A 144179-nucleotide genomic window follows, 5' to 3' on the forward strand; every position below is an offset into this window, starting at 1 on the left:
AAGTCATTAAAAGACACGCCTGAATACATATCTACCAAACATGCAGTAACTGAGCCTCAACAGAAACGAGCTGCCGTGATATTTCCTTGATATATTCCTTCGATGTGACAGACATAGAGGACATACTAAGAACACGATATAAAGCTTGTACAGTTCATGCCATTTCAGGCTGCCTGCGTTATCACTGCTGTAATTATAAGAAATGTACGTCACTTCAGATTAGTTCATTACATTTGGTGGAAGTGAATCAGTAATAGTAAAAAATGCCGTGTAGAATAGCAATCATGCTAATAGTTGGAACTTATAAGGGGCCTCGAAAGCCAGTCGAAACTTATCATAATGAAATGCCTCATTACCTAAGCTTTTTCAGTGCCATGGCACAAAAAACGAAAGCGAAAACTCCAAATCTTGGCCAATGGAAGTCATTTGAGTGCATGACCAAATGTTATAATCAGAAAAATTCGCTATTTTTACATCAAAGACTTCGTGGCATGCTCGAAGAACTGAGTGGTTTACAGTGTATTACCCTCTGCAGCAACCAATTCTAGGCTGCGTCGCTGCGTAATTCGCTTGAGAGAGAAAGGGACGAAAGTTTTCGCAACGCCGAGACAGCTTTAATTATCCCGTCCACGTTAACGCAGGTACACGAACAACTCTCCTGACAGCAAGCGAGTCACCGGGAGTTATAATTGCACCGGTATGTAGCTACGGCAGTCGCTAGGTCGTCACCTGAGAAGTTTTTTAAGATGGCAGGTCAACCGAACAGAGCTCGAGCTCCACGTTGATTTCGCTTATAAAGAACTGCACTTTTTACTTAGTACCACGAAGTTGTCACTTGCTATAGTGTTTCTGGACGAAGAGCCACTGTTTTTATTATGTACTAGAAGAAATAATAAAGTTGAAGATGAATTACGTATGATAGGGCTAGCACGTCAAAGGTACGCGCAGCCCAGTATTGAAACTTGTCGACGTATTCACTTCCATTTCTGTAGCTTTGACCGACAGCATATTATTTCAAATCGTTGTAGAAGGCATGGACATCAATCCGGAAGAAGCGGAGTGCGTGGGATGGATTGAAGTAGCCAGCAAGAAGAAGAAACTTGCCGAGCGGGCGGATTGTAACGCTGGTAATGCGCCCACGTCAGCGACAGGAAGCGGTAAAGGCGGCTCCCGCACTGCCGCCTCACAGAACGTGTTGAGGCGTGTTGTGAAAGCTTCCAGGATCCCAAACCTTCCCAGGGATCACTTTAAGACCATTATACGGCCACGTGGAGGGATGGATGTCAAGAAGACAGACCTTCTTATCTTCAAGCGCTCGCTCGCAAAGGCGGCTTCCCTAACAGCAGAGCAGGTGTTCGACGACACGCTGTGCACGAACCCCTTCCAGAACATTTTCGTCGTTGCCACGCCGTTTGAGGCGAATGCGCGCGCCTACGCCAGGGTCCAAGAGATAAGTATGGGCTCGACTGTCATAGGCTTGGCGGCTTACGTGGCTGCGTCTGACGACACATGTAAAGGAGTGATCCGTGGAATCAATGTGGATCTCAGTGACGCAGAACTGACAGAGATGATCGTCAACCGGAGGAACCCTGACGCTCTGGGGGTTCGAAGAATCAAGAAGACACCAACAGTGATCGTGTTGTTTGACGGACAAAAGGTCCCCCAGCACGTCGTGTGTGATGGTGTTCGATACCCTTGTTCCTTGTATCGCAGGCAAGTGGACGTGTGCTATGCATGTGGTGATTTGGGCCACAGGTCCGATGTTTGCCCCAAGGGCGATGAACAGAAGAAATGCCGCGGATGCGGCATGCAGTCACCATCACCGGATCATCAGTGTGATCCCACGTGTGCCATCTGTGGCGGAGCGCACCCAACGGCGCACCGCAAGTGCAGAAAGCGCTTCCAGGTGCCGTACATCGTGCGCCAAAGACGGCGGCGCCGCCGTAAGCGCGCGCGGCGCGGCTCCGACACAGCTGGAGGCGAAGAAGGACTGGCGGAAGAAGAATCATTCTCCAGCGCTCATCGCAGCAGATCGGCATCTAGAGGACGCTCCCGCTCCAGAGGACGCTCCGGCAGCAAATCGCGCTCTCGCTCCAGAGGGCGTGACAAGGGCAGCAGTCGCTCCCGTTCGAGAGGACGATCGGGTTCCAAGGGCCGCGTTCAGAAGCAAATGTCTTGGGCGGACAAGGCCAGGATGAACATCCCAAGCGGCCAAAAGGTAACGCAGGGCATTTTACCAGAGCAAAAAAGAGAACAATCAGAGATTTTAATGCTTAAAAAAGAAAATGCAGAACTTAAAGAAGCACTACGAACGCTGAGGGCCGAGTTCGAGCTCTTCCGCAACTCGCGTGAACCCCGTGAAGTAGCCACACCCATACCGGTTCAAGCAGGAGGGTCGAATAAGCGCAAGGCCGTTTCGCCCCCCGCGATCGCGGAAAGCGTGGCAATGCAAAGTGACGAGTCCCCCGCTCAGGTACCTGAGAAAAATGTACTCGCGTCTTTTACGGCGATTGAGGAATCGCTCAAGCAGGTGAGAGAGACCTTAGCCATTCAATCTAGCACAATCGAACGTATGGATGGGAGCGTCTTCCACATGACACGTCGAGTAGGAATCCTCGAATCTAAAATGAAAATGATTGACTCTAGCAAACTCAAGACGACCAACACGGGTACGATTGCAAAAGCCAAGATAGTGCAGCAGGATTCGGACGCTACGAGTTCGCCGCAGGCTATGTTCCTTCAATAATATTCAAAATGGCGGGCCAAACCGGAAACATAATTATCTGGCAGTGGAATTGCGCAAGTTTCTTAAGGCGTAAAGCTGCTCTACTGCAGCTCATCAAAGCACAGGCGTCAATGCCGCACGTCCTGCTCTTGCAGGAACACTTAGCGAGAAGGTAGTTCCCTCGGGCTACCGTTCGATTAGCCAAAAAGGCGCAAATGGCAGAGGTATCGCCACGTTGGTCAGGAAAGATACCTCCTTTGAGCAGCACGAAGTCAAAATTTGCGACTCGGATAAGAGATCCGGTCTCGAGGCACAATTAATTGAAATCATCGCCAACGGCAAAATCCGAAGCAACATATTCGTTTTTAACCTGTATAGCCCTCCTTCGGCTTATAAACATAATATCCGCTCACTCCTTCATAGGGTCACAACTGCCGCCAGATCGCACCCTTTAATAGTAGCTGGGGATTTCAACGCTCCCCATCCGTCTTGGGGCTATGTTACGAGGACAAAGAAAGGGGCCAATCTAGTTGCAGCCAGTATAGACTTAAACCTAACGCTTATCTCCGACCCGCGTTTTCCCACGAGGCTGGGAAACTCGGTCGCCAGAGACACGATGCCTGATCTCAGCTTCACTAGAAATGCGGTGGTCGAGTGGTCCAACTTACAGGAGAACTTGGGAAGCGACCACAGCATCATAGAACTCCGGATGGAAATAAGAGCACCACCCCCAAGAACCTATAAATATACAGACTGGGACCTTTTTAGGCAAATCAGAGGTGAAGATGAGTCAGTACATGACACCTTCAGTGAACTTCTTATACAAATCCAGAAGGATGTCGAGAAGGCCACCAAAGAAATAGTAACAGAATTTGATGCTCCGGGGATGGATGCAAGGTTAGCGCACCTCCTGGACGCCAAACGCTCTCTCATCGCGAGCTGAAAAAAACAAAGGCTAAATCGCAGGCTACGGAAAAAGATTGCGGAGCTCAATCGGCATATTGAGGAGCACTGCTCCGAACTCCATAAACAACAATGGAGGGACGCCTGCTCGGCTGCGGACGGGAAAATGCGCAAAGGAGGCAAATGGACCCTCTTCAAACACCTCCTAGATGATGGACAATCCAAAGGCAATCAGAAACTAGCCATAGACCGACTTATTAATAAGGAGAAAATGGCAGGCATCTCAGAAGCTTCCCAATTTCAGATACTTGCCAACAAGTACCTCGCGCTTAGCCAGAGCTCAACTTCTGTCCCCCACCGGTATGAGGGTGTGCCTTCCCCAGAGTTGGACGCTCCCTTCTCGGAAGCTGAGATCAGGGAAGTGCTCCATAGCCTAAACGGAAGGTCTGCCCCAGGTCCCGATGGAGTTACGAATCGGCTGTTAAGAAATTTGGATGATAAAGCCATTCAGGCCTTAGTGAAGGAGATAAACAGGGTATGGGAGGAGGGCGTCGTACCAGAAACTTGGAAGAGGGCCACAGTGGTCTTAATTCCCAAGCCAGGTAAATCACCCAGCTTAGATCACCTCCGCCCGATCTCCCTTACTTCTTGCCTTAGCAAAGTAGCAGAACATGCAGTACACAACAGGATATCGCGCTACATCGAGAGGAATGACCTATTTCCATATAATAAGGTAGGTTTCAGGCCCTCACTTTTCACGCAAGATGTCATGCTTCTCCTCAAAACACGCATAATTGACTTTCCAAGCAAAGATGTAAAAGGGGTCCTCGCACTGGACCTCACTAAAGCATTCGATACTGTCAAACACGACTATATTCTTAAGGAGATATCGGCTTTGAACCTGGGAGTTAAATTCTTCTCCTTCGTTGAATCTTTCCTCGAGAGTCGGACGGCGGCAATAAAATTGGGACAATCAGTCTCGGAGCCTTTCAAACTCGGACGAAGGGGTACTCCCCAAGGGGCAGTTATCTCCCCCCTTCTATTCAACATAGTCATGCGCAAGCTGTCGGCAAGCCTTTCTAAAGTTCCTAATGTCGGACACGCTTTATATGCTGACGACATTACAGTCTGGTGTCCCGGAGGATTGGAGGTGGCGGTTGAACAAGCTCTACAGGAGGCTCTGGACGTTACAGAGTCTTTCCTGGAAGGTACGGGACTGGCGCTTTCGCCGGAAAAGTCGGAACTCCTGCTGTACAGACAGGCTAGACGAGGTGTTAGGGGACTCACCCCTCTCGATCAGGTGCCCATTAGCGTTTGCACCAAGGATTGTCGCACAATTCCTAGAGTCAATTCTATGAAAATTCTGGGGCTTTTATTAGACTCTAAGGGATGCAACGCAAAGACTATAGCCCATCTCACCACAAAAACAGAGAACATTCTGAGGTTAATTATGCGGGTGTCCAACAAGAAGGGCGGCATAGGCGAGGATATCCTCCTTAGGGCCCACCACGCCTTCCTCATGAGCCATATCATATACATAGTGGCGGCTCTCAATTGGACCAAAACGGAAAGGGATAAATTGGACACGCTCATGCGCAAAAGTGTCAAAAAAGTGCTCGGCGTCCCAATCACGACTAGCACAGAAAAACTCATGAAGTTGGGAGTGCACAACACCACTTCGGAATTAATTGAAGCGCAGAGGTCAGCACAAATAATTCGGTTATCGAGTTTCAAAACAGGAAGAAAACTGCTCGATGCGGCAGGCCTCCGTCCTATCTTCAATCAGGGAGAAACTACGCAGCTTGATTATCAAACAAGGAATTCCTTTATTGTTGACCCTCTTCCACGAAACATCCATCCCCAACACAATAAAGGTCGTAGGTTGGCGAGGGCTAGGGCTTTCATAAAGAACCTCTCCGGAACAGAGACATTTGTGGACGCGGCGTGCCACGCCGGCGGCAGCAAGTTTTCCGTGGCAGTAGTCAATGACAGGGGAGAGCTTGTCTCGGCAGCTTCAGTGAAGACCTCCTTGGTCGATGTAGCAGAACAGGCTGCTGTAGCGCTGGCATTACTGGACACGAAACGCACCACGGTGTACACCGATTCCCGAGCGGCCGTTAGGGCGTTCGCATCGGGATTGATAGCCACAGAGGCAGCCAGAATTCTCCACAGCAAACCCCCCTCAGACGTTATTCATCACATAGTCTGGTTTCCCGCTCACATGGGACCAGACGTACTGCCGGGTCACCTGAACCCAAATGAGATAGCCCACGACTGTGCGCGAGGTTTCACAAGCCGCGACGGGGTGGTCTCTCGGGTGAGTTCGGGAGAGCTCGTCCACAGTGATCCTCTCGTTACTTTTCACGAGATAACATCTCATTACAGAGGAGAGCGACAGACTTTTCTCTTTCCCCATCATAAGCTCCACAGATCACAAGCAAGCACGCTCCGCATGCTCCAGACGGGGTCTTACCCCTCTAGGGGCTTTCTGAGCATGCTTCATCCAGATATTGATCCACTTTGCCCAGATTGTGGTGAATTTTGCTCTTTGAGTCACATGCTCTGGCAGTGCCCTGCGTTACAGGATTTTAAAACAGAAGAAGACTGGACGACGGCAATCACAGACCCCAGACAAGACGTCCAGCTTCAGGCTGTGCAGAGGGCCCGTGAACGAGCGGAGAGGCATGGCCTCTCTGTTCCGACATGGGACTAGCCAACGGCTGGGTGGGGACCTACATAGTTGGCCCGCTGCCTTGCCTCTCAGGACCAAATAAAGTTGTTTGTCCTGTATAGTGTTTCTGGATGAAGAGCCACTGTTTTTAGTCTGTACTAGAAGAAATAATAAAGTTGAAGTTGAATCACGAATGATAGGGCTAGCACGACAAAGATACGCGCAGCGCGGTATTGAAACTTGTCGACGTATTCATTTCCATTTCTGTAGCTTTGACCGACAGCATATTAGTTCAAATCGTCTGGTTGGCATTGCTGAAGAAAGGAGGAAAATATTGGTAGATCCCACGTACAGTGGGAATCGATGATATGCGAAGTACGATTGAGAATAGTTGATATGTCTCTTTAAAATCAGCACATTGTTACGAGGTGGAGGTAAATGATGTCGTACATGACTTACGTGTCATGATTATCAAGTTTGGATGTCTCGTTTACCTTCGTCATCTATTCAAGTAACGCGATACCAACTTTAGTATATGTGGAGCTAGCGAAACGATCGCGAGCGCATCATGAATGGCCCAATATGCTCTATTGTAGATTTGATGCGCACGCACGCTGGGCACAGCGACGCTAAGTTTGCAAAGCGCGAGCACTGTATAGTTGACGCTAGGCGCGACCGGGGCGACCAGCGTCTGTCGGCGCGGCCCGACGGCAACCGGCGCGAAATGCGACATGCGGCATTTCGTGCCGATGGGTTACACAGCCAACACTGCTTCTCCCTCTTTTCGTGACGGAGGGATGCTAGATGCGCTGAAACGTGCATGCGTCAAAGCAACGCAACGCAGCGCGGCGTGCGCCTGCGATTATATGGCAGGACTGGCGCCCGGCGTGGCAACGCCGGCGTGACGTCACGAAATTGAACGCCGGAGAACACGTGTACCGCGTCACGTCGAAATGTATTGGCGCATTGACTGTGGCATGTAATTATGTTTTCACATGACACACATCTCACGATTATCATGTTTTCACCACTCACATACCTTCGTCATCTATTGGCGTCACGTAATACCAAATATGGCATATATGAAGCCATGGCGAAACGGCCACGAGCGCGTCATGAGTGTGGCATGTAGTCATGTTGTTACATGACACGCATGCTGTGGTTATCATGTTTGGATGTCTTATTTACTTATGTCATCCGTTTGCGTCACGTAATATAGAGTTTGGTACATGTGAAGCTAGCGAATTGGCCACGAGCGCATCATGAGCGTAGCATGTAGTCATGTTGTTACATGACACGTATCTCATGTTTATAATGTTTGCACCATTATCATACCTTTATCATTCATTCACGTTCCGTAATACGAAATTTGGTATGTGACGCTAGCGAAACGGCCGCAAGCGCATCATGAGCATGGCATGTAGTCATAATATTACATGACACGCATCTCATGACTATCACGTTTGCACCAGTCACACACCTTCGTCCTCCATTCACGTACCGTACTACCAAATTTGGTATATGTGACGCTAGAAAAACGGCCGCAAGCACATCATGAGTGTGGCATTCTGTCATGTTGTTACATGACATGCATGTCATGATTTTCATGTTAGGGTCTGTTGCTTGTGTTCACTATGCAATCATGTCATACCATAGAAGTTCTTAAGCACGTCATGTGAACGAAACCACCGCAAGAGCAGCAGGATCATGAAATGTAAATCATGGCATTGATGACATACATGTCATGATTGTCATGTTATGACTAGTCAAATATGTTCTTCATACTGTTGTTATGCCATGCCAAGTTTGGTATCGATACCATGATTGAAACGGCCAGAAGAGCTAAAAGTCGTAGGTGGCTAGATAGATAGATAGACAGATAGATAGATAGATAGATAGATAGATAGATAGATAGATAGATAGATAGATAGATAGATAGATAGATAGATAGATAGATAGATAGATAGATAGATAGATAGATAGATAGATAGATAGATGGATGGATAGATAGATAGATAGATAGATAGATAGATAGATAGATAGATAGATAGATAGATAGATAGATAGATAGATAGATAGATAGATAGATAGATAGATAGATAGATAGATAGATAGATAGATAGATAGATAGATACGCTCAAAGTCACCGAAGTTCGTTAAGAAATGCTTCGCATTAAAAAAAAAACCTAAGCTGGTTTTGCTCAGTAAGAGAAACACACATGTGGCGGCATATGTATATTAACTCCCGGCGGCAAAGGTCGGCATACTCACTCATGAATGGACTCACTAGCTCACCTTGACTGAAATCGAGCCGCGAGTCATACATCGTCACACAATCATTCACGAGTCACACAACCGAGCGGTGAGCTTAAGTTAGTCGGTGTCAGAAATATTTGGTGAAATCAAATCAGTGTTAGTCCCCCATGAACAAAGCACGATCAATTCTAGAAAGATGTGATGCTATGCCTCTCAATGTTTTCATGCTTCAAATTGGCCTCGAAAAGGCATTAGACCGTGAGCCACACGTCTTGCTCCTTTCATTACTTGAGCACATGAACGTAGGAAGTTCGATCAGCGACCGAGTGCGAACGGCTTACACAGGATGCACGATGACATTGGTAATAAATAAAACTGCGGTTCAGCGTGAGACATAGGTGCCCGCTATTGCCCCTGCTTTACGCTATTTTTATTGAACATTTCTGTTTAAGCGTAATTCATAACCGCAACACGCGGCTCTAAATTGCATGAAGCTGAGGTTAGGCTGCTTGCTTAGACGGATGACAATGCTGTTTTCTGAACAAATTATGAGAGTGTAATGCATGCTGTCAATGCCGTGAAAACGTTTTCCCAGGTGAGTGGCGGTGCTGTAAAACTGGGATAAGTGCCTTGGTTTCTAGAATGGGGAACTGGACGTCACACCAAGAGTATTTCTAAACATAAAATGGAATGAAACACCAGCCAAGTATTTAGGAGTACCACTGAACTCACTCTCTGGATTTCGAGCCGACCAGTTTTGCACCCGCGACCTCCGATGACAGCGCAGCACTGGCCGATTAGGCTCGCCCTACGCCATCTACTGACGCCGACAAAAGCTCTCGCCGAGTGGTGCCCCGTCCTCGGACTCCTGCGTACTTCAGTCATTTGCTGTCGTTCGCTTTCCCTGGGCCTCGCTCTCTCCTTCCCCCTCTCTATCTCTATACCTTTAATCCTATCCTTTTAATATCTCCTTACCCCCATCCCTCGTGAGCTACTGTTGAGGTGTCGCATTCTGATGCAGACAGTTACGGGGCTCACTTTTCTCTTATTTTCTCTTTAAGAATCACATAAGAATCACATAAGTACTGCCGTGACAGTTAAACGTATTGAGAAAAAAAAAAGAAACAGAGGCGTTGCGCAATGATGTATAAAAATGGAATGGTTGGGGTATTTTATTATTTGCACGGGCCACAACGCGCAACCTGCTTTAATAGGCAAGCTGTGGTACGTAATTCAAGCTTTGCATTGCAGTAGAATATGTGTACAAAACATAGACAGTAGACAGTACAAAACATAGACATAGACATAAACATTTGCAGTTTTGATTTGGAGTTCTGCATGGAAAAAATCTAGCCATACAAACCTCTTCACAAAAGTTCGAGATGGCGGGCTTGGATTCGTTCATTTGGACATAACACAACTTTTATATCGTTTCCTTTTTCTGCGTTATGTAGATGACCTTTTTTTAATTTAACTTTGATACAACTAACGCCGGCTGGAGTGCTGCAGGGATTTTTCTTGTCGTCAGCAAATATGCGAGGACAAATACATGGGTATCAAAAGGAAGTTGTTTTGTCCTTCCATTTTTTATCAGCGATATTTATGTTAGAGCACCTGACTGAAGTATCACGCAAAAATTGCATAATCACCTCGTCAATGTTTTACTGCCTGCACCATTGTATCATCAGCTATACTGTGCAGGCCCAGGACAGAATATTTTTAAAAGTGGTTAAAGAATGCTTGTAGCAGCAGGGGTAAAAACTTTTATTCAATTTACACACTTGTACGTTACTAGTTAAAACATAGTTGGAGGATAGAGGATTATTTGTTACATGAAGTACACATTGTTACTTATGTATTACACCGGGAACAATTGAAAACGTGTTTATAGATTGCCGCAGCGGGTTTTTTTTTTTCTGGGACATATTAGAGAGAGCCTTAAAAAAGAATTACCGTCAAGTTCACAGGCATCCGTTTTCTTTCAGCTAAAACAAGGGTGCCGTACCTTATGATGTTATCATGCTTCTGGGCCTGCATGGTATATGGCAAACCCAATGTGCCTTTAAAAAGGGAGATGTTGAAGTGCGATCTGTGCGACAGTATTTTAGCGAATCAGTGTGCCATTTTCTTGAAGTGCTGAAAGGGCGAGAGGATGTACCAAAATAGATTGCGCGCATTCAACCATTGTTACGAATGCCACAGTATTGATTAATAGTCAGCTAAGAGCTGACAGTTCTTCATTGAATTTTGCGAGTGTATTCTGTGATACCCTTGCATTTTGTCGAATATCTCAAATGACAAGAGTCTTGATACGCAAGGCAATAAAGAAAAAAAAAGACAGCGTGGCTCAGTAGTAGAATACTGGGTTGGCACGCAGCGGATGCGGTTTTGAATCCCATTGTGTTCTTGGTGTTTCTATTTAGGACTTTTGTTGCATTTTTTGCGATAATGGTTACGAATACTGGCGGCGGCGGACAACCACACGGCGCCATGTATGCCTCGTGTTTTGATCTCATAAGAGTTTTCGCTATAAAAGCGACGCGTCGATCACAATGGTTTGGTATTACCGCACATAACGTACGAAAAATCAGCCCAGCTAAACACCCTGCTTTTAGATTTCATAAAATATTGTTTAAAAGACCCACTGGTATGACGGCTGAATATTTTGAAGTGGCAACCAGCAACATGCACGCCGACTTAAGACTCACTGGTGTCAACTTCCTAAAGCTAGTAGCTATTGGTTAAGATGCAAGAAAAACATAAAACAGAAGAAGTGGGCCTCAATTTCACCTCTGTACATCACAAATTGTAGCCCTTACGGTTACTACAGTAGTATTAGATTTAGTGCACGAGTTTTACGTCCAAAAACGATTTGAATATAGGGACGCCATTGTTTTGGGCTCCTGAAATTTGGAACTTCTGAGGTTCTTTAACGTGCACTTAATCCCGATGCAGTGGTTTCAGCCACTTTCGTCTGTATCGAAAACGGGGCCTCAGCAGCCATGGTTTGATCCCACAACATTCGGGTTCAGTCGAGAACTACGACCACAAGACCACCGTCGTGGCCTAAATGATTACTAAAAATGCAGACATACAAACACACAAACATATATATGCATTCGTATACACTAGTACGGGTCTGAATTGAACGCATAATCAAAATTAGAAGTCTTTCATTGAAATTGTTTACTTCTGTATGCTGCGAAAGTTGCTATGAAGTTTTCTTAAAAAAAAAGCTTTGTCAAAAATGAAATCCACGAAGCGACAAATGATGACGCATGCGGAAATATGAGTGGTCTTCAGATGAGACGAGCCTAATTGAAAATCCGCTCCGATCTCGAGTGGACTCGGTGAATCTGCGGAGTAAAGCCATTGGAAGCACCGCAGCGGAGAAAAGTTCCGTCCCCGTATATGTGTCGAGTGAAGTTCAGGAGAACTTTTACGCGACGGAGAACGGAATAGCGCTCAGGCTTTTTCCTTCACAAGTTTCTCATTAGCCCGATTATGCTCTAATTCGAATTTCCGAAGCAGACACTGCTTTGATATGAGCGTCGCTGCTAATAGGATTTACTTCTGTTTTATGACTGCCACTTGAGCCAACTGGCTTGTTTGAAGCTTATGTGCATGAGCATTATAGGGCATGGAAAAGTAGTTTTTCTTTTGTGAACGTTTCCGCAGATTTTTTGCGCTGTATGAAAATAAGATATCTATCTCTGATGCTCAAGTACGCAGGGACCGAATCACAAGATATCGTCAAGTATCGGGCCACGTATACGGCTTTGCTTGTTGAAACCAATATTGGCAATGCATGATAGTGAGTGGTAACCAAGAATTTTTTTAAGTAGTCCTGGCAAACGGCAGCCGCAAGGTCCAACCCCGTTTTTGTGCTGTAGACAGTAGAAGTCCCCGTCTTTTGATTTTACTCTGCAATCTCTAGCCAGGCTTGCTGGTCTGGCTCACCTTTGATCTTTGTTTTTAATGACTCCTGTTATCACTGCCTTTCTGCCTCACCACTAAAAGAAGATCTACTGAGAAAGCACTAAATTGTACAGACTAAGCATGAAGTCAGGAAGCGCATCGGTCGCGCCCACCAATATTGATTAGAGTTTCGCGTTCATTCTTGTGCGTATTGTCGTATAAAAGAAAATATTGTGCGTATTTGAGGCACAACCTGAACACGTCAATATCTGGGCCGTGTTTCTTTATAGTGCAATTCGCTTATATAAGTAATTCTAAAGAACGTAGTCTTTATTACGCTGCGTTCACAATGCAATGCTTTGCATGAAAAAGTGGGTGTTTTCTGCGCTTTGCTAAAACGATACGGTTTTGACACCTACTTATCACCTTGCACCCTACAAATTATAGCCTCCGACATTACACGCACACCCCACGCACTCGCTATATCGGAGGCCATGGTTTTGATGTCCAGGATTACTTCCAGGTGGCGCTCATGTCTCACCCAGCGCCTGCAGAATACCATTCGGCGATTTGCATGTGCAAAAGATCCTGTATATGTTTAATACTTTTCTCCAGACGGAATACTATCGTATTTCTACATTTGCAGTCAAACATGCAGACAGATAAGGGGCCCATTTTATAGTTGTTTTTTTTTCGTGCGTCTCTCTCTCTCTCTCTCTCTCTTTCTCTCTCTCTCTCTCTCTCTCTCTCTCTCTCTCTCTCTATATATATATATATATATATATATATATATATATATATATATATATATATATATATATATATATATATATATATATATATATATTGTCGCAACGTGAAAATAACAGGACACAGGACGCCGGTGCGACCAGGAAAAACAAGGTCTGTATTAACAGAACAAACGAGCAGCCGTTTCGACGTCGTCTTTCTCGGAGCAACCGTGGGCGCTGTGCACGCTCATCACTTCGTCGTCCTCTTGCCCGGCCTTTAGCCGTGACATTAGCCTCCCATTCAAGAAAGCATCGTCCCGATGCTTTATAGCCAAAGTGGTTCGTACTCGCTGGAAACGCATGAGTTCATTCGGAGAAATAAGGTTTCTTCCGAACAACGCGCACAACTTCTGGAGAACACCTTCGACGCCTTAATGAGTGCGTAGTACCAGGAACAACCTCATATATAATGTCACTGAGACGTCGTAGAACTTTATAGGGCCCGAAGTACCGTCTTAGGAGTTTTTCTGAGAGGTCACGGCGCCGAATAGGAGTCCATATCAGAACTTTCTCTCCTGGCTCGTATGAGACTAGTCGGTGACGAAGGTTGTACCACCTTGAATCGTAGTCCTGCTGGCGACTAATACGTAGGCGTGCAAGTTGTCGGGCTTGTTCGGCAAGCTGGGTGATATAATTAGCATCCGTCTCGACGTTTGCGCACTCGTGTGGCAGCATAGCATCCAGCATAGTGGTGACTTCACGACCATGAAGAAGGCGGAACGGCGTTGTTCTTGTTGTTTCTTGATGAGCCGTGTTATAGGCAAACGTGACATACGGCAAGATTTCGTCCCAGTTTTTGTGCTCCACATCGACGTACATGCAGAGCATATCGGCAAGTGTCTTGTTGAGACGCTCTGTAAGACCATTCGCTTGAGGATGATACGCCGTTGTTTGCCGGTGGGATGTGCCACTAAGTCTTAAAACCGTCTGTAATAGTTCGGCTGCGAATGCAGTTCCCCTGTCAGTTATTACCACTGACGGAGCGCCATGCCTCAGCCCCACATTCTCCACAAAAAATCGGGCTCCTTCACTCACCGTGCCCCTGTTCAGAGCCTTGGTTTCGTCGTAACGAGTGAGGTAGTCGGTGGCTACTATAATCCATCTGCGACCTGCCGATGAGGTGGGAAATGGGCCCAAAAGATTCATTGCGACTTGAGCGAATGGAGTAACAAGTACGCCGATAGGATGGAGGAGGCCTGCTGGTTTGACGGGTGGGACTTTTCTGCGCTGGCAATCAAGGCACGTCCGAAGATAGTGTTGAATGGTCGCCGCCAGTCTTGGCCAGTAGCATTTCTGCCTCACTCTGCACAGCGTACGCATGTAACCCAAATGGCCGGATGTTGGTTCATCGTGGCATGCCTGTAATAATTCATTCCTTAGAAATGTTGGCATGAAAAGTAAGTAGTCGTTTCCGTGTGACGTGAAGTTCATCTTATACAGAACGTCGTTGCGCAAGCAAAATAACGAAAGCCCTCTTGCAAACAGTCTAGGCACAGCTGAAGTGTGACCCTCCAGAAAACGAAATATGGGTTCTAGTTCCGGGTTGTCTCGTTGCAGCTGTGCGACAGTAGCCGTGTTTACAACTCCGAAAAAGGCTGTATCGTCATCTTCTGCCGTTGCAGGTTCGTATGGCGCACGAGGAAAGCAATCGGCGTCTGAATGTCGCTTCCCCGATCTGTAGACCACCTTCATGTCAAATTCTTGACGCTTCAGGCTCCAGTGCGCCAACCGTCCTAAAGGGTCTGTAGCGGCCGGAAATGTCGGCTGCCGGAGGCAGCGAGAAAGGAGACGTGAAGCAGGTTTGGAGTTGCAGGGCAAGACTGTTTATTTCCACTCCGTGCGAGTGACGAGAGCTCCCCTCGACGAGGGAGAGAATGAGGCACCCCCGCGTTCTTCTACAAGAAAGAGGAAAAGGGGGCCACCGAGCGAGCAGGCGTAGCATGCTGCCGGTCTAATCCCCGGAGCCGGCCCCGACAACACGTTGTTCCCCGAACACGGAGGAGGAGGAGCTGGCGCCGCGAGTAGGCGCGCTGTCGACGGCCGGCTGCAGACGGGATAGAAAAGAATGCGGTGGTGCTTAGCAGCTTCCGCTACAAAGGCTCCCCCCCTAGATTGCGGAGCTTTTAAAGAAGGACAGCAGTTACGGGCTGAATAGTGAAAGGTCACAGTCCAATGGTTAGCACTGAAATCGTACGTGAGAGGCTGCTTGAATGGAAACTTCAATATGAGCAGGCTTGGCGCGGTCAACGGCGACGACTTCTCGTTTCCCCCGCACGTCGATTGCGATGGTTTTGTTAGTACGTCCCAAAACTTTGAATGGGCCATCGTACGGTGGAGTAAGGGGCGGCTTCGTTGCGTCGTGTCGCACGAACACATGGGTAGCAGAGTCCATGTCAGGAAAAGTGAAAACTTTCCTGTTGCGGGCGATACGAGGTGCTGTTGGCCTGAGTTGCGCGAGCCATGCGCGCAGCTTCTCGATGTGATCGGAGGCTGTTGGGGCGGAAGGTGTCTGGTCGGAGAAGAATTCTCCCGGGAGGCGCACTGTTGAGCCGTAGACCATTTCCGCTGCGCTGAAGCCGAGGTCTTCCTTCACCGTTGAGCGTAGGCCAAGAAGAACGAGCGGGAGCTTCTGCACCCAGTGCTGGCGGTCGAGTTTCGCTGCCAGTGCGGCTTTGAGTTGCCGGTGGAAGCGCTCAACCATTCCGTTGCTGGCGGGGTGGTAGGCGGTTGTATGCTGCAGCTTCGTGCCGAGGAGCGTTGAAAGTGCGGAAAAGAGGTTGCTCTGGAATTGCCGTCCCCGGTCAGTTGTTATGCGGGCGGGGCAGCCAAAGCGGGACACCCATGTTTGAATGAAGGCCTGCGCGACGGTCTCAGCTGATATGTCCGCAATTGGTATAGCTTCGGGCCACCGGCTGTACCTGTCGATGCATGTGAGCAGGTACCTAAATCCTTGGCAGGGCGGTAGTGGTCCCACGAGGTCAAGGTGAACGTGGTCAAACCGCGACTCAGGAGTCCGAAATTCCTGTAGTGCAGCCCGATTGTGGCGAGTCACTTTCACTTGCTGACACGTTTCACATGTCCGAGCCCATCGTCGCACGTCCGCGTTGACTCCGGGCCAAACGAAGCGTTGCGTTATCAGCCGCTGGGTGGCACGGACACCTGGGTGGCTGATGGAGTGGAAAGTGTTGAATACCACTCGGCGAAAGTTCAGTGGGACAAAAGGTCGTGGTGCTGCCTGGGAGGTATCGCAGGTTATCGTGCTCTGGACGTAGGGAAGTGCAACCTCCGAGAGCACGAGTGAAGATCCCCCTCCCTTCAGTCTTGTCAACTCGGGGTCGTCCCGCTGAGCTGCGGCCATAGCTTCGAAGTCCAGGACTTCTGTGCTGGAAGCATTGACGCGAGACAAGGCGTCAGCTGCTTCGTTTTCGACCCCGGGAACGTGGCGGATGTCTGTAGAAAACTCGGAGATGAATGAGAGCTGACGGATCTCTCGTTCTGAGTAGGAGGAACTGTTGTTTTTGAATACGTAGATGAGGGGCTTGTGGTCTGTCAAGATGTAGAACTCACGGCCTTCGAGGAAGTAGCGGAAATGCTTAATGGAACAATATATTGCGAGCATCTCCCTTCCAAAAGTGCTGTACCGTGCTTCTGCAGGCTTCAGACGTTTCGAAAAGAAGCCCAGTGGCTTCCACTGGGCGCCCTCCTGTTGCTGCAGCACTGCTCCGACCGATGTGGAGGAAGCGTCCACCATGAGGCGTGTAGGAGCTTCAGGCCGTGGATGAATGAGAAGGGTAGCCGCGGCTAGCTCGTCCTTAGCTTTCTGGAAAGCGTTCTGGTGTTCGTCAGACCAACAAAATTCTGGTGCCTTTTGGTCGTCTCGGCGCAGCAGGTCGGTCAATGGCTGGAGCACTCGAGCACAAGACGGAATGAAGCGCCGGTGGAAGTTTAAGAGCCCGAGGAACTCCCTCAGCTTGCGAAAAGATGTTGGAGCTGGAAACTTCTTGACGGATTCCACCCTCGATTCCAATGGCATAATGCCTTCAGCAGTGATGTGGTGGCCGAGGAAGTTGAGCGCCTCTACTCCAAACACGCACTTTTGAGGTTTCAACACCAGACCGTGCTCATCCAAACGCTGAAAGAGCTGGCGGAGGTGCTCTTCGTGCTCCGCAGGCGTTCTGCTGGCCACCAAAATGTCATCCAGGTAGACAAAGATGAAAGGAAGACCCCGGGTGACCTCATCCATGAACCTTTGAAAGGTCTGTGCGGCATTTTTCAAGCCGTAGGGCATGCGGACAAACTCAAACAGGCCGAACGGAGTTGTTATGGCTGTTTTTGGTATGTCCTGCGGTTCGACGGGGATTTGGTGGTATGCCGCTACAAGGTCGATCTTGCTGTATATTTTCGTACCTGCCAGCCGCGCGCTGAAATCGTGAATGTGTGGCAGAGGATACTGGTCCGGCGTTGTCGATGCGTTCAAGGCTCTGTAATCACCACACGGGCGCCAATCGTCGTCCTTAGGCACCATGTGTAGCGGCGATGAATAGTTGCTAGACGAAGGGCGAACAATTCCCAGCTGCAGCATATGCTCGAACTCCCTGCGTGCAGCTTGAAGCCTTTTGCTGGACAGCCGTCGTGGCCGGGCGGTGACTGGCGGCCCGGTGGTGACGATGTGGTGAGTCACGTTATGTTTCACCGGCTGTTCCGTGTTGCGGGGCTTGGTGAGCGAGGGGAATTCGGCCAGGACGTGGTGGTAGGCTGATACTGGCTGGAAGGCGCAGATGCCAGATGAGCAGATGTTTGACTCCAAACCACGTACTTTGAGGGATGTGTTGTTATCCTTGAGGCAACGGTCACGTACGCTCACATCCAGGTTGAAGTGGCTGAGAAAATCTGCTCCGAGTATGGCGAAATTAACATCCGCCACCACGAAGACCCAGCGAAACAGGCGCCTGAGTCCGACGTCTATTGTCAGCGAGCGGAAGCCGTACGTAGCGATGGCAGTGTTGTTCACTGCCTGCAGCGACGATGTGTTCTTGCTACGTCGGCGATCCTCGGGGGTTGCCGGGACAATAGAGATTTCGGCTCCCGTGTCGACTAGCAGGCGCGAGTTGCTTACGCGGTCGACTACGAAAAACAGGCGGCTGGGTGGAGGGCCGATGTCGTAAGCCGCCGTTAACGACTGGCCGGAGCGTTTCCCGGAAACGAGCAAGGTTGAGTGCAGCGGCTAGCACCCGTGCCGAAACGACGGTGGTACCAGCAAACTCCGTCCTGTGTATCTCGTGCATGGCTTCTCTGGGAAGAGCTTTGGTGTCTTGAAGGAGATCGGTTGCGTCGTTGCTCGTCCTGTTGGGGAGCGCCAGATAGCACAATTTCTGCATGGTCTCGGTGAGGTGTTGCAGTTTCTCCTCAAGGCGCGACAGTCGATCTGGTTGCTCATGTGTTCTTGCAGCAGCTATGGGCGCAAAGGTTGGAGTTGAGTATTCCGTGATGCGATCGGCAAGTTGCGCTAGTCGATCAAGGGACGTCTCATTTGAACCCGCGAGAACCACGCGCACCGACTGGGGGAGCCGTTGCAGGAAAAGTTCACGAAGAAGTGGGAGCTGGCCGTCCTGACGCGCGTGCACACCGAGTAGTTGCCGCATACGGTGCAGCAGTTGGGAAGGTCGTTGGTCGCCCAGCTCTTCGCGACACAAGAGCTGCTGCAGTCTGCTTTCTTCAGGCGCCTCGAGGCGGTCCAGCACCGTCTTTTTGAGGGTGTCATATTCTTCTTGCGCGGGGGGTGAAACCAAAATGTCGTCGATAGCGTCGGCGATTTCGGGGGGCAGGGCTGCGACGACGTGAAGGTATTTTGTCGACTGCGAGGTGATGTGCCGGAGTTGAAAACGGGCCTCCACTTGGCTGAACCAAACTCTTGGATTTTTCGGCCAAAAATTTGGTAGCTTCAGTTCTGTGGCGATGACCGCAGGCGTGGAGGCAGCAGCGTTGTCGTCGGAGCTCATCGCGGCGTGTTCGTTGAAGCGTTCGGGTCACCAATTTTGTAGCGGCCGGAAATGTCGGCTGCCGGAGGCAGCGAGAAAGGAGACGTGAAGCAGGTTTGGAGTTGCAGGGCAAGACTGTTTATTTCCACTCCGTGCGAGTGACGAGAGCTCCCCTCGACGAGGGAGAGAATGAGGCACCCCCGCGTTCTTCTACAAGAAAGAGGAAAAGGGGGCCACCGAGCGAGCAGGCGTAGCATGCTGCCGGTCTAATCCCCGGAGCCGGCCCCGACAACACGTTGTTCCCCGAACACGGAGGAGGAGGAGCTGGCGCCGCGAGTAGGCGCGCTGTCGACGGCCGGCTGCAGACGGGATAGAAAAGAATGCGGTGGTGCTTAGCAGCTTCCGCTACAGGTCTTTTAAATTTGTCAGCCAGCAAAGGGAGTGATGGTCGCTGACAACATTAAAATGATGACCATACAGATATGGGCGGAATTTCATAACGGCCCACACTACGGCAAGGAACTCTTTTTCCGTGGTGGAATAATTTTCTTCTGCACGTGAAAGAGTTCTGCTCTCGTAAGCAATTACTCGTTCAGCGCCATCCTGCCACTGCACGAGTACAGCTCCTAAGCCGACATTGCTAGCGTTGGTGTGCACTGTTGTCGGGGCGTCATCATCAAAGTTTGCGAGGACAGTTGGCTTTTGAAGGTGTTGCCGCAGCTCGTCGAATGACTTTTGCTGTTCTTCATTCGATACGAACGCGACGTTTTCTCTGGCAAGGCGGGTCAACGGCGAGGCAATGCGCGAGAAGTTCTCAATGAACCGTCGGTAGTACGCGCACAGTCCTGAAAACCATCTGACCGCCTTTTTGTCAGTTGGCGCTGGAAAATCCGTAACGGCAGCTATTTTTTCAGGGTCAGGCCGCACACCTTCACTGCTGACAAGATGCCCCAGGAACAGAAGGTCTTCGAAGCCCAAGTGGCATTTTTCCGGCTTAAGTGTTAGTCCGGCGGAACGGATAGCTTGAAATACTGAGTGCAGTCGCCTGACGTGTTCGTCGACCGTGTCAGAAAATACGATGACGTCATCTAAATACCCTAAGCACGTCTGCCACTTGAGGCCTGATAGTACGGTGTCCATTAGCCGCTGAAACGTTGCCGGTGCTGAGCACAAGCCAAACGGAAGTACCTTAAATTAAAAAAAAAAACCATCAGGTGTCACGAAAGCTGTTTTCTCCCGGTCTTTTTCATTGACTTCAATCTGCCAATATCCACTCCTTAGATCCATCGACGAGAAATAACGCGCATGCCGTAGTCGATCGAGTGAATCGTCGATACGCGGAAGTGGGTAGACGTCTTTTTTTACCATCTGATTCAGCTTGCGGTAATCCACGCAGAAACGTTAGGTGCCGTCCTTTTTCTTCACTAATACAACCGGCGAAGACCAAGGGCTTTTCGACGGCTGAATAACGTCATCTTCAAGTATCTGTCGCACCTGATTTTCCATGGCTTCACGTTCCCGCGGAGCCACCCGGTACGGGTTTTGCCTGATGGGTCTGGTCATGTCGTCCGTTATAATTTGATTTTTTGTCAGTGACGTTTGATGGACCCTGGACGTCGAAGAGAAACATTCTTCAAACCGATTAATAAGCTGCAGGGTACTTTGCTTCTGCGCCGGCAGCAAACTTGGGCGAATATCAACAGATAGAGGTACGGTGGGCAGATCATTCAAATTATCTTTCTCAAGCGTTAGGCAGTCTGTCATCTCGGAGAGCTCTTCCATGTACACGACAGCCATGCCCCTCGTTAGATGTCGGCGTTCAGAACTGAAGTTCGTAACAAGGACGTGCGTGTGTCCGCATTTCATGCTCACGACGCCTCATGTGGTAGATAAACCATGGCTGAATACCAGTGTTGGAATTTGCTCAGCGATGTTTTCAGAATTGCTCAACGTGTCACATGTCACAGCCACGAGTGCACTCGACCGCGGTGGGATGGTAACGTCGTCGTCGAAGACGCGCAAAGGTTTACGTCGCTTATCTGTACAGGGCTCATCCGGAACTTGACCTGGTGCCATCCAAAATGTAACCGATCTCTCAGGAATGTTGATAACGGCGCCGCATTCCCGCAAGAAGTACATGCCCAAAATCATGTCTTTGCAGCACTCTGATAAAATTACGAAAGTAGCGGCGAAATTTGATTTGTCGGTATTAATTCGAGCGGTACATTTGCCCATCGGCGTTACTAATTGACCCTCTGCAGTTCTTATGTTCGGGCCCGTCCATATTGTTCTGACTTTCTTTAGGCAGTCGGCGAGTTTACGGCTGATAATAGAGATGTCCGCGCCAGTATCTACCAGCGCTGTTACTGGGCGTCCGTCTATACAAATGTCTAGATTGGCGCTTGCGATTTCCATTGATGTCGGTGGCGTCATATCGTCCTTGGTATCGTCGGTCGTAACATCCGTGGTATCACTGTATGTATGTATGTATGTATGTATGTATGTATGTATGTATGTATGTATGTATGTATGTATGTATGTATGTATGTATGTATGTATGTATGTATGTATGTATGTATGTATGTATGTATGTATGTATGTATGTATGTATGTATGTATGTATGTATGTATGTATGTATGTGTATGTATGTATGTATGTATGTATGTATGTATGTATGTATGTATGTATGTATGTATGTATGTATGTGAGCGCGTGCGAGAGAAGAGCCCTGTTTCTTGGGTAACGTCGCGTCTGTGCCTAAGTTCTCTAGTCATCAGGCTAATATGCACTCCACAATAAAGAAATGGAACTAGATATACTGCACACCAATGGCATGAATGTCATTCGCAATTCATCTTATGTGAATGAATCAGGCAAAGCTTTCCAACAATATGCACACCATAACATGCCATATTTTGAGCAGTCATCATAAATACCTTGATTTTGTTGGTTTCGAATTAGTAACACTTTTTTAAAGTTATTAGATGCTTTCCTGTGCATCGAATGCGTTGTTCGAAGGTCGCAGGTTTGGTTCCTGCTCACGGCAAGTTATGTTTTTACCCACTTTTCTTTCTTCACATTTACATTACGATTGGGTCAAATAACTTCCCCTATACATTCCTTGGCATTATTGTCTGTTAGATCTCATTAATAATACTGCTTCAAAACAAAGAAAGTCGAGCCCTCGAGTATACACTTCTTTCCCATATATATATATATATATATATATATATATATATATATATATATATATATATATATATATATATATATATATATATATATATATATATATATATGTATATATATATATCAAATACACACATATATATATATATATATATCAAATACACATTTAGAGGCGCCGATAACGAAATGTAATCAGAAGCGTGTGTTTACGCAAAGAATCTACCATTCTAGGAGACGCGAGTGCATAAATTAGCATTTACGTTATTCGCAGCTTCTGGACGTTAGGTGGAAGGGTGAAAATATAAATGCTGACATCCGAAATTCCTGTGAGAGACAAGTTGCGGTACGTGGTTTATGCCCAATGGGGAAAGTTCAGTCGAAAGAATTCCGCAATACTAAGTGAGTCGGGGGTATTTACGAAGTCAACTTCGTACTTCGCTTACAGATTCAATGAGATACGTTGGCCAACACGCAAGGCCTAAGCCCCATAATAAGCGCTGGTGCACAGCCATCTAAAATAACCAGCGTGCCCTAATTTAAAAGGCTTCGGTAATGCCCATTTAAGGATGTTCCTAGCGTTACAAATAAATTGGGCGTCAAAGCTTGCAATCCCTTTACGAGCGTATCGGATTGCAGGAAGAAGCCCCCACCGGACAGGAAGAGAAAGTTGCAGTAAAGAGAAAGTTTTTTAGGACGCTTTTGTCGCAGTGGCATTTACATTTCAAAACTCAGCTAATCTGATTGCCCAGAAGCTTAGTGCCTGTTGAGCAGATCGCTATTGCTTATGAATAAACGCACGCACAAGGCACACACATAAACACGCAAACTGCATTTTGGAGACTTTATGAGACAAGTGCAATAACTCTCGGGTTGCGTGTTCTGCCCTCACTATTAAAAAAACATCAGCAAGATACTTTAAGTAAACGTATTTCCGCATGGTTTTATTGCGTAAATGTGTTGTTTAGTATGTTTAGGTGGCTAGAAATATGACGTGCAGGTATACCTTAACTTCTTTATAACTTTAGAACCAACTTGGCTTTTCTGCATTTGCTATGGTGAGGCATATATAACTTTAACAGCCTAAAATGCTTTTTTTTTTCGAAATGTTTGCTGTAGCTACAATGCATACTCAATGAGTTATCACTTCAGGCCTCCATCCAATATACACCGAATATCTCTCTTATTTGGACTCAACTACTCTCGTAATGCTGATAGACCATACTCAATACAACTTTCGGTACTAAAAAAGCACCGTTCCTAATGCGTTCTCGTTTTTCTGAGTTGTATGAAGCGCGAAGTTCTTCAAATGGGGAATTTGGTGTGCCTAAATTTCACGTAGAATCGAAATGGGAACCGACAGATGTAAACATGGGATAATCAGGGTGAATAGTGGAAGTGCCTCAGACAGGCTGGTCGACATTTCGTTAGGAGAACCTGTCTTTGTCAAAGCGCACCTTGTCATCTTTGGCGTGTTAGTTACTAACACGCCAAGGATGACAAGGTGCCTTTGACAAAGATAGGTCCTCCTATTGAAACGTCGGCCATGCTGTCTAAAGCACTTCCACTGTTCTCCTGATTGTCCCACTAAATTTTAACTGGCCACTGGGCGAAATGACGTGATGAACTTGTCTAAGGGTAATAGGGGTGGAACATTGGCCCGAAGGAAGCAAATATTTGTAGTAGTGAACGCATTAATATGCAGGCAAAATGGTAGATGCCCATGAGCTTAGATTTAAGTACAGCTCGAGATTACTGGAGCCCTCGTGGTTGTTGTACGCAAGCACTAAAATTATTATATGTTATCGACACAAAGTCCTATCGCATGCAACATCCTGTCAACACTGAAGAAAATTAGTAGAAACACTTTTACTATAGGAAGAAAAAAGATTGGTGCGTTTTACTAAGTGACAACATGCGTTTTACAAAGTCAAAAAAATTTTGAAGTTTCAAAGCAACAATTCAAACATTCATACAGAAATCAAGAGCAGCAACAGCTCTAAACGAAAGACAAGTGCAGGTCAGAACTTAATCAACAGCTCTTTTCGCATGTCTCTCCACTTGAGACGTACAAGGAAATTTTCTTAATGAAACATCTCACACCACCGAATAGTGCGGAGCGCTTTAGGGTACGCAGTACTACCCGAGGACCGGATGGAGCTCTGATTTACATAATTTGCGTTCATTTGATTTCTTCTGTTAAGAACGAGCAATGGTAATGAGTAACTGCACAGAGCCAAGTGAATTCCACGCTATGCAGAATTCTCTTTGAGACAGCCAAACTACGAAGAGAACTTCCCAACCCTGAATAGCAGCATCCGCTACGAAATCAGTGGTTGCGGCTCAGACAAGCGGCTATCCTTAGAATTGAGCACACCTTCTTATTTTTCTGCGCAAGAAGTTCTGTGAGTGAATAAAGTCGAAATTTTGACGTCTGGAAACGACGGGGGCTTTTGAATGCCCGCATAATCACTACTGTCGTATTAAGAATTAAGTCGGGTAAACCACAAATAAATGCACCTACAATCACCGAAGCCAGTAGGGCTCCGTATAAACACGACGACTCAAACTGATCAGGAGTACCGCAAAGAAACGAGAAGATCACGCCAGACGTGGAAGGCGGCCACCTGTATGCTTAACTTTGTCGCTTCTCAAGAGTTCTGAGCCACTGACGAAAAATTTGAAAATGAAGTTACAGGAAAGGGGTGTCAGTTGTTCTTGATCGTAAAGGGTGAAAGAGCCGCAAGCACATGCCTGAAGTCTTGTCTTCAATCTTGTCCTGCCACAGTCCCGATCGAAATTCAATGCTCGGTAAACCTGTCAGTTTGAGAGTTTAGGGTAGGGTAGGGTAAAATAAGACACTGGGCAAAACGCAACACTTTCACTTGCCCGATTTCTGTATCTAACACAAAGGCACGTCTCAATGGTTTTCTATTTAAGCGATAGGGGCTTTTAGTTGTTTACCTTGTTTACCTTTTTATACGTAAAAAGTTGTCATTGCTCACTGCGTTCGCCTAGAAAAAATTACATGGCTCGTGTCAGTGTGTTCGTGACCCGTAAAAAAGGAGTGACATTCTGCTCGGCCAAGTTTTAGGACCCGTGCATGAAGCTACCCCGACGTAAGTAAAGAAACTTAAGTATTTATTTTGTTGCTTTATACCACTAGCTACGTACCACCAATAGTAAGGTTCATTTGGTGCGCGGTGCCAAAGCAAAACTCTTATTGAATTAGGGCATGTAGGAGAAGCCAAACGTCACAAAAAGTCATGAAAATTCTTTAGAGAGTGTCTTATTTAGTGAATCATTCACTCATACTAATTATATATTATATTTTTGTTTAGTAGCGTTCAAACGCACATGAACATATTATGTGGAGCTTCATGGGTGGAAAACGACGTAAAGGAAACATTGAGTGCTGTTGAGCACAGCCCTTACTTAATTCGCGCTACATCGAGTGTGTTCCGCGTTCCTAAGAATGCTTTCAAGAGGCACATAAAAAATTGAAAGAATATTCGAATCAAGCCATTCACAAAGACGTATTTAAAGGGAGTTTTATCAGCTTTTCTAGAAAAAGAACAAGCGATTAAAAATCTGAAATTCATCGCCTCACAAAGTCCGGCTGACGAATTTGAAAGCCACGAAATTCCCATGCATTTCTACATCAAAACGGCAATAAGAGGCGAATATGTGTGAGGACATATCTAGCCCCCACTTATTGAATATTATAATGAACTCGAAGCGTTAAACAAAAGACACCATTAGCACAAAGAGTGTCTGATCGTGTTAGATCTGCAAGGAGTTTCGGAGCAACATAGCGCTGGGTTCTCTCGGGATTCATTGCATGGAGTGCAAAGAGTGGGCTCAAAAATACAGCATGTGGACCCAAGTGGTAAAATTTAAGATTAAGAACTTCTGCGAATCTGAAGGAACGAAATTTTTTCACACTGTCTCGTTTTGCGCCACGCTGTGTCTCGTTTCGCCCTGCAGGTTGGGGCAAATTGAGACATCTGGTGCATTGTAAATTCTTTTAGAACGTCCCTTCAAACTGCGGCAACATGATTATATTTATGTGGCACATATCGTTTACCCGAAGGGAAGTGTCTGCATTGCCATTCATTGATGAACACAGAAATAAAAAAAATATTTTGCGCTATTTTCGTATTTTTGTCTCACTCTACCCCACCCTACGCTAATTATATTTTTTTACACTTAAGATGGTTGAACAACTGTAGCGCTGTTTTTTTTTTCAAGCTTACCATTATGAACTAACAAACCCACCTTTCACTGTTCCTCCACTTTGATAATGGTCACCTGGGACTGAGCCCGACAATCACGATAACCTTTGGACAAAGGACAGTAGAGCTAAGCTTTTCTTTTCGTAATTGCGAATGTCTATATGGAATTACAGAGGAAAAAAATTGTTATTATAGTAAGAAATTGACGTCCTCTCGTGGGTACACATTTATGTCTCCCGTGATTACACGGATCATTGTGAATACTCGAGTTGTTATTCAAAGACATCTGTTCGTTATTCCTGTTTATCTTTTCAGAAAATTTTCACTACTAACCAGAAATGTTTATACATAATGAGAAAAAAAGATAACGGGTTATAATATTTTCAGCTAGGTTTGCTTCAAGTCCCGCTTTTCTGATACTCAGTGGGGATAGGAACTAATAAATAATCGATGCGACGTTGACGTTGTAGGCAAGCATCAACAACAGCTGTGTTACTTGAAAAAACTGTACATCCTCTTTCTGGCACGCAGCTTGAACCCAGTTCACGGCTTATTTCGCGAGCTTTGCATCTAGCGTTCCTGAAGCGCTGTGTAGTACAATCGCAAGTCGCCATTTTACCGGTAAGCGCCAACTTTGGCGTTTCTTTGATCAAATTACGGCGCTCTCAATTAGCTCATATCAAGTAACATTGTTTGCCAAAGACATGCTTGCGTGGGATCCACCATATGAAGTGTTATGGTGGTGTATGTGTATCCCACGTACTTATGCTACCACAAATGTTTAATTGTGATTATGGATGTTTATCGTCTGGAGAAGTGCCACCAGATGTCAACGTGAATGAATCGCCACAAAATTGATGGTATATCTACCAAACAGCAACCATCACAGCTCTCGTAAATCGATGTACAATAAACAATCAACTGCATCTATAAAGACAAGTTTTATTTTCGTGTTATACTCATTGATATTGCAGAAGAATTAAACATATCTTTAAGCAAATGGTGAAAGAGTTCGAGCACTGTATATATCTACTGTATTAGTGCAGAATAGAAAGCCATCCGGGTTTACTCGCAAGGAGGGAATCATGGCGTATTCAGGGAGTGAATGAAGATGAGTGAGCGAAGCACAGGGATCTTTTGATACTACCGTAAACTACCCGCGACATTAACCACTTCTGCATGTAAATGAGTACCAAGTGGTGTACAATTTTTATTGGTCGTAACTCGCATGTTGTGTTGAGTTGTGAATTTTGTTTATACTTCATTTTTGCTCCTTTGTGGCATTAAATGCAGCCTGAACTTTGCGAAGACGAGTTCGAAGCACGTTTTTCTGGTGGTTATTCGTTGTTTCCAGTGGTATACAAAATACATCGTAGAGCATACCAAGACGTCATATATTGTACAAACGTTTCGTTTTCCGTTATCTCCATTGTCATCCACCTCATCGTCTTCGTCATGGCGCATAATAGGTACCTTTTATTAACTGTGCGTGATGGCAGAGGGATATGTGTGGTCTGGAAGAATCCCGTTCATTGTCGTCATGAGCGTATTTACCACTGTCACGACGTATAGTGAGTGCCTTGCATGGGCTGAGCCATGATGGCAGAAAAAGTATGTGTGGTCTTTAACATGCTTGTCTTTCATCGTCATCAAATTAATCGTCATTGTCATCGTCAGCGGCGGGTATGGCACACAACGCCAATGCCGACGCCAACGCCAACAGACAAGCCTCAACCCTAGGAGCTACGCCCCTAAAAACAAGAGGAAGAACACCAAGCATCCACAAGCCAACCTTTTCTGGTGACGTGGAGCAAAGATGCAGTCTGGGGGGGGGGGGGGCGTCACAGGCAACGCGGCAAATTACGCACGCCAGCACTGCGATGACCTTATTGAAGAGCAAAGAGCCAAAATTTTAATTCACATAAAAGTTTACCAAAAGCTCAGAATGCATTATCTGTGACACTCGTGCGAAATGTGTAATGCGTTGATAGGTTAAATCAGTTTCGCTAAATGCCGTGTATGAAAACAGAAACATCGATAGTTCCCCTCTTTAATTGTTATGTTGACACTAAAAAAATAATTCTGATACACCCTTCAAACGTTTGGTTGAGTTGCTAACAATCGAGTGACAGACTTTTGACATATTCTGCCTCTTTTATTTTGTGACGACAAAGAACACGTTCCTTGTTTTCTACTGTTATTGGTACAATTTATTCGGTATCACGAAAGAGGCTGTCAAATTCCATTTTTAGTGAGACAGCATGTGTTTAGGAGATATGAGATATGACTGAAAACGCGATGAGAAACGAAGCATGCTTTGCCGATAAGGTGAAATGGTGCCAGTGTACGGCAGTTTTGTAAACATTAAAACAAAATTAACAAATTATGGATGTGATGACTCCGCAATATATTAGCGCAGTTATAAAAGTATCTCGTCCAATTCAAATTAAGATGTTACCAGACAAAAATGAAAAATGCACAAATCACTCCATTTCAGATACCGTCGTGCGTAGGCTGCATTGAACGCGTAGCTCAATGTGCACGACTGTTTTATTCCATAAGCGCCGCGCACGCAGTCGAAAGGGCCGAGTTAACCATCCTGTGTACATACAAGCGTACTTTGTTTGGCGAATCAGTTTTCCCTGGAGCCCTTAAAAACTGGGGAAAGTTTGGAAAAAAAACTGAATTTTTAAATAAACATTTATAGTGAAAAGCCAAGAGAAAGTCATTGCAGAGCAATATTGCCAGTTGTGGAAATTTTTCTGATGTTCTCGTGTTTCATGACAAACTCAAAGTCTTTCTTGAGCGGTTGTTCTACTGCCAGAATTATCCAGAAACCTTATTGTGGTTCTGGCACATGAAAGTCGGCAAATATTACCATGAAGGCGTCTCTACTATCACCTCGTTAGTTCGAATTCGCCGATAATTTCAAGTGAGTAGAATGAATAAAGAACGTCCGTTTCCCAAAGTGTTGATGCCGAAGAAATATTTATGAATGCATAAAATGAAAAAAAAATACACGTGGTTGTGGTAGATGTCCTTTTACAAACCTTCCAGTCATTCTTCCTCTATCAACGCTTATTAATTGTTACATGCCAATCATGTGGATAATATTTAGTGTTTAATATAGCGCAAACACCACGCATGGCAAAAAAAAACCAACGAACATGTTATGAAATTTCACTGATTGGGTCAATAGAATTTCAGTCAAGACAAAAAAGAAGATTTGCTCGGGTGTCTGCTGCTGCGCTCGAGATCTTCGTTCTTGTCGGACCGGCGCTACTCTGACTGCCAGTCGTCACTGCTTTCCCATTAAATTGTGTTATGGCAGTTTTATTTATTGCTGGGGTTTGACTTTCCAAAATCACGGTATGAAAGAAGGGACGCTGCAGTGGAGGGCTCCGGAAAATTGTGCTTCCTGGTATTCTTTAACGTGCACTTTATTTGTGAAAGTTATTAAGACATGACTGAATAAAACACCTAAAAGAAAAAAAATAAAGTGTCGCATGTTCGTATGGTGTAAAATTAAACTATGGTGTAATTGTAGATTGAGGAACGCTTCGAGTATCATAGATTGGAAATGAGGAGATTATATTCCCATTAGAGCTTGAGATGATCACTGGTGGTAACTAAATAGTATTACATATATCTCTCTTGCTTTTTACGGATGTCACTGACGAATACAAAAGAAGAGTAGAGGAACCAGAACGGAGGCTTGAGCAACGCCAGGGGTAAGACAGTAAAGGCAAGAGTTCAGGTATTCAAAAAAAAAAGCGTGATAGACTCTGTTGCTGAAACAGTTTACAAAGACTCCTCACAGAAAAAAGAAATCATCTGGTTCTTTGAGAGTGTTTACGAATGCAAACGTGAAATAGCCGAATCCTTTCCTTAGCAAGCAATAAATGACAGCTCTCTCGAGCTTGAAAAACAGATGAGGGCAAGTAGAATAGTGGCGACTGATTGTACTTTGAGAAATTATGCCTATCATGCGGTATCGTTGTTTACACAGAAAAGAAACTAAATGTGCTGTATTTTTACACCTAAAATCACATATTTTGATCTATAAAAACAAACGGGACATTAGGTGAGCTAGAAAAACCCGCGCGAAGTAAAATCTGTGCAGCCAAGCTAGCACTACGAAAGTTAAGGGGCCACGTTCTTCTTTTTTGGTTGATTAAAACGCATGTGGTTAAAATGCGTTTCCCGTATTTTTTTATCAGAAGTAAGGGAAGTAAATTTCTGAAGATTAAGCACAATCACTATTCATGTTTCGGCGAGCAAAGTGCTTTCTCTTACTCGCAAACTATTCATCCCCACATTTGAAAAACATTAACTCATGGCAGCTTTCTGAAATGAAATTTTCTACTTTATGAATTTCGATTCATCACTTTTTTTGTTGCACAAGTGATTTTCATGCTCATTTTTCACTAACCTAGAAATTTCGTGTGGTAATTTTAAGGTTTGTAGATTCGGTTGTTTTTAAAAAATTCTTCCAAGAAATTATTTAGGAGGACGGGGTGACTAATTAACCCCTTATTCAGCAGCATATCATTTTAGAAACATTAAAATTTTCATCGTTCATATTCCAGCTTGTATTTCACGATATAGTGAAGTATGCTCTGAATATAATTATGTCTGTCATTTTAAGAGCATTATAGTCGAGGAAAAAGATTTCGTTTCTTTCAGAAATATCACAGCAAGAAGCCACATATTCTAAACGCAGCTTAATATGTCAGTCAACTTACCGCAGCGACCGGGCTGCAGAGTAATTCGGTCATGCGAAGGATTATAGGCACACGCCGATGAAAACATTATTACGTGGAACTATTCTCAAGTTCACAAAACTCCATTACCCAGTAACTCAAGGCAGTTCTTACGAGAACAGGTATTTGGAACTAAATTGAAGGGCAGTTCGGTATTAATCGAAATCCCCTGGAAGCGAGTGTTGCCATAGGAGCTTGTAAGCTCTTTTGACAACTGATATTTGGAGCACCCACGTGCGCCCATGACAAGTGTCCTTTATGTATCTAAGTTGTTCTGCCAGAATACTAACTTTTTACTCATAACTTGTATGTTGTGCACTTAAGTCGTGTAAAGAATCTCTATGCTTCAACAAATAGGTAGAGAGGAGTATGGACGCTTGAACAAGTTGGAAAATGCAGAAGTTGAGATTCAATTTTCAGCGCTTTCTAATTACGCACAAAAGTGGATGTGAATCATGGTGTGAAACTCAAAAGCCTGTGTTAGTTTCCCTTATTTACCAAAACAACAATTTTATAATTGTGTTAACATGCCGGTAATTGCACATAGCAGCCTACACATAAAATAGCTGAAGAAATTAAAGTACATCATACCTTCATAATAATAGGTAGACCATATAAGAATAAATACCTTGGTACAGGTAAAACCCTGAGGCACCGTATTGGCGATCACATGAAAAAAAAAGGAAATAATCCGGTATATGATTTCGTCAGCCTCGTAAGTTTTCCACCTGTATACAGTTGCCTTTATGAATCTGCGGTTGGAGTTATGCGCACCGTTAAGAATAAATTGGATATATAAGAGCTCCATTGAAAAGATGTCACGCTTCATTTCTTTCTGCATGCATTCAAAATGAAGGTGTGTGATCAAAGCTCTTTATCTGAGCCAAGTTTTTCTTGACACTCAGGATGCAGGACTCCGGATGTGGTGATACCATGAGAGATCGGCATAGCCGCCATAATTGCTCAGTGGTAGAGCATAGAACGCAGAGATCGGCATGGGTAGAAAAGTTATTTTAGATTTGATTGTTTGTTTTATATTTTGTGCACATACTACCCAGCGGTCTGATAGTGAACTTCGTTTTTTTTTATTAGGTGCATAGTTCAAGAGGAAAAAAAATATTGAACTTATTTTGTACACAGGAACCAATTTTCTCGCTTGTCATTTTTGAAAGTTTACGACGACATAAAAACACAACTATTAGCTTGACGAAGACATATTTTTGTAGTAAATGTATGAGTAATGAAAAATGAAGCAAGATTGTTGGAAGCTTGTATGCTGAAAAAAAAACGTTTCTGGAAAATGTCTGAACAGGTGACATTTTTTTAAAGTTGCTTGATTTTAGATTTTTTTTCACCTAGGCTAAATCAGGTAGTATTTGATAACTTGGTGACCTATCAAAACATAAAGTTTACAATATTGCCTGTCAATACCGTTGCTGTACCCTAAACACATAATTTTACAAATGGCTTCAAACTTTCTAATTCGTCGACAGTAAAGGTTTTTGAAGAATGAGTATTTAAAACCCCATCTTTGATTTTTTCTTAAAATCTCAGAAAACGTTTCTCACAGATGATAGAAAAATAACGTTGAAAAACATATTGCATTATTTTATTTGCAGCGACAATATTACGGGTGAAGGTTGTAGCTTTTCGAGCATGCACTGAGAAAATCAACTCATGAAAAATTGGGCTAAAAAAAGTGGGCTTGAGCTTCTGAGTAAATTTAACAGCACCATACTTACAGAGGAAAAGTAGATTTGGTAAGTGGGAATGATCGTTTTAAGCGCGCCCGTCTGCAATACCTCGATGGGTCGTTTTGAGCCAAGGCTTGAGTCCCCTAAGTATTGGCACCTCAGTTGCTCACTTCGGTTACATGAGGCAGCTATTACAGTCATCTGCTTTTAACGTTTTGGTTCAGTACATTTACATGTGAATAGGCTCGCGAGCGGACAGTTTAGCGTTTCCTTCCCCGGTTGCCTGCTCAACAGTTTCATGCGCGCCCCCTCTTGTAGGCAAAGTATGATATCATAGGGTTTCAACTATCAGAAATGGTAAGAAATCTGTAAATTTAACGGAACATAATTTAGTAAAGTTTAGCAAAGCACGAAACCTCTCTCTCCTACCTAAGAGTGGCAAGCTTGGGAGTGATTAAGCCGGCATCTGAAATGATGGTGTGAAAAACCATATGACTGAAGGATGTCAAAAGGCTCTATGAAAGTGAAGAGTACCTAGAGACCATTCGTTACCTTAAGATTGCTTTAGTGCATAATTTTGCCACGTGTTGCAGGCCTATGTTTTTGGTGCGTTTAGTCACCCTCACCTAGCGATCCAAGTTATGGTCGTGTTTTGTTAGTGCCAAGCACTGCTGCACGTCATCTGGAAAATGTGCAGCGTTTTTAGCACACCATCGGTTTTGTTCAATGCATTCCTCAGCTTAAGAGGGGACATGGGATGGGTCATTGCAAGAGTGCGTGTACAATCTTATGAGGTCCTATGCTGGTGTAAGAGCATTTAATTCATTGCGTTGTCGGCAATTATGTACGGATGTCTTAGAGCATGTGATTATGTATTGCTCATGCGGCATTAAATCTGAGCGAAGCGCATCAGAAATGCGCCTTTACAGAAATTTATTCCTCAATGGGCTAAATATGCTCTTCCTCTGTAAGTATGGTCCTGTCCGGATGACTGAGAAGCTAAAGCCCACTTTTCTTTAGCCCGATTTTTCATGCGTTTATCGCCTAAATGCATGCTCGAAAAGCAGGAACTTCCACCCGTAATATTGTCGCTGCAAATAAAAGAATGCAATATGTTTTTTTTAGTATTCTTTTTATATCATCTGTGGGAACGTTTTATAAAACTTTTAAGTGAATCGAAGATGAGGTTTTTTTATATATTGCTTTTTCAATAGGCTTTACTGTCAACAAATTTGAAGTTTGAGGCTATAACATCATGTGTTTGAGGATCAGCAACGGTATTCACTGGAAATATTGTAAATAATATGTTCTAATAGGTCACCAAGTAATGAAACACGATCTGATTTAGCTTAGAAGAAAAAAAATTTAAATCTTCTAACTTTCAAAAAATGTCACCTGTTCAGACATTTTTGAGAAACATTTTATTTCAGCATACAAGCTTCAAACAATGCTGCTTCACTCTTCATTACGCGTACATTTACTAGAAAAAATTGTATTCATCAAGCTAATAGTTGTATTTTCATAAAATCGTTAACTTTAGAAAATGACAAGCGACAAAATTGGTCTCTGTGTACAAGATAGGTTCAATATTTTTTCCTCCTAAACTATCAAGTTAATAAAAAAACGAAGTTCACTATTAGACTACCTGGAGGTATGTGCACATTATATAAAATAAACAATCAAATCTAAAATATCAACTTTTCAACCCGTGTTGATCTCTCGTGCAATCACCCAGTGGATATTTGACAAGCTAAACAAATATTGTCCAAGGTTTTTAGCTTTATAAGTAACAGTTCTTTATTTGCATATGGTGAGGCCTAGGTTATTACGTTCTTTGAAGCGATCATCCAACCCTCTTTGCCAAAAGCGCATAATGCTATACTGACACGATTTGGTTGTGTTTCATAAAACTTAACTGGTACTTTAGACATCGCATTCAAACAAGAAGCTCACAACCGTTCATAATTATTTTGAGTGCACTTGACACTTGTACGTACAACGTGTACGTGTCCTCTATATGTAGGAAGCCAGGCTGTTACGGTCGTGGTTTGCCATGTGTGGTGGAAAAAAAAAACTCCATCATCCTGAACTGGCAAGCGCTGAATCACCGCCCAGGCACTCTCTACAAATGGCAAAAGAAGAATTCGAAACACATGACCAATAATTGTTTTTTTCCCTCCATTTGGGCTCTAGTTCCTTTTAGCAGACTAGTGTGGGGTGCAATAAGAATTCCTCCATTTCTGTCGCACAGGTGCTCTGTCGAGTTTTACAGAAGAGCTACTGCGGTAAAGGGCAGAAAAAAAGACGCGGCTGATTCCTCTTTTCAGGAATCGGTATTATACAAATGTGAAATGTGCCTTCACAGAAGTACTTGAGAGTTTATTGTGCATTATATGGCCAGAAGGCCGAAAGAATGAATGCTACAGCAACAAATGGCAAAGTCGTGCGAAGAACGGCAAGCGGCAGCACCTCGAAACTTGCAGCGCGCACCTCAAGCAGAAAGCACGCAACGAAGTGAGCATACACAAGACGAGAGAGGACTGACAACTGTCACAGCTCGATATTTAAAGAGCGCTGTTTGAACAGAAAGAAAGGTGCAGAAAACAAACGCAGCTGTATTAAACGGACAAGCGCGAGCTGTACCAACTCTTACATCTTCGTAAGGAAGCAGCGTGCTCCTTTCGTAAACACGGCCGTGGCAGCGAGGGAAAGTGACCTTTGTGTTTTCCCGAATCACGAGTCTGATAAGCGCGCACGAAGGAGAGGCCACGCTGCATGGAGGCGGCGCTCTCCGAAACGTCATAGGTGACGACCGGGCCTATACGCTGGCTCGCTCGTCAACACGCCTCGTCACAATGGAATCAGCCGCACTTCAAGCATGTCCGACTGTACTCGCTTGACCCTGCGTTAAGTCTTGAAGTTACGTCGAGACAGACAGACAGACAGACAGACAGACAGACAGACAGACAGGTGGGCGGACGGACGAATGGACGGACAGACGGATGGACAGACCACCGTATTTGATGACGTACTTTGACTTTCGGCTTTACACCATGAAAGTACACACCCACGTGTGTCCTCCTCAATGGGACCCCACGGAACAGACATCCAGAAAAGCTGGGGATCACTTGCACCACTATAGATTTTATTTTACAAGAATGCGGCTGAGCTGTTCTTTAGACCGACAGAAATGAATATCGACAACGCGCGCGACACAAAAGCGCCAAGATCGATGAGGTCCTATAGAACACGCATACCACACGTTAGCAAAGCGCCGCTTTTTTGAGCACACTGTCAAGCTACCGCGCTTTGAGAAAAACTGTACCACTTTTCTTTATCTGGCTTCTTGCGCAAAGGTTGCTTTATAAATTTTAATATCACCACAAAGAGCCTCCAAAATACGTAAATTGTGCATAATAAACAATCATACAGAGTTTATTGAAAAATGCATGAAGCGATTATCACGCCCCCCTAGGTACACAGCATTAAGCAATGATGTGACTGCAATATATTGCCAGTATTTACCGCGTGAAGGCCCTGCTTACTGATTTAGGTGCATTTTCAGAATTCCCCCAGAATTTATTGGTTATATTAAAGTTAAAAATGACATTTTAAATTGCATGAGGCTTAGTATTGTACAATATTGCGTGGAGAAAGCAATACGTTTTGAAAAACTTTGTTTGCAAAAACAAACAAAAAAGCCAAATTGGGAAGAAGTATTCCACTACCACGTAGAAAATTTAGTTGACATTGTTATGAATTGTTTTTAATATCAAGATGTCTACTATGAAGCAGCAAAAATATGCTGCGATAGATGCCGTGTAAGCTAAACCTATAAAGTGGTTTACATAAGAGCTCGTATTATACATTGCACATTTAGAAAATCTTAAATGAAATATAAAGTAAGGCTAACTGTTTCTCAAAGAGATTTATTATATAAATGTTTTTTTTTGTTAATGATGAATCTCATTTTGTTGTTTTTTTTTCGTCTCTGTAAAGGACAGAAAAAAAAACACATGTCTTTTCTGCGGTGAACGTTTTCGAGACTGAGGGACTCAGTTTTCACAGAACGAGTGAATGTAAATGAAAGTTTTAATTTGTGCACTTATCAATGCTAACTCAATAACTTTTCAAGTTTTTCCCAAGCTTATCTGTTGGTCAAACGCCTTCATCAGCTGACTGCGCGTATCAAAATCGGGTACCGTGTGCGCACGGCTTACGCATGCCATTTACACGAGACGGTCGAATCACGCTGATTACACACAATTAGCTCCAATTAAGGGCTGCTTGTAAGACGACCCCTATTAGGAACGCTAGCCATTACCTCGTTACCAGTCGCTGAGCTCTTCGCGCCTCAAGATTAAAGCTCCTGGCTAATTACCCCTACCGTTAGCTTGTAGAGACAAAACGAGCGGTTAAGCACGCATAAAGACGAGCCTTCGGTGCTTGCTTTAGCGCACTGGACTTTATGCACACAACTAATGTGAACGACGGTGCCATGAAGAAGGCGGTCCCTTTTTTCAGACGTATGGGAGAATTCAGCTACTTTGTTGCACGCTCACAAGTGTAAGTTGCGTTCATCAAGGAATATTATGTAAAACCTCCCGCTTCCGTAAACCTCCATTGAAGGAAAAGCTCTCACAATGTTGTCATTGTCTCGGTACAATTTTGATGAATTAAAGTTTATAAGACAAAGTAGCTTTGACACTACCAGCAGTGTATCCTAAATTGTGATGAGTTGATTTTGTGTCTTACATGTTATGTCATACCGACGCTCGCAGTAAGCCAAAAAATAGTCGTATTCTTTCGCAGAGGCAAATAAAGATATATGTAGTAAGCCGTTACGCAGAATGGACCGAGCTAAGCGAAACTCGCGGCCTTCTTTGGCGACACCCGCTTTTGAATGAACCAACAGTAGGAAAAAGTCAAATCCACCGAGCGGCACGCTGCGCTTCATTGGTTACGATGGAACCCGCAGTATCGCGTCAAGGACGGTGGACAAAGTTGGACGGTGTTTTCAAACCAGATACACCGTCTTTCATTCGTTTGTCGTTCAACCAAGTGCAGAAGTGCACTCATGCACAAAAATTATCAGACACTTTCTTGGTGATACTTTCTAAAGGCACAGGGTGTTCAAATAGAAATGCTAAGTAGCGCAAATTTCAAACTAAATTTTATTGCTTATAGGTGCTTTTGTAGGTCTATCGCCTCATAGGACACCTTGCGATATCATAAATTTCAATATATATATATATATATATATATATATATATATATATATATATATATATATATATATATATATATATATATATATAAGAACATTTTATACTCGTCTTTGCATACACGCACTGATTTTAATTTAGAAGAAACTTGAAATGCAGGATGCGCCACAAATAAGTGTATCCAAGACATGTTACGTGTGGTAGAAATAGTGTATGACAGAGCACATGCGGATGTGTTTCCCACAATGGGTGTTACGTGGCGCTTAGAGGGCTGTTGGCCACGCGCTCGCGTGTTCACCCTATCAGTGTTCACCGCTTTACAGTAAGCAACAACAGCGTCATATGATATTAAGGACATAACTTCGACTTCATACAGTTCATATATATATATATATATATATATATATATATATATATATATATATATATATATATATATATATATATATATATATATATATATATATATATATATATATATATATATATTGGTTAGAGAAAGACCTCGCCAATTATGCGTGCTTTTACTTCGCAGCAAGTCTGCGAAGTAAGCAGCTGTTTAAAATACTAAACGATATCAGCCCCTTCGACAATGCTTCTGGTGTTCATAACTAAAGAAAAAAGAAATGGCGTGCAAACACATACACAAGATGGAAGTCAGGACACCATAAACGTCCTCTTTTTATATGATGAATACTTGTCGGCAATTTTGTCGGTAATTGTCGGCGTTGTCGGTAATTTTTTGGGCCAGCCTTCCTGAATATATCGTATAACAGGCCATCACTGCAGTCAGGTACCATCATATCTAGGTGCCATCACTGCAGTCAAATTGCGCGACGACACCAGCCCGGTGTCTAGATGGTATGCGAGAAGCACAATATCTCGTTCGTCTTCCGACATTGACTTCACTGTGTTGTTGTCATGTGGCATTTTCACAGAAAGATGGCTGGCAGGGTGAGCCACAATCACGTACTTTCACGGCTTCTACTGAATTAAGTACTTGTAGTCATCGAGTAAATGAGCCCAAAGATGAATTCTGGTGGCTCTGAAATGAGGGATTCACTTAACGGGACTGAAAAGGTGCATCAGCGTTTTATGATCTGTGCGTAAATTTGTTTCTTGGTGAAATTCGGGGAGCTTTGTCACATTTAATACCACTTCTAATGCTTCACATTCAATGTGGGCATATTTTAGCTTGGCTGAATAGATGGTGTGATAATGAAGCCCATTTGGCTACTTTACAGCGTCCTTTTTGTGGCCACAAGCCTGCCTCGATACCATATGGCGATGCGTTATAGTTTCCAAGGTAAGTGGTTTGGTGCAATCATAGTGGGTGAAAACCTGCAATTTTTTGTCAACCGCGTGGCTTCATCGAATGCATCCACTTGCTTGACTTTCTATTGCCATGGCGTGTTCCTTTTTACAAACTGTACAATGGCGCTAGTATTAGCCAAGTTACCCAAGAATTCAGTGTAACGCGTAACCACACCTAGCAATGCGTGAAGTTCCGTTAGGCAAGTAGGTCAAGGCGTTACAAAGATGGCGTCGGTGTTTGCAGACTTTGGCTAATAACCATTCGCGCTGATGTGACGACCAAGAAACAACTCCCGCAGACCCAATCTGCTTTTGAGAAGATGAAGCTTAACGCGAGCTTTACTGAACCGTTGGAATACTTTAGTAGCATATCGCAATTACCTCTTTTTTTCGGCACCCAGCACGTCATCCTAGTATATTTGCTACCCGTGACAGACCCTTAAAAGTTGCCTCCATTAGTATTGAAAAAAAAATTCTGGTGCTGACTCAACCCTGAACGCTAGCCGGCTGAGCAATAAAACCCTCTTAGTTTGTTTACCACCAACAGCTTCTTCGCCACGGCATGTAGTGGTAGCAGGTAGCATGCATTCTTCAAGTGTATTGTACTCAATACTTCCGCTTTCCGATTGAGGCGGAAATGTTGTAGGCCCGTGTGCTCGGATTTGGGTGCACGTTAAAGAACCCCAGGTAGTCGAACCTTCTGGAGCCCTCGACTACAGCGTCTCTCATAATCATATGGTGGTTTTGGGGCGTTAAACCCCACGTATCATCATCAACACTTCCGGTATACTTGAAATTTTTACATATATGCCTTATTTTTTAGGCAGATATTGCGCGGCAAATTATGCTGTTTTGACTGTCGATCTGAAATCGCCCCACAAGCAGATGTTGCGGTGTTTCTCACAACCGGAATGAGTGACACCGCTCACTTAGTGCTGGTGATCTGTGCCAATTATATAGCCCGATTCAGCCAATTTAGGAATTTCTTTACCTGCTCTCACACTGAGTGTGTTGCCGAAGGGGCCTAACAAATTGGGGAACGGTTCTCTCGAGCTGCTGTAAATTATTTGTATAAGCGTTGATTAATTCTAGCTCCGGAGGAAACAAAGCAGCATATTCTTCTTTCAGTGTAACAGGAGTGGAAAACTTTGTCTGTAGCTGGCGGCTTACCGTCGTTGACGTCCAAGTTGTACACTCGCGATGCGGTCAGCTGAAGCGCTTGAATATTTTCCCGCCAGCACAAGTTTGGACACGAACAGCCGAGCAACGCAAGCGTCAGACCAATGGTTCTCTGCGTAAGTGACCGGAACATTGAGATGTCCTTTCAAAGGTTGTCTCTCGAAGATGCAACTCAAGTGAAACGATAAGTTGTCGAGCCCAGGCCAGTGGCGGCGATGCTGGGTGTAAAATGGTCATGCCACTATTGACACTGGTGATAGCGTGGCCACTTGAATTTTTCCGGGCACCCCTTTTTACTACAGCGTTCGCCATAACGGCCTGACCAGCCTTGTCAAGGACTCATGGCGGGGTAGCAAAACTGTTCGTAGTGCTCGCTGCCCGAGGACGGTTTTCTATAGCGCGCTACACTTTCATAGCGTGGCTTGGATTTGCACATAGAACCCCCATGCCCCTCTTCTTGCAACAGGAAGACTGAGCTTGCCGGTATACCTGCAGTTGATGACCTTGTGGGAGTGGCTACCACTGTGAAGACACACACAGCTTGTCAGATTCTCGTTGCTGGACTGTGTCATGTGGCCTGGCTTCGTCCTTCTGGCAAACTTCTGTCGCTCTTCTTTTCCTTCTACTGCATTGACGCGATCGCTGGCTGCACCATCGCCTAATAGTTGTACAGCGGCGTCAAAAATTGTGTGGACTACAGAAGAGCGTGTCGAAGAGCACCGCGGCGCTTTCAGACGTCTGCCTGCGAAGCTCAAAAGCGCGCACTGTGCACGCACGCCCTTACTTCCTACCAGCCTGCTCGTTCGCTCCCTTCAACAGCGTGCGCACGGGAACGCTAGAAGAACCGCAAGGTGCCAGTATGGCTGTCAGCGTGCAAACATTATCACAAAGGTCGATTTTCAAAAAACTGATGGCGTATGCACGTTCTCGACAGAGTGCAGCGTCTGGGACTGAGGTGCAGAATGTGGCGCGCACCGAGCACTGTCAGTGTAGACTACGTGTTTTCGTCACGATATCATCATTTGATGTTTCCGCGGAGACAGCAGGAGTGACACCTTGTGCTTCTTCTGATGTTTCGGTGCACTGATCTGTTGGAGAGAGCGAACGGGCGGGCTGGCAAGTAAGATAGGGCACACATGCGCAGTGTGCGCTCTCGAGCTTTGCAGGCAGCCGTCAGAAGAAGCCAAGTTGTCATAATAGGCTTTCTAGAAGATCTTCCGCCTTTATACTAAGGGCGCTAATCGGTAGTCCGAAGCTAGCTTCTTCGAAACCACAATTTCATGGTCTTCAAAGAAAGATTTCAATTGCACCTGATATGCTTCCATGTTCTCATCTTTGTCAAAATATGTAACGCGGTATGCGTTGCTATGGTGTTTCCTGGTTGTGGGGGTTAATCACGTCGACGCCACTGAAGTAACAGCTTGCCCATCAGGAATGCACATATGTTTACTGCGACAGCCATTCAAGTACAGAACTGTGCTGTGACGTCGTGCCATTCAGACATTTACGCAGCGTTTGTGGCGTTTTAAATGGGAAGCATTTCTTAGTGAACTTTGGCCACTTTGAGCGTATCTATCTATCTATCTATCTATCTATCTATCTATCCGCTTACATTTGGGTGCCCTCGTGGTCACCTCCCTAACTTGGCGTGAATCAAAATTAGCATGGGAGGCTAAGATGGCTCGACGAATATGAAGCGCTGGTCAAGACATGAATAATGACGCAATCCCGTTGCGTACGCCGTCAAACACTTCCCGTCACACATTGGCACATACCCACGCGCGAGTATGTGCCGCTGGTATGCGGTTATGTGCGACAGATGATTGACACTTTGTATTTACCCAGGAACGACGAGAACACACATGGGAAATTTTAACGCGTTATCGTTAAGCAATACTCGACATCGGTACCGTCGACTCAACGAATGCATAGAATAAATGTAAATGTTAAGAGAAACCTGACATAGGAAGCGTTGACCCCCCGATGAATGCGAATAATAAATTTCAGGGTCCCAGCAGGAATCGAACCCAAGAATTCTGAGTGGCAGTCAAGCATTCTACCACAGAGCTATATACGCCAGATCTCGGAACTAGTTTTCAAGTAGACGCTAGTCTTCGTGAAACGTCAATAGTGGTTGCAGTGCTGCCTACTGAATTTTATGAACATTACATATTTACTCCTTTGACACAGCCGTCACGTCGGGTTAACGCCAATTGGGGTTAGTTACCATGCACTGAAGTTATTTTTGTAGCAGTGTCCTGGACCCGCATCCATTCGAGCATCAGCGCTTCATATCAGCTTCTGCTGTTGCTAATACGCATGTTACAGTTGACGTCGATGCCCTAGTGCAAACAACTGGTCATATAAACATCTGCAACTCTTCAACATATGTCTGTGCATGAAATATTTTGTATTTAGTGTCATTTCATGGCGTGTAGCTCAATAAAAAAATCGCAACATGGTCACCTTCCCTCCGCATGTTTCGCATAACGTCGATTCCCAGGTACCTGGGATCTGCCAATTTTTCTCACACCACATCAGCTACAAACTCATCACAGTGCTCGAGTCTGAAGGCGACCTTCGTTACAGGCTGAGCCGGAGCTTCTGTGCGCAGCCTCATACGTGGCCCCACTGTACGGCCCGTATAGAATGAAATCGCGTTTTTGTGTGTACTGAACTAAGTGCCCAGTACAGGAGGGCTCCTCGATGGCACCATGCTTGCCACGTCAGCTGGGCGCCCGGCGCCGGCGTCACGTTCACCGTCGTCTGCATGCTGTGGCATTTGTGCGTCGCCGTTTGGTCCCGCTGTTAGACGCCCGGTAGTATCTTCCATGTGAGGAATGTGAGTAATATCAGTGTCACAGGGATCACTTTTGAGTGGAACAGGGCACCATGTCAAGTTTACTGCAGCGGCCATGTCATCCCGGTGAGCAGAAGACGATGTCGGCATGTCACGGAAGTGAAACGCTGGGACACCGGGCGGGCATGTGTTCGAGGCCACAGTCGGATGCGGCAGACAGTGTGGCTCTTAAACGGTTACCACTTCTTAGGGCCCTGCTGAATCCGAATGCACTTCTCCTTGCCTCGTCGGTGAAGGCAGCCATCTTACAAGTGCTGCTGACTGCAGGGACAAGTACCGGAAATCGATCAAGCCAAGGTTCGCACCGACCAACACCAAGCGTTAACCAACACCAAATGCTTTTCTCCTACGCAATCTGCATCCAAGAAAGTATAAGAAGTCTCCCTTTACGCTGGCTAAGGAAGAGCAAGTCAAGACGATCGACACTGCCGGGACCTTGGTGATGGCACCGACATTCTACACCAAAGATTACCCGTCCCTAACAAAAAAAAAAGAATCTTATCAGTAATGTCGGAGCTGCCTGTGTGTCTCTCTTCCTCTTCCCCACCGAAGTCGTTTTACCGCAGCAAAATGATGAAATCAGACACGACACCCATATTCTAGCTATGAAAATGCATGTGATAAATGCAAAAGTGGCCAAGATCGTGAAGCCGAGGCACAGGCTGGCCCTTCGGAGCCTACAGACGCAGAAAGCTGAGCTGGTGAAGCCCGGTGATAGGGCCTCGTTATCGTCGGAATTATGTGGTGAGTCGCAGTGTACACAAAGAACATCAGTAAATCATATGACCATTATGAAGCATCATTTGCAAGACACAAATTTGAACGAGGCAAGAGCTGACAGAGCAAATTCCTCTATTCGTGGCAGCTAGCTTCTATTTGATTGCTAATAAATCTGCAGTACCAAGTGCAGCGATGGCGTGGTGGTTAGAGCATCCGCCTCGCATGCAAAAGGTCCGTGGCTCAAATCCCGGTGCCGCGCAGTTCCCAACCGGATTAAAAAAATCCGCGTGGTGATGGAACTGCATTAAGAGGCCTGGGGTGCGGCCTCACCGGTAACCACCGCCGGGAACGCACTCCCTCACCAGAGAAGGATTGGCCACCCTGGTGCAGTATCTGGCCACTACCTCCCACATGCATACGTCAAATAACTCACGGCCCTCAGTCCCCAGCAGCTGCGAAGCAACTGACCACGGCGGCGGTCAGATCTGCATCGCAGCAGAGGGTGCTAAGAATCTCTGAATGCGGACAGGCCGCCATTAGAACCTGAACTTGGGAACGTTTAAGGCTAGAACCTTATCTAGTGAGGGAAGTCTAGCTGTACTATTCGAGGAGCTAGAGGGTGTTAAATGGGATATAATAGGGCTCAGTGAGGTTAGGAGGACAGATGAGGCTTATACGGTACTAAAGTATGGGTACGTTCTTTGCTATAGGGGCTTGGCTGACAGAAGAAAACTGGGAGTGGGGTTCCTAATTCACAGAAACATAGCTGGCAACAAAGAATACTATAGCATAAATGAAAGCGTGGTAGGTATCGTAATTAAACTGAATAAAAGATACAAGATGAAGGTGGTACAGGCTTACACGCCTACATCCAGCCATGATGACGCTTCAGTTGAAAGCTTCTGTGAAGACGTGGAATGGGCAGTATATTATACTGGTGGGAGACTTTAATGCAAAGGTAGGGAAGAAGCAGGCTGGAGACCACGCAGTAGAAGATTATGGCATCGGTACTAGAAAGGCCAGATGAGAGCTACTAGTAGAATTCGCAGAACGCAATAATTTACGGATTTTGAATACCTTCTACCAAAAACGAGGAAACCGCAAGGGGACATGAAGGAGCCCTAATGGCGAAAATAAGAATGAAATAGACTTTATAATGAGTGAACACCCAGGCATCGTGCAGGATGTGGAAGTGGTTGGCAAGGTACGATGTAGTGACCATTGAATGATACGGTCTCGAATTCGCCTAGACTTGAAGAAGGAACGACATAAATTGATACGCAAGAAGCCAATCAATGAGATAGCACTGAGAGGGAAAGTACAGGAGTTCAGAGTCTCGCTTCAGAATAGGTACTCGGCTCTTAGTGAGGAAACAGACCTTAGCGTAGCTACAATGAATGGTAATCTGACGAGTATCATTACGGAGTGTGCAGTGGAAGTTGGAGGCAGGGTAGTTAGACAGGACACTGTCAAGCTTTCTAAGGAAACGAAGCATCTCATTAAAAAGCGTCAAATCATGAAAGCCTCCAGTACAACAGACAAAATAGAACTGGCAGAGCTTTCAAAGTTGATTAATAGGCGTAAGGTATGCGATGTAAGAAGGTATAACATGGAGAGAATTGAACACGCTCTGAAAAACGGAGGAAGCGTCAAAGCAGTGAAGAGGAAACTTGGGATAGGCAAAAATCGGATGTATGCACTAAGGGACAAATAAGGCAAAACAACTACCAATATGGATAGGATGGTTAAAATAGCGGAGGAGTTTTACAAAGATCTGTACAGTAGCCGGGACAACCACGACTTTAATACTATAAGAACTAGCAGTGACCCAGATGACCCCCCCCCCCCCCAGTAATGATAAGAGAAGTCAGTAAAGCTTTGGAGAGCATGCAAAGAGGCAAAGCTGCTAGTGATGATCAGGTAACATCAGATATGCTGAAAGATGGAGGACAGATTGTGTTAGAAAAAGTAGCCACCCTGTTTACGAGATGTCTCTTGACGGGAAGAGCACCCGAGTCTTGGAAAAACACTAACATCATCTTAATATATAAGAAAGGAGATGACAAGGACTTGAACAATTGCTGGCCGATCAGCTTGCTCTCTGTAGCATACAAGCTATTTACAAAGGTAATTCCTAACCGAGTAAAGAAAACAATAGAATTCAATCAACCAAAGGAACAAGCAGGATTTCGAACAGGCTACTCAACAATCGACCACATTTAACTATCAATCAGGTAATATAAAAATGCTCAGAATATAATCAACCACTATACATAGCCTTCATAGATTACGAGAAGGCGTTTGATTCAGTAGAAATATCAGCCGTCATGCAGACACTGCGGAATCAGGGCGTAGATGAAGTATATATAAACATTCTGGAAGAAATCTACAGGGGATCAACTGCTACCATAGTGCTTCATAAAGAAAGCAACAGAATACCAATCAAGAAGGGTGTAAGGCAGGGGGACACCATCTCCCCAATGCTATTTACCGCGTGCTTACAGGAGGTTTTCAGAAGCCTAGAGTGGGAAAAGTTAGGGATAAGAGTTAATAGAGAATACCTTAGTAACCTGCGCTTCGCCGATGACATTGCATTGCTGAGTAACTCAGGGGACGAATTGCAACTCATGATTATGGAGCTAGACAAGGAGAGCAGAAAGGTGGGTCTTAAAATTAATCTGCAGAAAACGAAAGTAATGTACAACAAACTCGGAAGGAGCAGCGCTTCGAAATAGGTAATAGTGCACTTGAAGTTGTAAAAGACTATGTCTACTTAGGGCAGGTAATAACCACCGAGCCTAACCACGAGATTGAAGTAACTAGAAGAATAAGAATGGGGTGGAGCACATTCAGCATGCACTCTCAAACTATGACAGGTAGATTGCCATTATCCCTCAAGAGGAAGGTATATAACAGCTGTATCTTGCCGGTACTTAACTACGGAGCAGAAACCTGGAGACTTACAAAGAGGGTTCAGCTTAAATTGAGGACGAAGCAGCGAGCAATGGAAAGACAAATGGTAGGTGTAACCTTAAGAGACAAGAAGAGAGCAGAGTGGATTAGGGAACAAACGGGGGTTAAGGATATTGGAGCTGAAATCAAGAAGAAGAAATGGACATGGGCCGGGCATGTAGCGCATAGACAGGATAGCTTCTGGTCATTAAGGATAACTGACTTGATTGCCAGGGAAGGCAAGCGGGTTAGGGGGAGACAGAAGGTTAGGTCTGCAGATGAGATTAAGAAGTTTGCGGGTATAAATTGGCAGCAGCAAGCACAGGACCGGGTTAACTGGCGGAACATGGGAGAGGCCTTTGTCCTGCAGTGGACGTAGTCAGGCTGATGATGATGATGATGATGAAGATTTGGAAGGCGGCAGATATTTTTTGGGGGAACATGGACGCTAACTTTCGCAGCTAGCAGAGACCGTAAGTTGCGCTGTGAATAACTTTTCTATCTAGAGCACAAGGCAGGACTGGCAACCATTTTGTGAACGGCAGCTCTCGCTCGCGTTGCCTGCGAAATCGGAGCTTTGTTAATAAAATGATTTGACTGTAGTAGATTGCTGCATTTAGTAAAGAAATTTAACAATATCATTAGTTCTCTATCTTTCATGTCGAGTGCTGTCTTCATCATACACACGCAGCTTATGTACCGCGACACCGTTGGTGGTTCAAGTAAATACTACCATGAACGTAAATCTTTACACATGCTCTTCATTTTACCACTACTCTATCGCTTGGTCATCAGCTAACACCAGTATTCAAGAAAGTCACATTTGCTTGATTCAGTAGTAAGAAAGACGCTGATATCCTATCAATGGCGAGTTCACAACTTCTGTATGTTATGATTTTACAAAATGCTTAAGATACGATACGAATACGGTAAATATTGTGCCACGAAACTCTGGCCAAAATATTTAATACAAGCTCTGCCAAAAAACCTTTGAAGTGAAGCCAATATAGCCACTTATTCTCCTGATTACGCTCGTATTTGCGGCTATATTCACATATAAACGACACCAACAGACCTCATCAGCGCCTCTTGATGTTTGCATTGCAGACGACGCAGTTTTTCTGGACGGATTCATGATGCTCACAAACACAGGACCAGCCATTCAGAACTAATGAAGTAATCAGTCACGCCGAAAATGCAGGTGATATACCGAGGATGTGATGCAGGTCCATCATAGTTATTAGCGACAAAAGCAAGGAGTGACACTATTGCATCTCTCCTGAGCAACCGTCAATCAATTCCTTCAGGAGTTTCAAAAATTCAGAAAACGTTTGGTATAGGACAGATATAGCACATATTCGGCCGTTGTGATTCATGAGTTATATTGGATGAACGTGGTACTGAAGCACAACTTCATGTGACGAGCGATTGACTCTTTGAATGCTAATGAGTTATGATATTTTTTTGTCGTTTACAGAAATAGTATAGTGGAAAGAATAATTTTGTCTTTGGTGTGAAGGACGTCCGTAATGCCACAGTGATGAGCTTCTGTTAATTCGCAATAAAGTAAATTTTTTTCACGTAGATTACGTAAATTTTATTTTACGAAAATACATTTCTTTAGTTAAGCGCTTGCCCTGAGCGTTTGTTTCGTGGTGTCGTGTATTTTCCGTTTTCGGAACAGACTTTTCTGCGCTGGTGTGGTTATGGGACAATCGGCTCACTAAATTTTGTGACAAAACTCAACAATATCGACTGCAAAGGCGGCAGTACCCTCCTCCTCCCGCCAAGCTAAATTGGGCAAGTCTATTAAATGGCGACAGCTGCAAACACGCACTTACACGAACCCCGTGATCATGCAAGACATACATTTCAATGTGTATAGCTCTAATCTATGCCAGTACTGTACTACCAGTGCCCCTCTTGACTATATCCTACGGGTATGCCCAGAATTAATCAGGAATTGTAAAGTCGCGGCCTCTGAAGAAGACCTTCGGGCGCATCGGTGCACGGCGCTGCTAAGTTCGGGCCTGGACAAGCAACTCTTCGTGATCCAGCAGACCAAGGAAGCTGACAGGAGACACCGTCTCTCCGTTAGCTTCTAAGTGGGAGCCCAGCCCAGCAATCTGCCGCAAATAATGAAGTCCGCAACCACCATCAGAAGTGTAGAATGAGTATAACTAGACTGATCTCAGCACTTACTAACGCAATGAGTTCGGATGCGTGAACGATCCCGCTACCGCTGGGACATCCTGCCAGTGTCTGAGGGACGTAACCGCAAATCATATAAACGACCGTGAAACGTAAAGAACAATCTTACAGTTATTGTTTCTGTGAGGGTTCAACGATGATTATCTAATGCCGATGTTTTATGCTCCAAACAATATTACAAGATTATGCCTCTTCATGGGGACTAAAAAACATTTTTAAATGTACCGCATTACTGCAAGCGCATGTAGACACTTGGCACGTTTTCAGCAGACTGCAATAGCTTCCGGTCTTCAGAATAAAGTTCTTGTAAACCAGCCCATTATGTCGTTCATTGGGTTTTCTAACGCTAGCGACGCATTTAGTCGAATCACCATAATGATAGTCGCATTTGCAAGCTGACACCACTGAATTAGCGCACTATTTTTTTCAACAATAGCTCATGTTACTGGACATGTATATAAAGGAACACTGAGCGCCATTGTCAGAACTGAGAACCATGGCTCATTATCCACTTGAGACAGCTAGCTTCCAACCAGTCAATCAATCTTTGATTGACTTGGCAGGTGGAGCATGGGACTGAAAGCTTGAGCAGCTTGACGAGCTCCCGACCCCATTTAAAATTAAAAAAATAGCAATGGCAGGGCAAATGATGCCTAAGAACTTGATTGATTGATTGATTGATTGATTGATTGATTGATTGATATGTGAGGTTTAATGTCCCAAAACCATCATATCATTATGAGAGACGCCGTAGTAGAGGGCTCCGGAAATTTCGACCACCTGGGTTTTTTTAACGTGCACCCGAAGCTGAGCACACGGGCCTACAACATTTCCGCCTCCATCGGAAATGCACCCGCCGCAGTCGGGATTCGAACCCGTGATCTGAGGGTCAGCAGCCGAGTATCTTAGCCACTAGAACACTGCGGCGGGGCGTGGTGCCTAAGAAGTAAAAAGATATTGAACGAGGTGTCATTGCAGTCATTAACAAAAATTATGTAAGGACATACTGAACAATACAGAATAACTGCTCCACGCTGTCATGACTCATGAAAAAGCACGGAAATGAAAAGCACGGGAATTTGCTATTTCTGAAAATGCCGGAGCTTGAACGTTTACTGAGATAGTTGTTATCACACGAAGGACCGAAATTGTCATGTTTTGATCAAATTAGCCGAAACGATAACTAGCAGTATGAAGATGGTTCATCATAAACTGTTCTAGGAGTTAGTACAGTCCACATTTCATCGTGCCTGGTTAGAGGAACACTTGCCTAAGACTATTTGTTCATCGAAATACCAAATTTGTTTACCCAATTTGACGTGCAACAAGTGTTTTAATCAATATTATAAAAAACAAGCTAAATAGCGAATATAAACGAACTATGACACACACACACGCGCACACACACACACACACACAGACAGTTTATATATATTTATTTATATATATATATATATATTTATATATATATATATATATTTATATATATATATATATATATATATGTGGTTTGCTGCTCGGAATTTGTGGCATTATTTGCTGCAATATTTGATTATAAGAACGTCAAGACCACTGCATACCTAGAATGCTGTCTGAAAATATGTTCTATTCACATCACCCATGGCGCAAGGAGTCGAGACGATGGTCCTCTACTGTGTCATGTTTACAAAAGGAACTGCTAGAAAAAAGTAGGGCCATTATTAGGGGTGAAGCTCCTTAAGACCTCACAATTTCCACCGTCTCCCGTCTGTCCGTAACACATCTTCATCTGTCTGACATTTATGAACCAATTTCCATGTAACCTTCAACTTATAAGCAACAGAGGGCGCTGTGGTTAATTGTAGATGTAATGGCGCTGCTGTAAAAGCTATATATATATATATATTTGTAACCACGTTCCATACCATACATTCTCTTCTTTCATATGGACGAAGACGAAGGCAGGAAAGCGCGATGTGCTGAGTATCAGCGTGGCCGTCGACGGGAAGCTACCGCGGAGACAAAGGAAAAGGAAGCGGATGCAAAGCGGCGATGGCGACAACAAAGTTCTACACCACAGACTAGGGCTAAGAAAGCAAAGGCTAAGTGGGAAAAACGCGAAGCTGACGCGCAGTTGAGCCAACCTGAAGCGGATGCAAGGCGGCAATACCGACAAGAAAATTCTACACCAGGGACGATAGCTAATAAAACTCTGATTATGAGGTCAAAACGTAACCCGGAACTCGGAACTTCATATCAGCTATAAAGAAGAATCACTGCTATATCACAAACGGTCTCAGCACTACCTCCTTGAATAAAAAAATATATATAAATATCACAACCACAATCTGTCTCAGTACTATCTCAACCTTAATCACAATAATCATCTCTGAAATCTTCGCCCCATAATTATCTTGAAGCAGCTTCAAATGCAGTGATTTTTTTATCTTGAGATGACTTAGCTGTGTTTTTTTTCTGAAATCGGTATTGTAATATTCTGCTCATTTTGCTAAAGATGCAAACTGTTACAGACGACCATCCGTTTCTGCGTGCGTGTGCATGTGTATGCGTCCTACGCGGGACAATGTGTGCGAGCGAAGTCATATGTATGATGAAGATATTATTTTGCCTTCTCGTCAATTTAGGAATTCGAAGAAAACATATTGCGGTTAACTGAAATGACTTGTAACCACTGCCTTTCGTGACCACATTTGGTCTCATGTAGAAGCTTGACGGTTGCATACACCTGCAATGCATAATTTGTTTCCTTCCTCGTACGTTTGAGAAAGTGTATTTTCTTGATAGAATTAGTTGAGCATATAAAAATCAAGATTCCTTAATTAATCTTCTTTCGGAGATGAAACTTTGTACTAGGCTCCCTAACACACAAAATATATTCTTTTGTACGGCTCGACCATTTTACAGAACATCAAAAAATGTCGCCCATTTTGATGTATCTGTTTTGATGAAACCAAGGAAAAATCTTTATTCAATAGAAGCTGCACGCGTCTGAACCACAGCGCAATCAATCGACCTAACCAAGGCGTCGTCTCCAGCATATCATGTAGGTATTGTTCACACCTCGTCCTTTCACGCTTGTGTGACACTTCCTCTTGACCTGCACGACTTTCCTTTTGTTCTACGAAAGCCCCCTCCTTCATTCATCTAATGCGTTGGCGCTAAAGTGCTTCAATTTCACGCTCATTAGCGCATGTTAGTGAGGAAAGCGAGGATGAGTATTTTTGCCGGGGTGCCAGGAAGTTTCACGGCTCTCAGCGTTTTGTGTCCAAGACCCGTGTTTTTTAGTGCTTGGCTGTTAGTTGGGGAGGAGGCCTTTGTTCTCTCTACGTTGGTGTATCAATTCAATTTTTTCTGAGTGGTCCCTGTTCTTGAGACAACGCCTTTGTTCACCCTCTGTTTAGATAACGCCTTTTCAATAAAGATTTTTACATCTCTTGTGGACGAACTTTTGTAGAAATATTAGCAAACACCACTTCAGAGCTTATGAAGGTGCCCCGAACGTGCAATATAGAAAAACGCTTGGTTATACGAATTGCTTCTTTTTTTTAGAAATACATAGTTTACTGACTTGGAGCTAGCCTCTGCCGTAGTGTGGTAATTCAGACAAGTAAGTGCAGAGAAATTTGGAAGACCCTTAAGCTTTGTTCTTAAGAGTTGAACGCTATAGCAATATCCTGTTCCTAGTGCGTACTTGAAAACATGCTACAAAACATGTTCGAAGAACTTGCTAAGTACACACTACGTGGCATTAAAGGAATAGGCGCAGTAATGTGTGTGCAATTGGCAGGGGGTTACCGGCTTTAAACCATGAAATCAATATTATATTCACATGTTATCACGCCTATCGGAGAAAGTTGCACAAGAAGTATTTGCAAACGCCTGGCGCACTTAATTCACTTCTAAACTCACACTAAATTATGAAACTAAATGCAAAGATTATGACGCGCCAAAGTCCATGGTAAGGTTATAAGGTGTGTCATAGTGTTGGCCTTACACTAATAATGACCAGCAGGGGTTATTTAACGTGTACCTATACCTATTCAAATGGCTTTGATTGCACATTCACTTCATCAAAACACGGCTTCTTTCACCGGGAATCACACCCGCTCCCTAAGGCTTAGAATCGACACAGCCGGGCCACTTAGCCATTGCGGCCAGTATAAGGTTGCTATTGTTAGTTACAGGTAATGAAATATCGGGAGTGGTCGTAAAAAATAATTATAACACTTGCTGAATAGTGTGTGCTTAGAGGCATACCAAATACTTTAACAGTCAGAATGGACCACCACGAGTTTTTTTTTTCTTCGCATGTCTTGAAGCTCGCCACGCTACCGTCACTGCATTCTCTCTCTCTATACCATATTGCACCAATTAACAGTCTATACTTAAAAAATGCGTTGCACAGAACGTTACAAACAGAAGTCACCGAGGCACCAAAGTGAGCAACTACACTTATCAACGTTAGTTTATACAAAATATAGACTACTAGATACACTACTTAAGGTATATAAATGTATTTTACAAAACTGTAAGTTAAATGAGGGTTTCTGCTGCGTGTGAAGAAAATAAGACGCTCGATATAAAGTTGAAGACACATTTGAAAGAAAAAAAACACACCACATACTGCATATTTAGCTACTGCGCGTGCAGCACTGTGTGAAAAAACCATTATATGACCTTTCAAATACCTGGTAACATTTTAACTCTGAAACATATTTATTAGACAGCAATGCTGAATTGGTACTGAAACACTCTGCTGTGCATTTTGAATGCGGGTATATATATATATATATATATATATATATATATATATATATATATATATATGTATATATATATATGTATGCTGCATTGAGAACTTCCCGCACAGGTTTCACTGCAACTGCCACGATTGAAAATTTCGGATGTGAACTTTGCTGCTTTTTGTTCGAGCTTACCGCAATATATCTTGTTTGATGACTTGACAGGTCAAAGTTGTTCAATGCGCCTTTGTGACACTGTCAATTCAAACCCATGAATTCGCCACAAAAATGTGATTCTAGAAGGACCACCAAATGGGTAAACTTGGGTTCTTTACATACCGAAGAGAAATGATTAAGCTTACCCTACATAATTTTGGTATGAATGACAATGAATCTGATTGTCGTAATGTAGGATGTCTTAAAAAGATGCAGCATTTATTATTGCACGCAGGTATTAAAAACTACAAGACCATTGTGCAAAATTCACGCAGGTCATTTACCTCAAGCATCCTCTGATATAATAAAAATACACAATAATGTACTTTCTTTTTCGTTCAGTTGTCTATATATGACCAGAGTGCACAAGCAATAGGTCGTGACAAGTTACCTAAGCGCGGAGGAAATTTGATTTTTTCCATGTGTGGAACAAAAAAAAGGAATGACAAAACTCTATGTAACAAGATCAGACTACCTAAAGTGGGGCACATTTTGCTCTCACAACAAGTTCAAAATGATGCTTTACATTCAAAGAATATGTCAAAGGAAGGGCTTGTATGCATTGGATGAATTCATTGAAGTCAACTTGTATCATTCATCTGGGTTCATTTTGTATCCTGACGTGAATGCGTGAATTCTTTAAACGTCTCATCACTTATTTTTCCCTTCACCTAATCGGAAGCACTTATGTTTTTCTCTTTGCGTTTTCTTCTGACTTCAATTCCGTAATTTACCATTACTCAGAACGAGATGTACTTTTAAAAGAAGAAAATTTACGTTCGATAATACCATCTAGCACTGATGTAAGAGTGACTGTGTGGTGCCATCAGAAGGGAGTACAAACTTTAACGGCTTTTTTGGGGTTCTCAGCAGAAATTTTAATGTGTTTGGGATAAGGACAAAATAGCATAAAGACTTGGCACCTACGCTCCTTGCTCTGTTCGGGCAATTTCAGAGTGGTTTTGCTGATTACAAAGGCTTAGTTAGCGAACTCCAGATCACATTTCACCATGTCATATGTATACACTCGGCCCTTCATGGTGAACCTTGCGGATGAACTCATAGAAGAAGGGAACGTCATAAGACGGGGTAAAAATGGTAGATGTAACGAAGAAATGGAGCCATAAATGTGAAAGTGACTACAAAGGTTTAATACGGACTGTTATTAGATGTCAAAAAGATAATGAAATACCTATGCATAACGCTCGATATTTTTTTCTGTGAGGATGTTTGAGTGCTGACATTAAAAGTTGTGGAAGGGCAGAAATTCGGGCTGTGCGGATAGTTCATTGTACTTCATAATCCAAAGTGCGGGAAAAAAGAACACTAAACATAGAATGCATGAAATACAGCAAGAGCGCTATGACAGGACAACACTTGTACCAGCTTGATTGCGTCTTGCATTCTGCCGCCCCTTGTTTTTGTACTTGCCCTGTGGCATTGACAGGAGCTCATAAAACATGTAAAAAAGCAGCTTTATTTTATAAACTTGGATGCATACCGAATGTCTGAAAATACCAATTACCCCCTAAAAGGAACCACTCTTGCTCTGCAGTAAATGAAAGTAAAAATAAAATGCTGCGATATTTCTCTGCTCGCCCACTTGTGTTGTTGTGTGAGGTGCCCGTTATACAGGCGTGAATATTGCTAGCTAAGGTAGAAGGAATCGAAAACTTGATCAATCATGCATGAAAAGCCTAACTAATACTGTCAAGTTTTGAAAAACCTATTCAGATTGTTCCAATCAGTCTATTTCATTCTCGTTTACCTACTAATAGATTCAATAATATATATAATGGCATGCAAAAAGAAGATCAGTAAATGCATTCAAAACTTTGCAGATTGTCTTAGATAGCCGTAGCCAGAGTTTATTAATATGCCATCGCACTTTATGAAAACGTGGCCCATTGCATATCGCTGAGTACTGCAGGGAGTGGCTCAGAGTATGTATTGCGTTCGACCTAATTGCTTAATTAGGATATAATAATTACATCACTTCAAAAGCATATAGGATTAGCAAAAAATTCGAATAAAAAGCTTGTCGTTCCATTAAAAACATCTGATTAGACACTTTCTAACATTCAACATATTAAGTCATAGTGTTTTCGTGCTTACTGCGGGTACCCTTTAAACGCAAAACATACCACGGGACATGCTAGGAGCTGTGACAAACCCGTGCAAAGCTTCCAGCCGTCTTCTCCGACGGTAGATCTTTCTCTTAACTGTATATAGGACTCCAGAATAAGAAACGTTTCTTTGCGCATACGTTACCTCAAGGACAGCTTCAAGGTAATTTGAAGAAGGCAGGACAACAGTACGTTCTTCATCTTGTGTATTGTCTGAATTTTGCGCTTTTTTTCGTCCTATAAGCTTGAATCAACTTACCCAAGCCGCAATCCTAGCAAACAAGCTACCGACGTAAAGTGTAGTCATTCAGCTTTACTACCGTATTTCCAGAGGGGAAAGCCCGCATGGGTGACTTCGTACTTTCTTCAAAATTTTTTTTACTACTTCATATTTAAACCATCCGATGGTATGTTAAACTGTATGACTGAAAACTGCGCTCTGTCTCAGGGTTTCCACCAACACCTAACAAGAAATTCTATGCCATAGTTTTTCTTCTTGGAACAATAATAGCGAAAGTTGGGCTAGTTGGTGGTTCATACTCGGGAAGTAAAAACAGCGCAAAAATATAGACAAGGACAGAGGGCGGTGCATTAACGTAAGACTAAAAGAACACTTAACCTCTTTAACGGCCGCTGGCGGGTTGCACCTGCCAGCTCATTGTAGAGAGCGTGGCTGCCATCCTTTGGCAGATAAAGCCACTTGTTTGTTTGGACATCGAGATAAGTGCACTCGGGAACTAATGGAGGCTTTTTTTTCATTGAAAAGGAGGGGGAAAGGTGTGTGAGCAAGCCGTCTGTGGCCCTTGGTGAAAAAGAAGTTCGTACCTGGGTTCAGCGCTGCCACGTTAAGGTGATTGTTAGTTTGTTGGGGACCGTTCCGTAAGTTTTTGGCAAGTAGGAAGGTACGTTTTTTTGTGTTTTTTCGTGGTTGGTACACACGTGTTGATTATCAATATGAATAGGCTTGTCTCATACATTTTTTGCTTTGATGCGCAGATGCCTTTGGTTGTCCACGAGACCGGGTCGAATGCTCGATATATGTGCGTGTATCTTTCAATAAAGTTTAGTTACGAGTTCAGCGCGGTGTCGTCTCTTCTTCTGGCCTTGTCTATATTTTTGCGCTGTTTTTACTTCCCGAGTTCTTGGAAGAAATCACAGAAAAAACGAGGAGCCATAAGCCACCTGAAAAGACAGCTTTTAGACAATGAATCTTTCCTTATCAGCTCAAGTTTTCTTGTACAAAAGTCTTCAAGGGCTGTCGGGAAGAAACAAGCGGTCTCTATAGTGTGATACGTACCATTATTTTTGGTCGTTGCAGCCCACTGAATGGCCCTAGTCTTTGTGTGAAGAGCAGCGCTGACATAGAGAATTTCACTCCAAGTTTTCATGACGTTATCAGCTTAAAAACAGCCCCCTTCCCTTTATATAGCTCTTCTGTCTTGTTCAGATACGACAAGATGCAGCTTTTTCTGCCGTTTCTGACATCTAACCAGTTTCATTTAGATATCTCTATGAATTGTGAAAACGAAGGTCGCTGAGGCAGCTCTTTCCGCATACATGAGTGCTACTCGAGGCTTACTCGGCAAAAATGATGGTAGAAAAAGGAGTCGGCGCTTTTCAACTGAAAGACAGAAATAAAAAACGAGATCCGTAGTGTTGCTCTTACTTTGAACTTAAACATCCTACCAACTGCAGTACAACTTTCACAGAAGTGAGAGACCCGGAAACAGGGTGGGTGCTTGCGCCCATGTTTTTTTTTGCATGTTTTCTTTGTGTGAAAATGACTTTCCGTTAGTCGAAAAAAAAACATAGGTAGAGTTACGACTAGCTATCTGGAATTTCTGCCTTGAATGACTTGAATTTGAGGATTGTGTAGGCTCACTTGGTTATGACAACTAGATGTACATATCAAAGCAAGCAATTCTCTAGCTCTTCTTTACTCATATAACATTTAATGCGACAAACGTTACGATACTGATGTTTTAAAGGCTGATACAAAGTGCGAGTGAACCCTCATCTAAGTGCTGCAACTGCCTGAATTCTACGGACAAAGTTTATCCTTCCGATAATGGGAGATTCCACAAGACACTACTTCACCTCATACACAACACCGCCCTAACGGCGCACATTTTATACACGTACTTACAAAAATATTGTGCCTTAAAAGCAAGCCTCTGTCACAATAAAAAACGAATGAAATTGGTTGGTAAAATAGAAAAGGATGACTTTTTTAAAGCGGAAGTGACATGCGCGTTTCGCCAAAGCTCAAACTTTCGTGCAATGAGAACAGAGTTGCGTTCAGAGAGAACTAAAAGAAGAGAAATCGAATGCAGTTACGAAGTGTGACCACTGTGTTCTCAAGTTCACTATTGGGGGTTTGACCAGGTGCATGACGCAGTAGACAGTGACATTCTCACGTGGTAACCAGCGCGCGTCAGAGAAAGAGGAAGAGAGAGACAGAAAGGAAGAGATTATTTGTGTTTAAGTCAATAAAGAACAAACTTACAGGTGTTCAGAAAAGCTGTGAATACTTTCATGAATACACGGCGTTCCTATTAATTTGAGCTGCCGAACATCGCCGATGCTGGTGGTATAAATATGGTCACCCTTCAGGTTAAGAATGTTGCAGAACACTTACAGGACACTCCGTATATTTTCTCCAATCAAAGATTAAAGGTTCCGGAATGGTTGTGCATATGTCGGTGGCGTAGTTTGAGGATAAAAGAGACATCCAGATTTGTGGCACATACTTATATAGTTGTGCTGTTTTGCACAATGAAACACAGCTTCCTCACGTAAACCTTTCATGAATCAGTAAGGTCCTTAACCTGAGTACTCAGCGATAGCTTAAAAAGCTCTGGTTTACAGTCCATGAAAAGAGCGTGGATGGTTATGGTGATGATAGGTTTTGTGCACATCATACGCACCGAAGGTCTTGTGACCGCCGTAATCAGATTTAATATTAAAAAAAGCATCATCAACATCCCCTATTCATTCCTTGGCTTCGTTTTGTGATGGATTTCATTAGGGTCGTTATGTCGTATCGTCTTTGTCAATAGGGTCCAACGCACTGGCTGTGCTGACCGTTCATTCTATAGAAAAGTTCATGGAAGCGTGCATTCAGGACAGTGATGGTCCACTTTTTCTTAATATCACTGTATTTTTAGAGGTATATTCCTTACTTCAAGAGAACATTTCCCTTGAAGTGAAATGCAGTCGAGATAACCTATACCTAACATACAAACAAATGAAGAGAGTGAAACAGATGAAGAGAATAAAACACGCGAGTAATTTTTGTTTTACTTTACTGTAAATATTTATAGCCAACATTGGCACTCTGTGGCAAGCAGCAGTCTAACAATATTGCTGGTATTTTACGACGAATCACGTTATCTTTCACAGTATATAGATTCAATGTCCAAATGCAAATCGCGTTTTGTAACTGAGAGACACAAAGACAGGCAATGAATTTTGATCGATCATGTGGAGTTTTGACAGGACTTTCTAACGGGTTGTCATCGTAACCGCTGGCCGCACCCACGTGGAGCACAGAACGCCGTGACTCTCCGCCCTTTGCGGGGTCGTCTAGATAGCCGCGGTTTGTTTCCAGACTATACCGTGCTTTTTATGACCTCACCCCGTTCAGATTCACTGGAGAGTAGGTGGTTAGGCAATGCGGGACATCGCCATAGCACGTGAACAAAATAATCAAATCTTTCGCTGAACCTCGGGCAACCAGGACCAACGTACGAGTATAATTTACTGAGGAATCACCACAACGGGAAAAACCCGTCCGCAAAATTTTCAGAGTAGCTGACTGACTTATGCTGAGCTTCGGATGAGGAAGAATATAGACTGTACATGATTTAGCTCTTACACAGTATTGACGTATTTCTACATATGCGAAACGTAGCTTTCGTTTCATACTCGAATTTTACGACCTAAAACGATAGAGCACAGAGCAGCTCTCGCCGATCTTTCTGTAACTGTACAAAAAAGGTTAAGAAAAGACAATTGCGTCATAGTACAAACTCGTTAATTGCCATGTGCCTTGACACTGAGTTTACAAAAAGAATAACCGCTTGAATTTCAGAGAATTTGTGATGCATTAAAAAAGACAGCATCTTCTAAGGGAATAGACGCGTGCGTGAAGGAGCCATTTTTAAAGGTATTATGCACCCTAAATCTCAATGGAAAAGCTCCGAAAATCATGTAATTACTTTCTAATTTATAGGCCTATTTTAGAACCTCTGTGCATGAAGCAGTATGGATTCGTTAATAACTCTTTGTCCACCCATGTTATTGCAAGACACTTATTTTACCTCTCGATATTTTCTCATCGTTATACTAAAAGCGCTAATAGTTATATTTTATAGACTGTTTCTAAACTGTAGGAGCTCAAGGTGTCGATAAAAAAAACGAAAAAAGAACACCTTCTTTTTAACGCGCACAACATAAACAAACGTTCAAAACTAAAGCACGGAATTGGCTCATTAGAGCTTAACCGTTTGTCATTATCGTGCTCGTGATCGATGTTCTGTGCACCGTTAATGTAGTACGAGTATAGGAATTACGAGCCTTGTTTTTGCAGTAGATTAAGCGTAAATATTTCAGGCTACAACACTAGGTGACTACATGCAGCGTCGTCAAAGCTACATCTTCGCTAGCTTACTTCAGCTACAAATAGACAAGGACGATAACACTTTTCTGCGTACAGTGCATGGATGAAATTTCTTAGTTCTCAGGCTGGCGACGGACGCAACTGTATGTTGCTGTACCATAGTGACGAACAACTAAAGAAGCGATGAATATGGAGCAGCGCAGCATGGCGTCAGCCTGTCTTGTAGCAATCCTACCGAGTGAAGAGAACCTCGCTTTCGACGCACAATTACTTTGAGGGTGAGCTTCATTTTTTGGCAAGTGCGCGATAGTGGAAGCGAATGTGGAGCAGTGAAGTAAGCAGCAGCCAGGAAATTAAGCTCCACAAGCTTCAGTGCACCTGCTATGGCGCAAATGAAGGCACCTAATCGGATGCGCACAATAGACCCCTGTTGTGACCTCTTTTCCTTTCCAGAGGAGCTGTGAATATGAAGGCGCAAAAAGCCAGCAACCGTACCGATAGATAAAAAGAGAAAAGAAGCTGGCGCGAGTGAATTGAAAGAGGACGAAAGAATATTTGGTGGCAGAATTCTCGGTAATATTCACACGAAAGAAATGTCATATGTGAGGAGGCGCCCTGCGACCCGCCATCTATCGACGCTTTTTCGCATACATCTGTTCGTTCGCAGCGGAAATCTCGATTCCAAGCTTCTTCCATTTTTCTGAGGCACCGTTTTTGTTTAAGGGAGGGGGAGGTGGAGGCGTATTTCCTTTTTTTTTTTCTGTTGCTGTCTGAGTGAGAGCGTTCAAAGAAGAAATAGAGGAAAATGGTGGGACGTCCCCCGGTGGCGTTTTATTGCGTATTGATCTGGATGGAATCAATGATATCTCCCCCTTCCCCTGTTTTTTTTTTCTCTGTCTTTCATGTTCTCGTGTAACTGCGCGTATGTGTGTACTTGGGAGAGAAATGGTCGTAGGTGATACGCAACGCGAGATCGAGGAGCCTAGTTAGAGAAAGATAGACGAGGCTCACGGCGAGGACAAATGGTGGTTTTGCAAGTGTAAAATTTTGACTATGTATGCAAAACAAACGAAAATGTAACGCGTGAGAGTATTGCTCAAGAAAAGTTTGAGGGAACGTAAAACAAGTACGAAATTCAGATTTGGGAGAGACCAGGTGTCTCCACCAATAGGAGAGCATCTTCGTGAAGTATGCATAGCAAAACAAAAAAAAAGGGGGGGGGGGGTATGCGTTTCTACCGGACACGTATTCTAATGAAGTCATGCGCTACTAGGACGTTCTTAATTTTCCATAAGTCTGTAAAAGGTCTTTCCTGCGGAGAATCGCGATACTGTAGCTCACCTTATGTTACGTGTATGACAAATGAGTAGAGCTTCCTAAGGAAAACTGTTTGAGCGGACCGTGATTTGTATGTCGGAAACAGCAATAACCATCATCATGAGCCGGCTAGTGCTGCTTTATTTACCTTCATCCTCTTGTGCTTCGCTCAAGTAAGCCCTTAGACCAACACAAAAAGACAGTTTTCTTTTTGTTTTTTTTTCTTGCGAGCCTGGAGACACACATGTCACCGCCACGTTATAACGATGACATTCAAAACATCCATCCATCTATCTAGAAATTTCAAGCCTCCCATTGTTAACTTCTGCCAACCGGTTCGTCAACAGGAACTTAGCGACGCGTGTTGATCCTCACCTCCCCAGTGCTTCCGTTTTTGTTTTTATTTACTAAATGCCTGTTCCTTTTTCTCTCATAAAATTTTCCACGGTGCCCCCCTTTCCCACTCTCTCGCACCACCATATCCACTTTTGTCTCTCCCCCTTGTTTGTGAGGATGGAGGAGAAGGTACGAAGCGTAGAATCGCTAGCGCTAAAGAAATCAGTTTTGTTCTAGCCTTGAGGAAGACAAGTCCGCTTGTCGAAACGTCGGGCCGACACAGCCCGTGTTGACGAATTCTTCATCGCATAGTAGGTTGTATCTAGTTCAATTACGTCGGTGTAACTCTCACAAAGAATTGCTAATAGAACACACATTCCGAAGCAATCTGCAACAAGCTTTTTGAAAAATTTGGTGTCTCCAACGCAAGTGAAGCAACTCGACAAAATTATGCTGACAGAAGCGCATAAAACTCTCGTGGAACTCAAATATACGTTGGTTGTTTGGTCAGGTCACCACAAACATAACATGACTTTGTTACAAGCTGTTGTAAAAAACCAATTCTGCTTATATTTTGTCGCTACGACCAGCATTTCTCGCCTACTTTGCTTGCGCATGTTTTATCGCTGCAGCACCTCTCGAACATCGGCTCCCTTGCAATCGTGTCATCCTCCTTAATAAACAATATAGTTTAGACTGGTTTGAGTGTTACGCCACTCATATCATCCGTTGCATTTTTTGCACACAGTACCCGCTTGTTTGATATTTTAACTATTGTACCCTTTAGATCAATTCTAAATTGATTTCATATCATTTTGTTTGTTGTTTGCATTTATGCAGAATCTGTACTTGTAGAATGAGCTTGATGGGTATCTGCGGTTCTGACCAACTACAAAGAAAAAGCGTGAACTTGTGTGTTGGTAAATTTTATATTTTTATGTGCTGAACATTTTTATTTACACCTACTATGTCTCGAAAACTTAAACAGCGGTATTTTTAAATAAATAAAAGTTAGACATGCTGCTGACAAATTCACGGCTTCACCCATTCGAGGAAACCAACTTTTTTTTTTCAAAATTCAAGGAGCTAGTTTATATCCCAACGAACTCTCAAATCTTTATCCCCCCCCCTCTTCCGCCCTACCCTGCACTGCGGTGCCACTGATTCGATGAATACCACGCTATTGACATGCCATTGCTAAAAGTGGAACCATCGGCACGACGCGGCAAGCAATTTAGGTACCAGTGCACAGGTCTAGCAGAGACCAAACTTTCGACCTTCGAATAACGCGTCCAATGCTACCCCATCGAGCTAAGGCATCCCTGCTGACGGCAAGTCATCTTTTCTTTCTTCCTGTCTAAATTACATATACTTCTAATAACATCCCCGATACTTTTTTCAGCATCCTTCCTACCATTCTTTTCCTCCTATTTTCCTTCCTATTGTCTATTACTTCGCATGAATATTGTGCCTAACAATGAAAAACAAGCACTTAAATTTACACTTCTTTCCTTTATTCATAACAAACTTGGTTTTACCCTTCCAATATTCAAAGTTTATTTATCGTCTTATCTTTCCCCAGGCTATTACGCACATGCGCACTCATGTGCCTGTTAGTTTTCTCAGGCTGAAGGAAAAAAAATGTAATACATGTAATGAAATGCTCCTAAAATCATTGTTGTTGGCTACAAAGGACTTACATTCTGCTAAGCATGACGCCCGAAGAAGTTGTGTATCGTGACATCATTGCAGCTCAATGTCGCGTGAGAGGCGACGAGTGAAGATTCCTCTTCGTGTGGCTGGGTGGAGAAAAAATTGCCTCCAGCCAGCTGAATCTGAAATTAGCGGCGATGTCCAAATAAAGACAAATGGTGCGCTCCACGCAATGCCGTTCAGTGTCAGAAAGCCATCTCAGTAAAAAATGTGGCGATCATAACTTTCTTTTCTTTCCCAGCCCCCTTTTCTTCTTAGTTTCGTTTGTCGTACCACACAAATTCTCGTGTTTCAAGAGTACGAAATTGAGCCACTTCGTAAAAGCACAGCAGCAGCTTCGGTCTTGAGAAGAACGCTCCGGGTAATGATAATTTTCTTTCGTCCGTCTTCTTCAATCATTGCTGACTTTAGCGGGCTTTCGAGCGTAATACTTGGAGTGAATTGATGTAGTCTGGATCAGATTGCTGCTATCGCTTCGAGGAGTCGCCTTATGGATTACAGGCCGGCGTTATGGATGACGTCAAGTACGTCTGATGCGTTTCCTGGACTTTCTTACTAGAGAGCAAAGTTTTCTTTTTTTTTGCAATGTTATTCGATGTTTCGATTCGAAAGAAATGAAGAAGGTGTTATCGCCGGCTAGTTGGAGAAATTATTGGCGGGCGTTGAAAATATGTTGAGAGATATATGCCGATACGAGAACACTTTTCAAGCAGCCGCAGCTGTTCGAATGAATAGACTAAAGGAGCTTGTCGCTGCAAAGTCGGTTAATATTGATGTGCATCGCAATGCTGCTCAGAAGATACATATTGGCTGAAGGCTGCGCAAGCACTCGGGTGGCAAAATATAGTGCGTGTAATGCAACCTATATATTAAATATAATGCATTCGATAACCACCGTAAAGCCCTGCTGTGGTGATCTTGTGGCTAAGGTAGTCGGCTGCTGACCCGCAGTTCACAGGATCGAATCTCGACTGCGGTAGCAGCATTTTCTCTGCAGGCGAAAATGCTGTACGCTCATGTGTTCAGACTTGGGTGCACGTTATAGATACCCAGGTGGTTCGAATTTCCTGAGTCCTACATTACTGCGTCTCTCATAACAATTTGTTAGTTTTGGGACGTTAAATCCCACATATCTTTTATTGATAACCACAATAAAGAGAAATGCAAGTCTTTTATGCCACAGGTTTGCGAAAAGTTGTCATATATGCGAGTCCATTTATTACCACTGGACATTGTAATTAGGTCGCTTTGAAGCATGAATCTCGCCGTAAATAGGCCGTGCCTTATATTCTCACAATCAATGACCCTTAAGTGTATGGCGCTTAAACCTACCATGGGCGTTAAGCCGCCGTGACGGCAGTAACCTAGGGGTACTTATGTGATGCTTATAACAAAGACATCCAGTACTACCACCAAAATCCACACTTCACCGGTATCGCGCCTCCAAAGGGTCTCTTTCAAAGCAGTTCAGAGCCCTGGCATGTCTCTGTGGTAGAATAGTTTATTGCCACGCAGAATGCTTGGGCTCGATGGCTGCTGGGACTCTTACATTTAGTCTTTGCATTCGCTGGTTCAATGCTGCAAATGTCTGTTCTACGAGCGAAGCCCTTTAGGATGTGGGTCGTTCTCTCATCTGTAGCACAAGTAGTGGTAGTAGTTGTATGTAGCCACTCCTATCGTTAGTTTTAAGAATCGCTTCTTAGAAGGCGTGGTGTGTATATATCCTTGAAAATTATAGCGCTACATTTCGTTAGTGGCTTTCGAGTAGTCAATGATTTCGTATTGTTGAGGGACATAGAAATGGACAGACAGACAGGCGGGAAGACGGAAGATGGATAGGTGCTTCGCACCACTCATCAATACTCAATCCGTGGATATTCTGTGAATTGTTTCCTAACGCTCTCACAAGAGAACTAGCAATCTCTGCTCTCACTGTTCCTAGGTAGATATAAATTGTCAATCCCTTTAAACGCATACCACAGTCCATCGTACACACACGCACATTTGTCAAGAAAGGGTCTGGCGATGTAAGCGACAATGTTTTATGCTTATTCATGTCATAACCGGCTAGATATATTATTCTAACCTTTTAAAGACGATATTCTTCCTTGGGGACCTTCGGATCTTCGACGGAAAATTTTTGGTCCGTATGTCTGTACATTTGTCTGTTTGTACACCCTTATCGATACCTCAAATGGCACTAAATGGCCAACACCATCTGCAGCGTCCACCAATATTGCTCAAAGTTTGGCGTTCATAGTTGTGCGATTGTCAATTAAAAAGCAATCATTGCGCATATCTGAGGCGCCATAACAACACGTCGATGTTTTGTATGTCTGCCTTTATACTAGAAGGGGCACACACAAGTAACTTCAAGGACTAGCGTTTATCGCGCTGCGTTGACAGTGCAACGCGATGCTGAAAAAGGTAAGTGTTTCCAACGCTTTGCTACGACGACACGATAGTTCTACACCTTATCACCTCCAAGACTGGCGCGCATCTTTCTCCGCGGGCGCGCACGCCTTCGTTTACGAAGATAGCTGCCAGATGGCGCTCGTGTCTAATGTGCCTTAAGGGCCTTAATGTGCCTCGATGTGCTAGTTCGTGTCCGCTACACGCAGCTCCTCCAGAATGCCATTCACGAATTTTCTTGCGCAGAACATCAAATAAACATTTTGTTCACTCTCTCCAGACGCAAGACTATCGTTTTTCGACGACATTTGCAGTATAGCATGCAGACTTGGACCAACTTTTTTTTACTTTACCATACTCTTTTTTATCTACCAAAAGTTAAGGAAGTGGACACGAGAGCACCTTTATGGTCGCGGTTAGATAGATAGATAGATAGATAGATAGATAGATAGATAGATAGATAGATAGATAGATAGATAGATAGATAGATAGATAGATAGATCTATCTATCTATCTATCTATCTATCTATCTATCTATCTATCTAATGCTTTTAACTTTCCTAGCCATTTCGATAATGGTATCGATAGCAAACTTGGTATGGCATAACGTGACTGTATGAAGAACATATTTGACTAGTCATAACATGAAAATCATGACATGTATGTCATGAATATCATGTTTTATATTTGATATTTCTGCAGCTTTTGCGGTGGTTCCGTTCATATGGCATGTCGGCAAACTGATATGGTACGGCATGATTCCATGGCGAACACAAGTGACAGATCCTAACATGAAAATAATGACATGCGTGTAATGTAATAACATGAGTACATGCTACATTCATGATGCGCTCATGGCCGTTTCGCTATCTTCCCATATATCAAATTTGGTATTACGGGACGTGAATAAATGACGAAGATATGTGACTGGTGCAAACATGATATTCATTATATGCGTGTCATGTAACAACATGACTGCGTGCCACGCTCATAATGCGCTCGCGGCCGTTTTGCTAAGTTCACTTATAGCAAATTTGGTATTACGGGATACCTACGGATGACGAAGGTATGTGACTGGTGCAATCTTGTCAATCATTAGGTGTTTTTCATGTAACGACATGACTACATGCCACGCTCTTGATGCACTCGCGGCCGTTTCGATAGCTTCACTTACACCAAGTTTGCTACTACGAGACATGACTGGATGACGAATGTATGTGCCTGGTGCAAACATCAGAATTATGACATATGTGTCTTATAACGACATGACTACATGGGACATACATCATGCGCTCGATGCCGTTTCGCTAGCTTCACATGTACCAAATTGGGTATTACGTGACGCGAACGGACTACATAGGTAAATTACACGTTCAAGCATGATAATCATGGCATGCGTCTTATGTAACAACTCGACTTCATGCCACACTCATGATGTGCTCGCGGCCGTTTCACTAGTTTCATGGTACTACCTCACGTGAATAGAAGAAGAAGGGATAAGCAATGAGACCGAGTACCTCAGGGAACACGAAATACACGTGACGACTAAAGTTAACAGGAATGCAGCAGTGATGAAAAATAGGACACTGTGGAATTACAATAGGTATGATGTTGTGAGAGGAACATGGAAAGGGGCCATGGTTCCCGATCTGACTTTCGGCAATGCGGTCTTGTGCATGAGATCAGAAGTTCAAGCAAGATTAGAAATTAACCAACGTGGAATAGGTAGGCTTGCTTTAGGAGCTCGCGGGAATACACAAAATCAGGGAGTACAAGGTGATATGGGATGGACATCATTTGAGGGCAGGGAAGCTAGCAGCAAGATAAAATTTGAGAAGCGAGTGAGAGAAATGAAGGAGGAGCGTTGGGCTAGGAAGGTTTTCAGATACTTGTACAGGAAGAATGCCGATACAAAATGGAGGAAGTGAACCAGAAAATTGACTGGTAAATACTTAGAAAACAGCAGGGTGCCAAACGAAACAAAATTATTGGTTATGAAGAAAGTGACGGAAGCTGAGATTGATATGTGGAGAATTGGCTTGAATAAGAAGTCCGCACTAGAGATCTATCGAACGTTTAAGCAGGACATTGCCCAGGAAAGAATCTACGATAAAACTCAAGGTAGTTCTCTACTGTTTGATGCCAGGACGGGGGTATTGCGAACCAAGACATATCGGGCCAAATACGAAGAGGTAGACACGGTTTGCAGTGCCTGAGGAGAGGAGGAGGAAACTGCCGAACACTTGATAATGTTCCGTAAAGGGCTTCACCCTATAGTTCAGGATGATGGCGCAGTTTTTCAAAGCACTGGGGTTTAGAGACAGGGAGGGCAAAATAGACTTTAAGCGGGTAGAGTTAATTAGAGGAAGGTTATCTGATTGGTGACGAAAGTCAAGGCACGAGCAAAAATTAAACCTTTCACTGCAAAGTACGAGTCCTCCGCCTCAGTATTTAAAGAAAAAAAATTAATCTAGTTTTTGGTTCACTAAGTATCACGGCTAGATGGTTTTAGCCACCGCCCGATCTAAAGGGCACAGACATATCAATCCATCCATCTATGCGCGTGATCACACTCAAAAAGCTGCGCATTCGAAGAAAAAAAAGTGCTCAAGGTCACGAGGCGCAGTAATTTTTTTGCCCTGCCACCCCTCCCTGCTTAGCTTCCAGCGCTTTCGTCGGGACGAGAGAAGAGATAATGCAATTGCAGCTTGCAACAAACATTTGTAATTCCACTCGCAAAAGGATGGATTCTTAAAATTTTTGTAGCGTTGGATTTATGAGGCAATAAGCTATTCTAGTTAATTGATTACATGGTTACTTGAAAAAAATGTTTCAGGGCCCCTTTAACGCATTTCGTTCGACAGGTGTCCCGACGAAAACGAGCCCACTCGGCGATGATAGCGCGCGCTGGTCCAATCTACTGAGTGCGTGTTTTTGTGTGTGCGCGTGTATGTAACAAAACAAATAATAAGCATGCACTTAGCGGTTGAAGAGTGCTCTAGGAGCCGCGTTTCGCTAACGCGTTCAACTGATAAAGGCAAAGCTTAAGGGTCTCCCAATTTTTCGCTAGCATAGCGTCACTGCTCCCAGCGTGCGTGCAACTGAACGTTACGTCGGATTATATTGGACCCTTCATTATGCGCTCGCAGCCGTTTCGCTAGTTTTATATATACCAAATCTGGTGTTACCTGACGTGAATCGATAGCGAAGGCATATGACTGTTTCAAGCATGATGATCAGGACACGCGTTCCATGTAAGAGCATGACAACATACCACGCTCAAGACACGTCGACGGCCTTTTCGCTAGCTCAACATTTACCAAATTGGATGACGAATACCAAACGGATGACGAACGTAAATGACAAGTCCAAACGTGATAATCATGATATTGGTGTCATGTTTAACATGATTGCATGCTACGCTCATAGCGCGCTCACGGCTGTTTCGCTAGCTCAACATATACAAAATTTGGTATGAAGTGACGTGTATAGATGACGAAGGTAAATAACACGTTCAAATGTGATAATCGTGTGGCAGCTTGGGCTAGTTGGTATGGCATGTACGGCACAATTTACCTCCGCCTCGTAAAGTTGTACGAATTTTAATGTGACATATCAACCGTCATCATTTGTACTTCGCATATCATCGATTCCGGCTATACGTGGGATCTCCGAATTTTTTTCTTTTTTTTTCTACTTCCACTTCATAGACAGAGTGAACGGTAAGAAAATCAAGTGAACTGGTGCCTTTCTCTCCTTAATCCGCACCATCTCCCACATCTCCCCCATCCAACGATATCGTCGTGCTACCAGCAGGCGAAGCACTCGCTGTCCGCAACAATCGGGCCACATCTCCCCGTTCAGGCTTCAGTTTGCTCTTGTCTGAGCCCCTCGCGTAAAGACCGAACGCGAAGCTCACGCCGCTGAGGCCCGAGACAAATGGTTTTGAGCGAGGTCTTCTACACACTATCTACCACTTTCCGTCGGCACACACCATCGGGCCCTTTCTCCTTTCTCCCACTTGGTAGCTCGCTTCATCCGAGCAGCGTGCTGGACACATCGGAGCCCTCGGAGCGTTTGTTGTGTTGTTTTAACACGGACCATTACCATCCGCGGGACAAAGAGAGGACGGTCTTGGTTCTTTCGACAGGATGAAGTGGTGGCTTACTGATCACGAAAGGAAACGGCAACCAGGAAGTCTACATGTCTGGTTCTCCTGCTCAGGTCACAATCTGTTTTCTCATATTTGCCAGTCTTGTTTGCTTACTTTCCTGGCTTTGTCCACCTGACAATCCCTTCCCATCAGCCCTCTATTTTTGTGGTCGTTACGAACAGTATCTGACAAATGGTATCGAGGAGAGCCCGAGCCGTCAATCCCTTTCTTATTACTCCTTTCCGAGCGGCTATTCATCGTGCGCAGTAAAAGACACCCCGTAATGATCTCCTATGTCGTGGCTTCCAATTAGACGCGGGAATGAGCCAACCGTGCACCGCTTTTTTTCGACAGGTTTGGCGGGAGGTACTCCGTTCCTTATCTTTGTTTCGCTTTGTCCCCGGCTGATTGACCAATTGCGGCACTTATATTAGAGCCAGCCTTTGCCACCGCATTTTTCAGTGTCCTGAGCTTGGATTTTAGGACTCGCATTTTCCTTTTTTTCTGTCCCCTCATTTCACCCCAGCATATCCACCGCTGCGCGCACTTATTCTCGTACTTGCCGGAGCGCGACCATGTCCGTGTATGCACGCGAGCTTCGTTGTTTCCACACAATTGATTTCTGCGAACCTACGGAAAGTCGCCGTGTACTAGCAGCTGCACAACAACCTAGAGAAGAGACCGTGGTGATTTATTGATGAGATTAATACCAAAGTCACATGACGCTCTCACATGAGTGTTTGTTTGCCCGACGGATCACGCCTCAGTACATATATATATATATATATATATATATATATATATATATATATATATATATATATATATATATATATATATATATATATATATATATATATATATACTATATTCGCGCTTCAATGCAACATTGCTTAATATGTATGCGACAGCCTCCTAACTTTTTTACTGCCGAGCTGTAAGGCATACACATCGTTGATTGTGCGGTGCCGGGCATCAATCTGCGTACAATAAAAACTCACGTGATCTTCTCACAACGAGTCATTATGTCACATAATGACACAATTCTATATATACCTTCAAAGGTAACATAAAAACGTCCTATCATCACGACATTCGATGATGGGACTAAATTACATCACATCGTCACGTCTTCAATTTTCATCTTTGATCTCTTAAACCTGCGCAGATTCCACAGGGATTGCAGCAACACGTGATGCACGGTAAGCTTTAGATTGATTGATTGATATGTGGAGTTTGCCGTCCCAAAATCACCATATGATTATGAGAGACGCCGTAGTGGAGGGCTCCGGAAATTTCGACCACCTAGGGTTCTTTAACGTGCGCCCAAAACTGGGGGTAAGCTTCAGAAGTGGGGTGCGCTTTCTGCTCGTGTTTCGCAGCCTCATTCAAATGTAGGAGCTCCGGTGGTGCAGTTGAAAGTTGCAAGTGTAGGTAAAGTGCTCACCCTGAGAACTTTCGAAGAGCAAGACGCTTTTAAAAGAACGGTCGATGACTCCAGAAAAGGTAGTCCCTCATTCAGCAACACTGGCGACCAATTTCAACAGAGTATAGAATGATTCGCACTTTTTTTCTTGGAAAACATGTCAAAATATCTTGAGCAAACGTTAAGCCAGTGGGTGTTGTTGCGTTTCCTTCCCCACAGAAAAACGGCCACCACGGCTTGATGCACTGGGGCGGCCTCTATTGGTTGGTCACGAATGATGCCGAGGGTATTGATGATTAATTTGTGGGGTTTAACGTCCCAAATTGACCAAATTATTATGAGAGATGCCGTTGTGGAGTGCTCCGGATATTTCGACCACCTGGGGTTGTTTAACGTGCACCCAAATCTAAGTACACGGGCCTATAATATTTCCGCCTTCATCTGGAATGCAGCCGCCACAGCCGGGATTTGATCCCGCGACCTGCGGGTCAGCAGCCGAGTACCTTAGCTACTAGACCACCGTGGCGGGGCGATGTCGAGGGTAAAAAAGTGATTCCCTAATAAAGTATTTTAAGCCCAGTCAGTGACCTTTTTTTCCTCCTTTATAGCTTTCCTTCCCCCTCTAGCCTTCCCCAGTGCAGGGTAGCCCACAGGGGCTCAGCCCTGGTTAAGCTCCCTGCCTTTCTCCTTATGTTCTCTTTTTCTCTCTTTTTTAAAAGAATTGAATTATTTTACTTTGTTGGTAGTGTTCTAAGACTTTTAAAGGAACTATAAAGGAACTATAGAAATATGATGTGTGCTGGAAATAGAGACTGACCCCCTGTTTTGTGCACAAAAGCCTAATCAACTGGGGTGCACTGCCAAATAAACTTTGTTTTTGTTCTAAGCGTTATGTGTCAAAAATTTCAAAGTCAATGAGGCATATAATACAGTTGTGTACACGTATAGCTTTCACTTTTTGTAGTTGATTCAATCGTGCCACACTAATATCTTGCTGAGTGATGACCTGTTTTACCTTATTTCATTCCTTGCTTTTCATGGTGCCTTCGGATGAGACCGCGCAAGACATTTCATCGACCACATCGTGTACATGAGAACCTTTCTTGAAGAGGAACTTGAAAAATGGCAATGTTGTAAATGAGCCCGGACGGCGATGAATGAAGCAGGAAAGAGAGGTATTCTTGAAAAAAACTTTCACAAAAACTGGAACTGAGTGAGTGTCATGGAAGTATTTCACGTATGCTCATTGATTTTTATACCGGTGGCGGTTGAAAGACTATTTAATTACTGGCAACTCAGCACAAACTGCTTGCAACCTTGGCACAGAATGAAGTTGCGCATTGAAAAGGCGACGGCTTTCATCGGCCGTTCGCTCTGAACTAGCCCTTCTTGGCTCCTTTGCTTTTAACTACTCGTGCTTGTCTCGACCGACGATCCGTAACGACCATTGCAATCAATGCGGACCTCGGTCACCCACAGCATTCACCCTTCGTGCTCTGGCAGCCTGTACCACTTCCGCAAAACAGAATGCTTCTTACTTTTTTTGCAGTTGCTTTTCAGAAATTTCGTTCCCAGTATACTTCTATTTCTTTTCCAAATCTCTCACCATAATATTCATTTTATCGTGCTGCAATTTATTGCCCCTTTTTTTACCGTTCCGTAAATGAGCAGCTTTGTTTTTTTCTCGTTTTGTTTTCTGTTCTAGTAAAGATGTTCCATCCTTAGTGTGGGAAAAGAGGCACACGTTACTTCTTCCTATCCGTTTCAACTGAACCATAGCATAATTAACGACGCTTTGTCACTTGTATTTATTTCAAGTGAACGATTTTTTAGCTCGCTTGAAAGCATTGTTTTCATCTTTATGGAAAGTCGCGTCAGTGCGAATAAATATGTCAGCCTCAAGCTAGCATCATGCCATTGCACAGAAACGTACAGTTAAAAAATGCAGAATAAACGTAGTAAGCAATGGAAGTATTTGGCTTGAAATATTTTCAAGCGCACTAACTTCCAATGTTGGAGTGATGGTTGTCATAACCGGGACGCTATAAGAAATCGACACAAGACGACGAAAGCACGCAGGGTGTACTAGAACAAAGCAAACAACAGCGATTATAAAAATATTCCTTTCCAAGCGCTATTCTCGTAACACTTGTCCAACCCTGTGGAAACAGGTGTATTGACAGTATACATTAAAATGAATTAATAGATTAAACAACCCCGACGTAGTGAATACCTCTTTGTCAGTATGGCTTAATGAAGTAGCCCGTACGAAATGAATATTCTTCCACTTTCTTTATTTTAATGCTTTTCTTCCACTCCTTTTGAAATATTTTTGTCTCCTTTCCCATCTTTATGCATAGTAGCCCGCCTGCAATAGATAAGCGCCGGTAAAATCTCCGTTTTTTTTAGAAAGAGTCTTTCTCTCTTATTCCACTCTTTATCTTTCATTACTTAATTACTGTTTAAGACGGAGTCTTTGGCTAAGCACTATGCTTGCGTTCACTTCATGTTACTGTCAGAAGTTACTGTTATAGCGCAAAGCTGAGCTAGTGGCGTTGAATACTGTACATTAAAATATCTCCACGTTGTTATAAGCAGTAGAACGTATACAAACTTACCATATACAGACACATGCATTCTCAACTATCCCCCCCCCCCCCCACCCGTGTGTGTACTGTGCACTGAAACGCTTTCCCGGTGCAACATTGCAATATTTTTAACCTTGTGTAACCTAGTTGTATCCTAGGAACCATTGTATGAATTCAGAAAACGAACTCGTTGGGTTTTGCCATTTTCAAAAACAAATTACGGCTCATGTCGATTGCAGTACCAAGGGCCGTGAAAATTAAACGTGTTGTATTCCTCAGAAACTGAGTTCAGCACTCTTACAAAAAAGGCGTTAAAAACAAACCTACTAAAAAGGGTACAATTATATAAACATTATTTGCCGATTTGAAATTCAGGTTTTCTTTCTTTTAGTCTCTTTTTTGTGGTGCATCGCATGTATGTATGAAAAGTGTTGTATGCGAATTGATGTAGATATTTCGTGTTAATGTATAAATCGGAAAGTAATATATATATATATATATATATATATATATATATATATATATATATATATATATATATATATATATATATATATATATATATATATATGCTGTATATTTTGTCGCCAAGCCAAAGGGGCATGAACCTCGTCAAGCTGCTGTTTTGCAGCTTTTTGTTCCTTGTCCTTGCGTTTTATTTTTTTCTTGTAAAAAGGAAATGCGCAATAAACTTGAAACTTGGTATGTTACTCATATTAGTAGCTGAAAGTATGTTCATATAAATAAGGTGCAAATGGCGCTAGACCGCCGATTCGCTTTCGTTGATGACAGCTTTTGTTGAATTAGGGCATCGTTAAATTGCATGTGGGCATGTGTTGTGAAATGTTTTCGGACATGATCTTCAGTGCAATCAGTGAAGGCCTATTTCGCCTGAAGAAAGCACGTCTGTCTTCACACCGACGTTGAAAACTTGGTCGGGAAAAATGCATCGCGCAGTTGGTACGGGAAAGTGTGTGGCGTGAGAAACCGGGTGCTTCAGGCATGCCTGAGTGCTTCGGTAACCATCCCGCCCATACGAAATCACAGAGTAACTTCGCACGCGATGCGCCTATGGCATGCAAGCGACAACCAACCTCTAACTATAGTTTGAGATGAGCAGAAAAAATATACATAAATCGTCAACTGAGTTCAAACTATTAATAATGGGCTTCGATTCAGTGGTGAAACACAAGCCTAAATGGTGAAAAGAAAATTTCAAAAGATAATTTTTGAGTTTATTTCGTTCATTTAAAACGAGAGTCTAGTTTGGGCAGTGTAGATGCCTCAAGGCAGCATCCCACAAATTATTGGTAACTGTCAGCTCGTAAAACGATCACGTGCTTCGGGACGCCAGCAGGCATCAAAAGAGTGTGCCACACTCGCTGTGACGTCCACTTGCGGCGCTGACTAGTAATCCGAGGTCTAGGTGCGCATATATACCTGGAAGAAGCCTTTGGAGAGCTGAGTGAGTTTTCATCGAAGGACGTGTTTCTTTACGCGCCTGTCTATCGTCGCTTTACGTTATTTTGCGCACAGTCCTTTTACGGGCTACGAATGCCGCTGAAAAACCGCCGCAAGAAGCCGAACCAACAGGAAGACGTAACGGCAACCTCGACATCGCCGTCGGCAGTCACACAGCAGCAGCCGGCACAGACGAAACCTGCATGCACAAGGCGCAAATCCTGGCCACAGGAGAATCGCAGCCATGACTCGGCCACCATCGTCCAGTCCCTGAGCGAATAGAAAGTGACAGCCGGTACATTTTTCTCTCCTGCCACGACCATTGCATCTTGAGAGAGAAAAACACTTCGGAGCACCACAGCAACAGAAGTGTCCTCCACCTCTAGTTACTCGTGGAAACATCGCACGCGAGCTTCGTCGACGTCCAACACCTAGCATACGACGCGGCAAGAAGTCGGAAGCCCCAGATTCCACTTACATGCCTTTACTTTGCTCCCTCTTCGACCAGACGCTGTTACGAAGCGCGACGCCAACACGGTCACGAAGGCACCACTGCTCCGAAACTCGCCGCTGCCAGGGTCACTGGTGTTTGGTAGAGTATATTTCTCAGCTCGTGACTGCTTCTGCGCAGAGCTGATAGACGAGCGGACAAGACGACGGTGAGTTAAGGCAAGGTTCATGTACAGCATAGAAATAGAGTCGTTAGATATTCGGCACTGGGGCCGGCACCTTAGGGACTCGAAGAGCCGAGATGCCTTCTTTCTAACGTATACGTCGGCTTCTCTCTGACGCATAGGTCGGCTTCTTGTATATGCACCTGGTGGATCTTTACGTCAACAAGTCCAGTAAGAAGCGCCGCTGGCTGTGACGTCAGATTTCTCCAGTCAGGAATCGCCGCTGGGTTGCATCATGATCCTCAAATCTGGAGCCGCTGCGCTGGGTTGCACCCAAGAACGAGTGATGTTGCTACGCATTGCGTAAGACTCACCAGACTGGATGGCGCTGCTTGCTTCATCGGGCCCGTGGGCTGAGAGAGCTCGTCGTGCATTGCGTAAGACAGACCGGCGTTGCCGCTTGATGACATCGTTGAGATGATGGCGTCAGGTGGGCTCACTCACTGGCCTTGACACAGATTGCCTTTGCAGAGGCAATGTCATTCAGTGTGCACTCCCAGGCGTAACAATGCCAACAACAGCGGTGCCCGTACCACAGCCCCTGTTCCCTTCTGCAGCAGTAAGCGAGAGCGGTAGCACCATGCCTCAAACAGATGCTGACACACCAGCGGTACCTCTGTTACAGCCTCCGGTCCTTACTGCAGCAGCGGAAGAGCGCGGCAGCACCATCTTGTTTTGCCCTGTTGGGAAGAAGGCCAACTTTCTGACAACAACCCACGACGCTATCGCGGCCCTTCTGTCTGGCTTCCGGTCCACTCGGTGCGTGCGCGTCAATTGTCGACGCAACGTCGTAGGAGTCGACATGCAACCCATCGCAGACCCTACACCCCTTCTTCAGGTGGGCCGGCTCTGCGAGATCCAGGTTAGGGGCAAACTACTCGTCGATACCATCAGCGTTGACATCATCTACGGCGTTGACGAAAACCTTGGCTTGGGCGACATTGCGACCAACCTAGTTTTTGCTGTCGCTGTCATCTCCTGTGTCTGCTGCGGCAGGTGACTCACGGTAACTTTGGGGGCACTACCATCCCACCAGAGGTGCCCCTATCCAACCTCAAGAGGCTGGCCCACCCTCGTCAGTCGCAGCCCTTTCAGTGCGCCCACTGTGGTCGCTTCGGCCATGCCACCACGATCTTCTCACGGGACGAGTGCTGCCTACGTGTTGGTAGCAGGCACCACGAAGGATTGGGCTCCATGACATCCCCACGCTGCATTAACTGCGGTGGAAACCACCGAGTGGACGAGCGCCACTCTGCCCTTCCTGGCGGATTCAACAACGCAAAGCCACCGTCATCGTTGCCTCTTCGTCACGCGCCGCTAAGCTTTGGAAAACGTCAGGATCGCAGTCCACACCAACGACAAGCGTTCAAGCGCGGCTGTCATGAAGGATCGCCCCTTTCGCGACGCTGTCGCCTATGGTGGCCGATCGACGTCGGCAACTGCCCCTTGCGCTGCTACGAGTGCACCTGTTGTCTTGACGACCACTTCTCTTTCGACCCAGCCGGCCTCTCTGGTCAAGCTGAAGGACTCCGTGCTAACCGGACTTGCTGCGGCAATTTGTGCTATTCTTGCAAATTCTCCCAGGGAATTCGTCAGCACACGGTTTTTGTGCGGCGGCTTTGCTCACCTACGATGCCATCAAGCCTATGGATTAGCCCTCTGAAGCGGTGCTACCAACGTGTCCAATGGACTTACATCGTGATTTTGGAAAGCCCCTTCTTTTTGTCCGTGTTAAAACGCGCATATCACTCTACGCCCGGCTTACTCAGTGGTGTTCTCTGTCGACTACGCATGCACCATGGGTGTTCTTGCGGGAGCATACGAGGGGCCGAATCGAATGCTTTTTGTATTTTACCCTTCTGCTACCTTTTTCATTCTTATACTTTTCACTTCCATACCCCCATACCGCACACGGTGTTGTGGAGGTATCCTCCACAGAGAGAGACAGTAAAGATGCCGAACTCATTTTTTCCATATTTCTCTAACAATCATTACCAGAGATGGCTTTGCCCTGCAGTGGGCGTAGTCAGGCCGATGATAATAAACTCCTTGAAGTAGACAGAGGGATGACCACCGCTGAAGCTCAGTTGATAGAGCATCGGAAGTGTTATTCGGAGGTCACAGGTTTGTTCCTGCCAATAGCAAGCTATCTTTTAGCCGCGAAGCAGCCTTTTGACTAGCCTGTGTAACGCTGTCCGTACGTCTCTCCGTGCCAATGCACCACACCGCATTCTCCCCGTCACAGTTGTTGGAACGATGCAAAGTAGGTAGAGTTGCAGCTGTGTGTTGATGTCACTCTCTCTTTCACCCGTAGCAGCTGCCGGCTCCTTCCAACATACCTAGGTGGTGTTGCTGCTCCGCCCGCTCAAACCACACTTCTCTCGCTTCACCCTCTCAACCGCCCGCAACGCTCGACCGCACGTCGAGTGGAAACACTCTTTCAGTTCACTTATGTGCGATGAAACTTACACGAAACCCAACTCACCTCCCGTGTCCTTGCGTTTCAAAGAAACGGTCAATCGAGTAAAGGCTACACCGAGTTTCGCTTCAAACCGTTTTTCCAGCGCGCGCGTTAATGGCCGTTTAGGCCGGGTCAATGTCAATGCCGTGCGCACCGCTGCTGCTGCGCATCTCATCATGGTTCGCTTCGGGAAGATGGTTCATAATTATTTTGGACTACTTTACTATCATCCCATTCACATCAATAATTACTACAAAATAACATGTCTCTAGTTTTCTTGGCATTTTTGTCTGTTCGTTCTATAGAACGCGCGTTGAAAGACATTCAGTGCTACATTAGAGAGTAAGATAAACACAAAGAGATATGCAAGAGAAGAAGCTAGAAAGATTAACCGCAATTACATCTACTCTGTGCTAACAAAAAAACTAAAAAATAAAAGAGACGGAGAGAGAAGAAGCAACATCAAACACATAGACATGAAATAGATATAGCGGAGAATAGGGAACGGAAGGGAGCATAACAGTGTCTAACAAGCCACTACTGTACGAAAAATTTAATAAAGCACTGATAAATCTCTCTTAACATGTTAGGGTAAAAATATGAGTAGCGGATGACACCATGAGCAAGAAAGCAGTGAAGCCGGATAAAATTTGACAGAATGGATAGCCCACTCTCTCTGCAGGTGGCATTACCAAGTAGCTTCAGTGGGCCCAACGTAGACACCTGTGCACTACGTGTCCCTATGACAGATCTAGCATCTTAATCAGTGCACGCGAAAATGAATAGGAACCCTGGGAAAGACCTGTCGTAAAAGCGGGCAAATCCACTCCGACATAATTGGCTTGTATACCTCTTTTGAGACACCTAATCCGTGTTGCGAAAACCTTCTGCACGTTAGCGGCGTAATTTATGGACAACGACAATGCACCTTCCAGTCATTTAAGGATTCATAGTGTGAATGTTTCTGTCTTGGTCAACTCGTCCACCCTCTCTTTCTACCCTCCTTCTCCTTTCTGACTTATAAACATATATTTAAGCCTAATTGTTTTATGATTCCGCGTGATGCTAGAAATTGTGGGTTAGATTCTTCAACCACCAGCTTTATTTTATAGAGGGGAATTCTTCTGGGCTGACACTACCCACACAAACAACAAAGTGGTAGTAACAAGCTATTCCATGGAACGCATTTAGGAAATAACCTTGCGCTTGTATTAGGAAGGCTACGCAAACTATTTTGCAATTCTAAGGGTAATGATAACACTATAAAAATAATGACCTGACATTATTAACTGTTGCAGATTCCATGTCGGAGAACACATGCTGCAGTTCACTATCTTTCTCTCAAAAAGTTACAAACTTTTTATGTTTACGCACTGATCTCCCTTGCCAGGAAATGCTTGTTGAACTCTCTCAGATTACGGCAATGAATTACCTTTCAATGTGTTCACAGTGCAGCTACACACGGCAAGGAGGGAAGAAAAATCGTCTGTCCGAAATTGACAGCAACTTTTAGATTGGCTGCGCCGTCAGTGACGTCATTTTCTACGTCATACCCAAGCATGCAAGCCATGGACAGCGGGTGCTTGGAGGAGGCGGTGGTTCTTGAAAAGCAGCGTATGGGTAGTGTGATGGTTAAGGGACGTTCGTCACTATGTTTGCTGATAGCGGACGAGAAAGGATTAACATGAACTTTTTATTTCATGGCATGGGTGGAACGGCTGACGGCGCATGGATACGCTACCGTGTGCAGCGCCGTTGAGCCGGACGTCGCGGCCAACCCAGCAGTCAGGGTCGCAACTCCGGAGGTCCAGGATCAGGCCACGGCTCACGAGGACCACACCCGGTAGGCCTCGCCCACGAACCTGCTCCCGGCCACTGCACCCAGGCAGGAGCCGTTCAGCAGGTCTCGGCTTTGGACCTTGAACCGACACACCGGACCTCGACCTGGCCGACACGTACGGGTCTCACGTCCGGCTCAGGAACGCTGCCAGGAACTCGTCCTCTCGAGCGGCGCACCGCTTCCTCTGCCTTCGTGGCCTCAACCCTCGAGCTTTCTTTTCCGCACGTTCCTTCTTCTTGGCCAGGGCACCGCCAGGTACCCTCGGGTGCACACTGCAGCTCATGAACTCGTGGCCCACGTCCGAGTCTGGCACGTCTCTCGGTACGGCTCGGCACCGCTCGGCGATCCTCGATTCAGCCAGCAACTCCCCTGGTATCTGAATCCTCGGCCACCCTGAATTTTCGCCCGGCTCCATGGTCCTCCGTACACACGCCCGCGTCTCGCCCGGCAGAACATCTCGCTCGTCCCTTGCCGAAGTGCGACGCTCTGGTGACACCGGCGCTTGATGGCATGGGTGCGACTACTGAGCAGTCAACCCGCATCGGCGACGCGATGCTCCATGCGGGGAATGGCCAGCCCGTCCAGCGAAGAGCGTGCGCCGAGACGCGATGCTCGACGCAACCGTGACCATTAGCCAGGCCACGTTCATCGCTGTGTTGAACGGCTGACCGCGGAGACGCCTCGCCGAGATCCGCGATGCCCTCGGCAAGGAAGAGAACAGCAGGCCCGGCCGCGCCCCGAGATGCAGTACTAGTGCCGGCAATGCCACCCCAGCTGGTAGTTGGACGCAGTAGCGTGGACAGCCGCGTTCCCTGGCCGGAACCTGGATCGCCTGCGTCCGACGCTTCGGCCCGCTGTCTCCCGTCTGCCGCTGCTCCGGCTCGTCCCCAGCCACAAAGCCCACTGCCACGTGATGGTCGCCCGTGGCCCAATCGTGGCACGCCACCTCTATGGGCCACCACAGGTCATCAGCTGATTCGCTGACACTCACGCGCACATTACACGCGCCTTGCCCCGCACTTCCGTCGTTGTCGTTTTCTTCACTCATCGCAGGTAGTAATGGCGGGAACGTCTTTGCCCGGGCAGTAACTCTGGGCAGAAACTTCCCGAGTGGCATTTCGGCTACATCGGCATTGAACCACTGCTAAACAATGCGTCTGCCCACTTCAACTTTTCCTTGTATTTGTTTTCTGCTCTTAGGAGGCAGTTCGGCAGCCTTGGCATCAATGTTTGCCGCATTTTACAAGCATATGTCTTGTTGCCTGACAATTGACACCCGCATCATAGATATGACCAACTGACTTCAGAATGCAAATCATAAAATGTTGCGCTAAATTAGAGACATCATAATTACCTAGCAGATATTTGCTGCAGCAACTGTCCTGGATTTATACATTTGGTAGATGCAATAAAACCTCGGGGTTCTCGTGCCCAGGACTCTTCGAGTGAGATTTGCGTTTCATTGCACATATATTCGATGCTATGGAGAAAAAAAAGCGTGCGAATGAGATGTACTTCGCCAGGTGCACAACAATCCCTGCTGCTCAAAAACACTTAACTACGTCAATGAACGGATTTGATTATTGCCTTTATTATTTACTACTGGTTACTTCGTCAGTTATTTTGCCCCTACCTGAAGTAAACATACGCTCTAAACTCAAAAGTTTCCACTAATGCGTCTAACACGAAAAGAACCCATCCTTTTGTAGCAGTTTCATGTTGTAGACTTTTTATTATTCGGAAAACCCAAAGTATTATCATGAACGTTACCGATAATTACTTTTGGACTTCTATTCTGCCTGTGTATTTCCATTCCCTAATGGCAGGCTTTTCGAAAAATTCACAGCATATCCACAAAGTGAATGATGATGAGGGGGCCCAAACGTCCTTCCATCCGTCCATCTCTCCGTCCATCTATCCGTGTCCGTCCGTCCGTCCATCCATCCATCCGTTCGTCCATACGTTCGTCCGTAATTCTCTCTGTCTGTCTGTCTGTCTGTCTGTCTGTCTGTCTGTCTGTCTGTCTGTCTGTCTGTCTGTCTGTCTGTCTGTCTGTCTGTCTGTCTGTCTGTCTGTCTGTCTGTCTGTCTGTGTATCCTTCCTTTCGAACACCCCTATCACACTTGAGCATGCACTGGACGGATTGACGAACGATTGGATGCTTCACCCGACTCATGATCATTCTCTCCATAAACATGCTATGAAATTATTATTATAACGGCGCCATCCATTCTATTTATTTGTCTTAGAGAGGTTAGGTTAGGATGTTGTAGGTAGCAGGAAGATCTAGCCTTGCATAATTTGCAAGCAATTGCCCAGCCCGGTGTCCTCTTTACTAATTGTAGCTAATGTCCTTTGTTTTTTAACTAAGCAGGAACAGGCTCTTAAAAAAATTGTGCATAGCGCGACGTAAGCCTGCATAAGACGGCTACCTCTGTGCTTTTCCACATGTAGTATTATGCCGGTAATATATCTCACTGCACCATCCCCCAAACATAATTGTCACTTATCACCAGTCACATGCGACATCTGTAGCATTCAAAAATTTCAAAAGAAGTCGCGACACCTGCTTCCTGAAGATCGAGTGACCACGCGGAAACACAATATCAGTCGCGCTGTAACATGGCGAGCTTTAACGTTGCAGTTCCTCAAATATACCTTGCCGTTTCTTCTTAAGCTCACAACAATTAAGCGAATAGTGTTCTATATCGCCATTTTCCTTGTACTTGGGCACAAGGACATCTCGGAGAGTTTGATCTTGTGGAGCCATGCTTGTGTACGCGCTGATCCTGTTCGGATGTGATGAAGCAAGCAGGCCTTTTCCCTTGATAGCTCTTTTCCCACAGATGGCTGGTAATGCCTCAGCCATAATGAGATTGATATATGAGGTTTAACGTCCCAAAACCACCATATGATTATGAGAGACGCCGTAGTGGAGGGCTCCGGAAATTTCGACCACCTGGGGTTCCTTAACGTGCACCCAAATCTGAGCGCACGGGCCTGCAGCATTTCCGCCTCCATCGAAAATGCAGCCGCTGCAGCCGGGATTCAAACCCGCGACCTGCGGGTCAGCAGCCGAGTACTTTGGCCACTAGACCACTACAGCGGGGCCAGTCAAAATGAGTAAAATTGCTTATTGACAACTTCTCGTAAGTTACGCTGATTGTCTTTGGGAGCCTTCTTCGTTGGTGTAAGCTCAAGAGCACTCCGGGCAAGTCTGTCAGCCGCCTCATTACCTGCTATACGCACATGTGATGGAATCCATTGAAACTTATGTTTATACCAATGCCATGCTGGTCTTTAAGGGTTAGCAGTGATCTTTGATTACATCGATCCAAAACCAATTCATGTTTTAGCCACTGCAAAACGGGCTTACTGTCCGAAAAGAGCACGCCTTGTTGCTGCCTACGAAACTTCAGCTTCTTCGGAGCTGCCTAAATTGCCACGCTTTCACATGCTGTCGATGTAACAACACACTCGAGTTGTGCTGCCCAGGACGCCTTTAGAGACGGGATCACAAACGCTGCAGCGCTCGCTCCGTTCACTATGTCGACGGATCCATCGGTGAAAACTTTCAAGTGATCGGCGTACTTTTCTTCAATATGTTCAAGTACAAAAGAACGTATCTCTACTGCGGGTGTGGAATGCTTGCTGTGCATTCGTGGAATTGTCACCTGACAGTCGACATCCTCATGTGATTATGGTGGGTCTTGTTGAAGCTGTCTTTGTTTAAGGAAAACAATGCCAAGATGGTGAAGGGTGTTGAGGGCCACGAAATCTCGTGATTGCGTGCGTCACCGAAGGCGACTGAGTAGCTCTCGTCCTGGGCTCGATTCGCTAAATCGGCAAAGCTGTGTCAGCAGTCGTTGAGAGGCGAGAAGACGTAAAGGCGGGAGACGAGCTTGATGAAGCAACTTTTTGCTCGCTGCAAACTTTGGCACTCCCAAAATGACTCTGAGGCCTTTACGCGGAAGTTTTTCTAGATTACGCTGAAGTTTTCGTACTGTGACTCACTCGGAGAGCTCAGAGGCAATTGGAAAAGCACGCGATTGACAATTACTGCCGCGTGGAACTTTATTATTGACGTTTGGTTGCTTCCCCGCTTGTTCCCTCCATCCTTCGAAGAATGTTTACACGGGCTGACAGCGCTGAGATTGTCTTGTCAACTGCCCGTCGCCTATTCATTCTTGTGTCTAGTGTGATTCTAAGGAATCTCATGTACTTAACTTGCTTAACTGATGGATCAGGAAGTAATATTTTCATCCTTGTTTCTCGTCTTCGCATACCCGGGAATAAGATGAATCGAGAGTTTTCAGCTGATATTGTTAGTCCAATAGTTTTGAGATAGGTTTGTGCGGAGAGTATAACTCTTTGGCCAGTCATTTCCGATCGCTTATGCTGATATCGAGACAGCCGGATTCATATGTCGTCGGCATACATTTATATTTGAACTGCCTTGCTCACAGTCTTGAGAGCATAGGGAAAACTAGCCAAGGCCACATTCAACAACATTGGAGACAAGACACCGCCCTGTGGCACTCCTCTGGTGATCTTTTTTTTTAACTACTGAGCGCTGTCCCTAGCTTCACCTGCATCGAGCGATCACTAAGGAATGTCTGAACAAAGCGTAATTGGTGCCCTGTTATTACCATGGACACAAGACCACACATTATTGTACCTTGAAACTTGTAGTCGTACGCTTTTGAAACGTCCAGGAAAATTGGCAGACTTGAAAAGCCGTATGCTCGTTAGTTTTCGTTAGTTTTCACCAAATCGAAGATGTTGTCCTGAGCACCCAACTATTGCCGAAACCCAGTCATACATGCTAGAAGGGCCTTGCGATTCTCCATCCACCATGTCCGCCGAAAACAGGCCAGCTTCTCCATCAGCTTCGCTACGCACTTAGAGAATGATACTTGTTTATATGATGCCAGTTCTGTCCTGTCTTTATCTGCCTTCAGCACTGGTACGACCCAAGCCATTTCCCAGGCTTGAGGAATGTTTCTCGACTGTGAAACATAGTTGAAATGCATCAGAAGCCTGTTATTTACTTATGCAGGTAGATTTGAGATGATTTGGTTTGCAATTTCGTCAGGTCCAGGAGCATAGCGTCGACAGAGACAACTTATGGTTGACGTAACTTACCGCAGCTTGAAAGGTGCGTCTTGGCAGATGAACAATGAGATGGAAGTGGGTATGGTGGTTTACTTTCTTTTCAAATTAAATAGACGTCAGCAAACTCTTCGGATAGAGACAGCATTGATGTATCTTTGAATAATGCGAGGAGAATAAACGGTCTCAAAAGCTGGAGCATGCTTGCGACACCATTTACTCCTCGCCATATTTTGGACTACGGAGCACGGAGCAGAAACCTGGAGACTTACAAAGAGGGTCCAGCTTAAATTGAGGATGACTCAGCGAGCAATGGAAAGAAAAATAGTAGGCATAACCTTAAGAGACAAGAAGAGAGCAGAGTGGATTAGGAAACAGACGGGGGTTAAGACTATCACAGTTGAAATCAAGAAGAGGAAATGGACATGGGCCAAGCATGAAGCGCGTAGACAGGATAACCACTGGTCATTAAGGGTAACTAACTGAATTCCCGGAGAAGGCAAGCGGAATAGGGCGAAACGGAATGTTAGGTGGGCAGATGAGATTTAGAAGTTTGAGGGTATAAATTGGCTGCAGCAAGCGCAGGACCGAGTTGACTGGCGGAACATGGGAGAGGCATTTGTCCTAGTGTGGACGTAGTCAGGCTGATGATGATGATATTTTGACAGTAGAGTAAATGCACAAAACTCTCACAAAACTTTGCCCATTATTTCCTCCGACGTTTGTTGTTGTGTCGCCGTATTGCTGCATATAGTCTGTTGAACTGAATTTTTCTAGCAGGTTCGCCACCTCTCCGCATAAGCCTTTTCTCTGCCCTTCTTCTAGCCGCACACAAATTACTGAGTTTTAAGTCTGGGGCTGGAAAATGTGCAGGCAGCTTAAGTATAGTGGTTGCAGCCGCTTTGGTTGCCAGCATAACCTGAAACATATTACCTGATCGGTGATCTAGATGCTTTCGGTAGCGTTCCCTATCAGTTATTTTACAGGATTTAGTTACCGTCAAATGGTAGCCAGCAACATTGACAAATATAGAGAAATAATCACTTACAATTCTGTCCAGAGCTGTGAAACACGTGCCTTGAACGTCACTTGCATTCAAAGTCAATTCAATAATACTTGTACAAGCTGGGGGCCTAAAGAATGTTACACTGCCGTCATTCACACTGCATGGGGTGGGCTTATCAATAGAACTTTTCAGACAACGTCCACGTGCATCCGAATTCTTGTCTCCTCATGACGTGTGATGCACCGTTAAATCACCAGAAATGATGCGCGGAGCTGTGCAACGATGACAAAGGTCTTCTAGAAACTTTTCGACGGAAATTTTTTTGGGAGGTGATGCATACACCAATGCAACACTGACTTTGCGATTCCCTATCTGTGCCATGATCGCACAAACTTCTATAACATCTCTGCACAAGTCTGTCAGATTGAGTGCCACGTGTGCTATCTTTCTTCGTATATACACAGCGGTGCTTCCATTTGGGAAAGTCGTTATGGTGAGGTTCTTGTGAGTGACGCACCCAGTGATTGATCCCTGTCTCGGCAATCCGGGCTCCCACAGAGCCAAGATCGGAATTGGCTATTCTCTCAAAAAATAGGTGTAGTTAATCCATGCGAGAAAAATACCGACACAATTCCAGTGCATTATGAAATGCACTTTTCGGTGATTTAACGTGCACTGAGGCCTGGCCTTCGGCATCCTACCACTAGTTATGCCCGAAACAACCAAGCAGCACTGTTTCTAGAGCCAGCATGGTCTGCAGCATGGTCTTCGCAGTACCTGTTGGCATTGTCGTTAGGTGTGAACGTAGAGCGGCAAACAGAACACGAACAATCTTCGCACTGTCATGAATATTTTCCTCATTTCCTTTTGTCTTGGCCTCTTATTTTTGTCTCAGTACTCTAGTATAAGAAGCTTGTGTAGAAATATTTTAAGTAAACTCAGTTGGCCTGGCTCCTTGTTTTGCTTGATTCGCATTTTCCGGTGTTTTCAGGAAGCAATCTTCTGATTGCACCACACGTACAATTTTGGATTAGTTGATATTGTGACTTTCATCATTGGAGGAAAATCCTCAGGTAATTGAGGAACTGACCAGTCAGTAGGTGGTTTAGTTGGTTTAGGCCCTGTAAGAAAGGCTTTTCGTCTATGCAGCGCACTCACTCGGAATTGGCCCACACTATATCTGAAGGGATGGTCAGCATTGCAGTTTTCGCATTTGAAATCCACCTCGCAAGTTTTAAAGTCATGTGGAACTCGACAGTGTTTGCATCGCAGCTCTCTTTTGCAGAATTTTGCTACTTGACGAAAACGTTGGCATTTAAAGCACTTCGGTTGTGGCTCCGTGTATTCAGTGGTTTCATGTCAAGTGAAGCCAAAGTTGATAGCCAGAGGTCACTCGATGTTTGGGATAAACGAAAGTACCACCGCGTCTGTGGGTCTAACTTTCCACTCATACGTATAAGAAACATTTAATAATCCTCCTGGCGTGAATCACGCCTTGTGGTTTCGTGTATCCGAGAAGATCCACCTCTGTGTACCACTACGGAACACCTCTAATCAAGCAGGCGTTTTTAAGGTAGGTATTAGGAAGACGAGCACTAACTGCTACACCACACAGCTTGCCACACCTGAAAAGCGCATTTACTTGATCTTCAGTGGCCACTTTAAGCAGTGGCGAACCTTGCGCAGTAAAGTAACTCCGTACTGGCTCAGCGTCAATGACCAATGTCAACGCAGAATGTAAAGCAATAATTTCACCTGTCTTAAGTCTTTTCCGCTCTCTACAGGAGATATAATCATCGGAATACCCACAGTTCTGCTTTTGCGGTGGCTTGAAGTTGTCGTCTTCCATGTCCGATCAATCGTCTACCTTCTCGTCGAGTCCCACTATTGTGGATGCGTCGTCATCAGTTGTAGGTTCACTGGTGTCGCCACATTTACGTTCGCCCGCTCGTTGGTCTGGTCGTTTCCATGTCATGTGGAATGAATGAGATGTCTGTCCTGGTCGTTTGCAAGGCTGGGCCATGGCTGTAATACCGGAATGGGATCCTTCTTCCAGTCGCGTCTTCATGAAAGGAACCCGGTAAGGGAAAAATCTTCTTGATGCCGCAGACGCCTTCGAGAGAATGACGGAAAATAGCACAAAACAAGCAAAAATAGAAGACCGAGGTTGCACTCTCAACGAGCGGATAAAACGCTTATCACATTTTCTGCGCGAGTAGATCACTGGGTGGTTTCCCATAAGCACGAGCCGATGTCCTCGCACGTTTTACGAGGGGCTCTGGGGTCATCGTATCCAAGCTGCACATATCTTCTACCCACCCTTCCATGTTGTGTTGTGTCTTCGGTTGCGAAAAGCAATTGTTAAACATTCCCCAACCATGTGGTTCAGGGTGGCTGTTTTATTGAAGCTGAGCCTGTACTGTGGTGGGTCTGTGTCGGGATCTATCTTTGGTAATATTGCTACGGGGCGCCAAGAATGAAAATACTAGGAAAAAGGTCGATGTTTAGTTCGAGCTTGGGCAGACTGGCCTCGATATTGTATGCCTGCCTATTTATCAAATGTAAAGGTATTTTTCAGACACCTTCTCCCCGTAACATTTTGGTGGAGAGTGCGGGTCTTCCCACAGTCAACGTCCATGACGATTCTACGCAGCGGACGTTTCTTGGCTGCCTGTGCAATGCCTGATCAGGACGAGAACGAGAATTATTTGGAGAGTATGTCCAAACCACGCTTCGTCCAACTACGCAGCAACCAACAGCCCAACATCCAGCCGCTACTAACCACACCATCGTTCTGACCTGACCGCGTGACCCAGGCATCTTTTCGGGCAGTGACAGTACTGACGTGGAAAAATGGCTTTAGCTGTAGGAACGGGTGAGCGCTCTGTACAACTGGGATCTGACGCTTATGTTGGCCGATATTATTTTCTACCTTGATGGCACAGTTAAAGTTCGGTTTTACAACCACGAGGAAAAGATCACGAGTTGGGACATCTGTAAACAGAAACTGATCGATCTCTTCGGCAAGCCCATTGGGCGTCGTCGTGCTGTGCAGAAAGAACTAGTGTGCCGACTCCAGTCCTGCACCGAGTCACATGTTACATGCGTACAACATGTGTTCGCCCTCTGCCAGAAGGTGGACGACAAGAGGCCGGTATCTGAAAAGGTCGCGCACATCCTCAAAGGAATTGTTGATGGCGCCTTCACTCTCCTCGTGTTTCAAAATTTATCGATCGTAGATGACGTTAATAATGAATGCCGACGCTTTGAAGATGCGAAACGTCGTCTCAACACTCCACACTTTCGCGTCTTCCCAACATGGCGGCAACATCTACCTGCAAAGACGCCCGTTTGCCACCGGCCCCTGATGCTTCCGACAATAATATGCGCAACGTGCGCCCCGAAATCGAGGCAGCATCTTCCCTGTCTGACCAAGTCCAGACCACCGACGACTCACACGCCACGATTTATTTGATCAAGAGTGCTGTGCGTCCGGAATCGGCCAACGCCGGACTCGGACGCTATGACCCGTTGACCGACCTGACTACCGACTGCCCAGCGCACCTAATATGTCCCGCGGACCGAGCAACCACCCACGTTACCGAAACTCAGCAGAATGGCGAACTTCCGATGACAGGCCGATCTGCTTCAACTGTGGACGAGTCGGTCATATTTCACATCATTGCCGCACTTCCTAGAATTAGCAGCCATGCTCACATTATGCCAACACCCGACGCCCACTTCTGGTTCTCGGATACCGATCCACGTGGAAAAAGACGATGCTTCGCCATCCAGGACCGGCCAACAGAACTGTTGCCCGTCGCTCTCTGGACGAATGTCCCGCTCAACTAACCGACGTCGCTCTCCCTCACCCTCCTACCGCCAGTCCTCGGAAAACTTACGGGCGGAGTTCCTAGAGGTGAGCCTGCTTCGACGACCCGACCCGAAATTCTTCTAGACTGGATACCCTGTCTAGAAGACACCCTGCCTGTGGCAGCACTCACTGACACCGGCGCTCACATATCAGCTATGAACTCCAGCCTACGTGCTCGACTCAAGAAAGTGCTCCCTCCCACTCCGAAAACTGTTGTCCGAGTAGCCGATGGTGCAACACCAACAGTCACTGGGATGTGTGTCACCCGCGTCACTGCTGCTGGACGTCATACCACTGTTCTGTTTTACGTACTGGACCACTGTCCACATGACATCAGTCTGGGACTCGGTTTTCTGTCGGAGCATTCCGCCCTAATTTACTGTTCTGCTGGTGTTGTTCAGTTCGCCTTACCACACGTCGTTGACCCTTCTGATCCTGCGCCGCCAAAGCTATGCTCTGCCGACTTTGTTCGCATATCTTGTCGAGCTGTGGCGTATATCGACGTCTCTTTTGATCCACCTGGGGCTGATGGTGATTATGTCATTTCACCCAATTCTATAGTTCTGTGTTCGGTCAATGTTGCGTTCCCCCACACAGTCATCACAATGAAGGACAACGTGGCATGTCTCCCTATTGTAAACTTTGGACTTTGCTCTGAAGTGCTGCAGCGAGGGATGTCCCTTGCAACCTTTGCCCCGGTCGGCGACTACTACATATCCGTTTTAACAGAGGATACACCATCATCTGCCAGTATTCATTCGGGCAGTACACTAGACTGCATAACTAAAATGATTGCCTCTGATCTCCAGGCTGAGGATGTATCTGCGCTTCGTGGCCTTTTTGCGTCGTATCAGACGTCTCTGATCTCCATGACCAACCCCTAGGTTAAATGATCGTCATAAGGCATCGGATCAACACCGGCGATGCAAATTCCGTTCACCATCGACCCTATCAGGTTTCCTCCACCGAGCTCCAGGTGATCCAGCAAGAAGTCGAAAAGATGCTTCCTCGAGACATCATTGAACTTTTTTCAAGTCCTCGGGTTTCGCCCGTTGTGCTCGTGAGAAAGAAGGATAAGAGCTGGCGCTTCTGTGTCGACTACAGAAATCCTAACAAAGTTACAAAAAATACGTGACCCCTCTGCCGCGGATAGATGACACTCTTGACTGCCTTAGTGGAGCAAACTAATTCTCTTCCATCGACCTTCGTTCCGGGTACTGGCAGATATCAGTTGATGATTTTGACCATGAAAAGTCTGCATTTATAACTCCCGACGGGCTATATCAGTTCAAAGTAATGCCGTTCGGGTTATGCAATGCCCCGGCTACATTCGAACGAATGATGGACGCTCTTCTTAACGGTTTCAAGTGGTCAATATGGTTATGCTACCTCACATTGTTTTTTCGCCAATTTTCGAAACTCACCTCGAGCATATCTGAACAATTCATTTGGTTTTTCGCAAAGCAGGGCTTCGACTAAACTCGTCGAAATGTCACTTCGGCTGCCGGCAGCTCATTGTCTTTGGACACCTTGTCGATTCTTCTGGTGTTCGTTCTGATCCTGAGAAAGTCCGCGCCGTCAAAGATTTCCCTGTGCCGACATCTGCGAACGGCATTCGAAGCATTGTGGGCTTTGTTTTTACTTTCGTTGAATTGTGCGGAATTTCGCTGACGTCGCACGCCCGCTCACGGAACTACTAAAAAAATGTGACTTTCATGTGGGGATTCCTGAACAAGACAGAAAGTTTGTTGAACTGACGACCAGACTTACGACGCCACCGATTCTTGGCCACTTTGATATATGCGCTGCAACCAAAGTGCGTACCAGCACCAGCAGCCCCGGAATCGGAGTCTTTTTGGCACAACGACTGCATGGCTACGAGCACGTTATTGCATACGTTATCCGTCTTTTATCGCCAGCAGAACGAAATTACTCCATCACGAATCGCGAATACCACGCACTCTTCTGGGCAGTGGCTAAATTTCGTCCTTATTCGTATGGACACCCGTTCAGGAATGTCCCTGATCAGCACCGTATGCTGGTTGTCGTCCTTAAAAGATCCTAGTGGACGTCTCAGCCGGTGGGCTCTACGGCTACAGGAATATTCTTACATGGTTGTCTACAAATCAGGCCGCCACCATGAGGATGCTGATTGCTTTTCGCGTCATTCATTAGACCCAGCAGACATTTCTGAGAGCTATGAGTCGACTTGCGTTTTGCACTTTCCGCGTTCAGCAACATCGGAGATCAGAAACGCCGTGATCCTCACCTCAGAGATATAATACTTCGGCTCGGTGGTCCCACAACTTCTCCGTCTCTCCGTATGTTCCTACTCCAAGATGGCGTATTATATAACTACAGCATGCATCCTGACGGACCTGAGCTACTGTGTGTCATACCACAACATATGCGTCAGACTGTCCACGCACAGTTGCATAATATTCCGACAGCTGGTCACCTAGGCGTTTCAAGAACTTATGACCGCGTTCGAAGTCACTTCTTTTGGCCCAGTATTTACTGATCCGTCTTCCGTTACTTGCAAAGCAGTCTGCCTCATGCAAATGCTGTCAACACCGCGAAAAAGCAGCAACCTTTCCAGCGGGACGCCTTCAACCCATGCAGATCCCATCCGAACCATTTTATAGGGTAGGTCTTTACTTTTTAGGACCTTTCCATTTATCGGCATGCGCAAACAAGTGGATAGCAGTGGCCACGGATTACACCACTTGGTATGCCATCACGCAGGCCCTTCCTACCAGTTGTGTGACCAACGTCGCTGACTTTCTCCTAGAAGAGGTCATACTACATCACGGAGCTCCCCGGCAACTGCTTACCGATCGGGGTCGCTACTTTTATCACAAGTTATCCAAGACATATTACACTCTTGCGCTACAAAGCACAAATTTACAACGGGGTATCGCCTTCAAACCAATGGGCTCACAGAGCGGCTAAATAGAACCATCACAGACATGCTCACCATGTACGCTTCTTTCGACCATCGTGGATGGGTCTCCACCCTTGCATTTGTGACATTTGTCTATAATACGTCCCGGCATGATACTGCACGTTTCTCGCCATTTTTCCTCCTGTACGGACTAGAGCCCACGTTGGCTCTTGACGCGCTCCTTCCTGCTATTAGCCACACGTCAGAATACGCCCGCGATGGATCTCTAAAGCTCTAGAGGCACGTGAGATTGCTTGCCTGCGTCTGAGCGATTCGCAGGAACGACAACGACTGGTCTACAATGCGTACCATCGTGATGTCCACTTCAGTCGTGGTGACACAGTCCTTCTCTGGACGCCATCACGGCGAGTTGGCCTGTGAGAAAAGCGGACTTCGCCGTACTCGGGTCTATGCCGTGTGGTGCGCCAAGTCACTGACATGACATATAAAATTGAACCTCTTAACGCCACCAGCACGTGATCGTGTTCCGACGTTGTTCACGTCACTCGGCTAAAGCGATATTACTCGTGCCAACCAAGCACCGAGATGGTGCCTTCGCCGCTGGGGTGATGCTGCGGGGCGCGACAAATGAACATAATAAGAAAGAGGACGATGTTTAGTGCGAGCTCGGGCAGACTGGGCTCCATATTGTATGCCTGCATGTTTACCTAAAGTAAAGGTATTATTCAGACGCCTTGTCCCAGTAACAATATGTACATATTGGAGTGGGACAGTGTCTGTAGGCGACGCCTCACTTCTTGTGATTCCTTACAAAGGTTTGGCCCTGGGAGTGGTAGTTTCTGTCTTTCGAGTCTTTGGTGTTGCAGAATTTTTGTATACGTAAGAAGTGGGTCCATACTCAGAGCTGAAGATCCATGCGGTATACCGGAGAGGGAGGTCCGGAAGAGTAATTCTCAGGCCTAACCTAACCTAACCTAACCTAACCTAACCTAAACTCCGCAATGGCCGGGTATCTATATTAGCTCTTTCCATTTTCCCTGTGAACGTGGGTCCGATAACTGTGTAAGGATTCAGTTCTCGATGGGGCCAGTGTAGCCTATACTGAAATTTCGGTAGGCTGCTTGAGAATCTGTTAGAATGAGGGTGGACTCGGTGTTTCATAGGACGAGGGCAATTACTGCTTTTTCCGTGCAAGTTGTGTCAGTGTCCTGGGTTGATATCATTACGAAAACCTCGAATGCCATCTAGTCATTTAATTTTGAAGGACACATACACATAATACCATGTTGGGAGCAATTCATAAAGTAGGGGTGGCAGCATACATACTATATTTTACATACAAACGCAGGGGGGAACGACCCACAGGTAAAGAGCTTCGCCCCTCAATCCAAGGTATCCACAAGACAAGGCCCTAAAACAGGGTCGCTAACAAGAGCTCCTGGAAGAGAATCAAGATTGTGATTTGCTGCTGGAAACGCTGAAAAATCACAGCAGCAGTTCATCGCTGACAATTTCTTTTGCGGCCTGCACTTGTCCTATTAGGAACTCTATGATAATCGCAGTCGTTATATGCCCCTTTAGCAAGACTCTTTTTATATATGACGACCGAATCCACCACTTTGCGACCCGCTCAGTGTTTCATGTGCTCCCTTGTAGCACGGTAGTCCTAGGCGAGGGATCGATACAGTGTCCCGCCGCTTACGGAGACGTCAGCTCCCCTGACCCATTTCCGGCCGCTGGGCCCTCCGGCGACAGCTCCAAGCGCACCTGGCGTGCCGGTTGCCTGGCTGTTTACACACTCTGTCACCTCGCCAAGAGCTTAGGCATGCATCGATCCAAGGGATGCTGTTAATAAGGCCCTTCACGCCTTTGCGTAGCGCTATATTGTGCCTGATGGCACTGACGCCATTTTGTTTAATTTATATACGTGCATGCTTTTTTTTTCTTGCTCCCTATCGCCTTGTTTGGCGAAGTTTCAAATCTGGACATTTTTTCGAAAATCTTGATGGACCAAAATACCCAGAGCTAGACTACCTTAGTGCCTGTCATACGCAACTAGTCTCTCTCTCTCTCTCTGTCTCTCTGTTGTGTGTGTGTGTGTGTTGTTCAACTCCTTCATGACATCATAATAACAACTACAATGATGAGCGTTACGGCGCTGTTTCCCACGTTGGTACATATGTACATGTCTGACACATGCAGCACGCATACGTGCAGGTTCCGCTGTTTGTCGGAGACAATCGAAAAGGCTGTTAAAATAGCATCCGTTGCTGTAAGTGACGAATGAAGGATTTAACTGTTCTAACATTAGTTCTGGATTGGCGTAGCTGACGAAATACACACTTGATTGAAATAAACTTCACCTGAACCAATCGAAATCAACGTATGTCGGTAAGTGAAGTAAAATAGCTGCCTAAGAATTCATTATTATGCAAATTTGCACATTGTGGTTCAAATCGCTGGTGCATCGATCACCCAAAACACTGCAAGCATGACTGCTTATAATATAATATAACATACGCATCTGCCAGAAACTACAACTGAAGATTGCGATCGCTAGTTTTGAATTCTACAAACATTCAAAATATGGTAAGTAAAGTCACTTTATTAAATTTTGTCAAATAACAAATTCACCTGAGTACTTTTCGGTAAACACTACCTAGCTTACGCAAAAATGAAAAAAAGATGCGAGGGTGAGGAAGAAACGACTTGTGCTGTTCATCTTTTCCTGTAAATGGATCCTTTGGTTCACCTCAAGGGGTTGCTCAACAACCTTCACATGATAAATGTGGTAGTATTAAATGCTGACTAGCTGTGTATTTATTGATATAGATCTCCTGAACCGATTGTAGCCCACCCGAAGTGTGTGTGTATGCTTTCTTAGTGTGATTCTTTAATTCTAAATTGTGGCTCGTAATAACCCGCTGTATATAGTACCGGCTGAACACGAACCTCGTTAGCATGCTTGAAGATGACATCTACTTTTTCTCAAACAGCGAATAAGAAACATTCTTATATAAATAAAACATTCGTGAACGGTGTGCCCTCACCGCCTTTCCGTCTTCCCCTTACGCTCTCTTTGTGAGTATCAAAACAAAAAAAGTGGCAGATCCCACGTACAGTGGGAATCGATGATGTGCAAAGCGTGAATGAGAAATGTTGACATGTCCCTTTAAAATCAGCACAACGTTACGAGGAGGAGATAAATGAAGCCGTACATGACTTCCATGTCATAATTATCATGTCTAGATGTGTCGGTTTTTTTTTTTGTCGCCTATTCACGTGACGTGATACCAAATTTAGTATGCGTAGAGCTAGCGAAATGGCCGCGAGCACGCTATGAGCGTAGTATATTGTCATGTTCTTACTCTACACGCGTGTCAGGATTATCATGTTTGCACCAGTCATATAGTTTATCAACCATTGGGGTCACGTAACACCAAATTTGGTATATACATAGCTAGCAAAACTGCGCCGAGCGCATCATGAAGGACCTAATATACTTCGATGTAGCGTTGACGGCGCGCACGTTGGGCACAGCGACGCCATGTTAGCAAAACGCGAGCACGCTATGGTCTGACACCAGCCGCGACCAGCGCCCGTCGGCGCGTCCCCACGGCAACCTGCGCGAAATGCGACATGCTGCATTCCGCACAGATGCCTTACAATAACATAACTCTATGCCGATGCATTACCCAGGCAACACTGCGTCTCCTTTTTTTTTCGTGACGGAGGAACGCCGGACGCGCTGAAACGCGCATGCGTCACAGCTACGCTGATATCAGCGCGGCGCGCACATGTGAGTATACGGCAGGACCGGCACCTGGTGAGGCAACACCGGCTAGTACGTGCACCACGTCATGTCTAAATGTATTGGCGCCTTGACTGTGGCATGCAGTCTTGGTGTCACATGAGACGCATCTCATGATTATTATGTCCGCACCTCTCACATACCTTCGTCATCCATTGGCGTAACGTAATACGAAACTTGGTATTTGTGAAGCCAGGGAAAGGCCCACGAGCGCATCATGAGTGTGGCATGTAGTCATGTTACATAATACGCATGTCCTGATTAATATGTTTGGATGTGTCATTTACCTATGTCATCCGTTCGCGTCGTGTAATACCGAGTTTGGTACATGTGAGGCTAGCGAAACAGCCGTGAGCGCATCATGAGCGCCACATGTAGTCATGTGTTACTTGACAGGCATGTCATAATTTTCCTGTTAGGGTCTGTTTCTCGTGTTTGCCATGCAATCTTGTCATACCATACCAGTTGCCATGTGAGCGAAACATGCCATGTCAGCGAAACCAACGGAACAGCTGCAAGACCATGAAATGTACATCATGACATTCATGACATACATGTCATGATTTTCATGTTATGACTAGTCAACTATGTTCATACAGTGATGTTATTCCATACCAAGTTTGGTATGGTTCGATACCATTATCGAAGCAACCAGGAGAGCTAAAAGTCGTAGGTGGCTGATAGATAGATAGATAGATAGATAGATAGATAGATAGATAGATAGATAGATAGATAGATAGATAGATAGATAGATAGATAGATAGATAGATAGATAGATAGATTAGATACGCTCAAAGTCACCGAAGTTTGCCAAGAAATGCTTCGCATTTAAAAAAGAAACAAACATGCACCAGGCTAAGCAAACGTTAGCTCGCTAGCGCGGGGAACAGACGGCAATTCACACCGTTTTATTGTAGATCATAGACATGGTAGCAACAGCAATCAGCTACTTCCGTGAAAAGTTCGCGCATGAGGCCTGACTGAAACTACGCATCAGACATGACACTCCAGGGGTCCTGTGCATTGAGATATAGAAGAACAATGTAGACCAAATGCCGTGCAATCTATTGATCTTGCATTGCAACCTCGGCAATTTGACCTCTTCTTATATTGTAAGAATAGATTATTTCAGGTCCTGATTGTTAGGGATCTGGAACTTTGAATCTTCTGCTGCTCTTCAACCTGAACTAGTCTTCTGCATCTGTCTAAAAGCTCCATATAGTGTCGTAATAACGCAGCAAGAATTCATACGAACCACATCAAATAATAGGAAGTAGTAAACTGTATTTATTAATGTAAAACCGTTGCCTCGGAGATCGTGGACGCGTGGCGTCATAATATTCAAATAATATTGAAGCCTAGCTTCTGAATCTGTGCTTAAAGAACGTGCGCTATATTAGGTCCCTCAGTTCTCATTTCATAGGTAGTATTGATCAGCTAAAATGCTCCCAGCTGGTTAAAATATACTGATCATTATATCCCACACAGAACAGACGCTCTTGTTTTCTGTCTTTTTGGGACGTTAAACCCCACATATCATCATCATTGTTTTCTGTCTTCCTAATGTTACAAAAAAAGCACATCAGAAGAAAATAAAATGAATTACCATGAATAAATTGCCATAACAAAATCTCCCAGAGCTCAACAAGCCCCATCGATGTTTATTCACTACTAGATAGTGCGAAAATCGCGACTTTAAAATACTTCTGCAGACCAACTTTAGTCGCTATTTGTGCTAGATAGAAGCTTCCTACTTCGAAATCAAAATAAGGTGATGTTTGTGGCTGAAAACACTGAATGATTTTCATTGCGTAAATATCAAGTAAAACCCATCATTTTGATCATGTTGTCCCGGTAGGTTATTTGAGAAGAAACGCTTCGTGTTTAGGCTCCGAAATATCTTTAACAGTAGCTGCAAGCTGTGATTCAGAGAGCTTCCTGGATTTCATGGTCTCGGAGTAAATCGCTTCGTTTCTTCTAGACGTTGTTCTCGAGGCCACTTCACCTGCCTTCTGATTGTTGCTGGTGCCTACTGTCTTTGGCGCTATCGCTGCGAGACGGTTGCAGCAGGTGGTCGCCATCAGCTCTCTTTCCGATTTTGGAGCGACTCTAAAGAGAACTACTATTAGTTTGTCGGAAGAATTCTTCTTTCTCGGTGAAGAGGAATTCCTTCGACACCGGTCTTGCCTTTTTGTGTTAGTCAGTGAGAGATGTGTGAAGCTTGTTTTCAGGCCTACCTGTTTCTGGTAGGTTGATGTTTCTTTGTACTGGTACAAATACCGTGTAAACACCGTGTAAAGACTTAAGATATACATAATTACGTTTCATTTGTGTGTTCTTCGTTTACTATGTAATGTACATAATTAAACACATCTTTTCGCAGCGATAATTGGTGTGTCTGGCTTTGTTGTGTTCCATCGCGATGTTTTGTTGTAATGTAATTGATGTTCACTGTTCGTGAGAATGAATTTCTCAAAACACACGAAATTCCATCTCCTCATTTGTAAAGGAGATCTGCCTGCCCGTAAACTTGGCCCTAGCTGAAACCGAACGTGCGATATTACAAAATGAGATGCAAAGAATAATTTGGCTTGGCAGTTACAGATAATATATTTTATAATGTTAGTTGATAAAATTACAGAATGATGAATAACTTTAGTTGTATAAATGCTTGTGCTTTTATCAGTGCAGAGCCCAGAGCATTTTGTTTTCCAAAATGCTTATTTTTTTTACGTTATAGAGCGAAAAGACACGCACGAAGGCAGGAAAAACAACAACAACAACAACAACAACAACAACAACAACAACAACAACAACAACTACTACTACTACTACTACTACTACTACTACTACTACTACTACTACTACTACTACTACTACTACTACTAACAATAAAAACAGATTATTATATTAACAATTATGATAATAATAATTGGCATATAGGGCAGAGGTTAGGCCCTACGAATGGTTCCTCAGTTTGTTTGACAAGCACTCTCTCCTGGATAATAGCAAAGTATAATAAACTGCGTAATTCTTTACTGTTGTAAGCCACAGATGATCGTATTTAAATTCTCAAGGAAAACAGAGCCTGTGCAAGAAGTCTGTCCGCTAAACATTTTAATATTACTTACAAGACTGCTCAATAAACGAGAAGAACCTGGGTGATCCCTCTTCTAAGAAATCGGTTAAACACGAAAGCAGAACGTGTCTTCACAGAGGTAGCTGAGGGTTTATTGTGGATTGTTTTGCCGCGAAGAAATGAATGCTACAGCAAGAACTTGCAACGTATTGCGAAGAACGGCAAGCAGCCTGAAACTTCCAGAGCGCACCTCAAGCAGAAAGCACGCACGAAAGCACACAGGACGAGCGCGCACAAACAACTGTTACAGCTCGAAACTTAAAGCACGCTGCTCAAAGAGAAAGAAGACTTAACGAACGCACAAGTATACGCAAGGTACGCGCGAGAAACTGTCACTATTCTTCTTCGTGCGAGAGCAGCGTGCTCCTTTGGTAAACGCGGCCACGGCATCGAGTGAAGTGACCTTCGTGCTCTCTATAACCACTGTAACATCAAAGAAAACTTGCTGTGGAAGCACCAGAGGTACCAACAGCCCGAATCTTGAGATAAGCGCGAGCGCGAGTGAGCAACCACGCCAGAGAACATCTATAGATATAGTTTGATCAGCCATGTGGAAGCGTGCCTGCGTGGCAACGTGCGGGGTGGCGCGGGAAAACGACGCGTGCCCACACATGCCCAGCGCGCGCTCCTTGTGCAATCTTGCCAGGATGGTGAAAATGCACTGAAGTTACTTCTTAAGCGTTGTACTGAGTCAAAATAGCACTATTGCAGGCGACATAGTGCAGGCGAAAAAATGTCAAACCACCATTGTGTCTCTGTTGTTTCCCTCATTTTACGGTGACTGCTATTCAGCTAATAAACAATTTATTTTAAAAATATTATACATCTGAATAAATGAGATATTTCATACGTAGATTCTTGGATTTCAATAAAATATTAGAGATGTACTGTGCGTCAGATAAGTTGAAATCAAAACAGCCTTCATCAGCCTAAATAAATTCCCTTTACAGTTGTTTATTCTCGTGCTGAGCACGTTGCTCTAGTTTACGTCAACCTAACTAGGTCATGTAGTGTACATGATGTAGAAAAAAGTGCGCCTATATTATGATACGCAGTAAAATCGCCATTGCCGATGACCTAATTGCGAATGTCAATTTTTAAATTGACGCATTCTCGAAATACAGGTTTGGTTTCTTTAATAGTGAGTGGTTCGTGCTCTCAAAATTACATATATAGTAATTGGTGCCGTAGGCAACAGCGCCCCAAAAAGCTTACGTCCATGGCAAACATTTAGGCATGGGGGCTTCGTCAACTCCCTGACAAAGACGAGCTTTCATGACGAAATGTTTCCTAGAGAGGCATTCTGCGTGCAAGAACCACTCATCACTAAAGGTCATCCTCGTTACACAAGTACGACAGCCTCACATTGGGTCTGCTGCACGAGCATAGTTCTAGGACTTCAACAACACGTATATAATGAGTACTGCGCGCTTTCCAATGAAGTCAATAAAAAATATTTAGACAAGCAGCGGCGTTAGGGTAATTTCACTGTGCCTCTTATTGCCGTTGCCACTCTCATTTGCCACCATGCATTTTTTTGTTATTGATTCAAACGCTACGCACATCGGCTGCAAGTGGCCGAGAACTACAATTTCTCGGTCGCATACAACAGATCAAAATTTCCATCTCTTCTCGCTGTGCTTAGCCTTATATGGCTCTCCCTCTGCATTCTGCCTGATGCGAACCTACAATCAGCATGAGTGCAATCGAAACAAAGTAGCAATGTCTTGACCGTTCAGAGGATTGGCAAAAAAGAGTGCACAGAATGTGGAGAAACGAAAATTTTTGAACTGTGCAAATTCGAACGAGAAAATCAAGTAAGAAAGAGCTAGGCCCTCTAAATTGGTATTTCATCACTACCCAAGACCGAGACGACGAGGCTGGCTTGAAAAAAACACACTAAAAAAAAGAAAAGAAACCTAACTAAAAGACCACAAAAAAACGAAAGAGCGACTACAAGTGTTTGTGAGTTCGTGCTAAGTACGCAATATATGATATTATTTCACTGAAGATTGAGACGGTGAAAAATTAACAGAAAAATCTAGTTATATGACAAAAGAAAAACAAAAACAAAACCGTAAACAAAAACCAAGTTATTTCTCGTGGCAGGAAAAAAAATAGAGGAGACAAAGTAGAGCAGGCAATACAAAGCCAATCTAATAGTAAGACTGAAGCGGAAACACTTCAAGGCGAATATTGGCGGTGAGTTCTCGAATTAGGATTAATTTGCATGCCAGAAAGGTTGGAAAGAATAAGAATAATACTCGTTTAAATGCGTAGTCCGGAGGGTGTCTTTCTTTGCGTATCATTTCGGCACCGTTCTTCCTTTTCAGTGCTTCTCTCTTTCTTTGTCTCTCTTTGTCTCTCTTAAGCACGTACCTGATAGTTTCCATACGTTCCCCTCATTATCCTTCTCCTCACTTTCTTGTAAGAGCAGGTCCTCGGTACTCCGACACTAGGGAATCCGTCTAAAAGACCCCAATTTTTTTATTTGCTACCTTGTTTATTTACCGCCGTTTTCTTCATTTTACTGATTTCGGCTCTGTTTTATAAACTACACATCTATAGAAGACCAAAGATGAATTCTATCGGCTTTCCTACAATTTTGTTCTCAGTTTTTTTTTTTGCCTTGAGTTCTTGTAGGAGCAAAATCACTGGCGCGCTGTAAAGAACCTTTTCGCAAAGGGGTTAGGAATACTTTTTTTCAAGGTGCGAATGTTTTTTCAATGCGCGAAAGCGTAAAAGAGAGGCGAAAATGTTCGGCTTGACTACCGAAAAGAAAACCTAATCAATATGTAAGTTGGCCACAATGCAACAAATAAAAAAAAACAATATTACTTATTACGTTTCGCGTATGCAGCGCAGAGAAATTACTTGGTGCCACCTTCAAACAGGCCTTGCGAGTCCCTCAGGACGAGAACATTGAGGCTCACACAATCATGTGGTTGCCAAATACAGAAAGCTTATCAGACAATAGCCTGTGATACTCCGGCGACTGCAGGTCTGGCCTAACCCCGCGCTACTGCATGATCTTTACCCGGAAATAAAGCGACCTATATCACGTATTACTACGTGCGGGTACAGCCAGCCTAGAACATATACTCTGGCAGTGCCCCACGTTACACTGTGAGGAAGGCATCAAGGCGTCCAAATGAGAGGCTATAAGTTTCAGACTACAACGGGTAGGGGCGACGCAGCAGAGTGAGTATGCCTTTCTGCTATTATATTTAAGTTCCGCTGAGTCGTGGTGCCCCGTAGAAGATGCTCGTAATAAATGTGAGACAAAAATAAAGCATTAAAAAATAACGCTTTTGCACCGGCAGGTAACGTGTACTTATTACGACTTCACCTATTATACAGCTAAGTTTTTGGAATACCGCGTGTACATGGTGGTCCCAATGCACAGTATTTGTAAAATTTACTTTTACCACCTTCACAATACGTCCATATTTTTTTAGATCTATAGACTAATGCTTGATCAGAAGCGAGACGTACGCCTTTGGAATGAAAAGTTACAGATTTGGTTTTTATTGTTTTTACCTTTACACAGTGTTCTGCGGACGTCCTGAACAAAGTGCACTTGCAGTTATTTGCCATAGTAAATGAATTCTTGTAAGAACTAGAAGAAATAACAACACTCTTCTTTTCTCCAGAAACCATAACTTTTGCCTTTTCGTAAATCTAAACAATATAGTTAGCGTACAATTTGAAGAGCAATGGGCCCATAACGCTGTCCCATGGAACTCCACAAAATAGTTCTTTCATTACTGATGCATTATTCTTTATGGGAATGACCTGAAAAAGACGGAATGAGTTTCGGACAGTTGTTTAAGATTGCTGCAGCAGTACATGCATTGCAAACGAAACATCCAATTTAACCACCTTTTTAGAGCGCTTTAAAAAGGGCCTCGAAATAACTGCTGAAATAAAGCTGGAGAAATATACAAACCTTTGCCTTCAATCCCTAAAGCCGTACACTCTTGTAGCGATGAACGTGCCTGTTGAAATCTACATATTTTATTATATGCCCCCTTTCACGTGTTCTTACCTTGATTGAACTTCTTTTTCCTTTTTCTCGCGGAGAAAAAGAGGTTTGGGAAGCGACCTTGTGAATTTCAGCACACTTTTTTAAATGTGTAAAAACATACAAAATACTTTAAATGGACACAACGAGGCCTCAAAAGTGAAATCGACATGCACCAGCGAGAAAGAGAAAAATGGGGGAAATGCTGCGGCTAAGCTCTACACATTGCTTGAACAGCCGCTGCCCTTCGGGATTTTCGCTTCCTTTTTCGTTATGTAGCGTGCCTTATTCCTTCCACCCACAGCTTTCTTGAATATCCTGCTTTCAGTGCGATTTGCGTACGATGCTTGTTCCGCTGCGAATAGCCACGCTATACATACGCCTCAGGCGGAGCCTATGCGAAAGCATCGCCTAAGAAGCAATTTTTAAGCCGTGCCCGTGGGTAACAAGCATTGCCTTTTTCCTTTATTTATTTATTTATTTATTTATTTATTTATTTATTTTCTTCTTTCTTTCTTTCTTTCTTTCTTTCTTTTTCCCTTCTTCTATTTTTTGGCGCAGTCATTGTATGTGTAACCATTTTGTCTCAACCCAAAATCCGTGTCGTTTCTTCTCTCGCCTGCTTTGTCATTGCCATATGCTCATTTTTTTTAAATTTTAAAGTTTCCGAGAAGTTTGGCGGTCCGCAATTTTATTCTTTTTCCTATTGAACCCTTTCGAAACCCTTTATCCCTCCTTCAGCCACCTCTCTTTATTTCAGATGCACACACTCCCCTCTCTGGAGAATCGAGATTAGTTAGATTAATTTAGGAACCTCTCCTTGTACTCCCCCGAGAGTGTGTTTTGAGTAAGCCAGCTAGTTTGCAGGGCACTTGTCAGAAGGTTTTTCTTGCTACGTTTGCGCAACACATGCGTGACGGTCTTTCCCTCAAATATCTGTTCCCAACTACACTTATTCTTTCATATTTCTCCTGATTCAAGCTAGTCTCATTTGACTGCGTCTCGTCTTGTTTGGGTATATTCGACCGAACTATTAACGCAACCAATAATGAACTTGTATTTTCATCTTGTCGAAAATATTTATCATCATTTCCTTCTTGAACTTCTGTCTTGCACTCTTCTCTCTCTCCCTGCTCATGTTTTTTATGAATTTTTCTTCAATAAAACCTAAAATACACAGATCATACTTCTCATATAAAAAAATAAAAAATTGGCGTATGGCATCCACGCTTCAATTGAAACTTGTGCACACTTCACACGCCACATCACTGTCACTCTAATACTCATTCGTTCAATCTCATACTAATTATGGGATAATATGCTAAGGTTACACCTATACAGATTCATTTGACTTCCCTTCAAGTAATACAGAACCAAAATATAAGAATCATTGGTAACTCTTAACGTTTTTCTAACAATGAATGCCTACTTCGTGGTAACACCATCTTAACGATATCATAGCTCCTCAATTAAAACTTGGGTATCATATTTTATATATACATACCCAAGGCACTAACTGCAATGTGCTTTTCATTTACTGACCTGACTTCCCGTAGTAGTTTTGTGCTTAACAGTACGGTTATTTTGCCTAAGGTACACACTAATCTTAGTAAACTGATTGTTGAATTTTCTCCAATATAAAAGAATGCACTACCGCCTTCTCTGAAAAATGCCAGGCATTTACGTCAATTTAAGATAGAACTAAAATCACACATTATATATACTTAGTACACTGTTGTTTGTTTTCATAACTTCATTTCGTTTCAATTGCTAGCTTTATGTGTTAATATAGGTTTTTGTGATATTCCCAGTTTGTACTGGTAAGCTTTATTCATCTCTTATTTTTGTTTCTTTTTGTTTATTTAACTGTGAGTAAATCACAAATATACATGCCTAGTAATACTGTTGTTACTTTTTATGGCTTTATTTTTTTCATATTCCACATTTTTTATTATAGATTTTTCTATTTGTTTCAGTTCTACTGCTTACTTTTACATGACGCTTATTTTGTTTGTGTATAATTTGTTTTCACTTTGTATTTTCTTTAGTGTTTTTCTGCTTACGTGTTTAGTTCATATTGTTACAGGGAGAAAAGGCGTCGTCGAGTATATTTACAAGGTGCGTCTAAACACGTAACGACAGAGATACAAGGCAGAGCCAAGTCCACGCAAATATCAGTGAGCATTGTGTTTCTCTTTGCTGTCTTCCTCTTCATCTCCGACAGTGCTTCGTAGCATCAACCCCGGGGGGAAGGCACCGATGCTCGATTGGTCGGAGTAGAACGGCTTTAGTCGCGTGATGAGAATGGTGTCAGATGATCGCACTGTGGTGGTCTCCAGAGCTTCGATTTCCTTCGTGACGTTGGTGACTTGGAACAACACTCGGTATGGACCAAAGTAAGAAGAAGTCAGCGTTTCGCGAAGACTAATTCGCCGTGAAGGTGTCCAAAAAAGGACCATGTCACCAGGGTTGGAGTGGACATCCCAGAGGCGAACGTCGTAGATTAGTCGTTTCTTTTCTTGCGAAGTGTTAAACCGAAAGCGGGCAATTTCGCGTACCTTCTCAGCTCTAGCTATTGCTTCACGAGTGTGTTCGAATGTCGTATCAAGAGCGGGCGGAAGGAGCGTGTCGAAAGGCAGCGTGGGCTCTCGTCCGTACAAGCGAAAAAAATGGAGAGAAACCTGTAAAGTCCTGCCGAGACTTATTGTACGCAAAGGCTACGAACGTCAAAACTTCATCCCAGTCACGATGATCCGGCGAAACATAAATGGTGAGCATGTCCGTAAGCGTTCTACTGAACCGCTCTATTAGGACAATGGTCTGCGGTTGATACTCAGCGGTGAACTTATGTTTTGTAGCGCAAGCGATCAGAATGTCATGGACTACCTTTGATAGAAAGTCTCAACACCGGTCCGTAATGAGCTGTTTAGGAGCGCCATGGTGAAATACGACGTCCTCGAGGAGAAAGTCAGTGACATTGGTTGCACAACTGGTAACGATGGCCCGTGTGATCGCATACCGAGTCGTGCAGACGGTGGCAACAGTTGTCCACTTGTTTCTTCTGATGGATTGAGGAAAAGGGCCGAGGAGGTCAAGACCAACTCTGTAAAATGGTTGAGATGCTATCTCTATGGATTGAAAGCACCTTGCTGGAAGGGTGGCCGGTGTTTTGCGTTGCTGACTCAATTTGCGCGAAGCTACGTAATGACGAATAGAGCAGTAAATACCGGGCCAAAAAAAATTGACGTCGAACACGGTCATGAATCCTTGAGACGCCGAGGTGACCAGCAGTAAAAATGTGATGCAAATGCGCTAGAACACTCTGACGCATATGTGTAGGTATGACCTGCAGCAAGTCATGACTGTCAGGATGCATGTTGTAACGGTATAGAACATCATCATGGAGCACAAACATACGAAGCGATGGAGACGTAGTGGGGTCACTGAGTCGGTTGATGATCTCTCTTAAGTGAGGATCACGTCGTTGCTCCTCTCCGATGTCGCATGTGGACTCGATGACGCATGTGGACTCGACACTCTCAGGAAGATCCTGTGGATCTACTGGGTGACGAGACAAACAATCAGCGTCCTCGTGTGGTCGGCCCATTTTATAGACGACGGTAAATGAGTACTCTTGTAGCCACACTGCCCACCTTCCAAGCCGTCCCGTCCCGTAGGGTCTTTCAACGATTACAGCCAGCATAAGGCGGGGTGGTCCTTGACAACGGTGAATGACTATCCATACAAATATGGGCGAAATTTGCCTTCGGCCCAAACGAGTGCAATAATTGCACTCCACTGGTGATAAAAGACGGTTAGCGGATGCTATGACGCGGTCACTACCATGCTGCTGCTGTGCCAAAACAGCGCCAATGCCAAGGCCGCTGGCGTCAGTTCGCACTTCTGTTGGATCGGATATATCAAAGTGGCCAAGAATCAGTGGCGACGTAAAGCACTTGGTCAGTTCAGCAAATGCAGTGGCTTGTTCGAGACCCCAGAGAAAAACCACATCTTTCTTCAGTAGATCTGTTAGAGGGCGTGTACAGTCAGCGAAATTGCGCACAAATCTTCGAAAGTAGGAGCAGATGCCTACAAAGCTTCGAAAGTCATTCACAAGAAAATGTTTGACTGCGCGCACTTTGTCGGGATGAGGATGAACACTTGAAGAATCGACAGGATGTCCGAGGACAATAAGCTGCTGACGGCTGAAGTGACACTTCGAAGGTTGAGCTGAAGGCCTGCTTTTCGAAAAGTGGAAAGAATCGTCGAAAAGCGCTCGAGCTGTGTCGCAAAAGTCGACGAAAAGACAATGACGTCATCAAGGAAGCATAGGCATAATGACCACTTGAAACCGTGTAGTAGAGCGTCCATAATTCGTTCAAACGTAACTGAGGCATTGAATAACCCGAATGGCATCACTTTAAACTGACAAAGGCCGTCAGGTGTAATAAGTGCGGTCCTTTCACGGTCCATGTCCTCAACTGCAATTTGCCAGTACTCCGAACGAAGGTCTATTGAGGAGAAATATTTCGCACCACTGAGAGTCAAGGGCGTCTCATCTATGCGTGGTTGGGGGTACACGTCCTTATTTTTTGTTACCTTGTTGAGGTTTCTGTAATCGACACAAAAGCGCCAGCTGTTGTCCTTCTTTCTGACGAGCACGACAGGGGAAGCCTAAGTGCTTGAAGAAGGTTTTATGATGTCCCGGGCAAGCATTTTGTCGAATTCTTTTTGTATGATTTGACGCCTAGTCGAAGAAACACGAAAGGGTCGCCGGTGTATCGGGTTGGCATCGCCGGTGTTGATCCGGTGCTTCACAATGGTTGTCTGGCCAAGTGGTTGGTCATTAAAGCCATATGCGTCTTGGTATGAAGCGAGAAAGACACGAAGAGCGTGCAGATGTTCAGCCGAAAGGTCTTATGCGATCATTTTTGTGATTACTTCGAAAGCACTTTGACTCGAATCAGGACTTGTAGGTGATGGGTTAACCACTGTTAAAACGAAAATGTGGTAGTCGTAAGCCGGGGTAAGGGACGCAAGAGAGATACCCTGAGGCAGAATGTGTGAGCATAGTCCGAAATTGACGAGATGGAGACATGCGGCATCGTCCTTTATACTGATGACCGTGTGCGAGAAGGTGACGTTTTGCGAGCAGAGGATGGCATGGTTGGGTAACACGGCGTAATCACCATCAGGCACGGGTGGATCAAAAGAGACCGCAATATGCATAAAGGAAAGAGAGGGGACCCGAACGTAATGAGTGGAATGTAGCGTGCTCGGTTCAGTATCACTAGGCTCTTGGCATATGGTAGGGAAAGTTGAACGACACCCATAGCAAAGTCACATAGAGCTGAATGGGAGGATAGAAAATCAGGTCCTCAGATCAGTTCTTGCAGGCATTGCTCCAACACATAAAACAAAACAGAGGTATGGTGTCCGGCTACAGTGACCCGAGCAGTACACATCCCACTGACAACTAGAGTCGTACCATGGGCCACGCGGAGTGCAGTGATCGGAGCTGGAGTGAGAACCTTCTGTAGCCTTGCACGGAGGTTCGAGTTCATAATTGACACATGAGTGCCGGTGTCGACTAGTGCTATGACAGGGGCGCCGTCGACGTCTACTTCGATTAGGTGGTTGTGTCCAGGTAGTATAAGCAGAGGAATTTTGGGTCTGGTCATCACGACAGGCTCACCTCTAGGAGTGGCACCCGTTAGTTTTCCGAGAAGCGGCAGGAGGAGGATCAGAAGGAGAACGAAGACACTGAGAGCGAGACAGGCGACTTGACCGTGAAGTAAAGTGGTGCAGTCGGAGAGGCGTCGATGGTGTAGCAGCATCGTCTTCAGGGTTGGGCAGTCGGGAAATAACAGGAGAACGCCGATTGTTCGAATAGTTGTACCAGGGTTGCGAGTTCCAGGAACTACGGCAGTGGCGGGAAATGTGAACGACGCGTCCACAACAGAAGCAAATGGGCCTGTCGTCAGGAGTTCGCCATTTTGCCGGGTTAGGATACGGAGGATGGGCGTACGAGTTTTGGGGCAGATCAGAAAGACAGGGTGGACAGTAGTCTGGTCTGTTCACGGGGCATAGCTTCTGGAGTCCAACGTTAGCGAGCTCCTGGCGTACGATGGTCTGTATTAAAAAACGTGTGGGAATCGTCGTGGCCACGACTTTGCATGGGGAATGGAGCTGCAGATTTGATTTCCTGGCGCACGAGGCGTACAATGTTCTCGCCTGCCGCAGGAGCAGGTGGTGGATGGATATTCTCACAAGTAGACGTCGCTGAGTGCTGAGAAAGCGGGAAAAATTAGGAGCAATGCGACGAGTTTTCGCTTCTTCATAGCGCCGACATTCACTAATAATGTCGTCGACTGCCGAACAGTTGCGGAACACGAGGAGAATGAAGGCATCATCTACGATTCCCTTAAGGATGTGGGCTACCTTTTCGGATTCCGGCATCTTTTCGTGAACCGTGCGGCAGAGGGCGAGCACATCCTCAATGCAAGTCACGTATGACTCGGTGCAGGACTGCAGTCGGCACGCGAGTTCTTTATGCACCAAACGAAGACGCCCAATGGTCTTGCCGAAGAGATCGATGAGTTTGCGTTTGCGTATGGCCCAACTGGTGATCTCTTCCTCGAGGTTAGAAAACCAAACTTTGGCCGTGCCCTCAAGGTAAAATGGAACCTTGGCCAACATGAGCATCAGGTCTCACTTGTATAGCGCGCTCACCCATTCGTATAGCTGAAAACAATTGATTGATTGATTGATACGTGGGGTTTAACGTCCCAAAACCACTATATGATTATGAGAGACGCCGTAGTGGAGGGCTCCGGAAATTTAGACCACCTGGGGTTCTTTAACGTGCAACCAAATCTGAGCACACGGGCCTACAACATTTCCGCCTCCATCGGAAATGCAGCCGCCGCAGCCGGGATTCGAACCCGCGCCCTGCGGGTCAGCAGCCGAGTACCTTAGCCACTAGACCACCGCGGCGGGGCAGCTGAAAACAATCCTCAACATCTTTGTTGTCAGTGCCAGAAAAGGTACCCGGGACGCATGGTTGGGTCAGGACGACGGTGCTGTTAGCGGGGGTTTGTAGCGCCATGGCAGGCCTGGCTGGCCGAGGCATGGTTGGAGACCGTTTCCGATGAATCCTCGTATTCCTCTTGAGCAGTCATAGCGGAGGCAGCCAAGGAGCGTCCGCTACGGAGAATCGTCGGGGTAATGAAAGGAAGAACCCACACTCTCCACGAAAATATTACGGGGAGAAAAGGTGCCGTTGAATATAGTTACAAGGTGTGTCTAAATACGTAACGCCAGACATACAAGGCAGAGCCAAGTTCACGCGGACATAAGCGAGCGTTGTTTTTCTCTTTACTGTGTTCCTCTTCATCTCCGACAGCGCTTCGTAGCAATATTTGCGTTTATTGATTATTTCATAGTGTTCATAGTGATTAAAACATAGCGTTCCCAAGAACGCTATGTTTTACAAATTTCTGCCCTTAACAGAGTGTCCCGATACAGTCTTGGACTTTGGGACCCCCTTATGTATACTAACATATGTAACATTCTTATACTGGTATGGACGAAAAATTCAGCAATTCTGAATTCTAAAAAAATATAAAAGCTTCAACTTCGCAAACTCGAGGCATGGACAAATGCGGGAAAGGATGGCACAGCGGCATTGAATAGGCTGTGGACAAACACGGAGCACGAGGTTTTTTGGATAGCAGTTGCAATAAAAGGAAATAACGCTTGAAGGGCCTGGAAGCAGAGCTCAGATTCACTGCTACGACTGCGAGACCCCACGAATAGGCTCAAAAAGCGTGACGGTATAACTGTACAAGAAGCAGCATTTGAATTGCTCGGTAAGCACCAGATCATTCTGAACCCTGCGGTGTACTATAAGCTAAGAATGACACAACCACGCATGGTATTGATAACTAACAGACAATGATGTATGTATCATGGTCGTTAGTTCTCATTATTATTGTGTCTCACAAAGTAAACGAGCCCTTAAATTTTCACTTCCTTCACGTATGATGTGAAGGCCATGTAGTTAGTTCAAGAACATGAAGTCAAGAAAAACCACCTACAAAGTAGCAAATCAGTTAGTTTAATCTGCTCCTTCTTTCCATTTCTTTCCACTACAAGTGTGCACCTTTCCCCAGTGAAAGAAAACTTTTGTCACCTTCCTTAATTATAGTAGTTTCTCAATCGAACAGAAGTGAGAAGGTGCTTACTTCACACTCAGTTTGTAGCATAAGCTTTGACAAACAAAATATCCTTGTGGCGTTCCTCACTATCATATTCTAGTCATACCAGATAATATACCTAAAAGGGGGAGAATAGCTGTCAGAGAATTGCCAAATACCAGATATTTGTTCAAGTGAGCCGGTAAAACTTCGCGCGAGGGCTCTTCTGATACCCAGCACCCAGCGTATATTCTCTCCGCGCTTCGTTTACTGGAGCAATCACTAATTGCCCGAAAGGCGATGCCGGACGGCTCTCCACTTGATTACCACGCCTCGTTCACACCGTCGAGGCGGAGGTCACATTCGAATAATGGTCGAGTGCCGCGGACCACGAGAGTGAGAAACAACTCTAATTGGCGGTGAAAAGGCCACAGGCTGCAACCTCCGGATCTATGTATGCCTTTCCTTGGATCGTGGGAAGGTTCAAGTCTTGTTTTTGATTCTTTTATGGAGCGAACAAATACATAACGCGCACTGCATTTCATTCGGTGAGGTATCGAGACAAAATACTCCTATGTTTTAACAAGACCGTGGCTAACCAAGAAACTTTACTAATAATTAGGCTAGTTTGACCTCTCTGTGTCGCTGAATACTTTTTACTAACAGCGCTCACAAGCAATCTCTGAAACTATTCCACTTTTGTAAAATCTGAGCCAGCAGTTGAGTTGGATGGAGAGCCTGCACCAAAACCTGGAATATTCAACTTGAGATCTACCTATATATCTTTATTTTTCATTTTCTTTTCATTTTCCAGTCTATAATTATTCCTTTCTATATTTGTCTCTTTTCTCCTTTCTCTCTTTCACTCCAACTTCTTTTCACACTCTTTTTATTGCTTACAGTAAATGCTTACGTAACAGTTTACTTTCTTTCCTTCTTTCCCTCTTCATCGTAAAATATCACCCCTTCTCACCACCACATCCCCTTTCCAACCCTTCGCGGAGCTCTACTATGCAACGCCCCCCCCCCCCCCCTCCTCCTATTTCCTCTCCTCACCAGGTCAAAATGACTTTTTTCCCACTCCTTCACTATTCTATATTATACATGACAATCCAATGCTAGGCGCTGATTATCACATATCCACAAAGTTTTCTGTCCGCGACACCTCGCTTGTTCCTAGCTTATACACCTGAAAGGTTCAAGACATAGATGGTTTTTGGAGATGTTTAGCGCAATACATGCTGCCACAACAAACTTTTGCGTAGCGCTCAGTGTTAGGGCATCTTACACAACACCACTTCTCGAAGCATCTACCGCATACGCATATTGCAGGAAGTATTGCATAACTTCTCTTTGACATGGACAGATAAATGGAAGAACGTAACTGTATAGTTAAGTCTACCACTGCACCATTGCGTAGATGAAATGAAATGACGTGAATGAAGAAATCTTTCGTGGAAATAGTTTAAGAATGAAGCTGTTGTTACAGACAGAGAAAGACATAAGGAGAGAAATAGAGAAACAAACCTCAAAGCAACACAGAAAAAAAAGAGAGAGAGAGCAATACCAAACAAGAAAGAAAGACGAATAGAAAGAGAGAAAAAAAGAGACAAATACATAGAAAGGAAGGAAGGTATACGCAGAAAGAAGACACATTAAAAAGCGATAGAAGAAGCTGAGCAACACGTACAAGGAATGTGAAAAATGAAGATATAAAGAACGAAAAATATTAGAAAGTATAGAAAGCAACATGTACAAGAGCTGATACAAAAAACAGTGAACGAGAAAAAGAATAGAAAGAGAAACGTAGACAAAAAAGGAAAGACACGGAGCTTATTTTAGCTTCAGGCTTGACATAACTAGGGTGAAGCTGTCATAGTATTTGAAGTCTCTTTTTATAAAAAAAAACGTGCTACAATCTTCATTTAGCTGAATACAACAGTTTCAAAAAAACCTTGCTCGTGTCTGACAATTTGTTTCTGCCTTTGAAGGCTTCAAGAATAAAAATACACAATAAGCTATACAGCCAGTAAATATTATGCTACTTCATTAACATAAATATACAAAACATAAACCAGGGCAAACGTCCTAGAGTCGAAGCCTGTATTCTCAAAAAACAAGTTTCTGTGCGAAAGAACAGCATAATGAAGCTTCAAAGAGCGTAAGGATTAAGGATGGCTCTGATTAAGCCTAAGCTGCTTGAAGTTGGCTTGCAGAAGATGAGGCTACTTCATTTTCCTAATTGGTAGCGAATCCTAAATTAAGACTACATTAAAGAAGGTGTGTTTCTTGCCCTCCTGTGGGCTCATCCTGTAACTGGCTATGGTGATTCCTCACCAAAAATACAAGCCGATCTTGAAAGCAGTGCACTCTAACATGACGTCTTCCGAAGTTTGGTGACTTGCGCAGCAGTGTTTACTTGCATAATACGTGCACTCGTAAAAAAAATAATAATGTGGAAGGTAAGGACCGTTGAAAACTTGAGTGAGAAGTAAAATGAATTCTAGCGGGGGTACTTCTTTAGGGTAACAGCACTGAGGATTTCGTATGAATGTATATACATAGAATAGTACTTCGAAAGCCTGGCTGGCATATGAATACCTCGTCTGAAAAGACCCGCGCTTGCAGCGCCTTCATCACTTGTTACGAAGCAATTGAATTGCCAAAATACTTTAGCGCAAGCTCCACCGTTATGTATGGTGCTGGAGGGCATCATGACCAGGATTTTGGCACATTTGAACAAAGCGCCATCTCCCATAGGCGAGAGTGGCTGCCTGCCGTAAGAAAATAGAAAATAGGCGAAGAAAACTCATATCTGACAAAAAAAAAAGCAAGTTAGAGTAAATGACTTGCAGTTCTACACATCCTAACCATCAGCCCGACTACGACCACTGCAGGACAAAGGCATCTTCCATGTTTCGCCAGTCAACTCGATCGTGTGCTTTCCACTGCCACTTCATACCCGAAAACTGCTTAATCTCATTTATCCACCTAACTTTTTGGCTCCCCTTCACCCGCCTGCCCTCTCTTGGAATCGAGACCGTGGTCCTTTATTACCCGCGGCTATCTGATCATATCTTCGTATTTTCAGCTATGATGTCCTTAACACCCGTTTGTCCGCTGATACACTCTGCCCTCTTCTTGTCTCTTAGGGTTACACCTATCATTTTCCTTTCCAAACAAATCAGCTACTACACAGTCGAGACTATTCAATTAGGTTCATATTGCATTGCTGCGCTACAAACAGCGTAGCGTCCCAGAATGCTTCATAATAAACAATGGGGCCCCATGTATATTCAATGAGCTGTGTTCAATCATCTTTGAAGGCTACATGGTTGGTAGCTTTATACTGAAACTTCCCCGAGGTCTTCCATAGGGTGTCTGCTGTATGTATCCCGTATTCCCGTTTGATAGCAAATTTCTTTCAACAGATATGATTTTTTTGCTCATTTCTCGTTCATTTATGGCAAGATGCCCTTGCTGCAACCTAGCGATGCATCTCGAATGGATGGCCCCTAAAGCCTAAGATTGGTGGCTGCACAGAAAGTGCTTATGAAATTAGGAGCCGACAGTATAAGTCGGCTAAGTTAAAAAAAAAAACAGGCGTCACGTCTTCAATAACCCGGTGGCTCATTCAATGAAAAGTTCACATTAAATCTAAGAGCTACTTTCCTGATTGTCATTGTGGATGGTGGCAAATGATCACATAGTTGTGTTGACATGCATTCCCATTTTGCAGCACTCACAGAAGGTATACCTGCGCTTCTGTTTATGTTTGCCATACTTAAACACAGGACGACAATAATGCTTTCGTATTCGCGCTGATGGAACCATGTACTTTTTATATTTCTTACCAAACACTGTGATGTGACCACAACGAAAGCCACATTTGAGGTCGTAGTTTTCCGTTGCCACCGCTGCTATTCTGAGCGGCTATCATTCAAGTTTAGAAAAAACGACAAAAATCATCCAGGATTGGATTTAATTTGTCATCGGGTGCTCTCCGTGGCAATCCAGCATTCCACCAGTAAGCCCACCGGTGCTTGCAACTTTTTTTGGAAGAAGATCTTACAAAGATATAGTTTCGGGCAAGGAGTCGCGTAAGCATACGTAACATGCCTTGGGTGAGCAACCAGGCGTCACGCAATGGGATTTGCTCAAGGAATCTGTGGCTTGTAGTTTCCCACCCACTACGAAGAGCTCACTGTAATTTTGCATCGTCCTTAGTCACAGCAACGAAAAAGTGTCCATAATTCTTTGCATCTGAGCTGGTTGGTAATCTTGCAAGTCGAGCATGCACTGTTTTCAGCAGTGTCTTCGTGTCAGCACTGTCTTCGTCTTTTGTTTTCTTTGTGCGTTTGAACCACTCGGCATGCTCGTAATGCCTCAGAAATGTGTAGCAGGTACCCAGACTCTCTGCATAATAGCGAGTAATGACGCGGCAGGTGTTTGCCTACTTGACAAAATTATGTCTTATGCGGTAGTAGGCACCTTGCGATTGCACTTATTCTAGTAGTTGCTTCGAGATGGTTTACGATGTGGCTCTAGAAACGCCTTCTTCGAGCTTTCGCTGAGACGATGTGGTGTATTCCACACATAACTAGCGATTATTGCTGCGTTGTCAAGTGACCATTGACTCTTGATCGTGATGGTTCGAGAAGTAAAGCGATTTCCTACGCGTCGCGTAAGAAAGGAGATGGCGCACTTGTTATCGTTCACAGCCTGATGCGATGTTTGCTTAGAGATGCATGCACACTATAAGTATCATCTATGGGATGGTGCGCTCAAAAAAGCGCTGGGACGGAGAATGTCGCATCTATAATCTTTATGGTTTTCACCGATATTAGAAACTAGCGTATCATCGGCTCAACGCTCGCAGGACATTGATTAAAATGCAAGGGTGCACATAATTATTAAAATACACAAATGCTGCCAAGTCCATACCAAACAATGTGGCTAGATTGTGGCACATGTTTCTTTTTTTATCCTGGTACATTGGCAATGGCGAATTGAGATCGCGTTGAACGCGTCTGTTTTTGCTTTAATAACGAACGGGACAACGACAGCAACAGAGTAGCAGGCAGTAAATAATTAGCACTCACACCCCTGGCTTCTTTTCTCATGCTGATTTTCACCTGTCTCACGCATCTATTGTTGAGGTGCAATGCCTGCGTGCACATGCGCAAGGCTGGAGTAATCAGCTGCGGAGATTAAGCGCTACTTGTAGCCATGAGTGCACACTCGCTTCTGGCGTGCACGGCATCCTCGTCGTTCGTTTGCGACGCAGCATAACGCGCTCAGATGGTCTTGCACCGAAATTGGCGTAGTCTCATTCGACGTGAAAGTCACGTACGCTAGCAGCAGCAGGCCTTGCATGTGTACACACAGCACCGCCCCGAGGGCGCCGATGTACGCCTGTTTTTTTATTATTTGATCGCACCCGGAACAACCATGTACTTCTATGGTCACAAGCACACGTGCTACTACATCGCGTTCGCCGATTGCGACGTTACCGTAAACTAGTACATTAAGGCGCATGTGTAGGGACGTCAGCTCAAATGCTGCAACCCACCTCCATTTCATTTTTTTGTGTGTGTGTTACGACGTCGAGATTATTGCAAGCTTGCAAGGCTGTTAATTTTCGCGAAGATTGTACCTTTGTTGCAGCTTGACCTGTGATCTCGTGCCGTATTCATGGGACGTATGCGGATGGCGTAACATGGTGCTGATGCAGCGACAAACTATATGCTGTACTTAGCCAGATTAAGAGAACTCGCTCTTTGTCGCAGCTACCACGTTACGGCCACATTTCCTGGTTTGTTTCTGCTTCTTCTAGGTCACGGTGTGAAGGCTGTATTCGCAGTGTGTCCCGCATTCTGTTTTGTTCTTGGACCCGCAGTAGTGCCTCAAAAGGGCTAGAATTTGTCGAACAAGATGTTGCGAGTTTTTGCGTATTGATGAACAGGAATGGCACAACCACTTTAGCCTCAATTAAGTAAGTACAACCTAAATATGAGTGCTGATTGTCTTACAAAACTACGCATACTAACTTTCTAAGTGGAATGCAAAAGGCAGGTGATCCGCACTTATGTTTTCGTGCAGGGCTGCATCGCCGTTTAGATACTTGGAATGCCCGAACGCATGAGAATTTCGTACGGAAGACGTATTGGATTTATGGTATCTGTATGAATAGACACGGTGTTGATCACGTTTGTAGAAAGGAGTTTCCAATACCTGGACACATCATTGGATCATTATCTAGTGGAGACGGAAATGACCGCACAGGACAGAAACTTCTATTGCTCGTCTACAAAGTCTTATTTAGCATACACGGTATGATAACAGTGATACCATCGAGGCGCGACAGTACAGATATCCCAAAAAGCCCAAGGTAAAACAGGAACTGGCTGTGCAGGCACTCCCAAAACAAAATCGAAAGGCGGAACTGCCAGTCACTTCCCGGCAGAGTGTGTCAATTTAAAAATAGTGCCATGGTCCGTGCATGCACCATCTAACCAACAAGAGGGGTCTCTAGAGCATCTGGTGTTGGCTCTCGTCAAAAGTGTCCACCTTAGGCGAACAGTTGCTATGGCGCTCAGCTGCTGACCCAAAGGTCATGGTTTGATTCCAGCCACGGCGGTCACATACCGTTAGAAGCGAAATGGTAGAGGCTCATGTACTGTGGCATGTTAGTTTAATTTAAAGATCACCAGATGGTCACTCTTTGCGGACCTGTTCACTAAGGCGTTTCTTGTAATGAAATGGCTGTTTTGGGCCATAAAACTTGAGATTTTCAAAGGTTCCTAATTCTCATTTCTTCAAAAGACTAACGTTACTTAACTTTTAGCGTTGTGACAGGGGGGGGAGGGGGGGCTGCGTGAATAGTGTTTACTACGCACTGTGTGTGTGCGCGCGTTGAATCACACGCATTTTTATGGGCACGTTCATGTGCTTAGGTACCTTTATCTGTGGTTATGCTTGGCACGTATTATGATTGTCATATCATTCGTCTGATTACCTTGCGTATTACTCAACCATACAGTGTTTCATAGGTCCAATGGACCCAAACACCTTGTCACAGTGCCAAAATGCACACATAATCGCTGTTTTTTGGCGAAAGGCAGTGCCTTTTTAGATGTCTCAAGGCGCTAGGCTTGAATGCAACGGAGAAAATATACGCCTAGATTCTCACTGTCTGTATTTTTCCGGTGGCTTACTGCGTCACTTAGTGGCTGATTGCGCAGTGTTCCAAAATATTCTGAGGGTGCTTGCAGAAATTGAGGTGAGAAAGCAGCATGCACGTAGCAGTTTCGCTGGTATAATTTCCAAGCGACAGCGCAGGATTTGTGCGCACGAGTCACTCGATCATTCATACCACGAACAGTCACGAAAGGGTGACCCATAGTGTCAAACTACTTTAAGGTACAGGCAACAGGAATTTTGACCGAATGGGGTGTCATCTAACCTGTGTAGTGTGTGTGCGTGTTACTTAAAGCTTCTTTGGACTCTAGCTCCAGTGAAATTTTACTTTCCTGCGTGTAGCGGCCATACGCACGGCATTGTGCGTATTCTACGATACGAGATGTGCTTGAAAAGTATCTGACATTTTTTTTTGGCAAGCACCTGAAGGATTTCAAACAAGTGCGCCTGTATCAGCCGGCCTCGAACCTTCACGCACATGCGGGAATTTTCTCCCGCCTGTCAGGAGCGTCTGCTTTAATGCTTTACAAATACACGCGTCCTGCACACACGCCTCAAAATGGAACATGAAATATTGCAAATTTAATGCGTGGTAGAAGCGCCCTTCCCCATCGGGCGTCAGAAGTGGGTGACCTGTTTAAAGCCGGTCACTCACTATAAAAGTCACACACGCTACTGTGCCTATTCATTCAGGACCACGTAGTGGGCATTGTTATGCCTGCGAGTCGACAGCGAACGTCCGTGCCTCGGGAAAAGGCAATCTGTGTCAAGGCCAGCCCATAGTCCGCCTGCCGACTCAACGGCGTGAACACGTGCGGCGCCTTTCTGGCGCCCACGTGCAGCGAGTCAGCACACAAGCAAGCGAGCCCGCGAGTAAACAACCGGCGTCTTCCTGTCTGGGGGTCTGATGCAATGCGCGGTGACGTCACTCGTCCTTGGGTGCAGCCACATGCAGCGCAGCCTCTCCAGATTTGTTGAGGAAGAATGACGCGGCCCAGCGGCGACCCCATTGGAGGAGTCTGCCCTGACGACCAGCGGCGCTTCTGGTTGGACCTTTGAGTTGGACCCGGTGCATATAAAAAAAGCCCTGCGGTGCGTCGCGATCGGCGGTCCTAGGTGAAAGCTGACATGTGTGTCAGAGCGGACCCGTTTTGAGAGCTGACCTATGTGTTAGAGAGAAGAGCTCGGCTCTTCGAGTGTCTGTCGGCCCCAGTGCCGAATTTGTAACGCCTCTGTATATATGCTGTACATAAACCTTGTTTAACTCACCGTCGTCTCGTCCGCTCGTCTATCAGCTCTGCGCAGAAGCAGTCGCGAGCTGAGAAACCTACGCTACCAAAACGGCTGGTGACCTTCCCGGCGGAGTTCGAAGCAGTGGCACCTTCGGGACCGTGTTGGCGTCGCCGTCTTTCGAAACAGTGGTTGCAGCGGTGAGATTTCGAGCCGCCCTTCGTAACGTCGTCAGAGGTGAGCTTCGCAACAGTGGTGGCAGTGATCGCAACAGTGGTTGGCAGCTGCGGGATCGGCCGGCGTCAGCGACATCGATGCGGTGAGTGCCTAATGTTTTCCCCTCAGTTCACCAGACTACTCTAGCACAGGTTATAGTGGTTTAGAGAAGAGCTGTGTGAAGCATTAGAGTGAGCTTTCATCGTTTCAAGCTAAGTCGAAGTGCTTTGAAACCAAAGTCAATGCGGAGGGGGTAAACACGGGAGTGTGAAAAATTGCTTGCGCGTCTTGCTACTTGACTTATAGTGGGTACGGATAGTAAATTGTTAACAGAGGCAAACAGCAAGAGGCTAGTGTGAACGATGGAGAACCTTAACGTGAAGAAACTCATCGAAATTTGTGAGGAACTCGGCATTACTTTGGGCCGTGCGAAACGAAAGCAAGCGATCCTTGAGATCATGAAGGATGAGGGAGTGTCGGCTCAGGAAGTCGATGAGGCCTGGGTGGATATCAAAGCACCCCGCGAGTAAGCTTAAAGGCGAGAAGCTCGCGAACGTGAGGAGGCTGAAAGGCGAGAAACTCGTGAAGAAGCTGAAAGGCGCGAAGCTCGCGAAGAAGCTGAAAGGCGCGAAGCTCGCGAACGTGATGAAGCTGAAAGGCGAGAACGCCGCGAGGAGGCCGAGAGCCAGGAGCGCCTCGAGTTGAAACGAATAGAATTGGCAATCCTACAGTGTTCGCAGGCGCCTAGCGTAGCTTCTCCGACGATTCAGGTCAGCGGTTTTAGAATTCGGGACCAACTGCCACCGTTCGTAGTAGGCGAGGACATGGCGAAGTATCTCGTCAAGTTTGAACACGTCTGGGAGTGAAACGCTTTGGAGCGGTCTCTTTGGGCGCAGAACCTGTTAGCTCTTCTTCCCGGCAAAGTGTCCGACTGTCACACCGGTCCCTTTAATTAGGGAAGCGATCGCCGGCCTAATTCCAAGTGCCGAAGTATCGGCCCCGCGAACCGCACCACGAAAGCGTGGACAATTTAGAAGTGGTCTTTTTTGGTGCGCCAGCGGACGCCGGCTGTGGCCCAAAGAACAAGTCAGAGTCGACAGTTGATAAACAAAACAAATATTATATTCTCAAAAATGGCAGATCGAAAAACAATACACAAGAATGCACACTCCACAATAGTTACATACAATACGTCACCAAAGAAACAACGTACTACACAGTACAATCAACCACACTTGGAACAACGGACACAGACAACAATACGCACTACAATGCAGTCGCATGCATTGAACAACCAAGACACTTAAAGACTAAAGAGATAGAAAACCTATTCAGTCCAAAGTTCTTGGAACCAAAGTCTAGATGATACTCTTCCGAGAATCACTCACTCAAAGTCCAGCGTTGTTGTCGTTCCGCAGCCCTCGAAGTTTCTCTTCCAGGAAACCTCGCCGAAGTTTCTCTTCTAGGAAACCTCACGTCTTCGATAGGCCACTCTCCAAGCTTCAAACTTCTTCGCCCGAACACGTCGGCTTCACACACGCAGCTGTTGCCACGCGTCCTCGCTCGATAGCGGTAGACACACGCTCTTGCCTGTAGCTCGAACCTTCACCCCTCAGGTGGAAATCCTCTTCATCTCCTGCTTCGTCCCTACGGACAAAACCTTCGCCGACTACACGGCGGAATCCCTACGCACTCTGGCGATACTTCCGTCTTCTCCTGATCTCTCATCTCGGCTGCTCGGTACTTGCGCGCGACATTCCAGACGGTTCTCGTCATTTCGTCGGCGCGATACGCGGCGAAGGCTGGGAAGAGGGCGAGACGGTTGGAATGCCCTCCGCGGCCGATGACTCAACTCGGTATGACCACGCCCCTTTCGTTCTAGAACTTTCGCGGGCTATCTCGGCCGCCGATGTGGGGCGAGGAGGTTCGTCGGCGAAGCCACGCTTCCGAGGGGAGAGCGCGCGCCCCAGGGAGCCTTTAGATGTTTGTTTTCTTTTTCTTTTGACCTCGCGGCGCCACTCCGGCGTTTCGTCGCGACAATTTGGCGGCGCGCCCATTTTTAGCGCTCGTTCTGTGACACCGACGTGATAACTTGCTTGTTGAGGGAAGCGTTTGAGAGCTATGACGATGTTAAGGAAGTGCGCTTGAGACGTTATAAGTTGTCACCCGAAGCTTTCAGGCAAAGGTTCCGGTATGCTAAAAAAGGGGAATGAGTCACACGTTGACTTCGCGTTTCGTCTTAAAGCCGATTTATTTGAATGGCGTAAGGGCGAAGGTGCTTATGACGACCGCGATAAAGTGGTTGAATGCGTTGCATTGGAGCAATTCTACCGCTGCATCGAGGAGGATGTCAAACTTTGGCTGCAGGACAGACTTGGTAAAGTACAACTAAACAAGGCAGCTGAGTTAGCTGAGGAGTATTATACTCGTCGAAAGTTGGATAGCAGGGCAGTGCGCGTTGAAAAGGATGAAAGGCAAGAGGGCTTTTCAAGGAAACCTGATAAACGGAAACCCGCTCCGCACCGTAATTTCAAGGACCCGTCTCTTACGAAGGACAGTGTAGGGGAAGGGCAAACAGAAGCGGAGAAATCGAGTGAGGTTCCTAAACAACGCACTGATACCACACGGGCATTTGAATCGCGGAAGCCGCTAATCTGCTACAACTGCAAAAAGGATGGACACATCGCGATAAACTGTCAGGAAACGTTTGCCTTCGCAACAATCCGAGAATCAGAAAAAAACATGCGGTTGTTGGAGCCGTATTTCCAAGAAATTAGGGTGAATGAGAAAACGTGCCGAGCACTTAGAGACTCAGCGGCAACCATGGACGTTGTCCATCCTTCATTGGTGTCTCCGGATGACTTTACAGGAGAATGCGCGTGGATCAGGCAAGTCGCCGAGGAGCAGAGTGTTCGCTTACCAATCGCCACGGTTGTCATTGAAGGCCCGTTCGGTAAGCTTCGCACCGAAGCGGCTGTGTCTGCCGCGCTAAATGATCGTTTTCCTTATCTTTTCTCCAACAACTCAGAGCAGCTTCTCAAAGAGCAGGGTAAATCGTTCTTCCCAACTTAGCGTGCATGGCCCTCAGGCGATCGCAAACGCGGAAGCTTTCGCGGAAGCTTGACCTTCTTCAATGTGGTGAACTCTCAAGTGACCTTGTCGGCGGGTCGACGGAACTTCAGAAAGGAAATTTTCCGCGTGAGTCATGTGAGCAGTCACGCGAGCGGCCCGTCGCCGAAGCGACCGGCGCGGTATGCGTAGGGGGAGACGACATGGCGCCATTGAGTCAGAGCGAGAGGGTTGCAACGCTCTTGCCTGTAGCGGAAAGTTGGAGCGAGCTGCCGAGAGTTGATCGAGAGATGCTCATTCGAGAGCAGCGTGAGGACCTCTCGATTGAAGCGCTAGTGAAAAGCCGCAAAAACGCGGCACAAGTGCTGTTGAAGGAGCACTACGAGAAATCGGTGAAGAAGCGTGCTTTTCAAGTAGGAAGTCAGGTAATACTGCTGCAGCCATCCAAAAGGAACAAGCTTGAGGTTGATTGGGAAGGGCCTGCCAATGTAATATCGAAGCTTCCCGATACGAATTATGAAGTGAAATTAGGAAGGCGGCAGAACAAAATTTACAACTTGAGGAAACCCTACGTTCAACATCAAGCGGTCGTAAATCAGCTGTTGAATGCTTCAGAGGAAGAAGAAGCAGAAATTTTTAGTTCTTGTGAGGTAATCGAAGGGGGCTCGAAAGTAATCGGGGAGCAGATAAACCTAGAGCCTAGGTTAAGTAAAGCCCGGAAGGAGGACCTGAGAAGGATCGTTTTCGAGTTTGGAGACGTGTTTTCGGACCGCCCCGGAAACACGAGGGTGATCGAACACGATATCGAGCTAAGCGGTGAGGAGTCGATCCGTAGCAAGCCGTATCGTTGTTTCCCTGTGCAACGTCGCAAGTGTGAGCCGCTCTTGGTACCGCATAGGTATCGTCGCCTAAAAGTGGCCGGTTACTGAGATGGAGCGTGATACTCCGACAGCGCAACTTTGACGTTCGCTACAAAAAAAAAGGGAAAGCTATACGCTAATGCAGGTGCATTGAGCAGTGCGTTCTAGCTAGTACCTTCTCAACCTTTCGGTTTCTCGCTGGCGATTCGGGGCAAAATTTTGACCTCATCACGACCTGGGCTGAGCGCTCTCGTTCAATGTGATCTCAAGGGGCCAACTTTATGTGGTATTCTAATTCGTTGCGTTGTTCTAAGTGTGAAAAATTCTTGTTCCTATTTTAAGAGTCTTGTGTCCCACATGTGCCTCTTGATGTAGAGGGAACAAAATTCCGATAGAAACGTAGATAGATATATGTTGTGCTATACTTTGTCTGGTGTTCTGTCGGGTGACCGAGGGCACTTGCTTGTGTCGTGTGTTGTCTGTTGTCGAACCGTTCTTAGCAAGTTGCAGAACCATCGACAAGTGCTGAAACCGAAGATGGTCAGAAGAGACGAGTGAAGCTGGTCGACAAGTTGTGGTGAAAAGCCAGTGGAGCTGGGATCCGTCCTCAAGAATGGGATGTGTTCTTGGAACAGAGTCTGGAGCTGCATTCTCCCCATGGCCCTGGAGGTGAACCTGGAGGGACCTGGCGAACGAGCGCGCCTGAAATCAGAGCCACATGGAAGCAGCTCGTCTTTTCGGCGCATTGTCTGGCGGCGGGGGTGTTGTTATGCCTGCGAGTCGACAGCGAACGTCCGTGCCTCGAGAAAAGGCAATCTGTGTCAAGGCCAGCCCGCAGTCCGCCTGACGCGAACAACTCAACGGCGTAAACACGCGCGGTGCCTTTCTGGCGCCCACGTGCAGTGAGTCAGCACACGTGCAAGCAAGCCCGTCGAGTAAACAACCGGCGTCTTCCTGTCTGGGGGTCTGACGCAATGCGCGGCGACGTCACTCGTCCTTGGGTGCAGCCACATGCAGCGCAGCCTCTCCAGATTCGTTGAGAAAGAATGACGCGGCCCAGCGGCGACCCCATTGGAGGAGTCTGCCCTGACGACCAGCGGCGCTTCTGGTTGGACCTTTGAGTTGGACCCGGTGCATATAAAAGAAGCCCTGCGGCGCGTCGCGATCGGCGGTCCTAGGTGAAAGCTGACACGTGTGTCAGAGCGGACCCATTTTGAGAGCAGACCTATGTGTTAGAGAGGAGAGCTCGGCTCTTCGAGTCTCTGTCGGCCCCAGTGCCGAATTTGTAACTCCTCTGTATATATGCTGTACATAAACCTTGTTTAACTCACCGTCGTCTCGTCCGCTCGTCTATCAGCTCTGCGCAGAAGCAGTCGCGAGCCGAGAAACCTACGCTACCAAAACGGCTGGTGACCTTCCCGGCGGAGTTCGAAGCAGTGGCACCTTCGGGACCTTGTTGGCGTTAACGATTTATAGAAATAGGTACCCACCGCACACCCACTCCGCTAGCTCTCTCTCAGAGGTGAAACTGATGGCGCTAATCAGGACATGTAGGCGTCATATAGTGAAAACAACTTTGCGGGATTGACAGCACCCCAACACGATACACCTTACCTCTGTATGTATACCAAATTTCACAATCATAGCTATGACGACGATGACCGTAAAAGTTTCTCCGATGTGTGCAAACAAAAAAAAACTTATGTCTGGTCATGAAGGAGCCGGCATGTACATCATGGCATAAGATCTCATGCATTTACAAAGCACATTGGCTGTCATAAACATGAAAATGCGTATCTCAGTATTTTGCTTCTGTGAAAGCAGGAAACAACAGGATCAATGACTGTGGCACGCACTCTTGTCAACTTCGTGATAACACGAAGGTTTCTAACGCCCCGGTGCGTGGTCTCTCTTGTGTCGCATGTATCATGCGAATCTGCGCAGCAGTTGATTTATTCCGTAGTATACGGTTTACGGAAGAAATCAACTAAAAGAAGATCAGTCCAAGAAAATATAGGTAGCTTCTACTTCATGAAATGGATCTGTGACCTCTCTCCAAAATATGCAACCATGATGTGGGCCCCCTTTTCCGAGCCTATTAAAAAGTCCATGCTGCTACTGCAAATACTTATCGAAGGAAAACGTTAAAATACCGCGAAGTGAGAAGATTGAGATTAGAGAGTTTTGGAATAGCGTACGCAAAGGTTCACGAACGCTTTAGTTAAAAACTACTATCTGTTGCAGTCGCTGCCACTGCGCATGCGTCACAAGGCTAACCACTATTAGCGTTTGCGGCTCAACTGCAGGTTATCTCAAATAGAATGCGGTTCGCGAGGCCCGCAAGGCCCGCAAAGCCCCTTTGGGTGACCTTGAGGAGATCACGCACTGTGTGGGACAAACGCTGTTGGAAAACACATAAATCGTATATACGCTGACGCTGTGCCCACAGCGTCCTCTAACTTAGCGTATGCTATCAGAAAGTGCTCTATTGTTGTGAGCCACCTTCAGTGTCCTGTAATAAATTTTCTCCCAGATTTTGCGTGCTATATTTTTGTTTTCATTAGGTGAAGGTTCCCACTATCTTAACTTGCAGCATCAAATAGATTGACAAGAAGCGTACAAAAGAGAGATTAGACGGACATGTCTTATTCATTGAATATTATTCCGGCATAATAAACTTAATTCTTATATTCATTTTAGCAACCCTCTCAAGTAGCAATGTGGTTATTGCTATCGCATGAAATCGTTGACTATTATTTATTTGGGATCCAAAAGGACACCGATAATATTATGCACCTCTTTCAGCGTAGGTTTTAGAGACGCAAGATTTAAAAGAAAAAGGAAGCTATGTTTCTGTTTTGTCTGGCAACATAACCTACATTAGATGTTCCACTTCTTAGTGGTTTGTCTGATCTACACTGTTACCTGTTACTTTAAAAGTACTTTTCACTAATGAAGCAGAAACAAACCGTAAGATCTTACTGCCACTTATATATCGTAAAAGCGGCATCCTCAAAATGTTTCGCAAACAGAAGGAAGACGCAGCAAGCTGTGCTTCGAGTTACTGTTTGCATTTTCATCATATTCACAAAACAAAGACAATCCTCCTCTCTAGTTGGAAATGGAACATGGCTTATTCGTACGTCAATAAACAATAGCATTCCAATTCATTCAGATGCACAAGACTGAACTCACTGCTGCTAGCATTTGATGTTTCATCAAAACAACACGTGTCGACGGTCTCAGTGCTCGAAACAGCCAAAAATAGCGAAACAAAACTTTTACTGAGGGACTCCTCGTTTTCTGAGAGACACGCAGCGAGAATTGAATTATTTTGCATTTTGTTCGCAGCTAGCATTTAACGTATTTCCCAACCGTGACGTCCAAAATACCTTATTGCTAGCTTCAACGTCTTTTTTCTTTTGCTTCAAGAATAAGCCGAAACTGCATTTCGTGTATTTATTTTAAACGCCTCTGTCTCGCTTACTTGTGATCAATCTGGCAGAGCTTAAGCTACAGCCGACTGGATCAGTCCAATGTTATGCTCTTTCTGTTCATTGGAGAAAGTGGGCTGTTTAACTTGAGCAGTTCGTAAGCTCTCGCTTCAACTTCGCCCGCTCAAAAGAAATCCCAGAATGCAGAATAAAAGCTCTGGGTTCCTGATTTTCGAGCTGTTTTCGAAAATGGTTTTCGCGCTCACTTGTTTCTCTGTCCAGTGAGCGGTATGGTCTAAGCGGATAAGGCACAGCCTTTTCCCGCAACCTGAGTCACGGGATTTCTCCTAGATATCCATGCGTTATTTTCTTTTGTAGGGGCGAAACTCCTGTTAGTCTAACCTTATCTCGTGTCAGGCGTAACCGACCAGACGGACAGACCTACAAATGAACTGATGGACAGGCGGACAGACAGACAGTCAGGGAGACAGATATTCACGTCACAGCATTCAATTCACACCATTATACAATTATTTTTCTGTACTTCACGTGTACACACTGCTACCGCTCAGTAGTCTGCACCCGCACAACGTATGAATTCAGGTTATATGTGTGGACGCTACTATCATATCCCGACATAGGCAGTATGCAAAAATGGGAAGTTACATAGGGGGCCAATAAAGAATCTTTTGTGGTGAGCATGTATCCAGCGTCCTCCTCCAAGTGTTTGGTTAACAGAACGACTGAGTGTACAGAGAAAACAATAGCGATTTCAGCTAATAGAAATATTTTTTTACATTATGTTTTTTTAATTTGTCAAGTTAAGCATAACGTGCTTAACTTGATAGTTTAATAAGACATAGTTGATAGAAAGATAAGATTTTTCTAAATTTGAAAGATTAGGGTAATGAACAAAGTCAACGCAGTGCGCAATTTAAAGCATAAACTTAATTTAGTTGCCACTAATCATTAGCGTAGTTCACCATTCGATGTTGAACATGCAACATTCGATGTAGAACATGCACGCGTACACTGCTAGCACACTTATAGAAGTGCTGTTACTTTTTTTGCTTATCCAACGGAAGTAGAACGGGAGATCAGATACAATGAAAAGCGGAAAACTCCTATGGGACGATACACATCTCACACTTTCGATGGAGCAAACAGAGACAAGTGGCAAAGAACTGTGAAGAGCAAGCAAAACGCACAAGTGCAGTCAAGAAAGAAAATGTGTAGCAGCGTGAGAGAGGGATGCAAGCAGTGACTTTCTCTGTTGCGAGATTTATCTTTCTTTTCAGTCGAATAGCACGTCATCTTGAGAAGAATGCACCCCCTCGGCTATCGTCTGTCGTAACCGGCGATGCACTTTATTCGATCATTGGCGACACTGAACTCCGTCTTTTATGCTGAACCAGATGGCGGCTGTGCGTTTGCCTACTTTTTTACGTACGACTGAAGCTTTTTAGGTTTGAAAAAAAATACAAATGGCCATTTCAACGGCATGTGTTTGCAAGGCGCTGTTGTGCGCACGTTTGGAGCTCAGTAAGCCTATGACGCTTTATGCGTTCTGCAAGCATCGATTGGCCTTGTCGTGGGCCAAGACAAATCCGGCCGCACGTAGTTGATGCGCGTGACCTGATGTCTTAAAAGAAGGTCGTATTCTTTGGAACACTTTCTGCTTCTACCGCAAACTTAACACAGCGAACAATGCGACACCAAGAGAAGAAAGCCTAGTCGCAGTCGTGCTGTAATGAACGGCTGTCCAGCATGCCCAGAATAATTTCGGTAATGTTTAGTTCAGTTGCTACAAAGATGGTTGAATTTTAGGGGCAATGCTTCTCACGCAGTGGCTCATTCCCTATGTCGTTGTTCGTCGTAGCCAACCCCGTCTGCTTCCCACAATGTTCACTATATAGCGCTGTGCTGTGATAGTACATGTGTTCTGGTAGTATATCGGGTGGTGGCACCTCCCGATCTAAAGGGTACAGTCATATAAATCCAATCCAATCCATCCAACCTGAATTTATCACTAGATGGGGTGGAGCCACGTGCTGCGTGTTGGGGTTAGTGTGAAAGGTGGACGACCACTCCAGACAGAGAGACAGAAAGGCCGAGCTTAGCCCCACTAATCATCGTTCGCTCCGTGGATCTGCTGTTGTGAGGATTCTAGAAAAACGACGACGACGAAGGTGCAGGACAAGGCACGTGCGATTACGAGGCAACTGTGCGCCAATCAGCTGATGACCTGTGGTGGCCCATAGAGGTGGCGTGCCACGATTGGGCCACGTGCGACCATTACGTGGCAGTAGGCTGTGTGGCTGGGGACGAGCCGGAGCAGCGGCAGACGGGAGACAGCGGGCCGAAGCGTCGGACGCAGGCGATCCAGGTTCCGGCCAGGGAACGCGGCCGTCCACGCTGCTGCCGTCCAACCACCAGCTGGGGCGGCATTGCCGGCACGAGTACTACATCTCGGGGCGCGGCCTGGCCTGCTGTTCTCTTCCTTGCCGAGGGCATCGCGGATCTCGGCGAGGCGTCTCCACGGTCAGCCGTTCGACACAGCGATGAACGTGGCCTGGCTAATGGTCACGGTTGCGTCGAGCATCGCATCTCGGCGCACGCTCTTCGCTGGACGGGCTGGCCATTCCCCGCATGGAGCATCACGTCTCCGATGCGGGTTGACTGCTCAGTAGTCGCACCCATGCCATCAAGCGCCGGTGTCACCAGAGGGTCGCACATCGGCAAGGGACGAGCGAGATGTTCTGCCGGGCGAGACGCGGGCGTGAGCACGGAGGACCACGGAGCCGGGCGAGGTCCAGGGTGGCCGAGGATCCAGGTGCCAGGGGAGTTGCTGGCTGAATCGAGGATCGCCAGCGGTGCCGAGCCGTACCGAGAAATGTGCGAAAAAGAGCTCGAGGGTAGAGGCCACGAAAGCAGAGAAACCGGTGCGCTGCTCGAGAGGACGAGTTCCTGGCAGCGTTCCTGAGCTGGACGTGGGACCCGTACGTGTCGGCCAGGTCGAGCTCCGGTGTGTCGGTTCGAGGTCGAGTCCGTCGGCCTGTACAAAGTCCAAGGACGGGGCCTGCTGAACGGCTCCTGCCTGGGTGCAGTGGCCGCGAGCCGGTTCGCGGGTGAGGGCTACCAGGTGTGGTCCTCGTGAGCCGTGGCCTGATCCTGGACCTCGGGAGTTGCGACCCAGGCTGCTGGGTTAGTCGCGACGTCCGATTCAACGGCGCTGCACACGGTAGCGCATCCGTGTGCGGTCAGCCGTTCCAGCCGTGCCACCTTTGCCCTCGCGCACGTCGCGACCGCATCATGTCGGGACGACGGGGACCCAAACTGCAACGTTCCCATTCTTGGACCAGGAAGTGCACAAAACTGAGAAGAAAAAGGTGTGCCTGTACAAGTAGGTGTTTCCGCCGCACCTGCCGCACCCGACGCTGGCCTTCATCGGGCTGCTGCAGCTGCTTGGGGGCGTGTTCCCCGCGCAGGAGGCGCAGAGCCATTGGTTCGCGCAGCTCATCAACAAGAAAGTGTCACTTCCTTCTCTAGTGTGCATTATAAAGCTTCTTTTGTTCGCATCAATTGTTGATGTTAATCCTTTCTCGTCCGCTATAAGCAAACATAGTGACGAACGTCCCTTAACCACTACAGCTGTAATTCTTTTCCGAATATTTGTTGTGGAGAAGCCCTACTGCGAGTCATTGCACGTTGCAAATGGGTGTTTACTGCACCCCGATATGTTGAGTAAAAAAAAACGGCAGATCCCATGTGCATGGGAATCGACGTTATCCGAAGCATGGGGAAGGAAGGTGACCTAGTTGCAGTTTTTTATTGAGCGACACGTTATAAAATGACACTAAGTATATGTACAAATGTTGCACGCACAAACTTATGTTGAAGAGTTGCAGATTTTTATATTACCAGTTGTTTGCATTTGCGCAACAATGTCAACCGGAACATGAGTAATAGCAACACCAGAAGCTGATATGAAGCGCTGATGCTCACGAAGATGCTGGCCCAGGGCACTGCTACATTAATCAACTTCAGCACACGGCACCTAAGCGCAATTGACGTTAACCCGTCGTGACAGCTGTATCAAAGAAGTGCATAAGTAACTTTTATAAAATTTGGCAGGCAGTGCTGCAATCACTAATGCCGTATTACGAAGATTAGCGTCTATTTGAAAAGTAGTTCAGAGACCTGGCGCAGCTCTGTGGTAGAATGCTTCATTGCCACGCTAAGTGCTTGGGTTTGATTCCTGCTGAGACCTTGAAATTCATTATTTGCATTCATGGGGGGGGGGTGAACGCCACCTATGTCCGGTTTTTCATAACGCTGACATTTATTCTATTCCATCGTGCCAAGTGCCAAGGGCATTTTTAACGCTAACGCGTTCAAAGTGCCCTTTGGAGTTGTCGTCATTCCTAGGTTGATACTAAGTGTTAATCACCTGTGGCACATACCCGCATACTAGCGGCACATACCCGCCAGTGGGTATGTGCCACTGCCTGATGGGAAGTGTTTGACGACGTACGTGACTGTGTTGTGAGATTCATGTCTTGAGCAGCCCGTCGTGTTCTTTAGATAATCCTACCCTCCCATGCTAATTTTTGTTCACGCCAAGTTAAGGGGGTGACCACGAGAGCACCCAAACGTAAGCGGCTAGATAGATAGATAGATAGATAGATAGATAGATAGATAGATAGATAGATAGATAGATAGATAGATAGATAGATAGATAGATAGATAGATAGATAAATAGATAGATAGATAGACTCAAAGTTGCGAAGTTCGCTAAAAAATGCTCATTTAATATCGCGCCATATATCTTTGCATCCTGATGTGTTATAAGATAGGGAGACATAGACCTATAGTTTTGAAAGCATAGTGCCGAGAGTGCACACAGTCGCATTTTTTTCCACTGTCCTCCTCATGTGCGAAGGGGGAGGAAGAAAGAAATCAAAATAAAGAAGGATGACGGAATGTTTACAAGTGTATGCACTGATATGAGCAAGTAGTACGCACTAGCGAAAGCGATGAAAGAGCTAAGTAGCACGCGGAAGTTCATGATAGCGCATTCCAATTGTGAGTAATCATAATAATTGGTGGACGACTAACGGCATAGGTTGAAATACCACAGGTATGCAGTAAAAAAGCGAGAAAAAGCAATGCGAGTGTTGTACACCTGAGTTGGGGCAGCTAGATTTATGCGCCTGACAAAAACAGCTTGTACATATAGGCCAAATGTCGCTGCCCCTGTAGAGAAATCCGACTACATGGAGCAGTAAACATTGGCCATAGTCGAAAAGTTGGAACTGATCTCGATGTGTCTGTTGAAAAGAACACGATCAATATTCTAAGGTCACATAAACGTGGCTTTACCACGAAAACTAATTCTATACTATCGCAAGAAAAGAAACACTAAGCCCGGAAAGCGTGGGTTTTTGCACTTCAAATATGACGCGTCTTCGCTCTCGCTATAGGCCAATCTGCGCTTTCAGCTGGCGTGACCCTAGCGCTAGAATATTGCTCCACACACCACATGTGCTTATCATCTCTCAATCATGCCTGGAAAGCGGAAACTACACATGGTGCAATAGCGCCAGCCGGAGCATGGTTAGAGCGCTGTGGTCAAGCCGGCTGAAAGCACAGACTGACCTATACGACCGCCCATGCACGTCGGAGTTGGAGTGTGCCAGAAGCTACCCTTTCCAGTGTTTGTATGTGTTGTAATGATGTAGTGCTCTCCCACTTGCAAGCTACTTGACAGTGATGTGATGAAACAACCCAAAGATTGAGGAGCAGATATGCAATAACTTGAGTCGTAGTGAAAAAAAAAAGTCCGTGTATCTGCGTGCTTCGAGGTGAACGTGCTTGAAAGACAGACAATAGAATTCTTTCTGGAAGTGCTGTGTGAGATAAGGACGCCATCTTGCGGTTATGTCGGGTAACAAAAGCTTATGTAGAATAGAGAGCCATACGTAGGTGGCCGCACCATATTGTTTTATAGCGCGTAGGAAGCGCTTAGTTTTTCATGCTTAGCGTCGCATTGTGCACACTACGCAAGCCACACAAGAGTTTTTAGAAACAAGTATCATTGCATTTTCTATAAACAAACAAATCACCTAATACGTTTTGATGTTGCATCTTAAATATGTGTAGTATTTGCTTTTTGATTGATTATGTTCACAAGTACGAAAGTAGCCACTTGATCAATATGGCTTGGCAATGAGGAAGTGCTTAAATTTTGACTGGGTGGCTGAATCGTTTCGAGTGAGAGACAGGCTAAAACTTCCCCGTTGAAGTATCTCAAGAAGAATGTAGTGTTTTGAAGAGTCGTTCCTATTGCAGACGCGAGGATGATGATAACAATTGATGCTACACTATCATTTCAGTGACGGCTGAAACTATGCTTTCGATATTTGCATCCTTACATACTAAAAAACAACCTTACGTGCTACAGTTCTATGAACCTAATAAGATTTCATTCTATAATCAGATCTTGACATGGAGGGGGCGTCTGGAGTAATATCCTTGAGTTCAGTTAATGATAGAAAACAAAAACATTTTGTTTGGAGCCCGGGTAGGTTTGTTGAAATCGCGCCTGCCAGCTACATGCATACACTTGTTCCCGCAATGCAATTTGTTAAAGTGAGTCTACACTGTGGAATGGTGCTGCCAGGAAAATTTGTATTCTGCCAGTGCTATGGTGCGTAATCATTTGCTCGGTCTGCAGAATGCCGGGTGCTGTTTAGACGGTTCGCATCATCCTACCACGCACTTAAAATATTTGCGGTACATATGTACACTCAAACATATGAACACAAGCACGAACATACATAAATCGGGGCTGGAACTCACCCAATGCAGCTTGTGAATGTCTTGTCCACGTGCGTGCACTCTAAATGAGTATTGTTACGATTTCTCTCATCAAGTGGGAAGTACTCAAAAGAAAAAATAAATAAATAAAAACGCATACGTAAGTAACTCACACGCAAACGAACACAAGCTTAAGCTAAATATGTTACGTTGTCTGTGAGCAGCACGGCTAAGACTGCTGGGCATAGCATTACATTTCAATGGATGCCTGACCATGCTGGTACTTCAGGAAACAAAAGGGTGGATGAAGCTGCCCGAAACGAACACTAATGTTAGAATTTCGTAATTTTTTTATCAAAGCAGATGCTTCGAACACCGCAAAAACTTATGCCCATTACAAAAAGAACTGGTTTTGGAATTAACCGATTCACAAAGAAAACCATTGGTACCTGATCCAACAGTTAGAGCGCGAATTTACCACTCACTTCCTCGTTACTTAGAGACGCTATATTATCGTCTCCAACAGAAGGGGGCACACAGGAACAGTTACTTTTACCGCATAGGGTGTACTACAAGGCCTTGTTATAATAACGGAGGCAGCATAGAAACTGTGGAACATATACTGCTTGAATATCTCGCATATTGCGATGAGAGAGACAAGCGTTAGAAGGACAAACGGACATGACTTGCCATGACAAGTTAACGTTGCGCAACATATTGGGCCCACTTCCCGAATCTTCAAACCAGTGTAGGGTTTTACAGTCATTCGTCAATTACCTGTGTGAAGTTGGCCTTGTCAAAAGGCTCTGATATAATATTTTACATAGGAAAATCTTTAATTACATAACACCGTAATCGCAAATATGTTTATCAGATTCCCTTGCCCACTCCATTTTTGTTTACATTCTTTTTTATGACTCATTTCTTCTGTCCTGGAATCTTATTTTATTCCCGTCGCTATACAGCACAGCATGCCAGTGGTAGTAGTTAAGGTGCCAGCAAAATCTCTTTTACAAAATGAACTGTTTCTCTCTCTTTCTTGCTATAAGCCGGACAACTGCATGCGGAAAAAAAATCGTGGTAATATTTGAGAATGAATTCAGATACAACTACAGTCAGAGTTTTCGTATTTGTTATGACGTAGATGTTAATGTCGCCTTCGACGTCCTTGCGTAGCCATCATGCATCTGAAATGCACAATGTGTCCGGGCCTTCAGTGTAAAATTTAAGATTAGGCCTCTCGCGTGGTCCCAGTAAACCTCAGGTAATTCGTGCGAAAAATGTTCAGCCAGGTCATCGGGCAAGAAGATCGCAGGAGTTGCAAAGAGTAAAAAATAACAAAGAAATGCAGTTCTCGTTTATGGCCTTTCCCTTGACAGGCAACGATTCCTTTTTAGTATTGACCTTATAAACTAAGAAAATTACTAATAAGTTCATCTAGCTTTCAGTCTTGCTATGCTATCAGCCAAAAGAAGAAAAATAAAGAGATGCGACTCTCAATAGTAGAATCGCTCTACACGTATGGGACTGCAAAGTTGTTCAGATGAAGGCACGCCAAAACATCAAGCTAAAACAAAATCTTCTTAAATGTTTGATTCACAGTACGAGGATACACGGGGCACGAGTAATACGTAAACCAGAACCCCAGGCCTCTCTCTTTCTGTAGTCCGAGCCGAGCTGTTCTAGCCAAGAAACGTTTTAGCAGCGGTGCGGTGAAGCGGATCGCAGGCGCATCTAATGGAAAACGCCGGTAATGAGTTTTTCAGCCTGGCGAGCAACTGAGCGGTGGACTTCAAATATGCGCCCAGTATCTGAAAGGGCTTCACTTTCACCTCAAACCCTCTTTTTCTTTTCTCTGCGCACCAGAAATCATTCCATCTGCACCGTAGATTTCCATTCAGGCAGCTCCGCATTTGAACATGCACTGCAGCAGCGTTTTTAATAGACATTAAGGAAATTCTTTTGCGCAAAAGTCTGCACGTGGAAGTCAAATAGGAAGAACCAGATTTTGAAATGACTCCTCCTGTATATAATACTTACGGCTCACTAAAGCTTCCTCAAGCGAGCAGCGGCTATTCTGCGTAAGGTGCAATACGCTGACAAACTTATTCTGTGTGTTTGTGTATTAGGGAACTCATCTGTCACGAGTTCAATCCTCGTTAGTTTCCCTGCTAGTTTCCTAATGATTTACTTCATAGTTGCCCGTGGCACCTACAGCTTTACGTTGTTTTGTACCCCAAGGTAAATTATACAAAATTGATAGTCGGGATAATTGCCTCGGACATGATTAACAGGGGCGGGAAAACGAGAAAAACTATGCCAACGTGCATCTTTCTCAAAATGAGAAAATTGAAGGGAAGTTTGAAGGCATCGCCTGACTACAGAGCGCCTAGACTGACCATTCTACGTGCGCGTTGTTTAGGGAAAAACACATGTTCAAAGCCTTTTCATTTCTGCACAATCACTGATGTACCTTTTAGGATTCGCCCCTTCTAGATAAAAATGTAGCTTGATGAGTTTATGCAGTTATTTCCATCAAGCCCTGTTGGAATACTTATTTTGCAGAAAATGCACAGCATGTGTAGAAAACTATAGCAGCGTAACTAAGTCTTTTATAGCGAATGGAGGCCCGTGGAGTAGTTCGTTTTAAGCTCTTTTTTCGTGGTTCTGCTTTTTGTCATATATAACACTCTAGCTAGACTGAAGTTCCGGGTCGTATTCTTGGAGGCGAAAGTTCGGCGAGTAAAGGGTTACGCTAAAAGAAGCTAAATTGTCCGGAGAGAAAGCAACTTTCCACAGTCCTGCACAGTATTCTGGTCTTCCTCTTTCTCACGTGTAGTATCGAATAAACATTTTGCCGGTTTTGTCTCAATGTCGATGAACAAAAATGTGTATACAATATACTTAAGCATGTAGTCTTATTTAAAGTAAGCCTTGTTCTTGCATATTAAGCTCCCTTTTTCTACATACAGCGTGCAAGATAACGTTAAAATTGACCAGTTCACTGAAGATACATTCCTTAAAAAAAAACGACCAGTTGATGGAACGGAGTGCTTTATTTTGCTCGTTATTTTTGCGTGACTGTTTCATCAGACTACGATGTATGTGGATACATAAGAATATGCACAAATACCCGCGTGTTTTTTTTAATAAAAGGGGAACATTTAGGTGGCGTGAGAGGACTAAAGTAGAGGTGCTGGGTTGGATCAACGGATGACAATTTCTTGTACAGTTTTGCACACGCTATAGAATGATTGATTGGTGGGGTTTAACGTCCCAAAACCACGATATGATTATGAGAGACGCCGTAGTGGAGGGCTTCGGAAATTTTGACCACCTGGGGTTCTTTAACGTGCACCCAAATCAGAGCACACGGGCCTACATTTCCGCCTCCATCGAAAATGCAGCCGCCGCAGCCGGGATTCGAACCCGCGCCCTGCGGGTCAGCAGCCGAGTACCTTAGCCACTAGACCACCGCGGCGGGGCCACACGCTATAGAACGAAATCCAAGAACAGTATTCATGGGTTGAAACGCGGAAATTTAGGGTTTTCTAATGCATGTTATATTTGTTTTCAGCATCGACAGATAGCATCACATGAATGTACTTTTGACAAGAACTTTTTGTCAGAGTCAACATTACCTCTAGAAATGAGAAGTTGAGTCCCATGGCGTGGTTCATGCAAGCAACCACTCGAAGCAGTCGTTTTCTTAAAAAAAAAAAAAGGCAGATTCCACGTTCAGTGGGAATCTATGATATGCGAAGCACGAATAAGAACGCTTGATATGTCACCTTAAAAACAGTACAACGTTACAAGGTGGAGGTAAAGATGCCGTACATGACTTCCGTATTATGATTATCATATTTAGATGTGTCGTTTACCTTCGTCATGTATTCACGTCACTCGATACCAACTTTAGTAAATGTAGAGCTAGCGAAACGGCCGCGAGCATGATATTAGCGTGGTACGTTGCCATGTTCTTACATGACTCGCGTGTCATGATTATCATGTTTGCTTCAGTCGTTTATTCGTCATTCATCGACGTCATGTAACACGAAATTTCCTATACGTGGAGCTAGCAAAACGGCCACGAGTGCACCATGAAGGGCCCAATATACTCCAATGTAGCGTTGACGCGCGCGCACGCTGTGCACAGCGATGCTACGTCAGCAAAACGCGAGCACTCCGTAGTCTGACGCCAGGCGCGACCAGCGTCCGTCGGCGCGGCCCGCCGGCCACCAGCGCAAAATGCGACATGCTGCATTTCGCGCCGATGCGTTAGATAGACAACACTGAGTCTCGCTCTTTTCGTAACGGAGAGACACCGGGCACGCTGAAACGCAGATTCGTCAAAGCAACGCAGTGCGGCGCGTGCCTGCGAGTATATGGCATGACTGGCGCCTGGCGTCGCAACGTCGGCGTGACGCGACGAAATAAACGCCGGCGAGCACGTGCACCGCGTAACGTAGATATGTATTGGTGCCCTGACTGTGGCATGTTGTCTTGTTCTCACAAGACATGCATCTCATGTTTCTAAAGTTTGCACCAGTATCATACGTTCGTCATCTATTCACGTCCCGTATTACCAAATTTGGTATAAGTGAACCAAGTGAAACGGCCGCCTGCTCATCATGAGCGTGGCATGTAGTCATGTTGTTACATGACACGCATATCATGATTAGCATGTTTGCATGAATCACATACCTTATTCATCCTTTCACGTACCGTAATATCAAATTTGTATATCTGATGCTAGCAAAACAGCCGTGAGCGTATCATGAGCGTGGCATGTAGTCATGTTGTTACATGACACGCATATTGTGATTTTCATGTTAGGGTCTGTCGCTTGTATTCGCCATGCAATCATGCCATACCGTACCGGTTTTGCAACATGCCATGTGAACGAAACAACCGCAAGAGCTGCAGAACCAGGAAATGTAAATCATGACATTCATGACATACGTGTCATGATTTTCATGTTATGACTAGTCAAATATGTTCTTCATACAGCCATGTTATGTCATACCAAGTTTATAGATAGATAGATAGATAGATAGATAGATAGATAGATAGATAGATAGATAGATAGATAGATAGATAGATAGATAGATAGATAGATAGATAGATAGATAGATAGATACGCTCAAAGTTGCCGAAGTTCGCTAAAAAATGCTTCGCATTTAAAAGAACGGCGTCGCGTTTCAATACCTGAGCACTGCACAAGAAGGTTGGTTCAGTACAGCTGTTGCATAGTTACACCCCCCTTGAAAGAAAGAAGTTGTATATCAAGGTGGCGCACTCAGAGAAGTACCTATAGTGCTTCATAGCGCACGTCATTATTTGCTGGTATAGTCCCTTAACCGCTCATTTTCCTTTGAAAATTTCCAGTCAGAGAGTGCCTATTTTTTATTGATGATTTCGAATATGATTGTACTAAAAAGTAGCTAGTCAATGTTGAAAAAGTGTTTTCACCACATACTTAGTCAAATCAACGGAATGAAGTTAGTGTCTGAGCAATACATAGAGAGAGAGAGAAAATTTTAATGCGGAAAGGCAGGGAGGTTAACCAGAAAACATATCCGGTTTGCTACCCTGCACTGGGGAAAGGGTAAGGGGAAAGGGAGGAAGAGAAGCACAAACACACATACACACACTCGCACACAGTAGTGTCACAATCGTTCTACGAGGCGGGTCGCTCGCAGAAACTTCATCAGCGCCTTCGTTGCTTTCTGGCGTGAAGCTCGATCTTTCCGACATTCCAAGATTGACTGCTCAGAAAATGGCTGGTCGTCGAGGCGAGCAAACACTGCTGAGAGGGACTGTCGCTGAGAGCTGTACTGGGGGCACTGACATAAAATATGTTCAATTGTTTCGTCATTGTCGCAATGGTCGCATGTAGCGCTGTCTCTCATTCCGATGCGGCAGGCAAAAGCGTTCGTGAAAGACACCCCAAGCCACATACGGCAGAGAAGGGTCGTCTCGGATCGGGGTAGGCCAGATGGAATAGTAAGTCGTAGGCATGGGTCCAGGCGGTGAAGACGGGTGTGGAGAAAACCGGGCGTATTCCGCATAGACCTTGCGACATCCTGCGCAAGCGTATTAATCTTTGCTGCTGCGTCGCTTCTTGATAGTGGAATAGGTTCCATCATTCCATTTTCGTGAGCATTCTTAGCTGCATTGTCGGCATGCTCGTTACCGATGATGCCGCAATGGCCTGGTAACCACTGAAAAGATATGTCATGTCCTTCGTCTATTAGGTGATGGTACAGTTGTCGTATTTCGAGCGCCAATTGATCTTGAGGTCCACGACGTAGAGTATTGTGTAGACATTGGAGAGCTGGTTTCGAATCAGTAAAAATGCTCCATTTTTGTGGTGTCTCTTGGTCAATCCTGCAGAGTGCGCTGCGGAGTGCCGCGAGCTCCACGGCTGTCGATGTCGTCTTGTGTGACGTTCTGAACTGGATGGTTTCGGCTCTTGCTGGGAAGATCACAGCTCCTGCAGATCCTCCAACAGTTGTCGAGCCATCCGTGTAAAGTTTGACATGATCTTTGTATTCTTCGTGTAGCATGAGTAGAATCATCTGCTTTAAAGCTGGCGCCGAGAGCTCCGCCTTCTTGCGAATCCCCGGCACTGTCAAGCGCAGTTTTGGTCGGTCCAAGCACCAAGGAGGTGTTAGTATCCGTTCCGGAGGTGTGTAGACTGTTGGAAGGCACTCACGGAAAGTCAATACTCTCTTACAGAAGGAGGCACTCGGTCGATCTTCTGGAAGCGAAGCTAGGTGGTGGGCAGGGGCGCGAGCCAGGTGTCTAATATGAGCTCTAAGCACCTCCAAAGTAATGTGCACTGTGGCCGGATGATCTTTGGCGATTGCGATGGTTTCCGCTGTTGATGTACAGCGTGGTAATCCAAGACAAACTCTGAGTGCCTGGCCCTGGGCGTTTTCTATTGTGCGTATACTGCTTTTGCAAGCGTTCGTCAGAACCGGCAAGCTATACCGCAGGTACCCCAGAAACAGCGTTTTGTACAAATGCAACATCGCGTGCACTGATGTGCCCCACGTTTTGCCTCCGAGGAACTTGAAAAGTTGTGCGATGGCCGTTAGGCGCTTCTTTAGAGTGGCCACATGGGGACTCCAGCAGAGATTTCGATCGATCGTGACCCCCAAAAACCTGTGGGTCCTGGCGTAGCAGACACTGTGTCCATTGATGGCGATGGGATATGACGTCATTGCCTTCCGCGTGAACGCGACCAGCGCCGATTTCTCAGGAGAAATCTCGAGGCCTTGTTCTCTAAGGTACGCCGATATTGAATTCGCTGCTTTCTGGAGTCTCGCACGTACCTGAGGACGTGTTACACCTGATGTCCAGGCACAAATATCATCTGCATAGAGAGATATCTGCACGGAATCTGGTATGCGTTCAACGAGACCGATCAGAACCAGGTTGAACAGTGTGGGGCTCAATACACCACCTTGAGGAACACCACGGTGTGTATAATGTTCAGAAGTCGGCCCATCATCGGTTTGCATAAACAATGATCTCATATGTAGGTAGCATTGGATCCAGCGGTACACTCGCCCACCCAAACCAACTGACTCGAGGGCGTCAAGTATG

This window comes from Rhipicephalus microplus, chromosome 4 (assembly GCF_043290135.1).
Source record: "Rhipicephalus microplus isolate Deutch F79 chromosome 4, USDA_Rmic, whole genome shotgun sequence".
Classification (NCBI taxonomy): domain Eukaryota; kingdom Metazoa; phylum Arthropoda; class Arachnida; order Ixodida; family Ixodidae; genus Rhipicephalus; species Rhipicephalus microplus.